The 144,179-nt window shown below is 34.9% G+C and overlaps 5 protein-coding genes and 1 long non-coding RNA gene across 26 annotated transcripts; 3 read left to right on the top strand and 3 right to left on the bottom strand.

Moving 5' to 3' along the window:
* Positions 1 to 77,721: 77,721 nt before the first annotated feature.
* Positions 77,722 to 84,697, top strand: LOC114292577 (putative glucuronosyltransferase PGSIP8). The gene is made up of 5 exons (XM_028236562.2): positions 77,722 to 78,337; positions 82,040 to 82,298; positions 83,161 to 83,362; positions 83,487 to 83,634; positions 83,849 to 84,697. Exons 1-5 carry the CDS (start codon positions 78,084 to 78,086, stop codon positions 84,384 to 84,386), a joined length of 1,401 nt encoding a protein of 466 aa, XP_028092363.2. The 5' UTR covers positions 77,722 to 78,083; the 3' UTR covers positions 84,387 to 84,697.
* A 1,328-nt stretch (positions 84,698 to 86,025) lies between these two features.
* NS1 (Class II aminoacyl-tRNA and biotin synthetases superfamily protein) lies at positions 86,026 to 102,217 on the top strand. Of its 7 annotated transcripts, none has more exons than XR_014348898.1 (19): positions 86,243 to 86,710; positions 86,825 to 86,893; positions 87,966 to 88,076; positions 89,249 to 89,353; positions 90,634 to 90,771; positions 92,818 to 92,898; positions 93,734 to 93,811; positions 93,933 to 94,001; positions 94,100 to 94,174; positions 94,306 to 94,389; positions 94,571 to 94,657; positions 95,861 to 95,956; positions 96,041 to 96,115; positions 97,411 to 97,537; positions 97,796 to 97,947; positions 98,824 to 99,048; positions 101,009 to 101,194; positions 101,376 to 101,427; positions 101,671 to 102,217. XR_014348898.1 is itself a non-coding variant. In XM_028236559.2 (15 exons), the coding sequence occupies exons 1-15, from the start codon at positions 86,309 to 86,311 to the stop codon at positions 97,909 to 97,911; spliced, it is 1,713 nt and encodes a 570-aa protein (XP_028092360.1). In that variant the 5' UTR covers positions 86,026 to 86,308; the 3' UTR covers positions 97,912 to 98,376. The 7 variants fall into 7 exon arrangements, 1 of the variants encoding a protein (XP_028092360.1); XR_014348901.1 differs by having other exon boundaries at positions 101,376 to 101,457; XR_014348900.1 differs by having other exon boundaries at positions 101,009 to 101,266.
* A 1,067-nt stretch (positions 102,218 to 103,284) lies between these two features.
* Positions 103,285 to 112,027, bottom strand: LOC114292572 (protein transport protein SEC16B homolog). 2 transcript variants are annotated; one of them, XM_028236557.2, is made up of 13 exons: positions 109,487 to 112,027; positions 109,062 to 109,382; positions 108,392 to 108,520; positions 108,194 to 108,316; positions 107,890 to 108,063; positions 107,248 to 107,373; positions 107,007 to 107,141; positions 106,395 to 106,522; positions 106,206 to 106,314; positions 105,828 to 106,133; positions 105,563 to 105,712; positions 105,145 to 105,443; positions 103,285 to 104,132 (listed from the first exon to the last, which is right to left on the bottom strand). In XM_028236557.2, exons 1-13 carry the CDS (start codon positions 111,350 to 111,352, stop codon positions 103,610 to 103,612), a joined length of 4,389 nt encoding a protein of 1,462 aa, XP_028092358.2. In that variant the 5' UTR covers positions 111,353 to 112,027; the 3' UTR covers positions 103,285 to 103,609. The 2 variants fall into 2 exon arrangements, with proteins under 2 accessions (XP_028092358.2, XP_028092359.2); XM_028236558.2 differs by having other exon boundaries at positions 105,563 to 105,706; positions 109,487 to 112,025.
* Positions 112,028 to 116,224: 4,197 nt separating this feature from the next.
* On the bottom strand, positions 116,225 to 140,268 carry LOC114298895 (casein kinase 1-like protein HD16). 7 transcript variants are annotated; one of them, XM_082902324.1, is made up of 5 exons: positions 140,100 to 140,266; positions 118,704 to 118,761; positions 118,169 to 118,316; positions 117,991 to 118,081; positions 116,225 to 116,478 (listed from the first exon to the last, which is right to left on the bottom strand). In XM_082902324.1, exons 3-5 carry the CDS (start codon positions 118,229 to 118,231, stop codon positions 116,390 to 116,392), a joined length of 243 nt encoding a protein of 80 aa, XP_082758450.1. In that variant the 5' UTR covers positions 118,232 to 118,316; positions 118,704 to 118,761; positions 140,100 to 140,266; the 3' UTR covers positions 116,225 to 116,389. The 7 variants fall into 7 exon arrangements, with proteins under 7 accessions (XP_082758450.1, XP_082758455.1, XP_082758452.1 ...); XM_082902329.1 differs by lacking the exon at positions 118,704 to 118,761 and having other exon boundaries at positions 118,169 to 118,299; positions 140,100 to 140,268; XM_082902326.1 differs by lacking the exon at positions 118,704 to 118,761 and having other exon boundaries at positions 118,169 to 118,306; positions 140,100 to 140,267.
* Positions 121,600 to 124,838, top strand: LOC145806170 (uncharacterized). The gene is made up of 2 exons (XR_014348897.1): positions 121,600 to 122,860; positions 124,650 to 124,838. It is a non-coding gene; the product is annotated as an uncharacterized LOC145806170 (long non-coding RNA).
* On the bottom strand, positions 126,982 to 140,092 carry LOC114292550 (casein kinase 1-like protein HD16). 8 transcript variants are annotated; one of them, XM_082902318.1, is made up of 5 exons: positions 138,063 to 140,092; positions 130,130 to 130,193; positions 128,964 to 129,068; positions 128,753 to 128,843; positions 126,982 to 127,235 (listed from the first exon to the last, which is right to left on the bottom strand). In XM_082902318.1, exons 1-5 carry the CDS (start codon positions 138,137 to 138,139, stop codon positions 127,147 to 127,149), a joined length of 426 nt encoding a protein of 141 aa, XP_082758444.1. In that variant the 5' UTR covers positions 138,140 to 140,092; the 3' UTR covers positions 126,982 to 127,146. The 8 variants fall into 8 exon arrangements, with proteins under 8 accessions (XP_082758444.1, XP_082758446.1, XP_082758445.1 ...); XM_082902320.1 differs by having other exon boundaries at positions 130,139 to 130,193; XM_082902319.1 differs by lacking the exon at positions 130,130 to 130,193 and adding an exon at positions 129,466 to 129,523.
* Positions 140,269 to 144,179: the final 3,911 nt, after the last annotated feature.

Below are 144,179 nucleotides of genomic sequence, written 5' to 3'. Positions count from 1 at the left end.
CTGAAGTATCAGAATTAAAGGAACAACATTCTTCTGTCTCTCACTTTCGAACTCAACTACTGGAGAGGAAAGCTCAACTTGAGGAAGAGCTATCTGCAGTGAACCAGGCCTTAATCCAAACTGACACTAAACTGCAGATCACCAACCAAGGACTGGCTGACCGAAAGCAGGAAATGACCACAGCCATCCAGTTGTTCTCATCATTTAAGAATAGAACATCCATTGTAAAAGATCAACTGAGACATTGTAATGATTTCTGGGCCAATTTATGGCAGAATGTATTCAACTCTTTATGAAGAACAAATTCTTATTTATCATTTGAGTATTCTCGTGTTCTTGTACTTAGTGTTTATTTTATTCCTTGTGTTTCCCAAATGGTTGGAAAATAAGGCTTCAAATATCTGCCATTAATCTTTTTGGGATGTATGTATCCTCGGGACCGTCATGACCGGATGTCTATTCCTTACGAACAGTACACTTATGGACAACTCTGTTCCATAATAACTGATGTATAATGAATGGCATGTGGCTTACTCCCGTGCATATTCATTCTTAAATAATAATTCTCTGTTTAGGAAGGCCATCAATAAATTTGGCTTTCCAATGAGTACTGTTAGCATCAGGTCGTTGAGTGACCTTCAGGAGAAAGACATCCTTATACCAACGGAAATGGGTCAAGGAGGGACAGCGAAGGTTTTGGAGTAACTCGCGGCCTCGGTCTTGAGTAGAAGTACTGGTACCAACAAAACCAAGAATGATGGTTTGGATGAGGGTGTAGACAGCATCCTGTTGTTGGACTTGCTGTTGAGTAGTTGATCATTCAAATTTCTCAAATAGTATGCTCCAAAAGGTAAGACTCTATGAATTTGATATGGTCCTTCCCAATTAGGTGATCATTTGCCAAACTTATGGCTTTTAATCCCTATTGGAAGTATTGTCTTCCATACCAAATCACCTTCATCAAAGCCAATGTTCTTGACTTTTCTATTTTAGTTTTTGGCTGCTTTCTTCTTTTACAAAAGAATGCTATTTAATGCCAGAATTCTAGCTTCATCTATGCTTTCTAATTCCAAGCACATACTCTGATGGTATTGCTCAGGATCTAACTGGTCTTGGCATCTTACCCTTAATGACTTAACATTAATTTCCACAGGTAATACTACATCATGCCCATATACTAAGGCATTAGGAGTGACTCCTGTGCTTGACCTTGGGGAAGTCCTATAAGCCCACAACACATCCAACAATAAGTATGCCAATCCCTAGGATTATCTTCCACAACCTTTTGTATTCCTTTTTTCAAGGACTTATTGGATGATTCAGCTTGACCATTGGCTTGTGCATAATAAGGAGTGGAATTAACAAGGCTAATTCCAAACTCTGCCACAAAAGACTTTACCATCTTCCCATCAAATACAGCCCATTATCAACAGTTATAGTCTGTGGGATACCAAATCTATGGATTAAATCTTTAATGAATCCAATGTCCTCAATCGCCTTGTATGACTTAGCTTCAACCCACTTAGTGAAGTAATCAGTGGCCACTAAAATGAAACAATGATGCTTCGAAGAAGGTGGGTGTATTTTCCCCATCATATCCATAGCCCATCCTCTAAATGATCAAGGCTTCACTACTGCATGCAGGTCAGTTATGGGCACATGCCTTATTGTGCCATGCTTTTGACATGCCTGGCAATCTTTTGCATATTCTATGCAGTCTTTAAGGATAGTTGGCCAATAGTAGGAATGCCTTCGAAGCAACCATCTCATTTTCACCCCAGGCTAATGAGCATCACAGATGCCTTCATGAATCTCAGTCATAGCCGTTAATGCTTCTTTTAGGCCTAAACATTCCAGCAATAAACCATCCCCCCCTCTTTTGTAGAGAGCATTACCATACATCGCGTATTGCATAGATTGCAATTTAATTTTTCTATTGGCCTTCGAAGATGGGCCAGCCAAGTATTGCATTATTGAATGTCTCCAATCTTGATCTTGTAAGTCATTCTGGTTGACTTCCAGGACCACATTCCTTTTATTTAAGGGTGGTATTAATTTCTAATACGTTGTTTGGCTTATGTCCCTTTGAGCAATATCCCTTCTCTTGAAATTTGAAACTTTTTGAGTCACATCATTAGCTCTATTATTCATTAATCTTGGGACATGAGTTACATTTGCTATTTTAAATTGAGAAAGCAGATGTAATGCAACAACATAGTATGGCAACATGCTTATACTTTGACATTTGAAAATTCCTTTTACTTGGTTAACCACCAATTGAGAATCTCCAAATATGTCAACTGCATTATCTTGTAATCCAATAAGAATTACCAGTTGTCACGACCCAAACCCGGCCCTATGGGTTTAGCACCGTAACCGGCCAGTAATCCGAGATTACCGAAGGCCTGCTTAACAGTAGTACAGTAAAACAGAGTACAGGGCCTGGCGGAAGCCAATACAGTAATTAAACAATGCCTAATGAGCTGTGACAGTCTGTATGCAAAGGACTTTCCAAACATATTTACATTCAGTGGAAAGGTATACACAATATATACAATCATTCAGAATAGGGACCCAATCCCTATGTAACGGTACAGTAAACATTCAGTCTATACAATCCATTGGTTATTACAAAACAGCAAGACAGTACAGAAGGGGAGTCCTAAAACACCCCTAAGCCTTAGCATGATAGGCTTGGAACCTCGCAGTGAGGCACGGTAGTTGGCTTGACAAAACTGGAGTAACCTTGACGCTCCTAGCCGCGGTCTGGTGCCTGAACACCTACATATATATACGAGCAGTGAGCTAAAGCCCAGTGAATAACATAATGCATAAAGAGGTTAAGAATGAATGTCCTTACAGTATGAAAACAGCTCATTAAATCAGTATTTCAGTCGTTCAGTCAGTACAGTCATATGTGGTATATCCATTAGCATAACAATACAGTAAACAGTAGATCTTAAAAGACCGAGCAGTAAATGATGGCCATCAGTCAGTAAACAGTAGTGGTTCCAACAAGGGAACCGACAGAGATCTCTGTAACAGTAATAGTAACAGTAGGTGCTAAGGATGCCACAATATAGTTCAGAATATAGGACATACATTTATTCAATTAATAGTATCAGTTCAGAAAACAGTACATTTCAATTATTCAGAAGATAATCGTTTTGAACATATCTTTACACAGTCGTTACTCACAGAGTTTGGGCTACAGTATGCTAGAGTGTGCCTCCCCAGTCGCCAACCCTACACAGTTAACAGATTGAACACACTAAGCTACACAGCTGGGAAAGATAATAACTTAATCCCTAATTTGCCTTGGTGTTTTCTACGTCTATATCCTCAATAAGATGTCTTAAACTAGGCCTAAGAATGCCTAGAATGAGATGAGGATGCAAAGATGTACTTTTAAAAGCATTTTCAGATTTTTCAGAAAACAGAGGTCACGCTTGAGCGTAGGTCACTCCGCTCGAGCGAACATGAAGACAAAAGTACCCGCTCGAGCGGTAAATCCCTCGCTCGAGCGTACTGCAAAAGTACTGGATGGGTGAAATCTCCGCTCGACGGACGCTCGACGCCCGCTCAAGCTTGAGACACAAGACTCCGCTCGAGCGCCCAGTCCTCCGCTCGAGCGGATTGTAAAACAGTGCAGAGATACTGGATGCTCGGATTCCACGCTCGAGCGTCACTTTCCCCGCTCGAGCGGGAGTGCAAAATCTGGAAAACCCAGATTGCACCTCCAAGCCAAAAACCAAGTTCAAAAGCATAATTTTCAATCCTCTTGGGCTAATTTCTGGAAAAACACTTGTAAACACATGGAATAACACGATTCAAAGCTCAATTGAGAAATCAAAGCCCAAGGGTGTTTAATTCAAACCCAATTTCAAACCATTTTTCAAGAACAATCCTCAAGCATGACATGCATGACCTTCAAATAACTTTCAAGATTCAAAACATGCTCTAATGAGCCAATTGATTCACAAACATGATGAAAACATGGCCTACACTCAAAACATGGACATGCATGTGACGATTTGCCAAGAACTCAACTCAAAATCCAACAATATTAACATGCATGCATGAATTATGCTCTATTTCAACATGCTAGAACTAATCCATGGCTCAATTCTCAACTTTGACATAAACCATGCAAGAACCAAGCTCAAACACATCAATAAAGGTTGATTTCTCTTACCTATGTCTTCAATTAAAGGCAAGGGAACTAGATTAGCAACCACACTTCAATTTCCTTCAAATTCTAAGCAATATTGAGATGAAATCAACTCCTCAAGTCTCTCTCTCTCTCTCTCTATATCGACTAAGGCAAGGAAAATGGCTGAGCAAATGTGTTAGTGATCAAGTGTAATGAAGCTCACAATGAATCAAGTAGTGGCCACTAAGGCTAGTTTGGTAAATAAGGCCAACTTAAGCAATTGATCAATATTTAATCTAATTTAGTCATACTAGATCACATTTTAGATAAATACACCATAAAATCACATAAATTACAATGATCAAGACACACTAATCAATTTCGGATTCGGCCGCCGATAAGGCATTCAATTAGCAGTTTAAACACTAAAACATGAACAGATAGTCAAACAGTCAAACAGATGGATTATGCATTTAAACAGATACACTCAGTCAATTCAGTTCTAGACTTCAGTCAGTCAGTTCAGTATTTTAATCAGTTCAATTATCAGTCGTAATTAGTTCAGTTTGACGGTAATCAATGTTTATCGGTAAGCAATGGTGAGGGTTATTACACCAGTTCCACTATGAAGGCTTCATACTCAGCTTGTTTATTAGAACAAGTAATTTCATCCACTCTGAAACCATGTGTGGTTTCTACTCTTTGTGGTGACATAATCACTATACTAATTCCAGTTAGGCCATTGGCTTTTGATCCATCGAACCACATTTGCCATGGCTCAACACTAGCCATACCAAGTTCCATTGTCTCTTGGTTGTCTGTTTGAGATGGATGGTCTATCAAAAAATTAGCTAAAACTTGTCCTTTTACTGTCTTTTGGGGAACATATTCTAAATGAAATTCTGATAAAGCTAGTATCTATTTGCCAATTCTTCCCCTCAACATAGGTCTAGATAACATATACTTAACCAAATCTGTGGTTGTAATTACCAAGACAGTTGTAGGTAAAAGATAGTATCTTAATTTCATTGCAGCAAAATACAATGCAAGGCACAGCTTTTCTACAGCTGAGTATTTACATTCACAAGAATTTAAAAATCTACTAAGGTAATAAACAATTGCCTTCTTCATTGTCTTGGGCTAGGAAAGCTCCCAATGAATCCTCTGCTGCAGCTATGTATAACTTTAAGGGCTTCTCACCCTTTGGTGGCATTGACACTGGAGGGTTGGCCAAGTAGGCTTTGATTCCTTAGAAAGCAATTTGATGCTCTGTTGTCCACACAAATCCCTCTTCATCTCTTAACCTTAACATGGAAGAAAATACTTTAGTTTTCCCTGTAGTGTTAGAAATGAATCTTCGAAGAAAATTAACCTGTCCAAGGAACTTTTGTAATTCCTTCTTACTTGATGGAGGTCTAGCTTCAATGATGGCTTTGGCTTTATTCTGGTCAATCTATATTCCTTTCTTGTGTACTACTTAGCCCAAGAAATTTCCAGATGATACGCCAAAAGCACACTTAAGAGGATTGAGTTTCAACTTAAACTTTCTCATTCTTTCGAAAACTGCTTCTAAGTGAAACAGATGCTCCTCCATAGATTGGGATTTAACTACAATATCATCAATATAACACTCTAAATACCCTCCAATGAGGTCGTGAAAGATAGTGTTCATAGCCCTCTGATATGTAGCCTCAGCATTCTTCAGACCAAATGGCATTTTAACCCATTCGAAGGTGCCAATATTCCCAGGACATCTGAATGCTGTTTTATGAACATCTTCCTCTGCAATGCAGATTTGGTTATAACCAGAGTGCCCATCCATCATTGATAAAATTTGATGCCCTGCTGAACTGTCTACCAACAAATCTACTATAGGCATAGGATACTCATCTTTTGGAGTTGCTAGATTTAAGTTTTTGAAATCAATGCATACCCTCATTTTACCATTCTTCTTAACTACAGGCACAATATTAGATAACCATTCAACATACCTGGCTGTCCTAATAAAGCATGCCTTGAGTAGTCTAAGAATTTCGTCCTTAACTTTCTGAATCACTTTTGGACTCATTCTTCTTGGTTTTTGCTTGTATGGCTTAAAATTAGGCTTCATAAGGAGCCTATGTTCCACTAATGACCTATCCAATCCTGGTAGTTCATTATAAAACCATGCAAAACAATCTTTATATCTCCTCAGAATAACCAACAATTGGTTCCTGTCAAGAGCATTCAACCAAGCACTTATATAAATGGGCTGTTGTACAGAACCTTCCTCTAAATTTATTTCTTCTAAGGGGTCTTGTACCTGAGAACTTACTGAAGCTCTTTCTTTGATTCCTTCTGGTTTCGAAGCAATCTCTTTGCTGTGTTCTGCTCCCAGGTTCTTTGATTCAACATCTTTACCTTCCTCCTCATAGACAAAGTCTGTCCACAAGGCTTCTTCTTCCTCTATCTCCTGGACTTTTGTTTCAATGTCCAATGCACAGTATTTATCAAGGGCCAAAACTCTGGCCTGTTGTTGTTCCTGCTTGCAGCCAATTATCATGGCTTCTTTCTCTTGCTCTTGCACTTTCTGGACTATTGATGGGTAGAATTCCCTGAGCCATCTATCTGTCTCCAGCGAAACCAGCAATGGTTGTGCTGGTTGGGATTAACCTGGGATTCCTTTTTCCTAGTTTCTTCAAAGAAGATTTCGGTAGTAAGTTCACCGCTGCCCCATTATCCACCAAAACTCGGTTCAATTGCATCACATCGAAAAAGGTCTTGATATACAAAGGCTTGACATGCTGTGTCATAGAATTCGAGGGATACTCAAAAAGATATGAGAGGTTAATGCTCACCTCTTCTTCACTCTCATATTCAATTTCCATTGGGGTAGCCATTTTGGATTCATCCTGCACCATACTCACTTGTGAGTCTTTACTAGAGACTGGAATTGGGTCAATTTCTTGCCCCTCTTGATTCTCATCTCCAGCTTGGAATTCATGCGGTAGTATGTGTACCATATTGACTGACACTGAGCCAAATTGGATGGCTGGCTGTGTCTGTTTCTCCTCTTGGCCACCTTGTTCAGTTACACCAGAAGCATCCTCCATACTGCATTCTAACACTTCATTACTAACAAACTCCTTCGAATGGTCTTTCACAACCGGCTTTTCAACCAAAAATGTTTGTTCAGCCATGAAGGCTTCGAACAATTCTGCCTCAACCATTTCTTTCTTTTGGCCTAAGCCAACTTCTTTCTCTGTCTCGCTATCACTCTCCATCAATGCCTTCTCCAATCCTGCTAAACTAGACCTCTCTGTGGCTTTTAGTTCAGAGTGAACTTTGGCCAACTGTTCTCTGCTGCAAACCGTTTTGCCTTGTAGAGTCGGTTTTAGGGTATGGTTTGACTTTGGATTCTTCTTTCCTTCTGTCTGGACCAATGAAGAACTCTCTCCACTTTCTTTCAAGTCCTTCTAGTACTGAGTGTACTTACGTTGAATCTTCCTCCTTTGTGATCTAGAAATCACGGGGACCATATCTCGTTCCTTTGTTTTTGGGTGTTTAAGCAATACCCAATTGTTTGGAGCCACCAAAGGAGGTTTGACCATCCTACCTTGGTTTCCAACAACACCTCTCTGGGTAGACACTTCCCTAGGTTTGTTCTGCATCACAAACCAATCTAGAACTCCAAGTACCCACGAACCTACTGACCCAGCTTTGAACTACTTCTTTCTTCCTTTGAATCCATTTTCGAAGGTGGCTGTGAAGGTGTCACGACCCAAACCCACCCCTATAGGTTTAGCATCGTAACCGGCCAGTAATCCTTGCACTATCGAAGGCCTCTAAACATATTAGCAAGATTAAGGGGCTAGCGGAAGCAAATACATAAATATAGTTGTCCAATGAGCTGTGCTGACTTATATGAAACGGAATATTTAAAACTTTATATACATAACCGGCAGTCAACCATATATTATACCCACACACATTACAATATTTTAAGTCCAGCTAACAGAATTAAAACAAGTCATACATATACATAGAACCAACAGAACTTGAACACAGGACACTTCGGGAACCTCCATGTGAGGCACAATGGTTGGCTAACAACAGAACACAAATCTAGACAAAAGCCTTCAGGCTCGGGCTCCAAAATGCTCACCTATACATATATATACACACAATGAACTAAAGCCCAATGAATAACATTAAGGTAAAGGGGTTAGTGAACGAAATCCGAATATATCGTAAGCAGAAAACAGACCAAAGCATAATCATAATCGTTCTCATATCAGAACATAATAATGGTACATCCCACAGAACACATCACAGAACGTCTTTCGACTAGAGTAATCGGTTTTGGATACCTATTAAACACATAGCACCACAATGAAGAGGCTAACGAGATCTCGTAAACTTGTATGTCATGGACTCGCATTTTCATGTCGTCCTCCATGACTTGGGACTATCTATGGATGCCATAATAGATTTTAAACTTGGGATGTTCGTTCATGGAAACAGATATCATTTCAGAAATCAGAACTTATCATATTTCATTTGGAACGTAATTCATATGAACGTATCTTTACAATAACGTTACTCACAGTGGTTCCAGCAATGGTCAATCAATCATCGAGTCTTGACCTACAACCACAAAATACATAACACAAGAACGTCTTATCATTACACATTCAAGTGGCCGCTAAGGCTTAGCTCTCATTACATTAGTTCTTATTCTTTCTTATCACATTGCCTAAAACACACACACTTGCAGTCTCGGAATTTAGTACATTCTTTTCTTAGTGTGTTTCTAATCCATAACCTCATTACTATGGCTTAATTAAGGCTTAGGAATGCCTAAGATGCAATGAGGATGCCAAAACATGCCTTGGAACACTTAGTCAAATTTCTGAAAATAAGGTCCACGCTCGAGCGTAGCTTTCCTTGCTCGAGCGGACATGCAAAATATGAATGGTCGCTTGAGCGCACATTCCTTCGCTCGAGCGATCTGTAAAAGACATGAAACTTCTGGGAGCTTACAATTCACGCTCGAGCGAACTTTTGGTTGCTCGAGTGGAGCGCACACACTCAGAGTGGTCGCTCGAGCGTGAACTCCCACGCTCGAGCGTAGATGCAAATTCTGGAATTTCGAGATTGCACCTTCAAGCTCAAAACTCTCAAAGCACATCTCTTGGGCCCCAAAACTTGAAATAACATAGTAAACTTGTAAAACATGATGAATTAAGAATTATTTCATAAAATCATGGCCCAAGAGTTTGTTAAAAACTCACAATTTCAACTTAAAACACAATGAATGTTCATGAACACAACATGCATGAATTTTTCTTGTGTCAAACTTCTCAAAACATGATCAAACACCACAAAACAACAAGAAGCTTGACGATTTCCCCAAATGAAGATGAATTTTAAACATGCATGAGAGAATTCTTGGAGTTCATGCTCAATTTGTGAGAAAATGTACATGCATGCATGAATTAACTCTAAATCTCCCTTCTAAGCTCTATACACACCCTTAAATACATAATCTTGAAGAAATCTCATGTTCAATGACTTAGTTACACAATCTAGAGGTTGTAATCTTCCTAGAGTCTTCAATTAGCTAGGTACTTGTGCAATCTTTGATCAATTCAAGCTATAGCCTTCAATTTTTCTTTAATTTCATTTCTCTCTCTAGAATTGTGCTCCCTCTCTTTCTAAAATGTCTCACCAGATTTTTCCACTCAAGGGAGATGAAACAAATGAGTTCAAATGAGCCTATTAGGCTCATATAAGCTTATGGTACTAAAACACATTAATTAGAATATTAAGCTAACCAAACATGACTTAATTAATCGGACTGAATCAATTTTTAATAAAATTTGCCATATGGTTCTAAAAATTCCAAATAACATATTGACGTAATCAATTTCTGTTTCGGATGCCGATAAGGCTTTCAATTTACATATTAAAGTGATATTCCAAACAGATATTTCTATAAGTAACAGATAGAAAACCAAAATCATACAAAGTGCAGAGTAAACACATAATTTATTTTGATCCACTCATTAACATCATTAAACACAGATTAGTGGCTAATTACGAGTAGGGGTTGTTACAGTCTCCCCAACTTAAAAGTTTGGTCCTCCAAACTTAAGTTATCTTATATCAAAAGAAATGATGTCCATCAAAATATAACTGTAATTCTTTACAAAACAGAAGCATAACCATATTCATAAATATGCTCATAACCCAATCTCGACCTTAGCTTCGTACAAAAACAGAATCACAAATCATATACAGAGATTAGGGTTTGTATCAAAACAGAGCCTTATACGCATTTAGATTTTAATCAGAAACAGATTCATATACATGTTCATATTCACATTCTTATCCAGATCATACACAGATGTCACAATTCTTACTTAAGCATACGTGGTGCATACATTAGCACTAACAAATTCGATGACCCATAAGGGGACCCGATGGCCCATAAAGGGACGCATATTAAATGATGCTACGGATGTCACGAATACATATCATAAATTGGACAATCATTCAGCATACAACATATAGCATTTCAAAAAACAAAACTTATTTTGTCACACAGAAAATAAATACAGTTGGACATAACTTTATTAAGTTATTACTCTCATTACTTATATTAAGTACTTATGGGACGTCATAGATTCACACTGTTTCCATTTTCATAAGTACGAAGTTGTCTGGTATTCCTGATAACTTGTTATGACGTCCGATAAATATTTGATATAAGTAATGTGAGTAATAACTTAGTAAAGTTATGTTCAACTGTATTTATTTTCTGTGTGATAAAATAAGATCTGTTTTCTAAAGTGCCATGTTCTGTACAATGAATGACTGTCCAATTTCTGATATGTACTCGTGACATCCTTAGCATTATGTGATATCTGTTGGCTGTTACCCGGTATCAGAGGTTCCTTTATGGAACTTATATCTGCCTGCACTCTGTTACCCGTACAAGAGGCCTCGTCATGGGGGCTCAGCTTCTGTTCTGTTACCTGGATCTGGAGGTTCCTTTATGGAACTGGTTATTCGTAACCTCACGTGTATACGTTCTGTTCTGTTCTGTTCTGTTAATGCTAATGGATGTATCACGTAAACTTAATCATGACTTATGATTTCTGTCTGTATATGATCTGGACAAGAATGTGAATATGAACATGTATATGAATCTGTTTCTGATTAAAATCTGAATGTGTATAAGACTCTGTTTTGATACGAACCCTAATCTCTGTATATGATTTATGATTCTGTTTCTGTACGAAGCTAAGGTCGAGATTGGGTTATGAGCATATTTATGAATATGGTTATGCTTTTGTTTTGTAAAGAATTGCAGTTATATTCTCGTTGAATGTCATTTCTTTTGATATAAGATAACTTGAGTTTGGAGGACCAAACTTTTAAGGTGGGGAGACTATAATAACCCCGATCCACAATTAGCCACTAATCGATAGTTAAGGATGTTAATTAAGTGAATAAAATAAATTATGGTTTATTATGTGATTTGCATGATATTTGGCTTACTATCGGTTACTTGTAGGAAAATCTGTTTGGAATTCCACTTTAATATGTAAATTGAAAGCCTTATCGGCATCCGAAACCAAAATTGACTACACCGATATGTTATTTGCAATTTTTAGAACCTTATGGCAAATTTTATTAAAAATTGATTTAGTCTGATTCGTTAAGTCGCATTTGGCAAGCCTTATGTTCTAATTAATGTGTTTTAGCACCATAAGCTTATATGAGCCTAATAAGCCCATTTGAACTCATTTTGTTTCATCTCCCTTGAGTGGAAAAATCTGAGGTTTTCTTTTAGAGAGAAAGTGTGAGCAATTCTAGAGGGAGAGATGAAGGAATTGAAGGAGAATTGAAGACCTTGGCTTAGATTCATCAAAACTAAGCTAGAGCTAGATTAATTCAAGACTATAGGTATGAATTCAACCCCTAAATTATGAATCTAAGTTATCAACATGAAGATTATGTATTTAAGGGTGTGTATTGAGCTTAGAAGGAAGATTTGAGTGGCAATTCATGCATGCATGTACATTTTCTTACAAATTGAGCATGCTTTCCATGAAACCTCTCTTGCATGTTTGAAATTCATCTCCATTTGGGGAAATCATTAAGTTTCAAGTTGTTTTGTAGTGTTTGATCATGTTTTGAGAAGTTTGATACAAGAAAAATTCATGCATGTTGTGTTCATGAACATTCATCATGTTTTAAGTTGAAATTGTGAGTTTTTAACAAACCCTTGGGCCATGATTTTATGAAATAATCCTAAATTCTTCATGTTTTACAAGTTTACTATGTTATCTCAAGTTTTGGGGTCCAAGAGATGTGTTTTGAAGGTTGGAATTCGAGTTTTGAACTTGAAGGTGCAATATGGAAATTCCAGAATTTGCATCCACGCTCGAGCGTGGGAGTTCACGCTCGAGCGACCACTCTGAGTGCGTGCACTCCACTCGAGCGACCAAAAGTCCGCTCAAGCGTGAATTGCAAGCTCCCAGAAGTTTCATGTCTTTTACAGATCGCTCGAGCGAAGGAATGTGCGCTCGAGCGACCATTCACGTTTTGCATGTCCGCTCGAGCGAGGAAACCTACACTCGAGCGTGGAGCTTATTTTCAGAAATTTGATTAAGTGTTCCAAGGCATGTTTTGGCATCCTCATTGCATCTTAGGCATTCCTAAGCCTTAATTAAGCCATAGTAATGAGGTTATGGATTAGAAACACACTAAGAAAAGAATGTACTAAGTTCCGAGACTGCAAGTGTGTGTGTTTTAGGCAATGTGATAAGAAAGAATAAGAACTAATGTAATGAAAGCTAAGCCTTAACGACCACTTGAATGTGTAATGATAAGACGTGCTTGTGTTATGTATTTTGTGGTTGTAGGTCAAGACTCGATGATTGATTGACCACTTACTGGAACCACTGTGAGTAATGTTATTGTAAAGATACGTTCATATGAATTACGTTCCAAATGAAATATGATAAGTTCTGATTTCTGAAATGATATCTATTTTCGTGAACGAATATTCCAAGTTTGAAATCTATTATGGCATCCATAGATAGTCCCAAGTCATGGGGGACGATATGAAAATGCGAGTCCATGACATACAAGTAATTACGAGATCTCGATAGCCACTTCATTGTGGTGATATGTGTTTAATCGGTATCCGGAACCGATTACTCTAGTCGGAAGACGTTCTGTGATGTGTTCTATGGGATGTACCATTATTATGTTCTGATATGAGAACGATTATGATTATGCTCTGTTCTGTTTTCTGCTTATGATACATTCGGATTTCGTTCACTAAACCCTTTACCTTAATGCTATTCATTGGGCTTTAGCTTATTGTGTGTATACATATGTATAGGTGAGTATTCTGGAACCCGAGCCTGAAGACTTTTGTCTGGATCTGTGTTCTGTTGTCAGCCAACCATTTATGCCTCACGTGGAGGTTCCCGAAGCGTCCTGTGTTTAAGTTCTGTGGTTTCTGTTTATTTAAGACTTGATTTGATGTCGTTGGTTGTACTTAAAATACTGTAATGTGTAGCGGTATAATGTATGACTACTGGTTATGTATATAAAGTTTTAAATATTCTGTTTCATATAAGTCAGCACAACTCATTGGACAACTATAATTATGTATTTCCTTCCGCTAGCTCCTTAATTTTGTTAATCTGTTCGGAGGCCTTCGATAGTCCAAGGATTACTAGCCGGTTACGCTGCTAAACCTATAGAGGCGGGTTTGGGTCGTGACAGAAACCTTGTCCAATAGCTAATAGATTTCCAGTGTCCTTCTTGATAGTTGTCTGGTTGGCAACGTGCATCTGCACATTGACTTCTCCCAATTCTTTCAAGGACAAGCTTCGAAAGTCTGGCATTATGACATTGGCTTCCACCTCTCCAATTTCTGGAAATGGATTACTGTCGATCCCCATGGCTTTTTCTGCTTTGGCTGGGAATTTCAAACTTCCTTTCCGAAGTTGTTCTTGGATCCTGTCTCGAAAACAATACAGTTCTTAGTTGAGTGAGACCAAGAATTATGCCACTTACAATATACCTTTCCTTTAAGTTCATCTGGAGATAGAATTTTAACTCCTTTTGGTAACTTAAGGAAGTTGGCCGCAAGCAAATGATAAAAAATGTCATCTGCCTTAGTTAAATCGAAAGAGTATTTCCTGTGAAGGTCTTTCTTTTTAAACTGCTGGTCAATTGTTGTATCCTTATGAATTAATGCTTCACATATCACAGGTTCTTTCCCCACAATCTCTGCTGCATCAATCTCATAATTAGGATCTCTATAATATGTCTTGTACGATGCATTATTTCGATCTTGTTCCTCCTCTAATAATGCTTCGTACCTAGACACCTTATAAGTCAGTTCCACTAAGTCTTTGAACTCAGTTAAGTCAAACTTTTTTCGAAGCCTAAACTCTAAACCATTTTGAGCCAATCTCACGAATTCTGGCTCTGGTAGGATGACCCTACATTTGTTTCGAGCCCTTTTAAATCTGACAATAAACTGGGTAGCCTTCTCATCAGGCCTTTGACTCAATCTTGCCAAGTCTGCCATGAAAACCTCTGGCTCCGATTGGAAGAATTAGGCATGAAATGCCACTTCCATTTGTTGCCACATTTGGATAGAGCCAGGTGTAAGGTTAATATACCATACAAATGCTCCCCCAGTCAAGGAATTTAGGAATAACCTTAACTTCATATAGTCATTATTAGTAAATTTACCGCATTGAGCAGCAAACCTAGCAATATGCTTCACTATTGATTGGTTTCCATTCCCATAAAAAAGGACAAAATCTGGTATCCTGAAACCTTTTGGGTATTCATGTACCCTATCTACCCATTCTAGGTATGGTTTCCTGTATACAAGAGTCTGGACCCCCCGAGCCATCGGTCCACATATCTCTCTAACAATGTCAGCAATTTGGTCCCTATGGACCATATTTTGTGCCTGCTGAACCACTATTAGAAGGACAAACACAGGATTTTGTGGACAACCTTGTGCTTGTGGTGCTCTTTGTCCATAAGGTGGTATATTTGGGACTGGTTGTCCTTGTGGAACAGGTTGTTGTTGGGGGTGTGGGTAACCCCTTTGAGCCTGTCCTGCGAAAAGACTTGCGAAAGGTACTGGAACAGGTGTGGTGTCCCTTCCATTTGTAGGAAAACCTTCCAACCCCCCGGGTATAAATTCGAATAAGGGATTAGTGAACCCCCTCGTGCCAGATATGGCTTCGAACATGGGATTTGGAATCATTCTTATACCATTTTCTTGTACTGGGCCAGATCCACCAATTTGCATGGCTTCACTGATAAGTACTGAGGCATTTTGACCTGCCATGGGCCTCGAAATAGGTTCGTACCAAGACTGAGATGATGGCATTTCATAGTTCTTATTACTAGTTTGACCATTAGAGTGTCCATTAACTTGCATAGGCTGTTTATCTCTAGCCAATCTTTGTTAAGGGACAGTTAAAACTTCTTCCATGTGTCTTGCGTTTGTTGGTTGGTGGTTATTCATTCGATCCAAAAAGGATGTTGCCCACTTTTCCATCGTGTTCATTAACTGCTGTCCCATGGCATCTACTAAGCCACCCCATGGATTTATTGGCTGAGTAGATGGAACAGTGGATGGTCCAATTCCTTGGTCTCGTCCAATATTATGAACATGTGGTACTTGTTCTAAAGTACTGGTCTGTTCGACCATAGGTTCTGATAAAATAGGACTTCCCACAGGATGTGTTATCACATTATCCACTGGATTAGGTATCTCTACCTCTCCTTCCACGCCTTCTTCCAAGCGTTCAATTTCTCTTTGTCTCCTACGTCTAGCCATTTCAATTAGTTCCACTGGGCGTGTCAAAAATATATGTTGGCTTTTTGGCTTTCGAAGGTTATTTTTGTAATTGCGAGCGTGCCAGCAAGGATCAATCAGTCCTTACAGAAAATTAATTGCCAATCAATTATCAGACGATTGTGTTTTAGTTCTTTCAACCTCAATGAAGAGGCCTTTTACTGGTGGCTTGATTTAGGAGAATTAAACAAGATAACAATTAAATGAAGAACAATTGAAGCATTTCATTAAAATGAAAAACTTATAATGATCCAAACTCAACCTCGTAGAGGTTTACAGCAACAATCTACTACTTGAAACTACTCCTATGAACGAAGTGCAATGCAGGAATTTAAAGTGCATGAATGTAAAGAACAGGAAATGTAAGACTGTAAATGTAAAACTGAAAAGGAAAATAAGTAGCATAAGACTGATTTTTTGAATCTGAGTCTAGGGGTCTTTTTGTGGGCCTTCTCTGCTATTTATACTTCTCAAGAATGACCATCAAACTGCATTTCTAACCATTGCACTGCTCCTCCATGATTGCTAATCATGTTGCCTTATAATTAGCTCCACTATGCTATCACTTGCTGTTAGGCTTCCCTCTTAAATTTGAATTTAAATGTGAGTAACCGTTGAAGTCACATCACCTTGCATCTCTTTGTTGATCCACTACTACTCAGATCTCGTAATAATCGATACTAACTGTCACGTGTACGATCAGAATCGAAGACTTGAATAGTCTTCCTGTATTACCCTTGTTCTGCCACGCGTCGAATTGTAATTGGCTTGTACAAAATATGTAGCCAACAGATATAAACAAGTAATTTCCAAGATTGCCCTCTGAATATTATGTTATATTATATTATATTATATTATATTATATTAAATAATATTATATTATATTATATTCAAAATTTATATTAAATTATATTATATTAAATTAAATTCAATAATTATATTATATTAAATTCAAAATTTGTATTAAATTAAATTAAATTCAATAATTATATTATATTAAATTCAAAATTTGTATTAAATTATATTATATTAAATTCAAAATTTTATATTAAATTATATTATATTAAATTAAATTCAATAATATTATATTATATTAAATTCAAAATTTGTATTAAATTAAATTAAATAATATTATATTATATTAAATTCAATTCAATAATTATATTATATTAAATTCAAAAAATATATTAAATTATATTATGTTAGATAGACAAAAGGGTAAATTAGACTCTTTAAATCATATCCCAACCAAGGGGATATGATATAATGGGGGGTGGTAGGGATGGCAATTTGAAACCGGCCCAACGGGGACCCGATCCCCCTACCCCGATTGGAACGATTTTTTCCCGAAAAATACCCCCGACAGGCCAGGGATGCTATTTAAAAATAAATCCCCGACCATTTTTCGGGCCGAGGACGATGATATGTTTTACAACCCAGGACCCGGCCCGTCCCCAACCCCTACCCCTACCCCGTACCCACTTCCCCGATGTGAAATTACCATTCTACCACTGTGTATATATATATGTTTTCTCACTCTCCTTTCTTATTTCAGGGTTAAGAGACACTGTCTGAGACAAACATCTCACACTCGCACTCTCTCGCCTCTTTCTCTACGTCGCTCGGTCGCCTCCTCTATTCCGTCGCTCGGTCGCCTCTTTTACTCCGTCGCTCCGTCGCTCTCTACTCTGTCGCCTCCTCCTCCGTCGCCTCCTCATCCTCCGTCGCCTCCTCATCTGGCAGATCTGAACAGATGCCCGTCGCCTTCTCCTCCTTCTTCATCGTTTCCTCCTCCACCAGATCTAAGCAGATCCCGTCGCCTCCTCCTCCTCCGTTGCCTCCTCTTCCAAGAGATCTGATATTCGATGTTGATGATGTTGATATATATATATATATATATAGTTGATTTTTTTATTCTTGTTGTTGATATATATATATATATATTTGATGATGTCTATATATGTGGCAAATCTGATGATGTTGATATATACATATATATATATATTTTTTATTCTTGATATATAGACTATAGTTGTTGAAATAATCTGTTTGTTGTTGTTGATGTTAATGATGATGAGATGAAATAGATTTCTCGATCTCAATCTTTTTTTTTTTTTTTAGCCGAGGAGTTTTTGGGTTCGGGGAAACCCGATCCCCGTTAGAGGACGGGGGCGGGGTTGGTGATAGGTTCCCCGTCGGGGATCAAGGCCGGGGACGGGGAAATTTTCACCATCGGGGATCGGGGACAGGGAGTATGATCCCCGGTCTCGCCCCGGCCGGTTGCCATTCCTAGGGGGGTGGTGGTATTGTATATCCACCACTTTTAGGGGATATACAATCCCATGGGATATTATATCCTCTTTGAAAAAAAATTACAAACATGGGATATGTGGACCCCACATGATATAATATCCAATCTCACTCTTTATATCCTGGAATCAAACAGAGCCTATGGGATAAATGAGAGATTATTATATTTCACCCAATAATTTGTTATCATGTCATGTGGCTATCACAGTGACAGCCATGTAGTACAGTGTGACTGTCAACCTGGTTTTATGTCATGTGGCTATCACCGTGACAGCCATGTAGTACAGTGTGACTGTCAACCTAGTTTTATCTGTTTAATTTTATATGGACGTTAGTTCGAATTTTTTTCTTGGAACATTTGGGATCAAGGTAGAAAAACAAAATTCTAAGAGTCAATTTAAAAAATATATTTTAAACTTGAGTAAATTATACTTTGTCTCCCTTAAATTTGACCATTTTCTTATTTTGACCCTTTAATTCCCCCCCCCCCTCACTTTAGACCTTAAAGTTACTAAAATTTTCCATTTTACTCTTTAACCTAACTTCGATCAGAATTTGGATGAAAATGCTACATGGCATAGAAAAATATATTTTACAACCCATTCAAATCCAAGCCCAAACCCATTCAAACCCCATAGACCCCCTTCCTTTCTTGTTCCTTCCCTCTCCTCTTGCCAAAATCCTCTTTACAACCTATACTGAACACCCAACCATTCATCTATTTCTCTCCATTCCCTTGTTAGCCACCATTGAAACACCTACCACACCTCCATTGCCCACTCAACCACCACTAAATGCCCACCACGCCTTCACTCCAACCCAACCACCATTAAACACCCTCTTTTCTACCTTTACTAGGCCTTCGCAGTGGTAGATATTAACACTGTGTTTAGTTTGAGAATTTGGAAAGAAAAAGAGAAAAGTTAAGTGAAATGTAAATAAAATATATTTACATTTCATTTACTTCTACACACTTCTTTTCTTTCTTTTTTCAAATCCCTTAACCAAACACAACGTACATGAAGAAGATCCACTATCATGATTCATGAAATGGAGCTTCCATGATATGGAGAGAGAAAGTAAATCATGGAGTGGAGGAGATGGGGCTGAAGATGAAGATGTGTTAGAAAGGGAGATGAGATGGAGGGAGAGAGAAAGAGAGAGAGAGAGAGAGAGAGAGAGAGAGAGAGAGAGAGAGAGGTGTAGTAAGAGGCTTTTAGGTTTGGGTTGGAGTTGGGGTTGGGGTTGGGGTTGGGGTTGGGTTTTTCTATGCCACGTGTGGCATTTGTCATCCAAATTCTAGTAGAAGTCCGGCTGAAGAGTAAAGCGGAAAATTTTAGTAACTTTAAAGTCTAAAGTGGGAAAAAACCAAGCACCCCCATTGTTGTGTTGTGTTAATTTATTTATATATCTTTTTTTGGGGGTCAATTGATAATAAAATATTATATTTTTTCAAATATCAAGACGATTATGTTAAATTGGGCAGTCACAAGCATAACACCAACAATTACTACATAATAAATAAAAATAAAAAATAAAATTTCATAATAAAAAGGAAACAAATAAATTTGTGCACATGATGTACAGAAACTCTCGCACGAGAGGGGTCACAAATAAATTCCACATGTGGGCTTCACTTTCATGTAAGAGTTGTGTAAAAAAATTCTGTGTAGGTAGTACTATTATATATGAATATAACCAGCGGAATTAACCTTGTTAATGTTATCTTAAGAGGTCTAAGATCCTCTAATGCCCCTAGGGGTGTTTGTTTGGGGGAGGGTTAAAGAGTTTTGTCCATTCTATGTGATAGTCTGACGTTTGGTTAAAAAAATTTAAATTAGATTAATAGTCTAATCGGACTACTAATCTCTTATTTATGAGATTATTGTGTCTCATGGGAGGATGTGGAATAAAAAGGGTGGGATAACTTTTCCTCCGGATTAGAAGGTTAAAATGACATTTTTGGCTATCAATTTTTTATTTATATTATTTTTAATTATACTTCGTAAAGTAAAGTAAAATTTAAAAATCTCAATTAAATATTAAATGAAATTAATTTAATTTTTTAAAAGTTCTATTCAAAAAATAAAATAAAATAGGTAAATTACAAACACACCCCTTGAGGTTTGATTAAAATACGAATCATCCTTTGTGATTCTGAAAATTACATTCTATTCTTAAGGTTTCTAATTTCATAACAAATCTCTTTTTTATTAATAAATTATGAAATCAATTAACAATTTTTAATGATGTTAGAAATATGTTTCAATTAATAATTTAGGTAATTTTATTATTGTATAAGAGAATAATTATGAATTTTATTTTTTTAGTTAATTCTGTTAAATAAAAAATTCTAATAAGGAGATATTTATAATTTTCCAAATTACAAAGGGGTAATTTGTACTTTAAACAAATTTCAATGGGTGAATTTGTAATTTATCCTAATAAAATTTGTAACTCAAATTTAGTATTCATATTATTTAATAAACAATTTAAAAAGACAAAATAATCTTTTGAATATTTATCCTTCTTCATAATATCCTAAACAAATATAAGATTCAATAGAATAATCTAATTCAAATATCTAATTTCATAATGAAACAAACATAAGATACAAATTTAATCCAATAAAATAATCCAAAGACATTATGGCCCTATTTGGTAGAGCTGTGGGAAAGTTCTTATAGCTTATACCTTAACAGCTTATACCTTATAACTATGAACATAAGCTGATTTCTGACTTATAAATTAAGCATCTCCTGCCCCACTCAAAGAATAAGCTGATTTCTGACTTACAAAAAGTTATAACCTGCATTGTTAAGCTAAACTAAATATATCAAAATAATTTAAATTAAGCTAAAAATTGAAATAAGTAACTTTTAATCTGCACCAAACAGATACTATATCTCAGAATTAATAATCTGACAAAATACAATTCTCTCTTTTTCGGTCCGTACAAATAAACCCGCCCTTTAGTGACTCCTAGGCATCATTACCTTAACTTGGATTCTCATGGACTCAACCTCAAGTATGAACACTGGGTAGTACATGTGTTGAGAGGCAAATTCATGTGAGTTCTTAACCCATATTCTACGATCAAAATTGCTTGTGCTCCCACCAACACCATGGAAACATGTGCAATTGTTTTCCATTAATTATATCTGTACTAATATATAAAACAAACATTTTTTTGGGTGTAGATATTACAGGTTTTTTTTTTTTTTTTTTAATATTTTCAGAATATGAAAACTGTTATAAACTATTTTAATTCTCATTTCTCCCTATCTGAAATAGAGAAAGCGTGGCTCCTGTGTTGGGTACAGTAATTACTATTGTGCAGTTGTATAGGTCTATTTTGGTGTTTATCTTGCTGATTCAAATCATTCACATTTTAAAATAAACCGAGTAGAACATATTTGTAAAAAATCAAATTAATTAAATATATCATATTTGTATTAATGTTAATACTATAAATCATAATAGTCATTTATTTTTGTAGATAAATAGTAATTGTCATTTATTTTTGTAAATACAAATTTAAATGGATGAAAGGGTTAACGATATCCGATTAATTTGATTTTTTATAAGTATGTTCTATTCGATATACTCTAAAATGTGAATGGTTCAGATCATCAAAATGAATTTTGAAATGGGCCCATATGATTACACAATAATGATTGTTGTGGCCCCATTTCCATTTAAAATAGTTGTGATAATTATCAAATCTAATTACATATTAAACCGCCATAGGTTGTATTTGATTTATGGATTTGGTGAGAAATTTGGATAGAAAAAAGAAAAATGTAGGTAAAATATAGGGACATTTATTCATAAATTTCTCTCTACCTACTTATGTTTCACTTAGTTCAAATTATTTGTTTATGTTCCAATAAGTTCCATGAGTGGTATAATTATCAAAATACCCATAATAATAATAATAGGGTGAAATGCTCATTAATGTTCACATTGATAATGTGAATGTTCAATAAACATTTATAGTATCAAATTTATTTAATGTGAATGTTCACATTACCAAGTTACTAAGGGTTCAAAAAATATTTGTAAACGTAAAATTATCTATAATATACATTAAATATAAGAATTAGAATTTGATGGATTAAATATCTAAAATAATATGACTTATTTGAATACACAAATATCTTATAAACTAATTGGAGTACAAGTACTTGAAAGAGAACTTTCTAATAAATTCTCCTAAAATATAAATGAAATATAATTACATTTCACACATATTTCACATTCTTTATTTTCTTTTTTCAAATCTTTATCTAAATCGATGAACTAAACGTAATAAATCAACCTCTAGAATATGTTATATATAAGGGAAAGATTACTGTACACACCCTTCAATATGTATCTTATAATTAAAGAATAAAATGATACAACTCCATACTTTCTGAATTGTAACTAGTAAAAAATAATAATTATAACCAAACACTATATGAGGTATAATCAAACATTTCAAAATAATATCATAATTAAAGAAGAAAATTGATTAGAACTAAAGAGGAAAATAACGTAATTAAATGTGCGTATGATAAGAGGTGTGTATTATAGAATTCTCCTATATATAAATATAGAGGAAGTGTTTGGGTATGCAAGCTGCATACCATATACATTTACGTAAATTTTTACAAAATAACATAAATTCTCACAAATATATATAAATTGTAATTTTAAAATTTTTATGAATTAATTTACATATATTTATAAAAATTTACATAAATATATATGATATATATTTAGGCACTTAAAAATTGAGAAAATGTCTCGTAATTCAAATTTTGTGGCTCAAAAGTGGCTCAAATGGCCAAAACGACGTCGTTTTGGCCATTTTTATTTTGTTCTATACTTAAAACGACGTTGTTTTGGTCATTTAAGTCATTTTTAAGTCACAAAATTTAAACTACGTAGCATTGTCGTAAAAATTGTAACCGTAATGTCCAAAAGTTGCTTTGATTACATTTGACCATTTCGTGCCAATTTGATATTCGTAAAATACTAGTCTACGGGTCCCTTGTATTTGCGTGTTTCCGTGTGGATTTAAATTAAAATAATTAATAAAGATAAAATAAATTAAAATAATTAATAATATAAAATATCACATTTGAATTATAATATATTTTTTCATAACTATTAAATTAATTACAAAAAAAAGTCAATTATCATTTCAAAAATAATTTTTTTAATCAAACTAAAAGAGTCAAAAAAATCAAATAAAATAATCTATTCCTAAATGGGACAACTCGCAATTTTAGTGTAGTTTTTATGAACAATTTATAAAATATTTTTTTAAAAAAAAGTTTATGTAAAACTATTTAGTATAATTTTTATTTGGTAAAATTAGGCACCAATCCCTCTCACCTTTTACGTAGAAACTTAGGAACTATGAGAAGAATTGTAGATAAGATCACTCAGTATTTTGGAGGTAGTTGTTTAAGTTTTTTACTGGCCCCTTTTTTTAACGTTTCTTTTTTGCTCTTCAGTCAAAATTGTTTAGAGAAATTTCATAATGGCTCAGAAAAATTTGTTTATTTTCTCTCAAAGAAATTTCTGAATTACTTATTTTTTCTCAAAGAAATTTCTGAAATTTTACGGACTGAAGATAGTTAATTCAGTGAAATTTTATCAATTTTTTTTTATGAAATTTCATATTCATCATGGATCTTGTTTGATAGATCTTAGCAAGAGCATTCTAAAAATATAAATTTCATTGAAAATAAATATCTAAATCAAAAGTTATTAATTTTTTTTTTTTGTTGAAAAAAATTATTGATTTGAAGTTTTAAAATTTTTCAAAAAGTGAAAGAAGCTCATTGAGTAATGTGCACTGGAATCTGAAAATTGCTTCTGTGGTTCCCGAGGACCTTAGCTATTACTACAATATTTATTATATTTTATCTTATAAAATTTTAATGCGAGCAACTTTAAAAGAATATTTTTTTTTATTTACAATTTATTAAATATAAATAATTTTTAAAAATTAATTATTTAGAAATTGGGAAAAAAGTACATTGACTTATGCATTTTAATTATTAAATTTTAATTTATAATAAACTGAACCAAACATGCTTATTATCTGTTATTAATTTTTTTTCTCCACATATGTTATGGTACACATCCTTAAAAATTATATACTAGATAATATATATACATATATCAAAAAACCCGTTTGGGAAGATGGTTTTGGCTATTTTAATTACAAAAGTCAAAATAAGTTATTTTAGTCACAACAAACAAAACATTACATCAGACTCATAATTATTACACTATTCTCTCACAAAAAAAGCAAAAAAAGCCAAAAAAAATCAAAAAGGCCTTTCCAAACCAAGCTTTTTAGCCCAGACTAAAATAGTCAAAAAAATCAAAAAATCAAAAAGCCAACCCACTTCCCGAACGACACCATGTTTGTAACAAACACAATAAGTTAAGAACATTTTTACACCAAACTTATTTTTAACATTTCTTACCACACATGATGCATAATATTTTCACAAGTTGTTTACAATATAATCATAATCTTCATAATATAATTTAATTATTTGGTGACCCATGTACAAAATGAATCTTAAACTACATATATTTTTTTAATTATTTGGTGTGTTTTTTTGAACATTGGAGAAAATTACACAGTTAATTTCATTTTCACACTATTTTGATTTAATAATATAAAGAATCTCCAAATCTTAGTAGGTGGAATGAAAGAAGAAAACAAGCTCAAAAGGTTATACAGATAGAGAGAATGTCCAAATCTTAGTAGTTGAGCTGAGGTAGGTTACGAAACCATTGGGACAATTTTTCAATTCATGGTGGGGGAATTTCCCACAAATGTCTCAATCTAAATCCACCAATATTTAGGTTTCGTTTATAAAGTTGGGTTTGTATTTTAACTTTTTAAATTTTTGAGTATTTTAGTTCTGGCTAAAAAGGTCCTTTGGAATGGGTATTTTAATTTTTTTTTTATAACTTTTTTGACTTTTATGAGAGAGAAAAAATGAAACAATTATAGTTTAGATGTGACATTTTATCTTATTAATTTTTTAATTTATTTTATTTTTTTATGACTAATTTAATCAAAAAACCAACTCAACTCAATGGCCAAACAACACCTTATATTTATAAATTATAGATACATCTTCCCAGATAAATACAGGATGCTAGTAAACTGCCGAGTATGAGCTGAGTTTTTGAGAAATAGTTGAGCTGAGCGAAGGTCAAAACTTGAGCATGAGCTCGGCTCGAGCTTGAATTTTTATATTTTCTAAATATTAATTTGTTTATTAAGTAAAAAAAGATAAAATATAAATAACAATAAAAGAATACTTAAATTAATAATAAATTTTTTCAATTAAATATGTAAATATACAAAAATAGAAAATAAAATAAATTAAGAAAAATATTATTTGATGTATTATTAAAAATAAATATTAATTCATTTTCTTTGTTCAAAATTCTTATCCAGCCAAGTTTGATTCTATTTGAGCTTGATTCAATTATTAATGAGCTTAAGAATTGAGTTTAAGTTCGTTTATTTAATAAACAAATCAAGCTCAATTAAACTTTAAATAGGCCTTTTAAGAACAACTAAAGTGGTTTACATGTATACAACACACTAAGGTGGAGTTTGGCATTGATTTTTTTAAAGGATTTTTTAACCTTTTAGTTTCTTTATAGTCTAAAAAAGTTGATGCGTTATGAAATTATTAAAAGGGATTTTTATTAGGCCTTTTAAGAACAACTAAAGTGGTTTACATGTATACAACACACTAAGGTGGAGTTTGGCATTGATTTTTTTAAAGGATTTTTTAACCTTTTAGTTTCTTTATAATCTAAAAAAGTTGATGCGGTAGGAAATTATTAAAAGAGATTTTTATTGATAAGTCCAATTTAAAAGTGTTTTAGCTTAAGAAGTTCATGAAGGAATTTTTTAACCCATTTAGTCTCATGTATGTATAGTTTTATTCCATAAAGTCCATTTTCTTGATTTACACTATTTTTTTGGACACTTATGCCCTTATATTTAATTTTGATACCCTTATAAATATTTTTTGAACGATTAGCAATTTAATGATGTGAACATTCATATTTTAAAATTCACATTGGTAGGAATGTAAAATTGGCCCGTGGGCGGCCCGAAACCCGGCTGCGAGACGGGGCGGGCCCGGCCCGTTGACAATGTGAATATTCACATTGACATATTAACATTCACATTAATAGAAGTGTAAAATTGACCCCCGTCCCGTGGCGGCGCGAAACCCGCCCGCGACCCATGGCCGGCCCGAGGCGGTCCCGGTCCGACCCGTCGACAATGTGAATATTCACATTGACATGTTAACATTCACATTGATAAGAGCATAAAATTGGGCCGCGGCCCATGGGCAGCCAAAAGCCCGCCCGCGGCCCGGGGCGGGCCTGGCCCGTTGACAATGTGAATATTCACATTGACATGTTAACATTCACATTGATAGGAGTATAAGATTAGCCCGCGCCTCGTGGCTGCCCAAAACCTGCCCACGGCCCGTGGGCGGGCTCGGCCCGGCCTGTTGACAATGTGAATGTTCACATTGACATGTTAACATTCACATTGATAAGAGTATAAAACTGGACAGCAGCCCAGGGCGGGCCCGACCCGGCCCGGCCCGTTGACAATGTGAATATTCACATTGACATGTTAACATTCACATTGATAGAAGTGTAAAATTGGCCCCCGTTCCGTGACGGCGCGAAACTCGCCCGCGACCCATGGGCGGCCCGGGGCGGGCCCCGTCCGGCCCATTGACAATGTGAATATTCACATTGATATGTTAACATTCACATTGATAAGAGTATAAAATTGGGCCACGGCCCATGGGCGGCCAAAAGCCCGCGCCAAGGCCCGAGGCGGGTGTCACGACCCAAACCCGGCCCTATGGGTTTAGCACCGTAACCGGCCAGTAATCCGAGATTACCGAAGGCCTGCAGAACAGTAATACAGTAAAACAGAGTACGGGGCCTGGCGGAAGCCAATATAGTAAATAAATAGTGTCCATTGAGCTGTGACAGTCTGTATGCAAAAAGGCTTTTCATACATTCACACATAAACAGTACAGAACAGTATGTACAATATTCACATCCATTCAACTAGGGACTCAACCCTACAGAACAGTACAGAAAACATTCCGTCTGTACAAACAGTACGGTCTATACAAAACAGTAAAACGGTACAGAAGGGGGAAAAAAAAACAGACAAAACACCCCCAAGCCATAGCATGGCAACTCGGAACCTCGCAGTGAGGCACAAAGGCTGGCTTGACAAAACTGGAGTAACCCTGACGCCTCTAGCTGCGGTCTGGTGCCTGAACACCTACATATATATATGAGCAGTGAGCTAAAGCCCAGTGAATAACATAAAGCGTAAAGGGGTTTAGAATGAATGTCCTTACAGTATGAAAACAGTTCATTTCAATCAGTCATTCAGTTGTTCAGTACAGTAAACAGTCATATGTGGTACATCCATTAGCATAACAGTAACAGTAGGTCTTGAAAGACCGAACAGTAATGATGGCCATCAATCAGTAAACAGTAGTGGTTCCACGAGGGAACCGACAGAGATTTCTGTCACAGTAACAGTAAACAGTAGATACTAAGGATGCCACAGTACAGTTCAGAAATAAAGGACATACATTCATTCAGTAAATAATACCAGTTCAGTAAACAGTTCAGTTCAGTATTCAGAAGATAATCAGTTGAACATATCTTTACACAATTGTTACTCACAGAGTTCTGGGCTACGGTATGCTAGAGCGTGTCCCCCCAGTCGCCAACCCTACACAGTTCACAGGTTGAACACACACTAAGCTACACAGTTGGGAAATAGCATAACTTAATCCCTAATTTGCCTTGGTGTGTTCTACAACGATATCCTCATCAAGATGTCTTAAACTAGGCCTAAAAATGCCTAGGATGGGATGAGGATGCAAAAATGCGATCAGAAAACAGTTACAGAATTTTCAGTAAAACAGAGTCCCGCTCGAGCTCAGGTTTCCCCGCTCGAGCGGTCATGCAACAAAGGTACACGCTCGAGCGTAAATTTTCCCGCTCGAGCGTACCGTAAAGTACTGGATGGGTGAAATCCCCGCTCGACGCCCGCTCGAGCTTGAGACATGACTCCGCTCGAGCGCCCAATCTTCCGCTCGAGCGGACTGTAAAACAGTGCAAGATGCTGGAAGCTCGATTTTCCCGCTCGAGCGGCACTTCCCCCGCTCGAGCGGACGACTGAAATCTGGAAATCCCAGATTCGAGCTCCAGGTCCAAAACCAAGCTCAAAAGCATCAAAACCAATCCTCTTGGGCCCATTTTCTGGAAAACATTTATAAACACATAGAATAACATGAATCAAGGTTCAATTTGAGAAATCAAAGCCCAAGGGTGTTTTATTCAAACCCAATTTCAAACCATTTCCTCAAACATGACATGCATGATCTTAAATCCTTTTTAAAGCTTCAATGCTGTTTCAAAAGAGCTCAAACCTTCAAAAACAAGATGAACTCATGGAGTATGACCAAAAGATGGACATGCATGTGAGGCATTATGAACTACAACCTCAAAACTTCAATATATGTACATGCATGCAACAATTAAGCTACAATTCGCCATCTAAACCATGTTTGGCTCTACACTCCTTCAATATGACATAAATCATGCAAGATTCAACTTAAAACATGAATAAGAAGACAATGGAGCTACCTTAAGTCTTGTATTTCAAGAAGGGAGCTCAAATATGCAATCACTTCAACAATTTCTCAAGCAATTCCAAGCAATTCAAGATGAAAACCAACTCCTCAAACCTCTCTCTCTCTAGGGTCGGTTGAGGCTCAAAATGTGAGAAGAAGTGTGGGTTTAATCAATACGTGGAGTGTTTACAAGGCTCATGTGTGTGTGTGTGTGAGTGGCCCACTTAGTGGCAAGGTTGTAATTAAATCCAACTCTTTAATTAGCTTATTTAATCTAATTTAATCATACCTAATCAATTTTCAGATAATTGTACAATAAAATCACGTAAATTACGAGGGTCACAGAACACTAATCGGTTTCAGATTCGGCCGCCGATAAGGCCTTCAATTAGCAGTTTAAACATACGAACATGAACAGATAATCATACAATCAAACAGATAGAATGAAATTAACTAACATATACTCAGTCAATTCAGTTCCAGTTTCAGTCAGTCAGTTCAGTACTTTTAATCAGTTCAATTATCGGTCAGTTATCAGTCATTATCAGTTCCGTTTAACAGTAACTGGTGATCAATCAGTCATTAATCAGTAATCAGTATGAGGGTTGTTACAGTCTCCCCTCCTTATAAAGAGTTTAGTCCTCTAAACTCGAGTTACCTTCATTCTGGAAGAAAACAGGATTCAGTGGAAACAGTTCAGGATATCGTTTAGCCATGTCATCTTCCCTTTCCCAAGTGGCATACACGCCACCATGGTTCTGCCAGTCAACTTTCACTAACGGGATCTCTTTGTTCCTCAGTTTCTTGATCCGTCGGTTTACAATCTGTATAGGCCGTTCCTCGTAAGTGTAGTCATCACTCAACACTACGTGGGTAGGCTCTATTACATGGAAGGGATCCCGAAGGTAGTCTCTTAACATAGAAATGTGGAAGACGTTATGCATATGCTCCATTTCAGGAGGGAGCGCAACTTGATACGCCACCGGATTGATTTTCTCGATAATCTCATACGGTCCGACATACCTCGGCGCTAACTTGCCTTTGACTCCAAAACGAGTCTGGCCTTTCATTGGTGTCACTTTCACAAACACGTGATCACCCACTTCATACTCTCTGTCTCGTCTTCTGACATCTGCATAACTTTTCTGTCTACTCTGTGCAGTTTTCAGTCTTTGCTGTATCAGTTTCACTTTTTCAGTTGTTTCATACACGATCTCGGGCCCAAGCAACGGCCCATCTCCAACTTCTGCCCAGCAAATCGGAGATCTACATTTTCTGCCATACAATGCCTCGAAAGGCGCTATGCCAATACTCGAATGGTAGCTGTTGTTATACGCAAATTCAGCTAAGGGCAAATGGCTTTCCCAGTTTCCTTGAAAATCAAGGACGCACATTCTTAGTAGATCCTCCAGAGTTTGGATGGTCCTTTCTGTTTGGCCATCTGTCTGAGGATGATAGGCACTACTCAGTCTCAGTTCAGTACCCAGTGCAGTTTGTAGGCTTTGCCAAAACCTCGATGTAAACTTCGAATCCCTGTCAGAAACAATAGACACAGGCACTCCATGCAGTCTCACAATCTCATCAATATAAATCACGGCCAATTTGTCCGCATTATAAATTGTCTTGACAGGTAAGAAGTGAGCAGATTTGGTTAATCTATCAACAATAACCCAAATTGAATCCATACCTTTTCTGGAGCGAGGTAACCCAACGATAAAATCCATCGTGATATGCTCCCATTTCCACTCTGGTATGGGTAGGGGTTGCAATAATCCGGCAGGTCGCTGATGTTCAGCTTTGACCTGTTGGCAATGAAGACATTTGGATACAAAATCAGCAATTTCTTTCTTCATTCCCGGCCACCAGAAATTCTGTTTCAGATCTTGGTACATTTTCGTGTTCCCCGGATGGATAGACAATCTTGAGTTGTGGCCCTCTTGCAGAACTCTTCTTTTCAGTTCAGTATCATTTGGTACACACAATCTTTCTTGAAATTTCAGTACATTATTCTCAAATTTGAATCCCGGTCTCGGTTTAGATTCTCTTTCTTCGATGATCTTCTTCAAGAAGTCATCCAGTTGCTGTTTCTCTTTAATTTCTTCAATCAGTGCCGGTTGAGCAGAAATAGCAGCTAAGGTTCCACCTTGTTCTCGTAAAACAATTTCAATTTCAGATTTTTCAAGGTCACAAAGCAACTCTTTCTGTCCTGTAAGCAGATAGGCTAAGTTTCCAATCGACTTCCGGCTCAATGCATCGGCAACGGTATTGGCTTTTCCCGGATGGTACAATATCTGTAGGTCATAGTCTTTAATCAGTTCCAGCCATCTCCGCTGTCTCATATTCAGTTCTTTCTGTGTGAAGAAATACTTTAAACTCTTGTGGTCGGTGTATACTTCACATGTCACCCCGTACAGATAGTGACGCCAGATTTTCAGTGCAAACACTACTGCAGCAAGTTCCAGATCATGGGTCGGGTAATTCTTTTCATGTAGTCTCAGTTGTCGGGAAGCATAAGCAATAACCTTCCCATTCTGCATTAAAACACATCCCAAACCCTTATGAGAAGCATCACTAAATACAGTATAACCATCCGTACCTGAGGGTAAGGTAAGCACCGGTGCAGTCACTAATCGAGTTTTCAACTCCTGGAAAGCAGATTCTCTTTGGTCAGTCCAGTCAAATGATGTCCCCTTCTGAGTTAACTGAGTCAATGGTAGAGCAATTTTGGAGAAATCTTTGACAAATCTTCTGTAATATCCAGCCAATCCCAAAAAGCTTCGGACTTCAGTCACATTGGTCGGTCTAGGCCAGTTCACTACAGCTTCAATTTTCTGCGGATCAACAGAAATTCCATTTTTGCTAACAACATGCCCCAAAAACATAACATGGTCAAGCCAAAATTCGCATTTAGACAGTTTAGCATACAGTTTCTGTTCTCTTAAGGTTTGTAGGGCAAGTCTCAGATGATGTTCATGCTGTTCTATACTTTTGGAGTAAATCAATATGTCATCGATAAATACTACAATGAAGTCATCAAGGTACGGTTTAAAGATTCTGTTCATAAGATCCATAAATGCAGCAGGGGCATTCGTGACTCCGAATGGCATAACTAAAAATTCATAATGGCCATACCTTGTTCTAAAAGCAGTTTTATCAATGTCATCTGGTTTAACTTTCAACTGATGGTATCCGGATCTGAGATCAATTTTGGAAAATACTTGTGCACCCTGTAACTGATCAAATAAATCATCAATGCGCGGTAATGGGTATTTATTCTTTACAGTTACCTTATTCAGTTCACGGTAGTCAATGCACAGTCTCAGTGAGCCATCTTTCTTCTTGACAAACAAAACAGGAGCACCCCATGGCGAAGTGCTAGGTCTGATAAACTTCTTATCCAGCAGTTCCTGCAGTTGTACTTTCAATTCTTTCAATTCAGTTGGAGCCATTCGGTATGGAGCTTTAGAAACTGGTTGTGTTCCGGGAATCACATCAACAGTAAATTCAATCTCCCTGTCAGTCAAATCTCCTGGAAGATTATCTGGAAAAACATCTGGAAATTCCCTGACTATAGGAATACAATTCACATCAGTTTTAATGCTACCATCAGTAGGCACAGTCAGTACAGAACACAGATATCCTTTACACCCCTTTCTAATTAATTTAACAGCTTTTACTGACGAAATCAAATACGGAGGAGGTACTACTCCACTCCCATTAAACACAAATTCAGGTAGACCAAGTGGACGGAAAACAACTTGCTTGGTCACACAGTCAATAGTGGCATGATATTTTTGTAACCAATCCATCCCCAATATTACATCAAAATGATCAATGTTCAATGGCAGTAAATCAATAAACAGATGCATATCCCCAACAATGATTTCACATGCGGGGTACATATAAGCACATGTCATGGATCCCCCTACGGGTGATGATACGGCTAGCAGATAGTTCATAGGTTCTAAGGGTCTATTCAATTTCCGTGAAAAAGCATGCGATACATAAGAATGCGTAGACCCCGAATCAATTAATACATAAGCATTCTGGGTACAAATAGAGAGAATACCTGACACAACGGTCTCGGTATTCTGGACGTCTCCGGGTACTAGGGCGAACACTCGGCCCTGCCTCATAGGCTCTTTCCCGGTAGCTTTAGGGTTCGGTTTTGGTGGAGCATTTGATGCTGCGCCGCTGGCTGCAGCTTTGCTATTGCCCTGAGGAGCAGAAGGGCAATCTTTAACCATGTGGCCCACCTTGCCACACCTGTAACAGGCTCCAGATAATTTGTAACAAACTCCCTTATGATTTTTTCCACATTCAGAACAGGGCGGTATTGTACGGTTTCCTTGACTAGAAGTAGTCATTGACCCTGTGTTTTGCTTTTTGTTCAACGGGTTGTACTTGCCTTTCTTAAATTTGAAACCCTGCCTTTTGCCATGCCATTCAGTTGCTGGTGTTTCAGATTGTTTCACTGCTGCAATGTTTGACTCGGCCATCAATGCCCGGTCGAGAACACCCACAAAAGTCGGTAGTTTCAAAACGTTTATTCGGTCCAGTATTGCCACATTAAGGCCGCCTTCAAATTTTCTGGCCTTCTTATATTCAGTATCCACCATATGCGGTGTATAACGGGCAAGTTCAGTAAATTTGGTTTCATATTCTGCAACGGACATTGTGCCCTGCTTCAGCTGTTCAAATTCGGTCACTTTTCTATCCCTGACACACTGAGGGAAATACTTTTCGAAGAAGGACTCCCTGAACTGAGCCCAAGTCATAACAGTATTTGTATCACGGATCAACATCCACCACCTTCTAGCCTCTTCTTGTAGGGTGAAGGTAGCTAACAGTACTTTATTTGCTTCTGAACATGGGAACACTTCAAATAGTTTCTCTGTTTCCAGAACCCAAGCTTCAGCTTTTAACGGTTCAAGGCCTCCCTGAAAGGATGGCGGTTTCATTTTACTGAACTTATGGGTGAGAGCAATAATATCCCCATCATCCACATTCACATTAGGCTCCGGCTGTACCGGAGGAGGAGGAGGAGGAGGCGGTTGGTTCTGTTGTTGCTCCAGTCTAGCAGTTATCAGTTCCATCATTCTTTCCATTCTTTCCATTCTTGCCTCAGTAGATGAGGACTCAGGTTCATTTGCATTGTCCATTTCACTATAAGTAGTTATAACAGTTTTAAACATAAGCAGTCATTTGTTTAACGGTTTACCACATTAGCATGTATTCAGTCATAACATAACCACACACTTATCATGCTCATGAGATGCCTTAATAACTTTTCTAGGACACCCTATAGCTCATTTGGACACGTGTGTGCGGTATAACTCGTGGTAAGTATCGCTCTGATACCACTCTGTCACGACCCAAACCCGGCCCTATGGGTTTAGCACCGTAACCGGCCAGTAATCCGAGATTACCGAAGGCCTGCAGAACAGTAATACAGTAAAACAGAGTACGGGGCCTGGCGGAAGCCAATATAGTAAATAAATAGTGTCCATTGAGCTGTGACAGTCTGTATGCAAAAAGGCTTTTCATACATTCACACATAAACAGTACAGAACAGTATGTACAATATTCACATCCATTCAACTAGGGACTCAACCCTACAGAACAGTACAGAAAACATTCCGTCTGTACAAACAGTACGGTCTATACAAAACAGTAAAACGGTACAGAAGGGGGAAAAAAAAACAGACAAAACACCCCCAAGCCATAGCATGGCAACTCGGAACCTCGCAGTGAGGCACAAAGGCTGGCTTGACAAAACTGGAGTAACCCTGACGCCTCTAGCTGCGGTCTGGTGCCTGAACACCTACATATATATATGAGCAGTGAGCTAAAGCCCAGTGAATAACATAAAGCGTAAAGGGGTTTAGAATGAATGTCCTTACAGTATGAAAACAGTTCATTTCAATCAGTCATTCAGTTGTTCAGTACAGTAAACAGTCATATGTGGTACATCCATTAGCATAACAGTAACAGTAGGTCTTGAAAGACCGAACAGTAATGATGGCCATCAATCAGTAAACAGTAGTGGTTCCACGAGGGAACCGACAGAGATTTCTGTCACAGTAACAGTAAACAGTAGATACTAAGGATGCCACAGTACAGTTCAGAAATAAAGGACATACATTCATTCAGTAAATAATACCAGTTCAGTAAACAGTTCAGTTCAGTATTCAGAAGATAATCAGTTGAACATATCTTTACACAATTGTTACTCACAGAGTTCTGGGCTACGGTATGCTAGAGCGTGTCCCCCCAGTCGCCAACCCTACACAGTTCACAGGTTGAACACACACTAAGCTACACAGTTGGGAAATAGCATAACTTAATCCCTAATTTGCCTTGGTGTGTTCTACAACGATATCCTCATCAAGATGTCTTAAACTAGGCCTAAAAATGCCTAGGATGGGATGAGGATGCAAAAATGCGATCAGAAAACAGTTACAGAATTTTCAGTAAAACAGAGTCCCGCTCGAGCTCAGGTTTCCCCGCTCGAGCGGTCATGCAACAAAGGTACACGCTCGAGCGTAAATTTTCCCGCTCGAGCGTACCGTAAAGTACTGGATGGGTGAAATCCCCGCTCGACGCCCGCTCGAGCTTGAGACATGACTCCGCTCGAGCGCCCAATCTTCCGCTCGAGCGGACTGTAAAACAGTGCAAGATGCTGGAAGCTCGATTTTCCCGCTCGAGCGGCACTTCCCCCGCTCGAGCGGACGACTGAAATCTGGAAATCCCAGATTCGAGCTCCAGGTCCAAAACCAAGCTCAAAAGCATCAAAACCAATCCTCTTGGGCCCATTTTCTGGAAAACATTTATAAACACATAGAATAACATGAATCAAGGTTCAATTTGAGAAATCAAAGCCCAAGGGTGTTTTATTCAAACCCAATTTCAAACCATTTCCTCAAACATGACATGCATGATCTTAAATCCTTTTTAAAGCTTCAATGCTGTTTCAAAAGAGCTCAAACCTTCAAAAACAAGATGAACTCATGGAGTATGACCAAAAGATGGACATGCATGTGAGGCATTATGAACTACAACCTCAAAACTTCAATATATGTACATGCATGCAACAATTAAGCTACAATTCGCCATCTAAACCATGTTTGGCTCTACACTCCTTCAATATGACATAAATCATGCAAGATTCAACTTAAAACATGAATAAGAAGACAATGGAGCTACCTTAAGTCTTGTATTTCAAGAAGGGAGCTCAAATATGCAATCACTTCAACAATTTCTCAAGCAATTCCAAGCAATTCAAGATGAAAACCAACTCCTCAAACCTCTCTCTCTCTAGGGTCGGTTGAGGCTCAAAATGTGAGAAGAAGTGTGGGTTTAATCAATACGTGGAGTGTTTACAAGGCTCATGTGTGTGTGTGTGTGAGTGGCCCACTTAGTGGCAAGGTTGTAATTAAATCCAACTCTTTAATTAGCTTATTTAATCTAATTTAATCATACCTAATCAATTTTCAGATAATTGTACAATAAAATCACGTAAATTACGAGGGTCACAGAACACTAATCGGTTTCAGATTCGGCCGCCGATAAGGCCTTCAATTAGCAGTTTAAACATACGAACATGAACAGATAATCATACAATCAAACAGATAGAATGAAATTAACTAACATATACTCAGTCAATTCAGTTCCAGTTTCAGTCAGTCAGTTCAGTACTTTTAATCAGTTCAATTATCGGTCAGTTATCAGTCATTATCAGTTCCGTTTAACAGTAACTGGTGATCAATCAGTCATTAATCAGTAATCAGTATGAGGGTTGTTACAGCGGGCCCGGCCCGGCCCGTTGATAATGTGAATATTCACATTGACATGTTAACATTCACATTGATAGGAGTGTAAAATTAGCCCGCACCTCATGGCTGCCCGAAACCCGCCCACGGGTTGTGGGCGGGCCCGGCCTTGCTTGTTGACAATGTAAATGTTCACATTGACATGTTAACATTCACATTGATAAGAGTATAAAACTGGACAGCAGTCCAAGGCGGCCCGACCTGGCCCGGCCCGTTAACAATGTGAATATTCACATTGACATGTTAACATTCACATTAATAGGAGTGTAAAATTAGACCCCGTCTCGTGGTGGCGCGAAACCCGTCCGCGGCCCATAGGCTGCCCGGGGCGGGCCCGGTCCGGCCCGTTGACAATGTGAATATTCACATTAACATGTTAACATTCACATTGATAAGAGTATAAAATTAGGGCTGAGCAAGTGATCCGTGAAATCCGTAATCCGATCCAGTCCAGTCCAATCCGATAGGTTTGGATTGATTTTTTGAATCCGCGGTTCGGTTCCGGATTGAAGAATTAAAAATCCGTAGTTTACGGATTGGTTCCGGATTGAACCCCACGGTTCCGGATTGGAACCGATCCGAACCGTATACAAATAGTCTATATTTTTATTATACATCCCCCCCATAGTATCTTCTCTTAATTCTATATAAAATCTAAACTCAAACCTAAAATCGTATAATATTTTCTTTTATTACTCTTGTTTGTTGGTTTTTAGTTTTAAGTTGTAATGGTTTAAATACTTATAGTGAAATCAATTTTCTTATGGTTGTTTAAATTTTAGAACAGTATGTCGCTATTATAGAAATATATGTTGCTATTGTGGAACTAATATAGCGCTATGTTTATATTTTTATAAAATTAAAGTGTTATAAATATATTTTTGTTATTTAATTATGTGAATCCGTGGTCCTAAACCGATCCAATCCGTATTTAAATGGATTGGTTCGGATTGGTTCCATGATTTAAACGGATTGGATTGGTTCCAATTTTTTAGGAACCGTAGATAACGGATTGGTCCTGGTTTTATCCCAATCCGGTCCAATCCGGACCATGCTCACCCCTATATAAAATTGGCCCGCGGCCCATGGATGGCCAAAAGCCCGCCCGCTGCCCGGAGCGGGCCCGGCCCGGCCTGTTGACAATGTGAATATTCACATTGACATGTTAACATTCACATTGATAAGAGTGTAAAATTGGCCCGAAGCCCGAGGCGGGCTTGGCCCGACTCATGACAATGTGAATATTCATATTGACATGTTAACATGCACATTGATAAGAGTGTAAAATTAGCCCGTGTCCCGTGGCTGCCCGAAACCCGCCCACGGCCCGTGGGTGGCCCAGGGCAGGCCCGGCCCGGCCTGTTGACAACGTGAATATTCACATTGACATGTTAACATTCACATTGATAAGTGTGTACAATTGGCCCGTGACCCGTGTGCAGCCCGAAGCCTGACCTCAGGCAGGGGCGGGCCCAGCTCGTTGGCAATGTGAATATTCACATTGACATGTTAACATTTACATTGATAGGAGTGTAAAATTGGCCCGCAGCCCGTGGGCGACTCGAAGCCTGATCGCAGCCCGAGGCGGGCTTGGCCCGACCTGTGACAATGTGAATATTCACATTGACATGTTAACATTAACATTGACATGTTAACATTAACATTGATAGGAGTGTAAAATTTGTCCGCTGCCCGAAGCTCGCCCGCGGCCCGGGGTAGGCCCGGACCCAAACCCGGGCCGCCCACGGGCTTCAGGCCGCCCGTGGGACGCGAGTCAATTTTACACTCTTATCAATGTGAATGTTAACATGTCAATGTGAATATTCACATTGTCAACAGGCCGGGCCGGGCCCACCCCGGGCCGCCTACGGACCGTGGGCTAGTTTCGAGCAGCCACGGGGCGCGGGCTAATTTTATACTCTTATCAATGTGAATGTTAACATGTCAATGTGAATATTCACATTATCAACGGGTCGGGCCGGGCCCGCCCAGGGCAGCCCACGAGTCGCGGGCGGGTTTTGGGCCGACCGCAGGCTGCGGGCTAATTTTACGCTCCTATCAATGTGAATGTTAACATATCAATGTGAATATTCACATCGTCAACGGGCCGGGCTCGAGCCGGGCCCGCCCGACCCGGGCCCGGGCTTCGGGTTGCCCACGGGTCATGGGCCAATTTTACACTCTTGTCAATGTTATTGTTAATGTTAATATGTCAATGTGAATATTCACATAGTGAACGGGCCGGTCCGAGCCCGCCCCGGGCGGCGGGCTGGTTTCAGGGCGCCCACGGGTCGCAGGCCAATTTTACACTCCTATCAATGTGAATGTTAACTTGTCAATGTGAATATTCATATTATCAACAGGCCGAGTCGGGCCTATTTTTTTGGCCTGTAGGCCGGCCCAGCCCGACTCGAATTTTTCCGAGCACCCACGAGGATCGACATGGGCCGGGCCCCTACACATTGACGATATGAACATTTACGTTGACGGTGTGAACATTCACATTAAGAGTATTTTGGTAATTATGTCACCCATAGGACTTATTGAAATATAAGAAAATAATGTGAACTAAAAGGAACATAAGTAGATGAAAATGGTATTTTGGTCTTCTTATCTCAAATTGGACCTAATGGAATAGCCAAAAAGAATATAGGTTGGATGGAATAAAACTCTTAGAAAATGGATTTATCAAAAAAGCTCCCTTATTAAAAAGCTTCTTTTTTTTCTTCTTCTGTTTTTTTTTTTTTTTGGGTTAAGGAGAAAGTTAACTTTTTTTTTTTCTTTTTAAATTATTTTTCTAACTCTTTCCAAACAGATCTTTATTTTTGACTTAATTAGCCAAAAATAAACCTTTTTAGGTGATTCCAAATAGAGTTTGACCACTTGAATCAATTATTAAGTCACTTATCCTATCACTTAAAGTTTATCAAGAAAATATTAACAAAAAATAAAAAAATAAATCAAATGTCTCAATTTTTTAAAAATCTAAAAAAATACGATTTAAATTATTAGATTGAGGTCTAAAAATAATCTTAGACCATTGCATTATTTCTTGAGACTCAATACGTTGTGAGATATATTTTGGCTACTTGGGTATAGCTACTAAAACCTTTTTTATGCCATTAAAACAACGTCAATGCAATGCTGTGTTAATGTTATTTATATATCAGTAATATTATATATTCAGAATTTTTATCTCAAATTTTATTTAGAAATATGAATATATAGTTCTCACTTCGAGAGCCGGCTCTGACATTTTGAGGGCCTAAAATGAAATTTTGATATGAGAGACCTCTCATACATAAAATAAATAAATAAATAATTTGTGATAAAAAGATTATGTATTTAAATTTTGATCATACATATAATTAATAAAATTTATTTCAATATATAAAAAAGTTTACAACAAATAAAAAAACAAAAATAATTCAAACTTAAATACTAAATAAAAAGTGAACAAACTATGTACTTAAGCATCACCCTTGTCGTATGTTTAACTACAAAATTGCTATTTAAACTTATATAATTCAATTTATTAACTAATTATTTTTAATTGATTAAATTACTAATACATTCAATATTTCTTGTAACATAGTTGACCAAGGTAGAACTTAATTAATTTTAAATTTAAAAAGTTTCTTTTCCCCAAAACAAATGTAACTGGTATAATTAATTGTGTTTTGTACACAATTCATGTATTTTGAAAAACAACTATCCATTAATTTAAAATAATTCACCATATCAATCAATGTTTTGAATTTTGCTAATGAAAACAATCATCTATTTATTTTAAATTCACCAGATTTTATTGGAGCTTTTCAAATTCGTGTGAATTTTTTTTGGACTAATCTATCTATCTATATATATATATATATATTATATAAGAAAAATGAGATTTTTAGGGAGAAATTTTCTAAAAGTTTCAAAACCTCATTTTAAAATTATTGAATTTGCTTAATTTTAAACAATTAAGAAAATTCTCAATAGCTAAATTCCATTTACTTTTTATTTTATAATTCCACATCGGAAAAAAAAATGAATTGTTTCATTTACATAAAGTAAATCTTATACTCTCATTTATATAAGTAAAAGGAGATTTTTAGTGAGAACACTTATGATTAACATTTCATACTAATTTTTTTGATTTTTTTAATTTTAAACAATTAAGAAAATTCCTATTGACTAGCTTCCATTTAACTTTTATTTTATAATCCCACATAGAGATTTTGATTTTAAAAATAATTTTGTATGAGATTTTAAAACTTTCATAATATCTCTCCTTAAAATATTCTTCTTGTAAAATATATAAATATATTGATAATCTCAGCATCACTTTTACCACTCCTTAATACAAAAATTATAAGATAATTATGATAATTTTAAATTTGTATTTAAAACTTATAAATCATGGGATAAATTATTATAATTTTAAATTTATATTGTATCAATTTTAAATTTAGATTAATAGATTACTTTCCATATTTAGTGACAGTTTAAATTTTAATAAAATAAAATTTAAAAGTTTTAATTAATTAATTTTTGTATAAGTTGGTTGATTTTTTGACCTAATTGATTAAGCTATATTATTTTTGGTTTGAATGATTTCTAGTTTAACTGTGATTTTAGAGATTTTATCAAAATATATTGGTTAGATTTGTTTGATTCGAAATAAACTAAGGAACTGAGATTGCTTGATTAGAAATACACTTCTTACTCAAACAATTGTTAATTTTTATTTTACAATCACACGTCGAGAGAAGAAAGAAAAAATGAATTGTTTCACTTATATAAAGTAAATCTAATAAAGGAGATTTTGAGGGAGAAGCCTTCTAAAATCTCTAAACCCTCATTATAAAATTATTGCATTTTCTTAATTTTAAACAATTAAGAAAATTTCCATTAGCTAGCTTCCATTTACCTTTTATTTTACAATCCCACATCGAAAAAAGAAAAAAAAAAAAGAGTGAATTGTTTCACTTACATAAAGTGAATCTTATACTCTCATTTATATAAATTATTAAATTTTCTTAATTTTAAATAATTAAGAAAATCTCTATTGGCTATAGCTTCCATTTAACTTGTATTTTACAATCTCAAACCAAAAAAATAACGAAAAAATGAATTGTTTCACTTACATAAAGTGAATCTTACGCTCTCATTTATATAAATAAAATGAGATTTTTAGTGAGAAACACTATGATTAATATATCATACCATTTTTTTTTATTTTCTTAATTTCAAAGAATTAAAAAAATGCCCATTAACTAACTTTTATTTTACAATTCTATACCGGGAAAAAAAGAAAAATATGAATTGTTTCACTTACATAAAGTGAATCTTATGCTCCCATTTATATATGACCAATATATCATATCATTTTTTTTTTAATTTTCTTAATTTAAAATAATTAAGAAAATTCAGATTGACTAATTTTCATTTAATTTTTATTTTACAAACCGACACAGAGGTTCTGATTTTAAAAATAATTTTGTATGATATTTTAAAACTCTTATAATATTTAATTTTAAAATAATTACAATCCTACATCGAGAAAAGAAAGAAAAAGTGATTGTTTCACTTATATAAAATGAATCTTATACTCTCATTTTATATTGTAGTATTTTGCATATTTCAGTTCAAGATGATTTAAATTTTAAAATAAAATTTAAAAGTTTTAATTAATTAATTTTGTTGTAAATTGGTTGGTCTTTTGACTTAGCTGATTAGGCTGAATCATTTTCAGTTTAACTGATTCACTAGTTTAACTGTGGTTTTAGCTGTTTTATCAAAATATATTGTCCAAATTTGTTTAATTTGAAATAAACTAAGATTAACCTTGTTAAAAATTGAACGACTGAAATTGCTTGATTATAAATGAATTTCCCTTCCAAACAACTGTTAACTTTTATTTTACAATCTCACATCAAGAAAATGAGGAATAAATGAGTTGATTCACTATATAAATCTTATACCCCATTCAATATTGTAGTGTTGTATATATTTCAGTTCAAAACAGTTTAAATTTTAAAACTAAAATAAAATTTAAAAGTTTTAATTAATTAATTTTTGTATAAGTTGGTTGATCCTTTGACCTATCCGATAGGATGAACTGTTTTCGGTTTGACTGATTCGCTGGTTTAATCGTGATTTTAGCAATTTTATCAAAATATATTGGTTAGATTTGTTTGTTTCATAATAAATTAAATATTGACCCAATTAAAGAGTAAACGGCTAAGATTGATTGATTTTGAAATAAACTTTTCTCCCAAACAATTGTTAACTTTTATTTTACACAATCCCACATCAGGGAAAAAAAAATAAATAAAAATAAGTTACTTCACTTGTATTATATAAGGAAAATGAGGTTTTTAGAGATAAGATTTTTAGGAATTCCAACCATCATTCTAAAATTATTAAATTTTTTTAATTTTAAACAATTAAGAAAATTTCCATTGGCTATCTTTCATTTAACTTTTATTTTATAATCTCACATCGTAAAAAGAAGGAAAAAGTGAATTGTTTCACTTACATAAAATGAATTTTATACTCCCATTTATAAAAATTATTGAATTTTCTTAATTTTAAAAAATTAAGAAAATTTTCATTGGCTAGCTTTTATTTAATTTTTATTTTACAATCCCACGTCGAGAAAAGAAGAAAAAATGAATTGTTTCACTTACATAAAGTGAATCTTATACACTCATTTATACAAGCAAAATGAGACTTTTAGTAAGAAACCTTATGATCAATATCTCATACTATTTTTTTTTATTTTTTTTTATTTTAAACAATTAAGAAATCCCGATTGTCTAGATTCCATTTAACTTTTATTTTACATTCCCACATAGAGGTTTTGATTTTAAAAGTAATTTTATATGAGATTTTGAAACTCTCATAATATCTCTCTTTAAAAGTATTTTTTTGTATATATTAATAATCTCAATGTTACTCTTACTGTTCCTTAATATAAAAATTATGAGATAATTATGATAATTTTAAATTTGTATTCAAAACTTATAAATTATGGGATAAATTATTATAATTTTAAATTTATATTGTGTCAATTTTAAATTTAAATTAATAAATTGCTTTTCATATTTAGTAACAGTTTAAATTTTAATAAAATAAAATTTAAAAGTTTTAATTAATTAATTTTTGTGTAAGTTGGTCAGTCTTTTGACATAATTGATTAAATTAAACCATTTTTAGTTTGAATGATTTGCTGGTTTAACCATAATTTTAGCGATTTTACATGTTGCGATGATTCTTTCTTACTCATTAAGTTTTTAAAATTTATTTAATTATTTTCCTTTCAAAAATCAATATGACAATTTTTTAAAATTCTTATATTTTTATTCTAAAATAGTGAAATATTATAATTATGTCATTTTTTTATAACAAAATATAATTTTAATTATAAATTGTCAATATAATAATTTTAATCTATCTATACTATATGTTATAATAAAGAAATATTTGAAACAAAACTCTTAAATTTATATATAAAATTTTATTTTCAAAAAATAAAATATAAAAAAATAAATATAATTATCATCTTTTTAATAAATAATATATTATTTTATCTTTTTTTTTTTTTGGGTACATCGGAAAAGAAATATATTATTTTATCTGCTATATAGTACAAGTAACACGTTAAAGTTCGGGTGTCAAAGCGGTGACTTTGATGACTTTGGGACAAAAGCCGGCCCCTCTGCCATCTAGCACTTAGCTGGGTTTACAGATACTGGTGAAGGCCAAGTTGCCAAGTTGATCAAGTCAACGACTGGAGTCGATTGGCTTAATTAAACTATCCATTTCGCCAACAAACCTCGGAAAAGTAGTAATCTTTTAACCTATAGTTTTTTCTTAAATGCAGCTCAATATTGTGCAACTATGATTGGACAACAACTAAATATTACTTACAATGTGATATATATGGGTATGATACATTGATACAAACAATATATGGTATACGAAATTAGTAATTCTATGTAACATATTTATAATGAAAAAATAAAAAATTGATTAGTATAGTTAGATTGAATGATAAGAAGAGTTAATTTTAACGATAAATAGAGTCAATTCCAGTAATAAGTAGATGATGATTATATTATATGGTATCCAATAATCATAATGTGATAAGTATAATCAATTCCACTAATATTCTATTTCGGAGAGAAAGAGGAAAAAAAAAAAAAATCTCCTCATTTTTGCATTCGGTTTTACTTTTATACATCAATATGTCTATACTTCTTTTTTTATTCAAATATAACGATTGAAAATGATTTTTGAATATGATACTTTATAATTTTTTTAATCATAAAAAAGTCCAAAATATGTTCATTGTGAAAAGGACGTCAATTGTGACAAGCAAAGCAACGCAAAGAATCACTCACGTTTATGATTTTTAATCTAATCAAGCTTTCAATCTTAGAGCCGGCCTAAAATGATTAATTGATACTAAAAAATCTGTCAATTTTTTTAATTTTTATTTTGGTTGCATTCTCTATTTTTAACTTGTGTGTTAGGGCCTGCTAATGATTTCTCTCTTATAGCCCTGGCAAAGTGAAGCACATTGTTTGAACTAAAATGTAGCATTTCAAAAACAAAAATTATAAAATATGTTTAATAAATTGTCCAAGGGTGAGTGTTCAAGATTTGCCAATGGAATAAGTGAAAATATGTTTTTTGTTTTTTTTTTAAACAATTTTTTGAAATTTTGAAAACATTTTCCATTTTATGAAAAATATTTGATACACATGCTTTTTAAATAAATAAAAACATAAATAGGCCTCGCTTGGACTATTTTAGTAACTTTTTAATTTTTTACGAAAAAGTGTGTAAAAAAAATAAAGAGAGCAATATGACAACATATAATTTTTTTGACTTTTTAATTAAAATTGAATATTGCCAAACGAGACCTAAAACACGTTTTATAAATTGTCAAATGGAGAGTATTTAGAAGTTGCCAGGGGAATACCGTTGTTGTAGGAAAGTGTGTTTGCATGTTTGTCGAAGGGAGAAGTTGTGAGAGAAAGAAGAGGAAAAAATGGAAGGAAATAAAATTTTATTTTCAAAATAAATGAAAATATATTTTCTTGGTTTTACAAATTTTCAAAAAATTTGAAATCATTTTCCATCTTTCGGTAACAGAAATAGTTATTGAACTTACTTTCATTTCTAATTTTCAAAAATTAAAACAAAAGTCAAAGTTGTTATCAAACAGGCAAAAATACAACATTTTACAAAAGAAAACTTTATTCATATCTAAAATTTATAATAAAAAATACTCACAAGAGCAATGGGATATCATTATTTTAAGTAAATTTATATTTACAGCAAGTGATAGATCCGCATTAAGCTATATCATTTTATGTAAAAAAATTGTATAAATTATTTGTTTAGTTAATTATATTTTTATCTCCGCAGTATGAGTCTTGCACCTTTTATAAACCAGATTGATACAATCTAAACAATAAAAGCTAAATTAAAATAATTTTATACATTAAAAATCAAAATAACACAAAATTTATATTTAAGGAACCAAAAATGTAATTGACTCTTTCTCAAATCAACTAACTATTTATTTATTTTATGTACTCAAATCAACAAATTGTGGGCATCATGTAAGTCACTGTCATATTGAATTTGAATCTTTTTGCTTGGAATCCACTTTCGTGGAAAATCATTTATGCCACTTTGTCATTGCATTTTCCACTCAACCATCATCTTTGCCATAGGCTATGAAAAGTGGAAAGTACACACAAAAGTCGATAATCAACGCAACAAATCCCAACTCATCATTGGGTCGCTATTGCCAGGCACTTTCTCATTATCTTCATTAATGATTAAGATGGATCAATCTAAATAATAAATTAACTAATTTCATGGTAAGAATACAAGCAAAGCACCCAAGAATATACCCCTCCATTATTTTGAGCAATTTGTCCATACTCTATTTTTTTTTTTTTAAATATGTTTGTTCGTGCTCTATGATATGTCCCTTTTGATTGATTTTAATCGTGGGGTCCACAATGGGGATTAATTTTTTTAAATCAATGCCATGTGTCACTCTCTTTGAATTATTTTTGTTTATGAATGATTATATTTTAATGTTAGAAAAAAAATAATATACTATAGTGTTAAAATGTTATATTTTGAAAGATAAAGTGTATATGTTATTTTTTAGCATGATTATTATATATTTTTATTTTTACGATATAATTATGATAGTGTGTACCTAATTACATATATATATATATATATATATATTTGCAACATCTTTAAATTAAATTTTTAATTTAAAAAATGTACTTGAATAATTAATATTTACAAAAGACTTTAATTCGTTGATTTATCATGAGAGTTTATTACTCGTCACTATGTGATTTGATCTTTTGAAATTCATCACATATTTCGTAATTTTTATTGAATTTATAATAAAAAAAAATATATGGCATGATGTTTTTTGAAAGACAATATAGTAAAATATAAAAATTTAATTGTTAAACATTCACCATGTTAAAATTTGGTATGATCTCTTTATTGTGCCAAATTTGGCATAATATATAATATGATTTTATATTTAGCATGATAAATAACACACTATTGGAGTATAGTTTTTGTGCCCGTAGTGTTGAATTTTAGCGATAGTATAATATATAGTACACTATTGTATGTTTATTTTTATTTTTTTATATCACCATATTAGAGTATCTTTATCAAGTTAATAATTTTTATATTTTTAATTAAAATAGCGAGTAAATCATTAAATTTTAACTCCATCCAACTAGCTATTACGTTTAGCTATTTTAGTTTTGGTAGATTTGGCTTAACAAATGTATCTAGTTGTTTGTACTAGTCAAACTTTAAAAATTAGAGTAAACTACCAGTAGGTCAAAATAGTTGGACTTAATTCCCATCAAGTCCTATTGAAAATAAGTCTTAATAAAATTGTCGTTAAAATGATTTTTTTGTGATAATTTTTTATATATGTCACTAAAAATTGACAATTAGCGACTTTTTTTTATCATAATTTTTATAAATTGTCGCTAAAACTTATAATCAGTGACGCTTTTTATGACAATTTTTTCTCATAGGACTTATTAAACAATAAGTCCACTTATTTGGACCTAAACGTAAGTATCCCTAAAAATTATTACTTTTGATATTTTGAAATTAGTTGCGTAGAGTTTATAAAAATAATTTTAAATTAAAATTAATAAAACTAATATTTAAATACCATGGCAAAATGATCGAGAATTTGTTAGAAAATGTATTTAAAATATGTATAGCCAAAATAGAAAAAAGTAACTTTTAAATTGAAATATAGCAAACCTTTAAGACCATCTCCAACCCTTCACCAAACCTAATATCAAATTTGAAATTTGGTGAAAAAAGCATTGTTTGGAGCTCCAACGGTTTTACCAAATTGATATCAAATCGAGAATTCACCAAACGTTTCACCAAAATGAGGACAGGCTCCGCATTTCATCAAAACACTGTGCATGATCATTGGGGGAGACCAACCAGTCGACCAGCCGATTGACCAACCGGTCAACCACCAAAAGGTTCAAACAGTTCCAAAAAAAGTTCAAACAATTGAAAAAAAAAAATGAAATTGCCTTACCGGTCGACCACTAAAAGGTTCAAACAGTTAAAAAAAAAAAATTGGCTTAACCAATCGACCAGCCGGTCGACCGGCCGGTCGACCAACCGGTTATCCCGGTACAGATTTGATGAAAATTTGATGAAAATCAACCGTTGGAGCACTCGATATCAGATTGAGGAAAAAGTCATTTTTTTACTCAGATTTGATGAAAATTTTAGTTCAGGGTTAGAGATGCTCTAACTAGTTTGGTAATGATACTATAGCAAAATATCATTTGTTTTCATTAATTATTTAACAATTATTTTTAAATAAAAAACTAATTATAAATATTTAAGCAGACAGTAATGTAAAATGATGATAATGGGAAAAGACTATGAAGCATTTTATAATTAAAAAAAAATGTTTAGAGTTATAATTAAAAAAACAAAACAAAGATGTCATAACAAAACACTACATGAAACTTAATCAAACATATCAAACTAATGTCATAACTAAAAAATAAAATTGATCATAATAATAAAATAAAATAAAAAAACATAATTAAGGGTGCACATGGTAAGGTAGTGTGTATTATAGAAGACTGGTGATACATCTCTCTAATTTTGTAACCTTAATTCTACTCCTAATGACACATCTCTCTAATTTTGTAACCTTAATTCTACTCCTAATGACGTGGCTCACTTCCATGTAAATGGTCCCAAATTTTGAAGAGAATTGATTAGTTGTTATTGATTGTCAACTTATTGGAGGCGCAATTGAAGATAATAAAATGAAGGATGCGACATTTCTTATCCTAATGATAATAATAAAATTTTTGTTAATAAGCTGTTGTGAATCTAAAAATACTTTTATAAATTGTGTATTTGATTTTGACACCAACGTGTCTATCACCCTCTCAAATAGGACGTGAGGATGATGTGATTCAAAAAAGATAAAAAGAAAATAAAATAAAGATGGCTATTTAATATGCTCCCAAATAAGCTCTATTTTTCTAATGGAAATGACAATTTCAAATAAATCAGTTTGGATGCTAACAAAACGAATTAATCTATGGAATTTTTAGTTTAAGATCTTTGATATTAAAATTTTATAAGTAAATAACATGTAATATTTTTATAATAGTTGAGGTTTCTCAATATTTTCATAGAGAAATTTTAATTTCACAGAGAAATTTCAACTCGTCACAAAATTGTTCTGTGATGAGTTGAAATTTCTCTAATAATATTATTGAGGGGCCTTAACTAATAAGAAAAAAATATATTGGATCTCTCCTACTACTAAAAATTGGTAAGGAATATTTCACTAATTTTTCTTTAATCTAATTTTAGAATACATTAAGAACTGAATTGGCCTCTATAATGTTAAGAAAATTAAAACCATAAACAGATTGTAATGCCTATGTTATTGGGCAAAAATCGATCATTAAAAAATGGTTAAATTCGAATCGGTTCTAGATTTTTAAAATATTATGTAATAAAATAAATGATATATATGTATACATATTTTATAATAAAAAATAAACTAATAACAAGTGAGAGGGTAATTTATATGAAAATTGGGCCGAACTGGGTAATGGGCTGTTATGGGCTGTTATGGGCCATAGTACGAGGGGCTGAGTAAAAAGGCCATAAAGTTACTCCCGTCCAAAGGAGGCATAAAGTTACTCCGGTGGAAAGGAGGCTTAAAGTTACTCCGGTCCTAAATGAGGCTTGAAGTTACTCTGGTCCCAAAGAGCTTACGGTAAGCTCGATCGTCACACACAAAGTTATCCCGGTCGGAACCACGTTATTGGTTATCTCGGTCGGAACATACCATGGTTAGCATTGGGAGAAACCGACGTGAGAGCAATGAATGGAAGAGCCGAGCTAAAGTTATCACGGTCTAGTCTGCAGCTTTAGCATGGTTATGTTAGCTCGGTCGTATTGACATCCAACCGTGGTAAACCATCTCACTTGATTTAAGCAGTGAGGGGGGTGTTGAAAGATAAGCATTATCTTTCAGGACTGTGATTCATAGGAGGACTCCACATGGAAGAGTAAGAGTCCTACTTGGATTGTGCCATGCGGAATCTATAAAAGCTCATAACATCACCTATGGAGAGGTAACACAACTTTGATTCTCGAATATACAGAGCTTTTTGTCTATTTGTCTATTTTGTTGACTTAAGCATCAGAGAGGTATCCGGCACACACCCGCCGGCTAACTCACGTTTTTGTTTTCAGGGAGTAAAGCGATGACGTATAGAGGAGCGCAGACTTGATCAACAGGATTATACGGGAAGAATATTTCGTACCCGTACAATTGGCGCCGTCTGTGGGAACATCAGATTAGAACAAAACCTCTTGATCAAGCTTTTCCTCTTTAGAAGCAATGGCGCACAACGAAGATTTGCCGCAGTCCGCCATCGACGGACAAACCCCAGAGAGGGGTGGGAGGCGCGAAGGATTGCCCTCTATCCCTCCTATGGCGGACTTAGAGCCCCAGCGACAGAATCCCCGGAGGGATACTAGGGGGAGGCGGAACAACAGCCCCCGTCGCTCTCGCTCACAAAGTCCTGAAAGGCAAAGGCGAAGAATCAACCCTCAAGCTATGGAGGATCGCGTAAAAGAGCAAGATGAACTGATAAGAAAGATGGCGGCGGATATGGAGACCATGAAGCGCCAGATCAAGGGAAAAGATGTGGCGACGAGAGAGGGGCGCAAAGACAATACGCCTCCTCGCCACTCTGAAGATCGTGATAGGCATATCACGCCATCGCAAGCAGAGAGTAAAAGCCTCAGGACAGGCGACACTTAAACAAGGACTTCCAAAACTCGTTACTCTAGGTCTAAGAGAACGAGATCATTGAGGTCTTACACTGAGGGAAGTACCTATCGGCCCTCACACACGCACCATACATCATCCAGGCAAACGGAGTTGCCTAAATCATCTGACTTACAGACCATGCTTGAAGAAAGGGCGCGACAGAAGGAGGATGCCAGGGCACGCGACCCGCACAGAGTTTCAGCCATTCGGCGGTTGGCTCCTCGGATTCATGGAAGCGTCGAGGTTGGAATACCAGTACCACACCTTGCCTACGAACCAACAGATAAAGCATTGGCAAGACTACATAGCTCGCCGTTCGTTCTGGCGATAGAGAACGCATCGTTACCCTCAGGCTTCATCCAGCCTAAATTTACCACGTACGAAGGGAAGACAGACCCTTACATGCACCTAAGCCACTTCCGCCAGGTTATGGCGGTATATCGACGAAACGAGGCTTTGATGTGCATCCTTTTCCCATCAAGCCTTGGTGACCTAGGCTTGACTTGGTTCGAAAAACTTCCAGAAGGCAGCATAGCCTCCTAGGCGCAATTGGCGGAGGCGTTCGTAACAAAGTTCAGAACGAACACCAAAACCCCGGTGGAAATTGATCAACTGCTCTCCATCGACATGGGCGAAAAAGAGTCATTAAAATCCTAAAACAGCCGCTATTGGGAGACCTTCAACCAGATTGGGGACTGCCCCACCAATCTCGCCATCGCACAGTACAAAAGAGGCCTTCTAGTCGGGAACAGACTAAGGGACTTAATCATTATGACACCGCCTCTCACGATGGAGGCCTTGATGGAGAGAGTACACCAGCACATTCGGGTTGAAGAAGATGGCGCCCGTGCTAAAGCAAAGTCTAGCACGATGGCAGTACTAGATAAAAAGACTGTAACAACCCTCATACTGTTTACTGATTAATGACTGATTGATTACCGATAATCACCGATTATTGTAAAATGAAACTGATAATGACTGATAACTGACTGAGAATTGAACTGATTAAAGTACTGAACTGACTAACCGAAATTGAAACTGAATTAAGTGAATACATCTGTTTGAATTGCATTTTATCTGTTGACTGTTTGTTTGATCTGTTCGTGTTTTATGTTTAAACTATTAATTGAAGGCCTTATCGGCGGCCGAACCGGAAATGGGTTAGTGTATTATGATCGTCATATTTAATATGATTTTATGGTATAATTATCTGAAAACTGATTAGGTATGATTAACTTAGTTTAAATATTGACCAATTGCAGAGTTGGCCTTATTTACCGAACTACCCCTAGTGGGCCACTATCTCACACACACACTTGAGCCTTATACATTGAATCAAACATTTCTTTAGCCTATTTGTGAGACCCTTAGCCGACCATAGAGAGATAGAGACTTGAGGAGTTGAGTTCATCTCAATATTGCTTAGAATTTGAAGAGAATTGAAGTGTAGATTGCTAAATTGAGCTCATAGTCTTCTAATTCAAGACCTAAGGTAGAGTAATTACCCTCTTGTTTATGAATTGAGCTTGTTCTTGCATGATTCATGTCAAATTGAGGAGCTAAGTCTTGTTTTAGTTCATACATGTTGAAATAGAACATAATTCATGCATGCATGTTTGAATTGTTGGATTTTGAGTTGAATTCATGGCAAATTGTCACATGCATGTCCATCTTTTGGTTATACTCCATGAGTTCATCTTGTTTTTGAAGGTTTGAGCTCTTTTGAAACAGCATTAAAGCTTTGAAAATGATTTAAGATCATGTATGTTTGCATGTTCTCCATGTTCTTGGAAAATGGTTTGAAATTGGATTTGAATTAAACACCCTTGGGCTTTGATTTCTCAAATTGAGCTTTGAACCATGTTATTCTATGTGTTTATAAATGTTTTCTGGAAATTCAGCTCAAGAGGATCGGTTTTGATGCATTTAAACTTGAGTTTGAGCTTGGAGGTGCAATCTGGGTTTTCCAGATTTCGCACTTCCGCTCGAGCGGGGAAGTGGCGCTCGAGCGTGGAATCCGAGCATCCAGCATCTCTCTGCACTGTTTTGCAGTCCGCTCGAGCGGAGTCATGTCTCACGCTCGAGCGGGCGTCGAGCGGAGATTTCACCCATCTAGTACTTTTACAGTACGCTCGAGCGGGAAAGTTTACGCTCGAGCGTGTACCTTTGTTGCATTACCGCTCGAGCGGGGAAACCTGCGCTTGAGCGGAACTCTGTTTTTCTGAAAATGCTTTTAAATGTACATCTTTGCATCCTTATCCCATTCTAGGCATTCTTAGGCCTAGTTTAAGGCATCTTGTTGAGGATATAGATGTAGAACACATCGAGGCATTAGGGATTAAGTTATTACCGTTCCCAATTGTGTGGCTTAGTGTGTTCAATCTGTTAACTATGTAGGGTTGGCGACTGGGGAGACACGCTCTAGCATACTGTAGCCCGAACTCTGTGAGTAACAACTGTGTAAAGATATGTTCAAAATGATTATTTTCTGAACAATTGAACTGTACTGCTTTCTGAACTGTTACTGTTAATTGAATGAATGTATGTCCTCTATTCTGAACTGTATTGTGGCATCCTTAGCAACTACTGTTACTGACTGTTACTGTTACAGAGATCTCTGTCGGTTCCCTCGTGGAACCACTACTGTTTACTGACTGATGGCCATCACTACTGTTCGGTCTTTAAGACCTATTGTTTACTGCTATGCTAATGGATGTACCACATATGATTGAATAACTGTTCTGACTGAAAGACTGAAGTATTGTTTAATGAACTGATTTCATTACTGTAAGGACATTCATTCTAAACCCCTTTACGCTTTATGTTGTTCACTGGGCTTTAGCTCACTGCTCATATATATATGTAGGTGTACAGGCACCAGACCGCGGCTAGAGGCGTCAGGGTAACTTCAGTTTTGTCAAGCCAGCCTTTGTGCCTCACTGCGAGGTTCCGAGCCTAACGTGTTAGGACTTAGGGGTGTTTTACAATTCCCCCTTTTGTACTGTTTCACTGTTTTGTATAGACTGAATGTTTACCGTACTGTTATCTAGGGTTGAGTCCCTAGTCTGAATGATTGTAAATATTGTGCATACCGTTCTGTACTGTTTACGTATAAATGTATGAAAAATCTTTTCGTATAGACTGTCGCAGCTCATTGGGCATTGTTTATTTACTGTTTTGGCTTCCGCCAGGCCCTGTACTCTGTTTTACTGTATTACTGTTCAGCAGGCCTTCGGTAATCTCGAATTACTGGCCGGTTACGGTGCTAAACCCATAGGGCTGGGTTTGGGTCGTGACAGAGTGGTATCAGAGCGATACTTAACCACGAGTCATACCGCACACACGTGTCCAAATGAGCTATAGGGTGTCCTAGAAAAGTAATTAGGGCATCTCATGAGCATGATAAGTGTGTGATATGACTGACTGAATATATGCTAACGTGAACTGTTAAACAAATGACTGCTTATGTTTAAAACTGTTGTAACTGCTTATAGTGAAAATGGATAATGCAAACGAACCTGAATCCTCATCCACTGAGGCAAGAATGGAAAGAATGGAAAGAATGGAAAGAATGATGGAACTGATAACTGCTAGACTTGAGCAACAGAACCAACAGCCCCCACCTCCTCCTCCTCCGGTACAGCCGGAGCCTAATGCGAATGTAAATGATGGGGATATTATTGCTCTGACCCAAAAGTTCAGCAAAATGAAACCGCCATCCTTTCAGGGAGGCCTCGAACCGTTAAAGGCTGAAGCTTGGGTTCTGGAAACAGAGAAACTATTTGAAGTGTTTCCGTGCTCAGAAGCGAATAAAGTATTGTTAGCTACCTTCACCCTCCAAGAAGAGGCTAGAAGGTGGTGGATGTTGATCCGCGAGACAAATACTATTATGACTTGGGCTCAGTTCAAGGAGTCCTTCTTTGAAAAGTACTTCCCACAGTGTGTCAGGGACAGGAAAGTAACTGAGTTTGAACAACTGAAACAGGGCACCACGTTGATTGCCGAATATGAAAACAAAATTTACTGAACTTGCCCGTTATGCACCGCATATGGTGGATACTGAGTATAAGAAGGCCAGAAAATTTGAAGGTGGCCTTAATGTTGTAATTCTTGACAGAATAAATGTTCTGAAACTACCGACTTTTGTGGGTGTTCTCGACCGGGCACTGATGGCCGAGTCGAACATTGCAGCAGTGAAACAATCCGAAACACCAATAACTAAATGGCATGGAAAAAGGCAGGGTTTCAAGTTCAAGAAAGGCAAGCACAACCCGGCCAACAAGAAACAAAATACGGGGTCGACAACTAGCCCCAGTCAAGGGAGTGGATTCATTCCACCCTGTTCTGAGTGTGGTAAGAAACACAAGGGAGTCTGTTACAAGATATCAGGAGCCTGTTACAGGTGTGGCAAAGTGGGCCACATGGTTAAAGACTGTCTTTCTGCTCCACAAACTGGTAGTAAAGCTACACCACGCGTAGCGGCACTAACTGTTACACCGAAACCGAACCCCAAAGCTACCGGGAAAGAGCCCATGAGGCAGAGCCGAGTGTTCGCCCTAGTACCGGGAGACGTGCAAAATACTGAAACCGTTGTGTCAGGTATCCTCTCTATTTGTGCACAAAATGCATATGTATTGATTGATTCGGGGTCTACACATTCTTATGTATCGCATGCTTTCTCACGGAAATTGAATAGACCCTTAGAACCCATGAACTATCTGTTAGCCGTATCATCACCCGTAGGGGGATCCATGACATGTGCTTATATGTACCCCGCATGTGAAATTATTGTTGGGGATATGCATCTGTTTATTGATTTACTGCCATTGAACATTGATCATTTTGATGTTATATTGGGGATGGACTGGTTAACAAAATATCATGCCACTATTGACTGTGTGACCAAGCAAGTTGTTTTCCGTCCACCTGGTCTGCCTGAATTTGTGTTTAATGGGGTTGGAGTAGTACCTCCCCCGTATCTGATTTCATCTGTGAAAGCTGTAAAATTGATTAGAAAGGGCTGTAAGGGATATTTGTGTTCTGTACTGACTGTATCTACTGATGATAATGCTAATGTGAACTGTATTCCTATAGTCAGAGAATTCCCAGATGTTTTTCCAGACAATTTGCCAGGGGATTTGATTGACAGGGAGATTGAATTTACTGTTGATGTGATTCCCGGAACACAGCCGGTTTCTAAAGCTCCTTACCTAATGGCTCCAACTGAACTGAAAGAGTTGAAAGTGCAATTGCAAGAACTGTTAGACAAGAAGTTTATCAGGCCTAGTACTTCACCGTGGGGCGCACCTGTCTTGTTCGTAAAGAAGAAAGACGGCTCACTAAGACTATGTATAGACTATCGTGAACTGAATAAGGTAACTGTAAAGAACAAATACCCATTACCGTGTATTGATGACCTGTTTGATCAGTTACAGGGTGCTAAAGTATTTTCCAAGATTGATCTCAGATCCGGATACCATCAGTGGAAAGTTAAACCAGATGACATTGATAAAACTGCTTTTAGAACGAGGTATGGACATTACGAATTTTTAGTTATGCCTTTTGGAGTCACGAATGCCCCTGCTACATTTATGGACCTTATGAACAGAATTTTTAAACCTTACCTTGATGACTTTATTGTTGTATTTATTGATGACATATTGATTTACTCCAAAAGTGTAGAACAGCATGAACATCATCTGAGACTTGCCCTACAAACCTTAAGAGAACAGAAACTGTATGCTAAACTGTCTAAATGTGAATTTTGGCTTGACCATGTTATGTTTTTGGGACATGTTGTTAGCAATGATGGGATTTCTGTTGATCCGCAGAAAATTGAAGCTGTAGTGAACTGGCCTAGACCAACAAATGTGACTGAAGTCCGAAGCTTTTTAGGTTTGGCTGGATATTACAGAAGATTTGTCAAAGACTTCTCCAAAATTGCCTTACCATTGACTCAGTTAACTCAGAAAGGGATATCATTTGACTGGACTGACCAAAGAGAATCTGCTTTCCAGGAGTTGAAAACTCGACTTGTGACTGCACCAGTTCTGACCTTACCTTCAGGTACGGATGGTTATACTGTATTTAGTGATGCTTCTCATAAGGGTTTGGGATGTGTTTTAATGCAGAATGGGAGAGTAATTGCCTATGCTTCCCGTCAACTGAGACCGCATGAAAAGAACTACCCGACCCATGACCTGGAACTTGCTGCAGTGGTGTTTGCACTGAAAATTTGGCGTCACTATCTATATGGGGTGACATGTGAAGTATATACCGGCCACAAGAGTTTAAAATATTTCTTCACACAGAAAGAACTGAACATGAGACAGCGGAGATGGCTAGAACTGATTAAAGACTACGACCTACAGATTCTGTACCATCCGGGAAAAGCCAATACCGTTGCTGATGCATTGAGCCGGAAATCGATTGGAAACGTAGCATGTTTGCTCACAGGACAGAAAGAGTTGCTTTGTGACCTTGAAAAATCTGAAATTGAAATTGTTTTGAGAGAACAAGGTGGAACCTTAGCTGCTATTTTTGCTCAACCGGCACTGATTGAAGAGATTAAAGAGAAACAGCAACTGGATGACTTCTTGAAGAAGATCATCGAAGAAAGAGAATCTAAACCGAGACCAGGATTCAAATTTGAGAACAATGTACTGAAATTTCATGAAAGATTGTGTGTACCGAATGATACTGAACTGAAAAGAAGAGTCTTGCAAGAAGGCCACAATTCGAAATTATCTATCCACCCGGGGAATACGAAAATGTACCAAGATCTGAAACAGATTTTCTGGTGGCCGGGAATGAAGAAAGAAATTGTCGACTTTGTGTCCAAATGTCTTCATTGCCAACAGGTCAAAGCTGAACATCAACGACCTGCCGGATTATTGCAACCCCTACCCATACCAGAGTGGAAATGAGAGCATATTACGATGGATTTTATCGTTGGATTACCTCGCCCCAGAAAAGGTATGGATTCAATTTAGGTTATTGTTGATAGACTAACCAAATCTGCTCACTTCTTACCTGTCAAGACGATTTATAATGCGGACAAATTGGCCGTTATCTATATTGATGAAATTGTTAGACTGCATGGAGTGCCTGTGTCTATTGTTTATGACAGGGATTCGAAGTTTACATCGAGGTTTTGGCAAAGCCTACAGACTACACTGGGTACCGAACTGAGGTTGAGTAGTGCCTATCATCCTCAGACAGATGGACAGTCGGAAAGGACCATCCAAACTCTGGAGGATTTACTGAGAATGTGTGTCCTTGATTTTCAGGGAGATTGGGAAAGTCATCTGCCATTAGTTGAATTCGCCTACAACAACAACTACCATTCGAGTATTGGTATGGCGCCTTTCGAGGCATTGTATGGCAGGAAATGTAGATCTCCGATCTGTTGGGCAGAAGTTGGAGATAGGCCTTTGCTTGGGCCCGAGATTGTGTATGAAACGACTGAGAAAGTGAAACTGATACAACAGAGACTGAAAACTGCACAGAGCAGACAGAAAAGTTATGCTCATGTCAGAAGACGAGACAGAGAGTATGAAGTGGGTGATCACGTTTTTGTGAAAGTGACACCAATGAAGGGCCAGACTCATTTTGGAGTCAAAGGCAAGTTAGCACCGAGATACGTCGGACCATACGAGATCATTGAGAAAATCAATCCGGTGGCGTATCAAGTTGCGCTTCCTCCTGAAATGGAGCACATGCATAACGTCTTCCACATCTCTATGTTAAGAGATTATCTCCGGGATCCCTTCCATGTGATAGAGCCTACTCGTGTAGTGTTGAGTGATGACTACACTTACGAGGAACGGCCTATACAGATTGTAAACAGACGGATCAAGAAACTGAGGAACAAAGAGATCCCGCTAGTGAAAGTTGACTGGCAAAACCATGGTGGCGTGTATGCCACTTGGGAAAGGGAAGATGACATGGCCAAAAGATATCCTGAACTGTTTCCACTGAACCCTGTTTTCTTCCAGAATGAAGGTAACTCGAGTTTAGAGGACTAAACTCTTTATAAGGAGGGGAGACTGTAACAACCCTCATACTGTTTACTGATTAATGACTGATTGATTACCGATAATCACCGATTATTGTAAAACGGAACTGATAATGACTGATAACTGACTGAGAATTGAACTGATTAAAGTACTGAACTGACTGATCGAAATTGAAACTGAATTAAGTGAATACATCTGTTTGAATTGCATTTTATCTGTTGACTGTTTGTTTGATCTGTTCGTGTTTTATGTTTAAACTATTAATTGAAGGCCTTATCAGCGGCCGAACCGGAAATGGGTTAGTGTATTATGATCGTCATATTTAATATGATTTTATGGTATAATTATCTGAAAACTGATTAGGTATGATTAACTTAGTTTAAATATTGACCAATTGCAGAGTTGGCCTTATTTACCGAACTACCCCTAGTGGGCCACTATCTCACACACACACTTGAGCCTTATACATTGAATCAAACATTTCTTTAGCCTATTTGTGAGACCCTTAGCCGACCATAGAGAGAGAGAGACTTGAGGAGTTGAGTTCATCTCAATATTGCTTAGAATTTGAAGAGAATTGAAGTGTAGATTGCTAAATTGAGCTCATAGTCTTCTAATTCAAGACCTAAGGTAGAGTAATTACCCTCTTGTTTATGAATTGAGCTTGTTCTTGCATGATTCATGTCAAATTGAGGAGCTAAGTCTTGTTTTAGTTCATACATGTTGAAATAGAACATAATTCATGCATGCATGTTTGAATTGTTGGATTTTGAGTTGAATTCATGGCAAATTGTCACATGCATGTCCATCTTTTGGTTATACTCCATGAGTTCATCTTGTTTTTGAAGGTTTGAGCTCTTTTGAAACAGCATTAAAGCTTTGAAAATGATTTAAGATCATGCATGTTTGCATGTTCTCCATGTTCTTGGAAAATGGTTTGAAATTGGATTTGAATTAAACACCCTTGGGCTTTGATTTCTCAAATTGAGCTTTGAACCAGGTTATTCTATGTGTTTATAAATGTTTTCTGGAAATTCAGCTCAAGAGGATCGGTTTTGATGCATTTAAACTTGAGTTTGAGCTTGGAGGTGCAATCTGGGTTTTCCAGATTTCGCACTTCCGCTCGAGCGGGGAAGTGGCGCTCGAGCGTGGAATCCGAGCATCCAGCATCTCTCTGCACTGTTTTGCAGTCCGCTCGAGCGGAGGATTGGGCGCTCGAGCGGAGTCATGTCTCACGCTCGAGCGGGCGTCGAGCGGAGATTTCACCAATCCAGTACTTTTACAGTACGCTCGAGCGGGAAAGTTTACGCTCGAGCGTGTACCTTTGTTGCATTACCGCTCGAGCGGGGAAACCTGCGCTCGAGCGGAACTCTGTTTTTCTGAAAATGCTTTTAAATGTACATCTTTGCATCCTCATCCCATTCTAGGCATTCTTAGGCCTAGTTTAAGGCATCTTGTTGAGGATATAGATGTAGAACACACCGAGGCATTAGGGATTAAGTTATTACTGTTCCCAATTGTGTGGCTTAGTGTGTTCAATCTGTTAACTGTGTAGGGTTGGCGACTGGGGAGACACGCTCTAGCATACTGTAGCCCGAACTCTGTGAGTAACAACTGTGTAAAGATATGTTCAAAATGATTATTTTCTGAACAATTGAACTATACTGCTTTCTGAACTGTTACTGTTAATTGAATGAATGTATATCCTCTATTCTGAACTGTATTGTGGCATCCTTAGCAACTACTGTTACTGACTGTTACTGTTACAGAGATCTCTGTCGGTTCCCTCGTGGAACCACTACTGTTTACTGACTGATGGCCATCACTACTGTTCGGTCTTTAAGACCTATTGTTTACTGCTATGCTAATGGATGTACCACATATGATTGAATAACTGTTCTGACTGAAAGACTGAAGTATTGTTTAATGAACTGATTTCATTACTGTAAGGACATTCATTCTAAACCCCTTTACGCTTTATGTTGTTCACTGGGCTTTAGCTCACTGCTCATATATATATGTAGGTGTACAGGCACCAGACCGCGGCTAGAGGCGTCAGGGTAACTTCAGTTTTGTCAAGCCAGCCTTTGTGCCTCACTGCGAGGTTCCGAGCCTAACGTGTTAGGGCTTAGGGGTGTTTTACAATTCCCCCTTTTGTACTGTTTCACTGTTTTGTATAGACTGAATGTTTACCGTACTGTTATCTAGGGTTGAGTCCCTAGTCTGAATGATTGTAAATATTGTGCATACCGTTCTGTACTGTTTACGTATAAATGTATGAAAAATCTTTTCATATAGACTGTCGCAGCTCATTGGGCATTGTTTATTTACTGTTTTGGCTTCCGCCAGGCCCTGTACTCTGTTTTACTGTATTACTGTTCAGCAGGCCTTCGGTAATCTCGAATTACTGGCCGGTTACGGTGCTAAACCCATAGGGCCGGGTTTGGGTCGTGACAAAGACCGCGGCAAAGGTCAACACGCTAGAACGTCCGAACAAAAACAGACGAAGTAGGAGGGATAACGGAGAAGACCAGGATAAAAGATGGCTAAGAGTCCGCACTGCCATTACCACGGTATTCAAAAAGCCAATCTACCGGATTCTAAGCGAGATACGCGATGAACCTTTCGTCAGATGGCCTACCAAGCTAGGAGAGGCTCAGAAGGACTACGACGAAAGATCACGTTGCACCTTCCATAAAGAAAAGGGGCACTGCACTGAAAATTTACACCATTAAGACAACATTTAGAAGGGTTGGTGGGGGCCGGTCACCTGGACAAATACATTGAAGGAGGGGCGCAGCCAGCCCCCCAAAATGACAACCACCCAAACGAAATGCCAATCGACGCTCCACCTCAAGGCATGATAAACGTAATACATGGGATATGCGAACCTGAGCGCGTATGTGAGCTTAGGGGCATGATCAAAAAGGCTGAGCACTTAAGGGAGGTTCTAAGTGCACAACCCACAATCAAGAAAGGAAGAACAGAGGCCACGAACGTCATGTCTTTTTTAGACAAGGACTTGGAAAGAATATATTGCCCTCACAACGATGCACTGGTCGTCACCCTCCGCGTCAAAGATTACGACATCAAGCGAATTCTAATAGACCAAGGTAGCTCTTGTGAGATAATGTACTACGACACCTTCAAACAACTGAAATTAGAGGACAAAGACCTGGCACCGGCTGTATCTCCCCTGATCGGATTCAACTCAATGCCAGAATGGCCAGTCGGCAAAATTATCCTGCCAATCAGGGCAGGAAGCGTGACAAAACAAGTGAAATTTTGGGTGTTGAAGGTCCCTTCCACTTACAACATAATCTTGGGAAGAACATGGCTCCATGCCATGAAATCAGTAGCATCATCCTACCATCAAGTAATGCGGTTCCCCAACGGAGCTGGAGTAATTGAAGAGGTCTTTGGAGACCAGATTATGTCCAAACAATGCTTCGTCACGGTTAATGGCAGCCGCGCCGCCAAGGGATATGTTCATTCGGTGGAAGAACTTGAGAGCAATGAACTGTTTGCAGATATCGGCAAAGTAGCTGATCAAAAAGCGGTGGTAGACTTGGTAGAGACAAGAATAGATGAAAAGAACCCAGATAAGTTCTTTTTGCTCGGTTCGTCGTTGTCCAGCATTGAGAGATTAGAGGTCTTGGAATTCTTGACCTCTAACATCGAAGTGTTCGCCTAGACACCCTACGACATGCCAGGCATTGATCCAAACTTCATCTGTCACCAACTCAATGTCCACCCATCCGCCAGACCAATCATTCAGCGCACTCGCAGATCGGCACTCCACCACGCCGAGATAGTGACGGAAGAAGTGGGAAATCTACTAGAGGTAAGAGCTATCAGAGAGGTGCACTACCCCAGATGGATTTCCAACACAGTCGTGGTGCCAAAAAAGAATGGCAAATGGCGTGTCTACGTCGACTATAAGACAGTCAACAAAGCATGCCCAAAGGACAGCTTCCCCCTACCACGGATAGATCAATTGGTAAACTTAACGGCGGGGCACAACCGACTTAGCTTTCTAGATGCGTACAGAGGCTACCATCAGATTGCCATGTACGAACCAGACCAGGAGGTCACGTCCTTTACCGCTCCAAGAGGACTGTATTGCTATAAGGTCATGCCCTTTGGCCTAAAGAACGCAGGGGCAACATTCCAGAGAATGGTCACCAAGATGTTTGAGCCATTGTTAGGCAGAACAATAGAAGCTTACATCGACGATATGGTGGTCAAAAGCAAGGATGAGAACGACCATCTAAGGGACCTAGGTGAGATGTTCCAGATTCTGAAGAGGCACAAGTTGCGCCTTAATGCATCTAAGTACGCGTTCGGTGTAGGATCTGGCAAATTCCTGGGCTTCCTGGTGACCAACCGGGGAATAGAGGCAAACCCCTCCCAGATCAAAGCTATTCAGGATCTAGAGAGGCCTAACTCAGTAAAGGAAGTACAACATCTCACCGGCATGGCAGCTGCACTCAACCGATTCATTAGCCGGTCGTCAGACAGAGTACGACCATTTTTTCAAGCATTGAAAGCTAAGTTCGAGTGGGACGAAGAATGTGACCGCGCTCTGGAAAACTTGAAAGAATACATGTCTTCTCCACCACTACTTGTCACCCCAATACCTGGAGAAGAACTCTTCCTGTACCTGGCGGTCTTTCAACATGCAATTAGCGCAGTATTGGTCCGTGCAAAAGGAATCCAACATCTGCCCATTTATTATGTCAGCAAAACATTGCTGGGCGCCGAAACAAGGTACTTGCCACTGGAAAAACTGGCCTTGGCCTTAATGATGGCCTCAAGAAAGTTGTCGCACTACTTCCACGCCTACACCATAGTCGTCCTCACAGCTTTCCCATTAAAAGCTTTGTTTGAGAGGGCAAACTTTTCTAGGCGAATCTTGAAGTGGACAGTAGAGTTGGGACAATTCGACATCAAGTTCCAACCCAGAACCGCGATAAAGGCCTAAGCTTTGGCAGACTTTGTCGCAGAATTCACCATTGGAAGTCATCATATCTGCCCAGTCGACCTGACTGATATAACCGAACCAGGGATAGAAGTTGACGCCGGAATAGCGCAACCCCTGGTGCAGGATATTCAGTCAGACCCCAAGGCAGACCAGAGTAAAGAAAGCAAGGCAGAAGCGAACCATGCTACACCAAGCCAAGATTCACCAACAAATAAAGACTTGGTTCAATCAGATAGCGAGGGGCAGACAGCGAGTATGGACCTTAAAGAAAACACCAGCGACATTCTTGACCCCATGGCATCGTCTAATCCCTCCACTTGCTGGAAATTGTTCGTCGGAGAGATGTGGAAGCTCTTTGTGGATGGAGCATCCAACCGGCATGGTACAGGACTTGGCATAGTCCTCATCTCACCAGATGGCCTGGTTGTGGAGCAAGCAGTCAACCTTGGATTCCCAGCATCAAACAACGAAGCGGGGTATGAAGCGCTTCTTGCAGGTCTCAAATTAGCATCCTACATGAAGGACACCGAGCTAACGGTGTACAGCGACTCACAGCTGGTGGTAAACCAAATTTCAGGCGACTATGAAGCAAAGGATGACAGGATGGCCAAATACCAAGAATTGGTCAGAACAGAGATCAAGAAATTTGAAGTAGTAAGGATAAAACAGATTGGCAGGGAGGAAAACAGCAGAGCAGACGAACTAGCAGGCTTTGCGTCAATGGCAGATACATCCATCTCTCATCTACTACTAATTGACTACCTACCAAGACCAAACATTGAGGACCCCGAAAAAGAAGAGGTGTGTTGCGCCGAATTAGGCCTCTCATGGATGGATCCCATCATACTATTCTTAAAAGACGGCGTCTTACCGGAAAAAAAGAAAGAAGCCAACAAAATTAGAGCAAAGTCGCAGCGATTTTGGCTCTCCCCATCTATGGCATTGTGCAAAAAGTCATTCTCAGGACCTTATCTAAAGTGTGTCCAACCCAGCAAAGTAGAAGCATTCTTGTTCGAAATACACGAAGGGGTGTGCGGAAGCCACCAAGGAGGAAGATCGTTAGCTTACAGAGCCATTTTGCAAGGATACTGGTGGCCATACATGCAGGCAGACTCGGAGAAGTATGTGAAGAAGTGTGAAAAATGTCAGAAGTTCGCACACCAAATACATCAGCCGGCCAGAGAACTCCTACCATTGACCAGCCCATGGCCCTTTGCAATGTGGGACTTAGACATAGTAGGACCACTTCCAACAGCACCCGGAAATAGGAAATTCTTTCTCGCAGTAACAGACTACTTTCACAAAGTGGGTGGAAGCAGAAGCATTGGCATCAATCAAGGAAAAAGATGTGAAGAAGTTCGTCTGGCAGAATATCATTACTCGATTCGGCATACCTAAAGCTCTAATATCTGACAATGGCATTCAGTTTGATGACAGAATCTTTAGAGGCTTTTGTGAAGAATACAAGATAGAGTTCTACAATTCTACACTGGCATATCCCCAAGCCAACGGCCAGGCGGAAGCATCAAACAAGGTCATCTTGGATGGACTAAAGAAAAGGTTAGAAAGAGCAGAAGGCAAATGGGCTGAGGAACTTCCTCATGTTTTATGGGCTTACCGCACCACACCTCGACAATCAACAGGAGAAACACCATTCTCCTTAGCCTATGGCATGGAAGCAGTAATCCCGCTGGAAGTTGGCCTCCCCACAATTCGAAGCGAAAATTTTGATCCAGATTTAAATGGCGAAGCCATAGCATTGGAGTTCAACCTTGCGGAAGAAAGAAGAGAAAGAGCACTGGTTCACATCGTCTCATACCAACAAGAGTTATCTAGGAAATACAACAAAACAGTGCATCCAAGGTAATTCAAGATCGGAGATTGGGTACTGCGCAAAGTGATGGGAAACACCATGGTTCTGGGAGATGACAAGTTAGGGCCTAATTGGGAAGGACCTTACAAAGTAGTTGGATTAGCAGGCAAGGGGCATACCACTTAGAAGATGAGGACGACAAAGCAATTCCCAGGCCATGGAACACTGCCAATCTCAAACTATTTTATTTTTAGCATTTTTTCAAAATACTTGTAATTTTTCTTTTCCCCAATAAACAAGTAGTTTTTTCAGCATAAGTGTTTTATTCTGTAAAAATTGTTTTAGTAAGTTAGGGGCATTGAAAACATGGTTGGCTGGAAAAACCAACACCCTTCCTAAGCCTAGGATAAGGATCCAGGCTGCAGGACGTTTGGTCGGAATAACCAAACACTTTATTCTAGGTTGGCTAGAAAAAACCAACTTAGAGGTTGGCTGAAAAAACCAACACCCCTCCTAAGCCCAGGATACTGATCCAGGCTGTAGGACGTTTGGTCGGAATAACCAAACACTATACCCTAGGTTGGCTGGAAAAACCAACACCTTTCCTAAGCCCAGGATAAGGATCCAGGCTGCAGGACGTTTGGCAGGAATAACCAAACATTGTTCTAAATTGGCAGAAAAAACCAATCTACAGGTTGGCTGGAAAAACCAACACCTTTCCTAAGCCCAGGATAAGGATCAAGGCTGCAGGACGTTTGGTCGGAATAACCAAACATTTTTCTAAATTGGCAAAGAATAACCAATTTAGAGGTTGGCTGGATTAAACCAACTCTTAGTACTCTTCAGCCGAAGTAAGGATATCGGCTATAGAGTGGTTGGCTGGATTAAACCAACTCTTAGTACTCTTCAACCGTTGTAAGGATTTCGGCTAAAGAGTGGTTGGCTGGACTGAGCCAACTGTTAGTTCTCTTCAGCCAAGGTAGGTATCTCGGTTGAAGAGTGGTTGGCAGCTATAATTAGATTGCAAGATCAAGACCAAAATAAGTATCTCGGCAAGTGAATGCTGTACCTCATCCAAAACTTCGGTTAGAAAGTAAAGTACAACCATGAAGATCAATCGAAACAAGAGTTGAACAAAAAAGCAGACTTCATTGAAAATTCAAAGCAAGTACAAAGGGTGGGGCCTCAGCCCAGTTACAATTTGTTTCCAAAAAGAAGAAAAATACAAAGTCAGTTAAACATATCATCAAGGTCGGCGTCAATATCAACTCGCAGTCTGGTTTTATTCGGCAGAACGATCTCAGTTGGAAGAACGGTTTCAATAGGCAGCTCGTTGGTCAGGTCTTCCACCATTGGCTCCAACCGAACTGACTGATCGACAGGATCACTAACAGCCGGGGTATCTTTGGGCACGGTTTCTTCCTCATCATCTGAATCCTCAAGAAATTATTGCTGAAGGGCAGCAGCATATTCCGTCATAGAGCTCGGAATAAAGTACGCTGGAGCGTTGAAGACCTCGGTCTCTGGACCGTGACCGAGCTGCTCTACAGCCGCCCTCCAATCGCACTTGAAGAAGAGATCCTTGGCAGCTTCACATTGTTTAATATAAGTCGCCTCCCCCTCCTTGAAACCCCGGAGCTCGGCGTCATCAGCATCCTTCTTCAGCTGCTCTATCTCGGTGTTTTTCTTGCCCTAAAGTTTGGCAAGTTCGCGCAGATATTTATATTTGATAACAGCTGTAGCCTTTTGTTTTTCTGTTTCAGCCGAGCTGACAAGTCCAGTCAGACGACCGTTCTCGGATTTTAGCTCGGCTATTTGCTGCCTGGCTTGTTCCAGCTCAGCAGTTTTTTCTGTTACTTCGGCCAGCGCTTGCCTTGTAGTCTTACGGAGTTCAAGCACTCGCTTATGAGCGATGTGACTCTTCTGCATGGCCTGCAAAAAGAGGGGGACTTGAAATCAAACTGAGATAAAAGTAGTGCAAATCAGAAAGATTAAACAGAAACAGCTACTTACGAGCAACCATGGATTTTGTGGCCGAGCGGATAGCCTTTAGCTCGGTCAAATTTTTGTGATGCTCCATGTCTGCTGGAAGGCAAACACTCCTGGCAAGGTTGAATGCCATCATGTGATCCTTCTCAGTGACCACCGAGTCAGTATCCTGGATATCTCGGTTCTGGAAAGTCATTTTCAGAGCCTACTTGGAGGAGCTAGCCTGGTCAGAACGCTTCGGCTGAGGGCTCGGTGGAGGGCTTGGTGGAAGGATGGTTTCATCTTCATCAGCAAGGCGTTGCTCGGTTTGGGTAGTCCGAGCGCGCTTGCTTGGGCGTGATGAAGAGGGTTGTTGAGATGGAAGGGCCACCACTGTTTCCTGAGTCTGGTTTTGTGGTGGTACTTCGGCCCGGTGGGATTCGGTTAAGAGGGCCCTTACTCTGTTCCTCTTCGCAATTTCTTCTTCTTCGGTAGTACGAACTAGGTTAATTTGTGGCAAGTTGGGGTCCGGTTCGGGAGAGGCTTCCAGTAAGAAGTCTGTTATTCTGGCTTTATGTCGGCTGCTGTATCTGTACGTGAGTTCGAAATTCAGCAGCTTGGCCCAACTTCTTTCAGGGTATCGTAGTGCAGCACGAAGTGTGCTTAGATTGGGGTAACTGTATAGTGATTTAAGGTGGGCCGAATCTGTATAAAGAAGACAACTGTCAGTTCGGTTAAGGAATAGAATACCGAAATAAAGAAGAACATGCAATAGAGCCGAGGTAATTATACCGGTGGTCCCTTTATTCCAGTTTATTCGGTCACCAGGAATTTGGGCTTCTTGGTCTTCGAAATTCCCAGATACCTAGAAAAAAGCATCATCGTTCAAGTCTTTATCCGGTGTGTCCTTTATTATTTTCTCTCGACAGCGGCATATTCTTAGATAATAGACCCAGCCATCTTCTTTTGATCCTATGGAATATTGATGGAAGAGTTCGGCTAAGCCGAGGTTAATGCCAGCTCGGCGGTTTAGTTCGGCTATACCATTAATTATGCGGTATGAATTTATGAAAAGTTGGGTAGGGCATATCCTAGTTTGCCTAAGGAATTCACAAAGTAAAGGCTGTACAGGGAAATGTAAACCGCACTCCATAATGGAAATAACGTTAAAGGGGACAAAACCTTGTTTTCCCCAAGGGACGGTGTCTGGCTCGGCTAAAGAAAAGTGGACATCATCTGGGATTTGGTAGTCCTTCCGAAATTCAGCTATTGCACCAGGAGAGTTAACTAAAAACCTATACTTTCCCATTTATGGTCTAAGTTATGAATAAATTATACTTGAATGTTAGCTCGGTCGAAGGATGATGCCGAGTAGCTCGGTTGAGCGCTCAAAGGAGTACCTAAGCAACCTAAGTCTGCAAAGTGAAGAACAAAGGTGTTAAGCACGGATCATTGGACCGTGCTAAAAGAAACACAGGCAAGTTAAATAAAGTCCTAGCTCGGCTGTGAGAATTGCTTTGTGTCCTAGCTCGGTTTAAGGAAGGGGTCTGTTAGCTCGGTGTGATCAACGGTTTTGTTAGCCCGGTTGAGCCTATAGGGGCAGCATTCTTAGTACGGTCTGAACTAAGAAAGCTGGTTTAGCCCCAAGTTGTAGCTCAGTCGTGGTTGAGACTTTCAAGCACACTTGCGCAGACTTAGTACGGTTTGTTAGCTCGGCTAAGTTAAAACAAAAGATGGTTTGACTTGTTGAAACTACGGGTATGTGAAATGTTAGTTCGGTTGGATAGTCTGGCTAGATTGACAGCAACTACAAACAACTTTTTAGTTCGGTTATATTGTGATTTTGGATTAAAACTAGCGTTTCTCATATTGTTTCTTGAATCCAAGCGGTTCTATTGCTAAGTTTTTGTAGAAAACACAAAGTTAAGCAGAAAATGGAAACAGACATAGTGTGTTTTGGAAAGCATGCGAATACTTAGGAATGTATTTCAAAAAGGTACGAAATCAACCAAAAGGAATTATAAGGTTGAGTTACTTACCAGGTTAAGGCAGAGAAATTGAAAGATGGAAGCAACGACAGTGAAGAACACTAACTCAGCGAGCTTAGGGGTTGAAGGAATAGAGGCACAGAGAGAGAGAATGAAGGAGATGAATAGCGTAGTGGTAGATTCGAAATGAAAAATTTGTTTTGTGTAGAAGGAAGGACAAAAAGGGCGGGACTGTTCAAATTTCACGAGATACGAAGACGGCGTGACAACTGTCTTCAACCAATGAGAGCATGCCACGTGTCCTTGGAATGAGAAGCGATTCAGTTACTGTGATTGAAAAGACGTTTTGACCGGACAGGTAGAGCCAGCGTAAATTTAGCTCGGCTGGAAAAGCTAAAAATGTTTTTTAGCTCGGTCGGAAAGGCTAAAGAGTTTTTTAGCTCGGCTAGTAGACAAGGTAATCCCTATCATGCTGTGCAGATGAAATTAAGGGGCAATTGAGAGGGTAATTTATATGAAAATTGGGCCGAGCTGGGTAATGGGTTGTTATGGGCCACAGTACGAAGGGCTGAGTAAAAAGGCCATAAAGTTACTCCGGTCCAAAGGAGGCATAAAGTTACTCCGGTGGAAAGGAGGCTTAAAGTTACTCTGGTCCTAAATGAGGCTTGAAGTTACTTCGGTCCCAAAGAGCTTACGGTAAGCTCGGTCGTCACACACAAAGTTATCCCGGTCGGAACCACGCTATTGGTTATCCCGGTCAGAACATACCATGGTTAGTACTAGGAGAAACTGACGTGAGAGCAATGAATGGAAGAGCCGAGCTAAAGTTATCGTGGTCTAGTCTGCAGCTTTAGCATGGTCATGTTAGCTCGGTCGTATTGACATCCAACCGTGGTAAACCATCTCACTTGGTTTAAGCAGTGAGGGGGGTGTTGAAGGATAAGCATTATCTTTTAGGAATGTGATTCATAGGAGGACTCCACATGGAAGAGTAAGGTCCTACTTGGATTGTGCCATGCGGAACCTATAAAAGCTCATAACATCACCTATGGAGAGGTAACACAATTTTGATTCTCGAATACACAGAGCTTTTTGTCTATTTTTCTATTTTGCTGACTTAGGCATCGGAGAGGTATCCGGCAAACACCCGCCGGCTAGCTCACGTTTGTGTTTTTAGGGAGTAAAGCGACGACGTACAGAGGAGCGCAGACTTGATCAACAAGATTATACGGGAAGAATATTTCGTGCCCGTACAACAAGTAACATAATATAGATTATTAAGCAGTTCAAATTATACTTCTACGATTTATTTTTTTATAAATCGAAAATCAAATTGATTTGAACGATTCTAACATTTTAAAATCGAGACAAAAATCAAAATTAATAAAATCTTGACAACAGCAATGATTTAGATTGATTTATCAATTTCACGTCATCTCTTAAACATCCTACAAACCTACTCTCCGTCCTATTGTCATCTCTACTCATGCTCCTAACATTCTTATTAATAAAACCTAAAAAATAGAACTGACACAACGAGAATAAAATAAAGAATAATTCATATATAATAATCAACCGTGCTACGTCGCTTGAAACTGAGCCGCCTCTAATCCCCTGAACCAAAAACGACGTCGTTTCGTCGTTTTTGTTTTTTTTTTTTTTTTTTTTTTTTTTTTTTTTTTTTTTTGCAGAAGAAGAACGAAGCTTGGACAAGAAGAAGGAAGAAAGGAGGGAGGGAGGGAGGGAGAAGGAAAAGGGACTGATGGGGGCATAATATTCGGGGGAGGAGGAGGCGGAGGTGGGGCGACGGCGGGGAGGAGGAGCTGCTGCTGCTGCTGCGACGAGAGGCAGAGGCGGGGCGACGGCGGGGAGGAGGAGCTGGCAGCGAGGCGACGACGGCGGGCGGCGAGACGATCGGAGCTCTCCTCTCCTCTCTCTTTCTCCCTCTCTCCTCCTTTCCTCTTTCTCTCTTCTCTTTCTCTCCCTCTCTGCAGACTGAAAATCGAAGGAAAAAAAAAAAAAAACCTAATGCCCAAAACGACATCGTTTTGGGCATTAGGGGGATTAGGGGGCAGCGATTTTCGAGCTCTCAAACATTATTCTATTCTATAATAATATCGTTAAGCCTTCGTTTGGCAAGTTGATTTTCAGATTTTTTTTAAAAATTATTTTAGTCACAAAAGACAAAATAGGCTATTTTAGTCACAAAAAATAAAACATCACATCTAACCCATAATCATTACACTATTCTCTCACAATAAAAATCAAAAAAGCCAATAAACCAAAAAGTCCTTCCCAAGCTAAAATAGTCAAAAAAACTAAAAAATCAAAAAACCAACCCACTTTCCAAACGAAATCATTCACCAAAAACAAAATATCAACAAATTTGATATTTATTTATCAAAATGACATAATCAAATTATTCTTTTGATATTTTTAATATCAATTTTATGTGTAGATAGCATTTTTGTAAAATAATAAAGGTTGAGATCTCCTTTGGGGGTCATCCCCTTCACCCCTTTGCATTTGATTGGCTAACCTTTTTTTTTTTTTTTTTCCTGATCTCCCAATCCCCAACCCCCACGTGTGTGTGGGGGTGGTGGGGGTGGGACTTTTAAGGAGGTATGAACCATAACCCTTTTGTAAAATAAATAGAGGATTCTAAGAAATGTATCCAAGACATTAGTATCATAATGTAGAGTAGATTCGAACAGGGCTGGCCCTGAGGTAAGGCCATTAAGGCGGTCGTCTCGGGCCGTTAATTTTGAACAAAATTTAGGGTCCCTAATTAGGAGCGTGTATCATGTCGTGTTATTTCATAATTATTTTAAAATTAGTTCAATTTATTTATTTTCATGCTTTTGTATGGTGTTATTTTGATTCGTGTTCGATTGATATTTAATGTGAAAACTTTTACTTTTAGTTAAAAATAACTTAGTAAGTGTATGAAGAGATTAAAATTTTTCCCATAAGTTGAATTTTATAAAATTTATTTCTACTAAATGAAATTATTCATAGAATGTTTGATTTTAATTCAATTGCATTTTTCTCATTAAAAAAAATGTACCTTATTACTATATATTTTTTATTAGATTGACTCTAAAATAAGTAATAAAAAATTACATATCTTAAATGAAAAAAAGATATTAGTCTTAATTATTATTTTACATATTTTTTTATTCAGTTAGATGGAGTTAAATAAAAGATTAAAAAAATGTCATCGCATCCCTTAGTGAATATTAAAATATATAACTAATAATTCATATTATTGAATCGTGTCATACTTAGATTCATGTTGAAAAATAGTCAACCCTAACTTACTAATTTTATGTATTGCTTGAGTTGTATCGAAAATTCTCATCCTTACCCCCAATTAATTTTAGCTCTTATAGCATTGGTAAGCTAAAAAATAAAGATTTGATTCAGTTAATTGAAGTTCAACTATTTTATATATATATATATATATATATTTGTTATCTAAATTTTGTTAAATTATAATGTAATAGAAATAAATTTTTATCCTTTTTATTTTATCCAAACAATTTTTTTAAGATAATAATATATGAAGAACCCAATATAAAAAATTTACCTTAGACCCCTAATAACTCAGGATCCACCCTGAATTCGAAGAAGAATTCTAAGAATGGAAACAAAGAATACAAAATAATAAAGATAAATTGCCTTTAAGTTAGCTTTAGAAACTTACAATGCCCGCATTTGGTGAATGGTCTTCATATCATTGATCACCAGTTGATGCCTTTCTAAACTCATAATAGAACATTCTATAATTGCTTTTGTCATACAAGGGAAAAATTATATGGTGGCCTTCAAGTAAAATAGGTGGTACCGTAGTATAATTTTGTTCACATCAAATAAAAATAATATTAAACTACACAAGCAAACGTGTATGCTTGGAGAAAATCACTAGTTGCAACAATAATACTCCTAGTTTATTTCACGCCATGTGCAAATATTAAAGTCGGCCCGACGTGTTCTTTCAATACATAGGCTATATAAAAAGGGTTTTAAAAAGTTGGTAAAAATTTAATTTTTTAATTTATTTTATTTTTTAGTAGATAAAAAATATGAGAGATGATGTGATTTAAAATTAATAAAAAGTCAAAAGTTGACTTTTTACCTCCATGCCAATGCATCCCTGTCAAGCAAAGGATGTACTCGGGTTTTTGAATATACTATTGTTTTGTTCGATAATTTTTAATTTTAATTAAAAAATTAAAAACTTATTAAAATAATTTATTTCCAAGCAAGGTCTAAGAGTTTAGTTAGAAAGAACTTTTTTTTAGTTTGGTATTTTGACATTTTAATTAATTTCTAGTTAAAAAATAAAAATAAAAATAAGAGTAAACTACTAATAGATCCTAATAGTTGAACTTAATTCTCATAAAGTCCTATTGAAAATAAGATTTGGTAAAATTGTCGCTAAAAATAATTTTTTTGTGATAATTTTTTATATATGTCACTAAAAATTGAAAATTAGTGACTTTTTTTTATTATGATTTTTATAAATTATCGTTAAAACTTACAATTAGTGACTTTTTTTATGACAATTTTTTTTCATAGGACCTATTAGACAATAAGTTCACTTATTAGGATCTACACGTAAATATTCCTTAAATTAATTTCTTTTGAAAAGAATTTTTTGATTTTTTTAAGGAAAAAAATAAAAATAATTATAATTTAGATGTGATATTTTTATTTTATTAAGTTATTTAGATTATTTTATCTTTTTGTATTTTTTTAATCCAACTAACTTCTAACCAATTTCTCAAATTGAACTAACTGTTGAAAATTATTTTATTATTATTATTTTTTGAACGATGATTTTATTATCAATTGGTAGAGTATTACTTCCAACTTTAGGAAAATATGTAGGAGAGAAAATTACAATTAGACATGATCAACACTAAAATGATTTTTTTTAAGGCATTTATGACAAAATTTTATTTCTAAAATTGTAAGTTCAACAAGTCTAAACTTAAATTTTTTTAGGTCAAAATAATATCTTTTGTTCAAAATTTAGCAATTTGTGTATTTGTTTAAATGTTACTTATTTGTACACGTGTTATCTATTTATCAAATGCCCACCTACTTATACATGTATCCCGTATTTGTTTAATGTCACCTATCTGTCCACCTTACTTCCCAATGACTTGCCTGATAATTTTTTTGACAATTTTTTTACGCATGTCCTTATCACAAATAAAAAAATAAACCAAATTAAATCTTAAACATATCGGCATAGGAATGACCTTTCATCAATTAACTTTTGTTTTTTAATTTTTATAAACTGTACCGCTTCAATTCCACAATGACAGCACTGTTATCATCGAATTTCAAATCACAGTTGTCTAATTAATTTTTTAGGCTTCGTTTGGGAAGCCATGGTTTGGACTTTTTTGGCTATTTTAGCCACAAAAAATAAAATAGGCTATTTTAGTTATAACAAACAAAACATCACATCCAACTCATAATCATTACATTCTTCTCTCACAAAAAAACTCAAAAAAGACAAAAAGCTTTTTCCAAACCAAGCTTTTAAGCCCAGGCTAAAATAGCCAAAAAAGCCAAAAAGCTAACCCACTTCCCAAACAGAGGCTTAGTTATTTAAGTTTTAATTTTTTGAAATTCAAAACATAAATTTTAATAAATACTAAACAATTGTTGAAATTACAAAATTAAATATTTGTTTAGCATCTTCTAAATAAATGTACTTATTTAAATCACATTAAGTCTTTATTTTTTTTTATAAAAAATTAAAATATATATATATTTAAATTATTCAAAACAAATACTTAATTTATAATTTTTTATTTCAATTTTCTCAATTTTGTGACAGCACCTATCCAAAGCCCTTTCGTCCATATTGTTATTTTCTGAACGATTTTGACTGTTGCCAGAATCCGGAAGTTGCTAAGGCACCGTTTGTGAGGATGGTTTAGGAGTTTTTTTTTAATTTTTTTTTGGCTGTTTTAGTTATAAAAGATAAAATAAATTATTTTAATCCTAATAAATAAAATATTATATTTAATTCATAATCATTACATTATTTTTTTATAAAAAAATTCAAAAAATCAAAATATTAAAAAATTCTTTTCAAATCAAATTTTTTAACAAAGATTAAAATAATTAAAAAAATCAAAAAATTAAAAAACTAACCCACTTTCCTAAGAGCATCTCCAACCCATCCTTCATATCAACCCACCCTTCAAATTCATCTCCATTTGGGAGGAGAATGAGTTCATCATTCATATTTGAAGGGAGGATGAAAAAATGAAAGATCCTCCAAAACACTATTCATTTTGTATTTCTTATTATATTACAAATAACTTTTAATTTGTAAATTTAATTTTTATAAAATTGACATCATTAAAAAGTATAAAATCATACCTTTAAAATGAGTATAATATTAAATATATTTTACAAAAATTTTAAAATTAAATATTTATTAATGAATAAAAATTACTTTTTGAATAGAGTTTGAATGAAGAAAATGAAAGTTTGTGGTTGGAGTTTGAATGAATAATGACCTCCTCTATATTTACTTTTTGAATAAAAAATATTATTTTCATCCTCTTAGGGTTGGTTTGGGGTGTCCTAAAAAAGTGTACTTTTTGTCTTTTTACGAAAAGATGTGCAAAAAAGTAGAGAGATGATATGATGAAAAAAAGATAAAAAGATGGATTATATAGTCTATGCCAAACAACCCCTTAGTGAGAGTATTGCATTGGAGATGCTCTAACGAAGCCCAAATAACTTCCGGACAAAGAAGTTGGCGCGTGTGAAAAGGTCTCCGCACACCGCTTCCTCGTAGTCCACACTTTACCACTCTTTCAAATCACTGGACCCCACACTATCCCCTACTACGAGCCTACAAGTCTACCCATGAACTTTACTAGGTACTACACAAATCTTTTCGCCACGTAATCAACTAGTCAAAGTATAATTACCGTATTACCCTCTGTACTAATCTTTCATTCGTCATGATAGTCAACGCAATCAAACCAACGGTAAGGACAGTAAGGTACGCGTACACCTCAACTCTATCTACGACAAAACTTAATTAAAAACGCTAAAAATGGTTTTAATGAAACTTACCAAAAATTCTTTATACTATTGAGGATTTATATTTTGATTTCTAATTTATAAAAATGTATAAATAGATATCTAAATAATAAAAATATATATAATTAGATATCTAAATAATAAAAATATATAAATTATACTTTATGGTCATGTTTGATTCACATGACTAATAATGAGGTATTAATAATCCTATCAAATTAATATGGTATTCACTATCCAATTAGATAAATTATCCATTGGATTAATAATTCTACCCCTACCTCATTACTAATAATTGTATAAATTTGTTGGATTAATTATCCATTGGATTAATAATCCTAAACCAAAATGTTATTAAGCCCACGAATTAATAATCCTAATCCTATGTTCTAATCCATCCAATCAAATATGCCCTATAATGCAAGGGATCAAAATAAAATACATTAATAATTTAAAAAATTTATCTGTATATTTTTTGTAATTTAAAAAATTAATATGATATTTTTCAATAATTTATAACGTTGCCTATAAATAATCTTTTAAAAATTCCAAACTCCTGATAGGTACCTCCCTCCGATAATCTGTACCCTCACAAACAACGCACCTCTCTAATCTCTCTCTCTCTCTCTCTCATGCTTGTATCTATATAAAATGGAGACACAATCTGTTGATTCGATCCATTCCAGACTGGTCGCCGGAATCGTCGGAAAGTGAGCTCCGGCAGGTTCTGATTTCCGGTGAAGTTTGGCCGGCGAAGACATACTCCGCGGTGGCGAAGTCGACGGAATGAGTTGGAAATACTAGAGAAAGCTTAGAACGCCATAGAAAAGCTTGGAGAATAGATACGGAGTTGAAATTTTGATTTGGTGACTGTGATTTTGACTGTTCGATGGGGAAGAGGTTGGGGATTTTGGCGAGTTTGGTGGTGATGGTGTTTTTGACAGTAACGGTAGAACAAACGACGGCGTATAGAAGCCAACACAGAAACGCGTACGCGACGATGATGTACATGGGAACACCGAGGGACTACGAGTTCTACGTTGCGATACGAGTCATGATTAGATCTCTGGTCAAACTCCGCGTCGACGCCGATCTCGTTGTCATTGCCTCCGTCGATGTCCCTCTCCGTTGGGTCCAAGCTCTGTAAGTACCCCCTTTCTCTCATTCTTCGCCACTAAAGTGCGCTTTGAACCATGGCGCACTTCAGTAAGCCTTCCTTGCATCTTTTTTTTGGATGTCTTTTTCTATAATTTTTTATGCACAAATTGGTTTTGTTGTGATTGGTCCCAAACAAAGGTAGGTGCTCAATCCGAAAAAATTATGTCCTATCAAAATTTTGGAGTTTATAGCTTCCAATACTTGATTCTTCTCCTTTTTAAATTTTGTGATACCCTGATTGTTTTGATTTTTTTTTTATTAATTTTACAAAATGAAGATTTTTTTTCTCAATAAAAAAAAAAACCCCTCATACTCTATAGATGTATATAAATATATTTATATATTCTTGTTATTATCAATTTTTATTTTTATTTTGTTTGTTCAACCATTTTGATACATATAAAATATTTGATATTAAGTTATTTATTTATTTGTTTATTTCATTTATGGTGATATAAGGAACATCCGAAAGAACATGATTGTGATTTTTTTGAAAAGAGTGGTGTTGGATTTTGCTCTGACTAATTCTTTAATATATAAATTTTTTTTCTTATATATATCAATTAATTATCAAGCTTAAGTATTTAGTCGTCTTAGGCAGAGTGGAAAATAAAGAACAGTGACTGTGATTTTTAAAATCAGCTTATGTGGTCTGAAGCTGGAAAACTATTCAAAGTATGTGGAAAAAGTTTAGAAACCCAAGATTTATATTGCTGTGATTAGTATACTTTAAAAATTTCATTTTAAAAATAGTGTATGGTCTGAATTTGATTTTTATAGTGTAAAATTTACATAATATTTTTGTTTTTTTTGTTATTGAAATTTACTGTTCATTGATAGAGTTAAGACCACCTTGTCTTAGGCTGGATTAAATTAAATATTTGGGCCACCATAGATGTGGAGCCCATGTATCCAAAAGAAAGGGGCCAAAGGTTTGCTTTTTTGGGTTTGGAAAGTCTCAGTTTGTTTGGATGAAACAAAAATGCTTGGAGCCCAAAATTGGGACTCCTATGACCTCTAAAATAATGTGCATTAATTATGCGTTTTTGTTTTTTTGTCTTTTTTTTTTTTTTTGGATTAATAACAGGTGAGTGAGAGTTGTGGGATTATGTTTTTTGGGGTCCGTAGCTTTGTTGCGGATGAAATTGGTAAAAAGTGAGGAAAAGAGAAAAAAATTAATTTTTATGAGCTTGTTTAGTTTGAAAGTGGTGAAAAATATAATAAAATTAATTTTCTTATACAATTGATAGTATTGTAATTAATTTTTAATTTTTTTCAAAAAACACAAGAAAATCTTAATGTGTAGATTATTTATAACTAAACTTTTAGGGTCCGACTAAGTGTTATAGTAAAAAAATTAAAAAATCACTATAAGTTTTTACATCACTCTTTTTATTTTTTTACATATTCTTTCATAAAAAACAAAAAAGTTACTAAAATAGCTTGTTCTCAAACGAGTCATGAGTTTTAGAATTATAATTTGAGTGTGGAATTGTGTTTTGAGTTTTTGAATCATGCTTTGAAAAGAGAAAATTTGTTTAGTTATGAGTTCTGAAAATAATTTTGGGATAATTTATAATTTTTTTAATTTATTTTTTGATTGATTGATGTATAGAATGTGAGAGAATGTGAGAAGAGAGATGTGACAGAAAAAGTGATTGATTGATTAATTAATAATAATAATAATAAAGAGAAGAGATGTGTTTTGAAAGTAATTTTAAATTGTATTTTAAAATATGTTTGGTTAACATGTGATTTAAAAATATAGTTAAGTTTTGAAAACCAAACCCTACCTTAATTTTTTCTATTTTTTTTCTTACCAAATTTCATCTTAATCAAAATGCTTGCAAGAATATATATATTTTTATTATTTTCTTTCACTTTCACTTTCTACAAAAATTTATTTCTAATTAGACATAGCCTATTAATATAAAGATTAGAATGCAGCCAAATATTTTTTTATTTTTTATTTTTTTTTTCTTTTTGAAAAAATTACCATATACAGTCTGCTTCTGCCTTGACTTGTTCTTATACCATGGGAGATAAAAGAATGAGGCTAAAAACAACCAATCTTTCAAGGCCATGACCAATAAATTCATGTCTTCGGCTCTACCTTTATGTTGTGTTTGGTTGAGGAATTTGAGTAGGGATTTGGAAAGGGAAATGAAAAAGGTAGGTGAAATATGAATAAAACATGCCTAAATTTTACATAGTTTCACACACCTTTTCCCTTTCCCTTTCCCTTTCCCTTTCCAAATTCCTCCCAAAATCCTCCAACCAAACACACCATTAGTTTGGCGTCTCTCCACTTGGAAAAAGTGGATAGTTCAGTAGAAAACAATTAATCTCGACAAAGACAAACTTTAAGACTTTTAGAAATAGTTTATTCAAAAAAAGAAAACATATTTCAAATAATTTATTTTTAAAAAATTAACAAAGCACAAGGCATATAACCTCTTTTTTTTCTTTTTTTCTTTTTTTTTTACTATTAAAAAAAAAAACTTTTTAGTGTTTTCCAAAAAAATAGGCAAGCTTTAGAATTTTTTTCATTAAAATACTTTCAGAAATAATTCCCCCCCCCCCCCCCCCCCCAAGAAAACAAACATGCCTTGATCTTTCCTTTTCTCTAATTAATTGACCCTTGAACCACACCCAAATTGTATTTGCACTTGGGATAAAATTAACCCACAAAATTTTGATACAGAATATTCCCATTAGGCACTTGATTTTTACAGGGCGCCATCGTTACAGCTGTACTTTTCACGCGGGGAATATCTAGTCTTGAATAAGGCATATACACAAGTACAACTCCATATTTGTGCCTAATTTTATTTAATTTTTTATTTTTCCAATAATTACTACGTGTTGTGTTGCTATCCCTTTCCCTTGCAGTGGTCCTGAAGGCCCTAGTTGTATCGATAAATGCAGATTTTTCACATAATTCATGTGCAAAAAAATACCCAGAAAATTAGTGTATGGTTAAGATTTAACTGTTATATGTTTACATCAAAGAGTTATCTAGACCAGTTGGTGCTTCAAAGGCACCCTTGAATGGGGGTGTGTGTGTTTTCTTTCTTTTTTCAGTCTCATTTTCTTTTTGATAATTTTAAGAACTTCTGAGGGAAGGTTAGGAGCTGCCATTTGAGTTAGCAAGTGTGGGGAGGGGAAGGTTTAGAACTTTGAAAGGTAGTAGATGCAAGAAAGTTGAATGTTGGATAGGAATGTTTGTTGTTCTACTTTTATCACACACTTTCCCAAAAATGACAAACTTCTTTGATTGCCACTCTCTTCCAGAGTGGCACTGACCCTACACATGTTACTCATATATGCTTAAACTAGTCTGTAAGGTTAATGTTAAATTGGTATGAAAATTGGTTTCAGGATGACCAACCTGTGATTACCCTCACCAAAACAATTTATGCTCCTATTTTACACTGATACACACGCAAGTGCATACACACTTCACAATGTGGAACACCCCTTGCTCAATCTGAATCATGATCCAATTATGATGATTTCGTCATTCTTTTTTTCACTAGTTATGAAATTCCAAACACAACTAATGCAAGATATATAACTGATCTGAAAACATCTTGACAACGTAATTTTAGGAAACATGTGTGTTTCAGTTTGTTTTTCACTCAATATCAACACAAATTGATTGAACAATTGCACTTCATGGGTCAGGGAACAGGAAGATGGGGCAAAGGTGGTAACAGTGGAAAATGTGGATAATCCATACCGGAACCAAACCTATTTTACCAAGAGATTTAAATTAACTCTGAACAAACTCTATGCGTGGAACCTGGTTGACTATGACAGGGTAGTTATGCTTGATGCTGACAACCTCTTCCTCCAAAAAACAGATGAGTTGTTCCAATGTGGCCAGTTTTGCGCAGTTTTCATCAATCCCTGCATATTCCATACTGGCCTCTTTGTATTACAGGTAAAATCTACCTCACACACTTTTTTGTTGAAGATTTCCTTAAAGTGATTTCCATGAAGGATGACAACTACTCAAATTTCACTTTCTATGCATATAAATTCTACATTTGGGGTCGCTAGTGCAATTTCTTATGGCATTGTTTTTGATGTTTCAATATGGAAAATATATATCTTTTTTAATGTATAAAGTACACTACTTAGAACATATTTTGAAGCAATGCCACGCTTTTTTTCATACCCAAATTACTCCTATGCAACTGTCCAGCCTTCTGATTTCAAATTTTATTTCAAGTTTGTTTTTTTTTTTTCATCTACATTCATACTTTTTTCTCCCAGATGACGGTTACAACCATCATTTCCGCATGCACATCGCATGTGTAGTCTTCTAGCATATATGTATATATATACTAGAGAAGGTGAAAAAGAGAGATGAATGCACACTGAATAATGGGCCCGTTCATAGTTTCTTTATGAAGGCATGTAATGCAAGTTTCATTCTAGCTTTCTAGGCTCACCAAACAAGCTTGTTACTATAAGTTATAAGCACACTAGAAACCTAATTGAAACATTTGTTGTTTAAGCCAAATAGACATTATTCTAGCTTGAAATTTATTGGAATGTATCCTTTGTTACATTAACAAAATTTTACTGCTGAATTGATTTTCCGAAAAAACAAATATTATACTGCCACATGTTTGACAGAAGTTGAGATTTTTCATTGGTATATCAGATGGATACACGGACTTTATTTTTTATTGGCAAAAATAAAAATTTGTTGTCTTGAAATAGAATAATACGTTGAGGTAATAAGGATCGAGGGAGAAGCTTCAATACTAAAAAGTATTATCCCAATGAACTTGCAGCCATCACTGGACGTGTTCAGGGACTTGCTTCATGAGGTGGAGATTGGGAGAAAGAACCGGGATGGTGCAGACCAGGGTTTTATGGGAAGTTACTTCCCAGATTTGCTTGATCAGCCAATGTTCCATCCACCCCTCAATGGTTCCAAGCTTGAAGGAACATACAGACTTCCTTTGGGATATCAAATGGATGCCTCCTACTATTGTGAGTAACAGAACTTTCTTTCAGATTTTCACTCTTTTCCAACCCTTCTATATAAAGTCCAACTTCATATTTGTAAAAATTTCCATTTTTTGTTTCAACTGTCTTGGATGTTTGTTGGTTCCAGATCTTAGACTTAAGTGGCATGTACCGTGTGGGCCTAACAGCGTGATTACTTTTCCGGGTGCATCGTGGCTGAAACCATGGTATTGGTGGGCATGGCCTGTCCTGCCACTGGGTATCCAATGGCATGAGCAACGCCGTCAAACTCTTGGGTAAATCCAAAATCCATTCTCATGTCTTGGCTATAAATTAATTAAACAACATACATATAATTTGTAAGAATTTTACTTGTCATCAATCCTGAAGATGGTGTGACCAATTCATGCTATTTACAGTACTTTTCTAACTTCTAATCCAACTATTTTCGTAGTGTAATTTTTGTCTTCAGTCATTTATCTTAACAATTCATGCTTTGTAATTCAACAGGTACAGTGCAGAGATGCCTGTTGTCTTCATCCAGTCAATATTTTACCTTGGTATAATGGCAGTGACACGTCTTGCCCGACCCAACCTCTCTAAACTATGCTATCGCCGAGCAGACAAGAGTACCTCCTTAATACAAGCCAGCCTCAAATTAGTAGCCTTATGGTCCATTCTTGCAGCCTACATAATCCCCTTCTTCCTCATTCCTTGCACGGTCCATCCTCTACTCGGCTGGAGCCTGTACTTGCTAGGGGCATTTTCACTCTCTTCCATAGCAGTTAACGCCTTTCTCCTCCCAATTCTGCCCGTCTTAGTGCCATGGCTCGGGATTTTAGGGACACTTTTGGTCATGGCATACCCTTGGTACCCAAATGGTATTGTGAGAGCTCTGTCTGTTTTTGGGTACGCCTTTTGTTGTGCACCGGTGCTTTGGGGTTCGTTGGTTAAGATCATGTCGTGCCTTCAAGTTTCACTTGAAAGGGAAGCTTTCTTGCCGAGATTGGGAGAATCTACATCACCTCCTGAGTTCAAGTTGTACTAGGATACGAGGCACAGCTCATCGTGATTCGAATGATTGGGTAAATGGGATTCTTTGGACAAATCTCAGGAGCTTCTTAAAGCTGCTTATTTATGATGGGGATAGAAAATGAGAAGGAAACCGGAATTCTTTGTTAATCTGGGCTGCTCTTGGTTGCTGGTTTTCGTGCTGTTATATGTATAATACATTTTTTGGACAGAATCCCATTGTATAATTGGATGTGTCCTGGTATGAGATTTCATCATTTTGGAAACATTGGATGGAGAAACTGTTGTAACTTTGGATTTTTAATGTAATAGATTTGATTTTGATAAGCTCCGGGTACTGTTGTTGTTGTGATTGTGATTGGATCTAGTTATGCTTGTGAAGAATTCAACTGAAGCCTCCATTTTTTCCCTCCTATTCGCCCTAGACAAAGCATGATTTAGGGAAGAAAATATGATGTACTTTTCGATCATGCTGTATGGGCAGAAGTTGTGCCGATACATACACTTGCACTAGCCCATTGTAAGTGGGCCGGTCCATGGGCTCGTACCGAAGGACTGTATTGAGCCCACTCATTGCTCATCATGGGTTTTACTAATTATCTTAATTGTGTTTGATTTGTGTTTGTAGAGTAGTTTTTGAGATAAAAAGTACAAAAATTTATTTGGTTTGTCTTTTTTCGGAAATGGTTTTGAAAAATTATTTTGGGAGAAAGTTTTAAAAAAAGTGATTGATTTGATGCGTATGAGAAAAAGAGAGTGATTTTAGAAAATAGATAACTAAACAAGATTTTGAGATTTTTTTTGAAAAAATTTATTTGGTTTGATTATTCTTGAAAATTTGTTTGTAGAGAATTTTTTCTAAAATTTTTTCTGAAAAACAAACCAAACAAGGCCAGTGCAAGTGTATAAATCATTTCATTATATGTATAAATCGTTATTGTGTATAAATTGTTGAGAATTTATTTTTTAAGTTATTGTGTATAAATCATTTCTTTATATGTATTTGAGCAAAATAGATAGTCTATTTCACAATTTAAGCACAGACGTAAAAATTTAATACAACTATCTAATAAATCTGATTTTTTTATGCAATATCTAAGATGGAAAAAAGAGGATCATTGAGAAATTGCAAAACAAGTGTTTATAATTTTTACTTTTGCTTTGTTTATTTGGGTAGAAAATTTTGTTATAATGAAAAACATTTTTCATAATCAATGGAAAAGAAGTCTATTTGAATAAAAAATATTTTTTTAATTTTAAAATGAAAAAAAAAAATTTATGAACTAAAATCTTACCAATACTATTATATTACCACCGCCACTCTAATCTCTATCATCACTATGGCCATCAACAGATCGCCACTACTGCCTTCATCCCACCACTATCACCACCAAATATAAAAAAATATTTTCTAAGAAATAAAATTTATAAAAGATATTTTTCACCCAAATAAATGAAATTTTATTTAGGAAGAAGCAACACTTAAAGGATCGTTTGAAAAGTACTAAGTCCTCGTTTGGGAATAGGTTATTTTAGTAACTTTTTGACTTTTTACGAAAAGATGTGCAGAAAAGTAGAGAGGTGATGCGACTAGTTTTAGTTGGCTTTTTGACTTTTTGACTAAAATAGCCAGTCCCCAAACGAGGCTTAATTAGTATATTTTTTAATTTTTTATCAAAAAATGTAAATATAGATTGAGATTGAAATAAAACGATTATAACCCAAATAAGATAACGTGGTAATGCCAAACAAGCCCTTACTAACCCATGTGCCAAAACGGCACAACCCGGCCCGTACCCCGGAAACTTCAGTGCCGGGCGGGCGACTATCCACCCGTTACCCAAATACGCAATGCTACGCCAAATTCGGATAAAAAACTGATCCACGGGAAGAGGCCACGATCAGCAGCACACAACAAAGCAGAGCAGCTTGGAATCAATGGCGGCTGCTCTATCACCCGTCTTCTCTCCCCGCCTCAAACCCTTCTCCACCGTCCGATTCCTCTCCCTCTACCGCAAACCAAACCCTAAGTCCATTATCCCCACCTCCAAACTCACAACCCTCACTTCCAACCCCCCACTTTTCCCCTCAAAATTCATTCTTTACTCCATTCCTTCATCCTTTTCTTCCACAATTCCAGCATCCAATCGTCGGAGCTTCTGCACCATTGTCGCTGGAGCTCTATCTTCCGGCGATGAAGTCGGTGAGTTTCGCAAAAAATTGAGGATTGTTGATGTAAAGGGAGGGCCTGACGAGGGTTTGGATCGACTAGGTCAGACTTTGGTTGTCAAAGGTTGGGTTCGGACTCTTCGAGTGCAGAGCAGTGTCACTTTCATTGAGGTATACTTATTGATGAAGTTGGGATTTGTATTTGGGATTTGGGTTAGTGTGTCTTGAAAGTTTCGGTTTGGTTGGTAATTATTTGGAGAATTGTATGATTTTGTGGGTACATAGGTTAATGATGGTTCGTGCCTTTCAAACATGCAATGTGTGATGAATTCAGATGCTGAAGGCTATGATCAGGTATCATATCGAGCAGCACAATTTGTATATATCTATTTTATTTACTTGTTTATTTTTTAAAATTTGGAAATTCTAATTTTTAGCGCAATTGTGTGGGCTTGTAAGTTCAAATCAAACAGAGGGTTTTCAACCATATATATCTTTGGTTAATTTGATGTCAGGTTATGTGCTTTTGTTTTGGTTTGTTTAGGTGTGATATAGGACAATATTTTGACTCGAAAGTGTAAAATTTATTGGGTACTTGTCGTCCCATATCTCAATGAGACTTGTTAAGAATGATTAAAGCCAAACCTATAGCATACTACATTCAAGGAAGCGGAATGAAAATCTTGGCTCAAACTAAAACTTGACTACAGAAGTTCTAGTGTTCTAAATTTATATTTCTATCGCTTTCTTGGGCCTCTAGAGGGATGCGACAAGTGTTGGTTTGATAGGCTAATTCAGTTTACGAAACAGGTCTTTTGACAATGGCTGAAATGTTTAGGGCCTCTTTGGCATAGTTTTAAGGGAATAGTTCTTAGAAACAATATTTTTTTTTTTTTAATTTGAAATTTTTAGAGCATATAGTGTTTTTGGTCATTTTAGTAATTTGTAGAAAACAAAAAGAAGAGAACATGAACAACGCTATGGTGTTTTGTGAAAAATGGTTCGTTTTAGCCCAATTTTTTGAAAACACATTGAACCAAAGGAGTTCTCAACTATGATTCCTCATTTCCATAAGTCTCAAAACAGTAATTATTTTTATAAACTCAGATAAACACAATCTTAGAGTTACAAATTTTGAAATATGGATAATAATATTGCAAAGAGTTGTACCTTCTTGCATTAGCAATATGCTGGCACGAGTATCCTTAGATGTGCTTCTAGTATTTAGTGTGAAGTTACCTATTGACTTGTCTGAGGAGTGTTTTGAACAATTTATTAGTCAATTCTATATGATTTGCACACTTTTTCTTTTCTTAGTGACATTACAAAAATATTTTACACTGCATTATGGTTACTGATATTTCTTGGCTTTAATGGTAAATAAATCTGTGATTTTGTTATTTTAACCTCTAGAAGTTATTAATAGGTGGAAAGTGGCTTGATCACTACTGGTGCATCGATATGGGTGCAAGGGATTGTAGTAGCCAGTCAAGGATCAAAGCAGAAAGTAGAGTTGAAGCTTGAGAAACTCCTAATGGTAAAGGGTTTCTTACACCTATTGTTATATAGACAATTGTTGTGATGGCATTTTGTTGCATTTTTTATAAGTCCCCTTAGATTTTGTGGTTGTTGCAACTCTGCAAAGTTCCGTTCCATGTAAGCACCTGCTTTAAGGTTGCTATGGCTACAAGCATGTAAATTAGAAACATTTTTCCCACTTATTGGAAATATTGAAACTTTTTCCCCTTTTGTCCTTTTGTTATCTTTTGTATTTTATATTATAAATAATGCATGAACATTTCCATATGTTATTTACCCCTAGTTGATAGAATTTAATGTCATCGACGGTATTCATTTCTTTTTGTTTCTTTTATGCTATAGTTCTTAATATACTTAACTTTTTTTCCCCTGTACATATATATGTGTGTATTTGTATGCATGTATTAGGAAGCTAATCCATTCCAGAATACAATTTTTTGCAGTTCTATGGCTATTTATTACATATTGCCAGATTCACTTTAAACAAGATTCTCAGTATTGGATGTTATTGCTTATGGTTTCTTGTAGCACTTCACCCTTGAATAATGAGTTAAAAAAAAAACAGTCAGTAAGGCTTATGAGTTAATAGAAGTAAAGAGTATATTCTGTTGCTTGATGTGAATTTTATTTCAAGCTAAATGTTAATTTGAGAACTTAATTAATTTATGATTGTGCTTTGAATTGTTAATATATATATATATATAATTTTTACATCATTTCCCTGTTTTTGGAGAAAGTCTAAAACATGAAAATGTGTATGACGTAGATGGCTGGAAGGATGATTGAGCATTTTCTATTTTATGTCATTTGTCTAGGTGATTACTTGGCAGCATCTGGCTACCAGGTAAGTACTTGGCAAATAGGCCAAGTTTGTCGCATAGGGTTGTGGGGGGCATTTTGACAATTGTGATCATAATCTTCCCTTCTTTTTTTTTTCCAGATGATGAGATAGGATATTATGTGAAATTTCAGCTATAATAAAGCAAATACAAAAAGTAGAGATGGTGCATATCTCCTTAATAGAAAGAAAATTGGGAAAGGAAAATCTTGGGAACATTACTTCTATTTTTTGATGGGCACATTAGGACTTAAATATTTTCTATTCATTTTTATGTCCCACTTGTATATTGCATATTTTTTGCTGCTAGTGATCACTCATTCTTTTTGTAGATTGGAAGGAGTGACCCTTCCTTTCCCATCCAAAAGAAAAGGGTCAGCAGAGAATTTTTGAGAACCAAGGCTCATCTTCGTCCTAGAACAAACACTTTTGGTGCGGTATGATTCACTTCTTGTTTAGTTAAGATGGCATCTATTTTCATTTTGTTACTATTCTTGTAGATATTTGGTCAGTTAAGTTCACACAAGTCTTCTTTTCTTTCATATTTTTGTGCACAAAAATCTTTGTTCAAGAGGTTTCATTTTGCAGGGTATACACATTGTATTTTGTCTTAAGAAATAGTCTCCCTTTTTTTTGGCTTTTTTATTTTTTTAATTTTTTTAATTTTTTTTTTCCTACCTCATCTGCATCAAATAAATTTTTGAATTGCTTTGAAAAGATTGTTTTGGTTTGAAGTGGAACTAACATAAATTTTGTATAATATACTAACAGAAAAAAAGGGTACATTGGATATAAGTACCAAGGAATTTATTGTTGGGGATCAACAGTGCAGGCGCAACAGAATTTAATTTTTTATATATAGATTCCTATAAACCTAGGTCATGTTTGTGATGTAGAGAAAATATGAATACATACACCAACCATAGGTATAATTAGATCAATGCCTCATGCAAAATCAAATTTCATGCTTGAGCTTTGAGTCCACTCCAATCTTAACAATTCGGCCCCAAAAGTATCTGCAGAGAAAATATCAAGTCAAAAAGTCAACATGGAGTATCACGATTCACGCTTACACGCCTTAGGATTGAGATCTTGGATTTTCAGTATAGAGTTGGAGTATAACATCATAAAATCACAATAAGGGACATCTATAACTGGACAATATTTCTACAAATTGAAATTTAGTGAGGTTAAATTTTCTTCAATTTCATTCTCTGTCCTTCCCCATCCAAAAATGATGATGTTTTGAAAATTTTGTCTTGTTAACTTGTCTACATCACATTACTGCATCTTGTCTTTGTGTCTAAGCTTTGGAGTAGTAGCTGCCATTTGGTAAAGATATGTTCTTTGTGGATATCCTTGTGAAGAACAAACTTCAGGCTGTCACATTAACTTGGGTGTCAGGTTCAGTTGGCTCCCACTTTTGTATGAAAAATTGCTGTATTTACTTTATACTTCATAGCCATTTAGCCTAAGAGGTGTTCTTAACATACAAGCTTGCCAATAATTCAGATGTGTTATGCCTTCAAATCATGTTTATTTGGATGAGTCATTCTGATTCCGCTTGTTGTCTGCGTATTCTGTTTTACTATCTAAAGGTTGACTGTTTTGATATGGTTATGCTTTCTTACATTGGTGTAGATGTAGTGGCTTCTAACATCAGGTATCTTCTTTGGGTCTATAATCTAGTTATGTTTGTGGTGTGAGCTGATTTTAGGTTGCAAGGGTGAGGAATGCTTTGGCCTATGCTACACATAAATTTTTTCAAGAAAATGGCTTTGTTTGGATATCTAGTCCTATCATTACTGGTTCAGATTGTGAAGGAGCTGGTGAACAGTTTTGTGTTACTACTCTGGTATGCTCTGTCTTGCTTCACTTGGTGGATAATTTCAAACTAATATTTGATGCTTGATTATTCAACAACGAGATTTGCACTCTGCATGGCTGCATTGTTTCATTTACATTTTCTTCTGTTAAGTGATTCTATGCATTTTGCTTTTTCCAACCGCCTCTTGTTTTACTATTGCATCTTCTTTGGCTTTTATTGGAGGAGATATCCTCATAGCTTGTGTTTTCTTTTTTCTTTTTTTCTTTTGGGGGTTTCTTTTTTTTCTTTCTTGTATTTTTTGTTGCTAAATATGCAACATGATCTTTGTTTCAAAGTTTGAGATTGGAATTAGTTAAACTTGCATCATTGTGTGGATTGGTTTATATATAGTACTGAATTAAGTTGCTGTTCACATTTGATATGTTATGGATTAAATTGAAAATGTATCTGTAGACACTTCTGAGTTGATATCCCATTAGCAAGGGTACTTTTTCCGCATCTATGTTTGAGATTGGAGTGGATGTTGTTTCCATTTTTTCTTCGTCAAAATGCAATATTTTTGTTTCTTCTCAAGTATAGTTACTTGTTTATTTTGATGGGCAAATTACCTGCACTCCCTTGAGATTTAGTTAAATTACAGATTCCCTATGAGGTTTCAAAAATTACATTCCGCCCCTCCACAATTAATGCCGTTAATGGAGATCATAAATTGACTAAAATGCCCTTTGACAAATAAGGGCAAATTACCGACACCCCTTTGAGGTTTAGCTAAATTACAGATTCCTCCTGAGGTTTAGCTAAATTATCATTTTTAAATAAGTTATGAAATGCAAAATTTAAATGGAAAAACACTTATTATAGTACAAAAAATTAAGGTTTTAGAGGTCAAAATTTAGAGACAAAATTATTTTTAAGGGACCAAATATTTTTGTTCCGAAAAGTGACATTATATTTTTAGCAACGAAAATTGAACATTAGTGATTAATTATTATCTTTTTTGTACCAAATTTTTGCGTCTCAAAAAATAAACCATTTTGGTACTAAATTATTTTGTCTCTAAAAGTCTATTTATTAGTGACATTTTCAAAATTTCATCGCTGAAAGCCTTGTTTTTGGCTTTTCAAGGCGACCTTTTAGCGACTGTCCTTATGACGATAGAAATTAGTCCTTAAATGTCCTTTGCAACAAAATTTTCACATTTAAAGATAAAAAAAATTGGTCTCTAAAACTCTTATACGTTGTAGTGTCAGATGGTGAAAATATCATAAAATTAACAAATAATTAAATAAGTTACCAGCACAAAAAATGACTTATCAAAAGATTCTTAGGATATATTTGGTTTGATTTTTAGAAGTTTATTTTTAAAAAAATTAAAAATTAATTTGGTTAAAAAATAAAAAATAAATGTTATTTTTATATAATTTTATCTTTTGAATGGTTGGAAATAATTTTTACAAATTAAATATATTTTTTCATATTTATTTTTATTAAATTAGTTTTTATTTTTAAATTTTTTTTTTTCTAAACAACAAACCAAACATGGTTCCAAAAACTTAATTTTTTTTTCCCCCATCTAACGTAATTCTTTTGTAAATTTTGTTGATTTATCAAAAGGATTTCAAGTTAAATTAGGTTGTTTGGTGCTTTGGAAAGGTATCAGGGGCAATATCGTTCATCAATTTATATTTTGGTGATGTTAGCTAACCATTCTTAACGTTTAGTTAACGGCAGGGGTTAAATTGTTATGTGAATATAAACCTCGGGGGGCTGGATGTAATTTTTGAAACCTCAGGGAGGAATCTGTAATTTAGCTAAACCTCAAGGGCGTGTAGGTAATTTGCCCTATTTTGATTTACTAGTTAGTTTCAACTTTGGAATGCATGGTGTATAGATCTGAAATATAAGTGAGTTGAGAGCAATATCTGAATTTCATAGGAGAAGCCACATAATTAGTGGTATTGCTGATAAAATTAAATAAATTGTATTTTAAGTCCACTACAATTGCTTCCAGTTCCAGTTGTCCTGTTTATTTTTTGTTTGTTCTAAAAGTTTTATTTTGTGTTGATTTTACAGATTCCAAGCTCTCAAGAACCCGCTGATTCTATGGCAAATGCCATTCCAAAAACAGAAAATGGTCTTATTGATTGGTCGCAGGCAAGTCAAATTCATATCCAAGCTATTCACCTATACCTTGTAGCCAAAATAGTGTGCACCGGTTCTATGTAGATTGAAGTACATGACCATCTTAAGTACCCGACCTTCGAAATTCTGAAATTCATTTCCGTAACTAGTCTATTTTGGCTAGTTGGTCTTGGTTGGTCGAACTACCATATATTGTTCTCTAAATACTTTTGCATCTAACATTAATACAAACATTATCCCTTTTACAGTACACCATCCATTTATAAAGTAATTTTGTACATGGAGGGGCAATTCAAACTTCATTTTATTTACTCAATTGCTATGAACGTGCAGTCGATATTCTATGTGGGTGGCCAGAGCTGGGGGTGGGCAAGGGAGGGTGGCTATAGCTGTGGGGTGGGGGTAGGGTTGGGGTTTGGGAGGTTAGGGATGGGGATAAAATTGGAATTTTATGATGGGTTAATATTGCAATAAAAAATAATGAAGAGGTGGGGATCCAACAAAAAAAGTGGGGTGCTATTAGGAGCACTTATATCAAATGGTACCACCTATATTTTTGAGAATTTTTTTTCTTGTGCAATGAAATACGGGGAAATTTGGGATTTGCCAATTAGTAATTCATTCGTGGAGGATGAGCGTGTCGTGTTCAAAGGAATATGACGCATTGTTCATATGTATGTAGATATGTATATTTTGAGGAGTGGTGTTGGGATTATCCTTCTTCAGTGATACTTCTTGTGTGGAAATTGCTTATTAGCTTCTTAATCAAGTTCTAGAAGGTCAGTGCCATGTTTGTATTTATGAAATACTATTAATGCTGAATCCCTTTCCTTATTTCATGTGCCAGGATTTTTTTGGGAAGCCAGCATTTTTAACTGTCTCTGGCCAACTCAATGCTGAAACATATGCTACTGCTCTCTCTGACGTAAACATTCTTATCTCATTCTTATCCTGAATTTTATGCAACTGTTGAGCAAAACTTTGGTATTTTGAATTTTTCTTATTCTTTGTGTATTTTAAGTTTGACATAATTATTTAATTTCCAGGTGTATACATTTGGTCCTACATTTCGAGCTGAGAATTCTAACACTTCTAGACACTTGGCCGAATTTTGGGTACTTATTAGCTTAAATTGTTTGATCTTCGATTCGTGTTCTATGTGTTGATTTACTATTGAATGACATATCTTACAAATATTCTCCCTTTTCCTTAGATGATTGAACCAGAACTTGCATTTTCTGACCTGAATGATGACATGGCCTGTGCAAGTGCCTATCTCCAGTACGTAGTATGTTACTTTTTCACATCTATTTTGTTGTTTATTATAGTACCATATTCTGGAATTGATTTCTCATTTCATGTGTTATATTTTCTTATAAAGTTGGACTATTGGAGTCATATAACTTTTATACATGGAAGGTAAAGCACGTCCTCGAACACTGCAAGGAGGATATGGATTTCTTCAATACTTGGATTGAGAAAGGAATTATCAACCGACTGAGTGTATGAATTTACAGCGTAACTTATTCTTCAACACTTTTTTAAAACCAGAACACTTTCCGGTTATCTGGTAATATAACTTTGTTATCTATGCAAATATGTTGATAAAGTACTTCTCGGGTTATAGATTTTTTCTATTTTTATCTCTTATTTGTGAGTTCTTTTATCCTTATCAATTTGACAGGACGTGGTGGAGAAGAACTTTGTGCAGTTGACTTACACTGATGCAATTGAGCTTCTTCTTGGATCAAATAAGAAGTTTGAATTCCCGGTACTCTTTATTCCTTTGCATACCTTTGTATCTAACTTTTTGTATTTTGGTGAGTTCAATGAGGTATTGGTATTGTATTTTACATATTCTTTTGAAGTTGTGATGACCAATTTGATCCACTAATAATCAGAGCTACTATAAAGTTGATATTAAATAATTATAATATTAGAATCTTACGATTCGTGATTCGATTCGTAATTTTTGCAAAATTGATATGAATTAATGGGTGAATCTATTTTGGAAGCGAATTTCTAGGGAATCGCACGATTTACAATCGATTCATGATTTGATTCACTTTTTACGATTCATTTAATTCTTAAAATTATTGTGTCCAACATATTTTCGACCTTTTTTTTCTCCAATTTGTTTAGTGAAAAGGACATAATACAACTTTTAATATCGTTTAATACCAAAATAACCAATATATATACATGATTTGTTATTATTTTAGTGATCATGGAGTTTTAATAAGATTCAATCAAATTTAGTTAGATCCCTCATGTTTTAACCTTTCTTTTCATTTTTTTTTTTTGCCTTAAAAAATCACAATATTATCTTCTAAAGATGTTTAAGATTAAAGTAACTTACACCAAGAATTATTTATTGCTATTTTATTAAATTGAATATAGTTGAATATTACAAGGGTGAGGTCAATTATACCTTTTAAAATGTTTTAGATTTTAAAATAAAATATCATAAATAATTATTTTTTATTATTTGGTCACTATTACTTGGAAAAGTATATATGCTTATTGTCCAAATATCAATATTGTTGTTAATTATTGTTATTTTGAAAATTGATAGTTTGTCTATTTGGTTACTATCTTTATTAAGAATGATTGATAAAAATGTCTAAAACAGAAAAAAAAAAAGAAAAAAAAGTAAGATGGTACATAGGAATCTCTGTTAACTTCTTACTTATTAAATTACGCGATCATCATTCATAACAATATTTTTATTAAGTTTAAATATTTCATATTCATAAGCTATATTTAACATCTAAGTGTGTATATATATTCTTCTAAGTAATTTAGAAAAAGTAACCGAATCTTTACTATTCACTATTCAATTCGCGATTCGGTGCAAGACCATTTCAATTAACTATTCGAATCCCAATTTGACAACTATGTAAAAGACTTAATAATAATATGCAATCGAGCATAATACACTACTTGTTCATTTACCAGTTTTTTCATTTCGTAGGTGAAATGGGGTTGTGATTTGCAAAGTGAGCATGAACGGTATATTACTGAAGTGGCCTTTGGTGGATGCCCTGTAATACTAAGAGACTACCCCAAGGTATGGTTTTTTTTCTTACTTTAGTTTACATGGAAAACGAAAAGTGAAACTGATACTATAAGACTCTTAATTTACGACTTTCAGGAGATAAAGGCATTCTATATGAGGCAAAATGATGATGGAAAGACTGTTGCAGCGATGGATATGTTGGTTCCTCGGGTATGTGTTTGTTGCTTGATTTATCTTTATTGCGACTTGTCAAGTGGGATCAGTTACACGAACACTTTTTTGCCATTCCGCTCAAGGTTATATGCTCAGTTAAAATAAATAAATCCATTTTCTTCTTTACTATCGCATCTCATGTCAATTTAGGTCTTTCCATGCCCCTAATATTTCCAATTATGTATATGCTTGCTCAGTTTTAGAATCATGTTAAATGTTTCTTTTCTACTAATGTGTACATGACGCATCCTTTTTTTTTCTTGGGTGGGAGGGGGGGGGGGGTGTGATACCAAAAAATGAAAATATATACAAAGCTCAATGCATAGTCCTTAGGAGCAACAAAACAAAGGCATATGCCTCTTGCTCCGATAGACAACACTAACAAACAAAAAGACCTAGTGTCACAGACTGACAAATTTTGATGTTGTCCCTCGCTAGAAAGCTCTGGGAGGTTGTGGAGATTGCTAGAAGCTTCTAGAACTCCCTAGAGTCTTGTAGAGAATTTTACATAGTTGTAGATATTTGTAGATCCTTCTAGATATGTACATTCTAGAATGATTCTAGAATAGTTCATAAGATGAAGTAGGAGGAAGTGTCTAGAACACTCTCTATCATTGTAATTCTAGAATATTCTTTGTAGCCTATAAAAGGGGAGGGCCTCATTTGCCTAAACCATCCACAAGTAATCCGAAAGCATTCCAAAGCAATACAAAGCAAGCATTCTCCAAGAGCTCTCTCACCAACTTTCTCTAAGCTTTCTCTTGTGTGTGTGAATCTCTCCTAGCTTTCTTCCAAGAAGGCTTACTTAGGTGCAAGCAAGGCGTGCTACAAGCATCTAAGGCCACACGATTGGCTTGGAAAAACCAAGGCTGTGACACTAAGCACTATAATCTTTATCCTTTGCTTTTATTATGATAAAATTGACTTAATTGCCAATAAAAAGTAATAGGCCAGAAAAAACTCTTTCTGCCTTCTCATCTCTTGTACAGTTACGGCCATGCCCTTGGTGAACTTGTGTAAAAGTTGTAAAAAAAGTGATGAAAATCTTACTTATTATCTTTCTATATTTAATTTCTAAAAAATTAATAATTAAGTAATAGTAAGCTGATACCTAACTTGCTTATCCTACATGCTCAGTAAGACAGTTACTTAAATTGCATCTTGGTGTGTGTGAGAACTTCAAATATTCAGGAGAACTATGCCCCAGTTCTTTTGGGGTAATTGGAATGAAATTAAAGCTTTCTTCCAATCCCCCTCCTCTCTCTCTTGAAAGGTGCTCTTTTTTTTGTCAGGTTGGTGAACTTATTGGTGGAAGCCAAAGAGAAGAACGTCTTGAGTATCTAGAAGATCGCTTGGACAACTTAAAGCTCAATAAGGAAAGCTATTGGTGGTATCTTGATCTGCGGCGTTATGGTTCAGGTGATCTTGTTTTAAATAGCAATTTACATATCTAATCTTTAGATATAATAATATCTTGGCAACATTCCACCCTTTGATTCACTGCTTAGGGTTTCAAATGACTCAAAACCCTAAGGTTTTGGTACACCAGAGGTCGATGAGGCTTTCTGTGTGAAAATCATTCGTGTAATACATATATATATATATATATCATTTTTCTGAATTGTCAAGAACTTAGTACATATTAAATTTTTTTTTATTATTATTTTTTTTGGCTAGTTCCTCATGCGGGATTCGGACTAGGCTTTGAAAGGCTTGTGCAATTTGCAACTGGGATAGATAATATAAGAGATGCAATACCTTTCCCTCGGACTCCTGGCTCAGCTGAATTTTGATATCTGGCCACGTGCACATTTCATTGCGGTTCCCAGGTTGTCTGCTAAATTGCTTACACACATGTAATTTGTTCGCTTTTTCCATGTCCTTTTCTTGGTTTTGTAATTTAGAATTAGGACAATTGAAATTTTGATATCTGGCCACATGCACATTTCATTGCGGTTCCCAGGTTGTCTGCTAAATTGCTTACACACATGTAGTTTGTTCGCTTTTTCCATGTCTTTTTCTTGGTTTTGTAATTTAGAATTAGCACAATTGAAATTCGGATGATGCACGAAATGGGTTCTCTTCCCTTAAATTGGGAAGGCAACATTTTTCTGTAGGGTGGAAGATTGGATTAAATTAGTTGTATATCATTATTATTATTATTGTGGCATTTTTGTTTAATGTATTATGACATTGTGTAAGGTTTACATAAAGCATTATTCGAGGTGATGAATGAAAGTTCCAGATAGTTTCTTTTAGTTCTGCCATGTCTGAGTCTAGCTATCTGGTTGACATTTGTCCTTCATGCTCCAACATTAGCGTGTTTTTGAAATTATTTATGGTGTAATTTTTCCCAAGCTAAAAGTGGATAATGAAAAAGGTAATACTGAAAGCACTCCTAGCTTCCCAGTAATCTTGTTTTTTTTTTTCCTTCCGAAGCTTATTTAAGTTGTTTTGGGGCTGTTTGGTGCAAGAAGATATGCACACGGATGTTGGTGTATAGTTACTAGATTCATAGGTCTATGATTGTATGTATAGTTACAGATAGTTGTAGTGCCTGTTTGGCACAACTTATAAACAGCTTATTTAAGCTATTTGAGTGTTTGGCACAGCTTATCAAAATAACTAATAGCTTAAGTGAAGCTATTTTCAGCTTATTTTCCAAAGTAGCTCGGGGGATGCTTAACCAAATTCGACTTATGCAGGCAGCTGGTAAGGGGGGGTTAAAATGACTTAAATGCCCCTCCAAAATTGAGAAAATTACGAAATTGCCATGATATATCCCATTGCCCTAATCTCCTCTCCTCTCACACTACTCTCCTCTCTGCTTCTCTCCTCTCTGGCGACCGACGACAAACTCCTCCACATCTCCAAGATTGCAGCTAATCGTGCAGTTTGGCCCCTTGTTTCGGTTGACCTGCACAAAAAAGGTAAGATTTCATGCCCTTTGTATGTTATATATAGATATATATACATATCGATTTAGGGGTTTTTTTTTGGTTGCTCTGTGAAATGGTGTGCGAGTTGTTACCTCGCTCTCTTTTCTCGGTCTCTCCCTCTCTCTCTCTCTCTCTTCTTTCCCTTCTCTCTCTGATTACTGTGGAATGGTTTGATACCCTCTTCTCAATCTTTTTTTTTTTTTGGTTCAGTTTGGCACCCTTTTTCTATTTTTTGTTTTAGTTAAAGATTTCATTTAGCAAAAAAAACATCAATTGAAATTGATTTCGTATTTTTCCCCATTTATGCGTATTGATCACAGACATGTCTGCTAGGAATAAATAGAGGAAACCTGTGTTTGGTAAACAAAAACACTAGTTTAGTCAGTTTTATTTACTTTTCTCTGAGGTAGATTCGTCCTTTTCCCTTTTGTAGGTTGTATTCCTATTCCTTTTCCATTTCCTTTTTGTCTTCTTGAAACCTGTCTTTGGATTGTGCTATGTTAATGAAAAAGATTAAACTCATGCTATTAGTAGAGCTTTGTTAAAGATGTTTGCTTCATTAATATCTTTCATGAGTTGGTTGTCCGGAAAAGGAAAGCACTTGAATTGTTGTCATTGGCTATTCTTTCAGTTATTGCTATGCTTTCTTCTAGTTTTATGAACAACCTTAGGGGCTATATTATTGTGTTCTCAAGTGATATGCTCAGAATCCTAAAAGAAAGATTTATTTCTTCTAAATTGAGAAAGATATTTAATTTCTTCTTCAATTCTAAAAATTTAATTTATTTACTGCTTATGATCCAACGATACAGGTTTATAGGTCTGTATATCTCTTTGTTTAGATGTGGTTGGCAGAGAAAGTTATGAGCCATAGTAATGAATTAAGTACCAAGACAACATGCGATAAGTTGTAGCTTTATTTGTATTGACTTCCAATTCTTTGTGTATAGGGCTGATGATCCAAATGAGGAAATTTTAAGTTTTTGTTATTTGAAGAATTGTAAGGTTTTGTTATTTGATGAGTACATGTTAATTGGGTTTGTTTTGTTTGACTTTCTGTTCCACTAAACTGGTTGTTCATATCTTGAGGGAGTGCTTTTGCATTCTTTTACAACGTCAATGTGGTATTGTCTGCTATGCCCATTTATGATATCTAATTTAATGCAATTTATACATATAGACAACTCAACATTCTACATTCACACATTGTAACTTATCTGTCAAAAATAAAAAATAAAAAATAGAGTAAAACATTCATCACATTTCTTAATATAGAGAAATGTTATATAAATGAATAGTTTATAATTTTTTTAATATGATATCTATCATATTAATGAAACAAGTCTGGTTTTACTTTCCAAAATCAAGGGGTTAATTTGTAAGTTTATATGCTTTTGTTGTCAGCCCTTGGTTGAATAAATTTTGTTAAACAATATGTGACTCTCTCCGCTTCCTTCCTCTACCTGCTGAACTGTCAAGATAATGAAATGACTTTATGCCTTTGGTTTTCAGCCGAATATGACTAATTACTGAAAATACTGATTCCAGCAGCAACTCCTTGTTCTTTTTGGTTTTCAGTAGATACCCCAAATGGTTAAACTGGGTTGAATGACAATTTTATGTTACCAACACTGGCTAATGTCCTTTGTGTGATTACTATTATAATCATGTGCTTGTGCCCTGTCAATGGTCCGAGTTTGAAGTCCATCTTGGATGTACCATATCCATACTAAAAGAGCTGTCTAATTAATCTGGTTTTAATTTGTAATTTTTTTATACATGTATGTGAAAGATTCAAATTAATGGGTGTCAAATTAATAGGTGCAAATACAGGTTTAATCATTAAGTCACTTTGGACATTTTTTATATCCCCAAAAAATAGCAAATTATCTTTACTTTGTCCGCAAAGACATGTATTTCTTGTGTCAACTTTGGACAACTCATGTTACAGAATAACTATGGCCTTCAAACTGGACGAAAAGTCTCGGTTCAGGAGCAGGTTGCAATATTTTTGTGTATTGTTGGCGGTGACATTCGAAACAGAAATGTCCGAGAAAGATTTCAACATTCTGGTGAAACGATTTCAAAATACTTCAAGAATGTGTTAAAAGCTGTTACAATGATGTCTATTGATTAGGTAAAGCCTCAACCGAGAAATGGTGTGCATCCATATATTCGAAGCAACCGCAGATATTATCCTCATTTCAATGTAAATAACTAACTACAAATGGAACTTGGGTGTTACATATAATTAATGTTGGTAGGATATTTCTAATATTCTGTGATTAAAAATATTTATATTCACTATTTTGTAATAGGATTGTATTGGAGCAATTGATGGAACATACATCAAAGCATATATATCTCCAGGTAAACAATCTCGTTAAATAGGTAAAAAAGGTATGTGACTCAAAACATAATGACTGCATGTGACTTTGATACGTGTTTCACATTTTGCTTACTAGAATAGGAATGAAGTGCACACGATACTCGGATACACGGCTATTTTCTATTTGATTGCCACAGTAGATGCACCACACTCATATCTTCATATTTATTTTTACATTTATAATTGCTTACTTTATTTTATTAATATTTGAAATTTTAAAATAGGTGAGTTTTACTTGTTGGATGCTGGGTATCTAAACATGAAACGATATCTTACACTTTACAAAGGAGAGAGATACCATCTAGCTGAATTTGAGCATGGTTAAACCCTCCAAAATGCACAAGAAAAATTCATCCAAGCACATTCATCACTTAGAAGTGTAATAGAAAGAACGTTTGGGGTTTGGAAAGCAAGATGACCGATGATAAAGGATATCCCACTAAACTACAAGTGGTCAACCCAAGTCAAACTTGTTTGTGCAATAATGGCAATTCATAATTTCATCCAGCGAAGTGAGTTCCGCGATATGTCATTTGACTCTTATGATAGATTTACGAATTATGTGCCTAATGAAGAGGAAGGATCTTTGTCTCAATAAACACGACATGGAAATCATGTTGCAGGTGATGACAATGAGATGGAAGTGAGGAGACATAATATTTGTATGTCAATTTGCAGACGAAATTAGAAGTTCTTTAAATATCTAGAAAGTTTTATTTTTATTGTCTTAATTGTAATTTATTGTATTTTTATTGCAATGACATTTTCTTATTCTCTTGTGAAGTCAATATTAAAAAAAAATTAAAAAAAAAAAAAAACTTGAGGTCATGTAAAAATGTACCAATAGAGGTACTAATTATATTAATTTTCATTAATGAAATAACTTTTTTAAAATTTCAAAGTAAATAAAATGAAAATTACAATTTTTATGTTCATAAAGACAAAAATGACAATTTTACAGCAAAAAGCTATTTCACAACTTATTTACCAAACGGGATCTCTGCTGTTTAAATTCATAATCTCACAGCTGCACCAAATAGGTAATCAGCTTATGTTCACAATTGTAAACTATAATCTGTTAAGACATAATTTATAATCACTTTCTCATAACTCTACCAAACAGGACTATAGTTACATAAGGGCAATTGCTCTTAGGGTATTTTTGATTTTTTTTCTTTTCTTATATATATTATATTTTGAAATTTGTGCAAATGTTCGATGCAATGCAAAGATAAATAAGTTCAAAAAAATATCTGATTATCAATTAGGGGGGAGGCTTTTTAATTTTTGCTATCTAATTATTAACTTTTAACTTGATAAAAACTGTACCAAACTCACTTTTTAAACAAAATTTGTATAAAATATATTGACATGGAATATAAAATACTTCAATAATTGCACCAAACATAATTGATTACCTGTGCCTAAATTTTTTTGACCTGTATCAACCTCATTTCATGCCTTGTACCAATAGAAGGACCAATAAAAGGTTGAGATATATTTACATGAATTTAAGGATGAGATATCATTACAACCAACACAACAATTGCCCATCTAATTGTTTTTTTTTAAGGATGAGATATCATTACAACCAACACAACAATTGCACATCTAATTGTTTTTTTTTTTTTTTTTTGGCCCGGAGGGGGGGGGGGGGGGGGGGGGGGGAACAAGAAAAAAGCAAAAGAAATAGAAGACTTGTCCACTCATGTGGCTTGCTTAATTTTAACTCAGCTTTGGAAGCACTGAAATACAATAAATATAAAAAAAACAAGACATCTAACTTTTCCTACTTGATGCACTTCTTTTAATTTTTAATTTTCTCACAAAATATATCCTTTATCTTCTTGAAGGGACATTCCTTTACTGAATAAATGAAAAAATGAACTGTACATTGGTGCAGTCGCACGCTTTAGTTGCTTTGTAGTAATAACACCAACTCTTTAAAGGTGTCAACTTCAACAAAACCTATCCCTAAACAGTACAGTAAACATTTCAAGTAAATTGTATTTCAACATACAACTAGGGGAAAAAGAAAAAGTATATCTTGATCTCTTCACTCCAATTCTGCACCTACCACCATTTTGCATTGAGAGAGACAAGAAGGTAAGATTGTGCCAAGCAATATAAGCACCAAAACTTGATATTTACATCCTGGTTGGCTCAAAGCTCTACTTCATGAAGATCATCCCCAAAACTGCCACTATTCATTTGCGAGTGCCCTGAAGAAGGTTCACTAGGCATAAATGTCGATGGTGGCATACCCAAAACCTCCCCTAGAGGTCTTAGTTCAGAAGTCTTCTGTGGAGGAGTATAGTCGTCGCTAAAGCTTCTGCCCCATGAAGCAGTTCGTCGTGAATGAGATGAGAGGGAACCGTTACCATTCATTGTTGTTTCCTTGTTTGACATGGTGCCCATGCTTGGAATCCTTTGCATCATGATTGATGATGGAGGTGTGGGAGATTGGAATGAGTTATTGGCAGTGGGAGTTGAGAAATTTTCAGTAATTGATGTAGTTTCTTGTGTACTATCTGTCGTTGTATCAAATGTCTGTTCACTAGAAGATACTGGTGTGGGAACGAAAAATTTTGGATTGCCACCACTAGCAGGTTTGATGGATGGAACTGAAGGTGACTGGAATAAGTTTGTTTGATTCCCAGCCCCTTTGTTGAAAGTGTCAACATACCTGTCAAAACATTGCATGCAAAAATGTCAATAACTTTGATAATTAAAAGGAACCAAATTTTTGTTTTTAAAAAACATTCAAGGGCCACAGATTGAGAACCCTATAGAGTTGTGTAGGCCACTCTGCCATCAATCCTACCCACCCAGAATGGGAGGAAACATATCCTAGGCATTTTTCTCTTCTCAACAATAACCCTTTAAACATGATGAAAATTTCATTGGGTTCACAATTTTGCCAAACTAACATGCACAATAAGAACCTTTCTGAAACAATCTACTTCTCAACAACCAAAAAACTACACAATATACTTTGCAACAACCAAAAAACTATATAGCTGATAATTGGCCAAAAGACTAAACTAACATATAAATCCTGGGCCAAGTCAAAAAAATGGCTGGCCTGATTTGAGAGTTTTGTGACAGGCCCCTAAGAATATAGTTGATAATTGGCCAAAAAGACAATATTACCAAATCTTATTATAAATGACATGATCAAATTATTCATGCATGTCTTTGAATGGGATGTTTACCGTGTATCTTGAAGTTCTGAACATTGTAAGATAATAATAGGCAGCTGGCTACCAAAAAGGCCAACCCCTTGTTGAAATCTATAGGCGAGAGAAATCACATGAGGGTCAACATTGATTTATAAAAACTACTAGTTCTCCTCAACTTTGAGAGGGTTTTCAAAGCTTAAAAAACTAGATCACAGGTGTAGGTGAGATAATAATTTAATTTTACGACCAACTAATACCACTAATTCACAACACCCGAAGTATTTGAACTCGGGAGACTTGAACCAATGTATACAGCACAATCTCCTGCGCTCCCTACCAAACTAGCTGGTACCTAGCTCCATCGTCTCTTGGCTGCTGGTGGTGGATATGGACATCTATGCCCTTGGTAGTCCCTTTGCAGTCTACCCAATGAATATCTTTTGCAGAGAACTATACTAGCATGTACATTTGAATGCCAAATCGACATAAATAGAAAGAGAATGTCTTCAGAGTTACCTTGATCGGACACCGGTACGCCCACGAGCTGAAAATTGGTTTGAGGCAGGAGGAATAGGCGGAATTCCTGAACTATGATCCGAAGGATTAGGGCTTTTAAAATCTGGGCTTCCATTACTGGAAGACACTTCACTTTTTAATGCACTTTTCAAGTCGTAATTTGACATTCCATTTTGGAATGGCGCAGCAGTTGGTGGAGGTGGCAGTGCAGCTTCTTCAGCAGGGGGGTCAGACCCTTCCTCTACCCATCTCTTGAGCTTTTCATCATAGTAAAATTTATTCTCTTCACCCAACTTTGCCTTCAGTAGCAATGCAATGAAAAGAAAGAGTGAACAGGGAAACAACTAGAAAAAATATTTAATAATATTCAAATACAAAATTTCATGAAGGGAATGTACAGAATTAACTCAAAAACTACCTGCTTGTCCTGACGGGGCTTTAAGACTAACCCCACAGTCTTTTGTAAGATCTGTGAACCAAAACTGAAACGCCCAAAGCGGGATGCCCCGACTGATGTTTTGCCTAGTGAGCTTGAAGAGGTAGCTTCCTTCGATAAATCTACCTGATCCTACATCAAGTTGGGAAGAACTCACATATTTGTCACCAAGCTCATGAGAACACTCAAACACATCAAGTAAATTGTAATGAAGATGGAGTTCTCGTATGGTCAGAAATTCACCAACCTGTCTCGGAGTTCTGCCAAAATCTGGCTCTGAAACACTTCTGTTATGCATTGTCATTCTATTTTCATTTATGCGCTCCATTGATGCTGAAGGCATCAGTGATGACATTGCCATGGTTGATTGACTAGTTGATACTCTAGGCCCCATGGTTTGGTAATAATGTTCATTATTAGCCGGTGCACCACTGTGTGATGCTGATGGTACTGGTGGAGGCAAGCCCCCAACAACACGATGAGCAGTACTATCGAAAAGATTGAGCAATTTACCCACTAATTTTGCTGGATCCAAGTTTGTGGAGTATCCACCCTGCATTATAATGTCCATATCAGCAAAGGTGCCTACATCAATAAGATACAAAATCAAAGGATAGAGAGATACCTGTTGGTGAGTTTTTATCCTTTCTTCAAGTGAAGATATTAGTTGTTTCCATGTGTCCACTTCGGGTGCTCGACCAGTTTTTAGACATTTTAATACAGCTTGACAGTACCTGAATTAAATTTGTGATAATAAGAGACCAAAAGCCAAAGACAACGAATCACTGGAAATAGTAAGGTTTTGTATACATACTTCATTGACTCTGTTACTTTTCCCACTTCAGCCAGCATGTGTGCATATATAACCTTATATGGTTGAAATGGTAGAAGAATAAACTGAGGATTCCCAAGCACCTTAGAATACTCGTATAACTCTGTCCTCTGTCCATACATCCAATAGGCCAGATTCAGTGAAAATTCTTCAAATACACCATAAACTCTTGTTTTGAGAGAGAGAGAGAAGCCAAGCAAGAATCAGCCCAGCTAAGGCTCAAGATCTAAATTTAGTCAACTCAGACTCAGATTCCTGACAAACTAGCTATTATGGGCTGAAGATGAGAAAGATTCAGATACTTAAAGAAAATACCAAAAAAAAAAAAAAAAAAAAAAAACCCAAGATGGAAGTGGTTAGGTCTCTAAATTCTATTCCGTTAAGCAGCAACTCAATGAAGTTAGATATGCAGAATCATATAATTTATAGACACTTTAACAATGAGGGCTGGCCAAACAACCAGAAATCTAGAAGACTACATCTACTTGGCAAATGGGAAGTGAGAAACATGCATGAAAGGAGATTTCTTCATTTTTATTTATTTTTTTTGAAAAATGATAAACACCTAAGGAGACAACCGTTGTTGAGTGGCACCTGAATAGCATGTGGACTAGCATATGTTCGAGGTAATTTCCAGTGATCTGCTCCAATAAGACACAATCTAGCAGTGTCTGAATATGGCTCAAAGTTTGCTTCCGCAACTAAGTAGCAAATATGTGCTCCAATAATCTGAATCATAAAATTCATGAATGAATAAAACCACATAACTTGATTAAAAAACACACACAAAGAATGAGAAGAAGTCAATTTTTAAAGAGATGTGATATGGACGTACTTCACTTCTATCTTTCCACATGCAATCTCCAAGATGAATGAGCACGAGTTCATCACCTTTTGTTCTATTAGCAGTGATTACTGCCAGATTCTCTTCCCAATCATCTAGCATACCATTAGCGCCATACTGCAGTTAACAATAAAAAACCAAAAATAGGTTTGAGCTTCTGAGCCAAGTATATTCACAGAAGATAATGGGGGTGTTTGGCAAGAAAAAAAATAGCCTAGTTTAGGCTAAAATTCACAAAAAGATAAAATAGGCTAAAATAGCTAATAAGACAAAATATCACATCAAACCCATAATCATTTCACTTTTTCTCTCACAAACATCACATCCAACCACAAAAAAATCCAATCATCTTCCCAAACACAAATTTTAGCCTACTAAAATAGTCTACTAAAATAGCAACTTCCCAAACGAAGCCAATAATAAATCAAAACATATAACAAGGACAGATGCTAATGCGATCAGGACCAAGGGCAAGATTCTTTTTAAAGCTTATTTTATCTTTTCCCAGCTCAAACACTGTTGAACACTGTCGATGAGGGCCATGGTATAGCAAATTGTATAAGTTTTAGATTATCCAAAGCATAAAATCTGATTTCCATTATGAAGAAATTCAAGAATTTCAATATGTATTACCTGTGCACGCTGCAGAGACATATTTACTGAAGCACCAGGAATGCTGCTATCAGATGTGGTGCCAGTAGAAAACACATCTGCTGGCTGACCAGCAATTAGCAGGCATAATGTCCGCAGAGGTGTGCCAGCTACTAGCTGGCGAAGTGCCATTTGCTTCACAGTATCAACATAAAACTGCATTCAAACAAACACACAGAGAGAGAGAGAGAGAGAGATGCTTCAAAGATCTGACAATCTTCACTATTTAACCATTAACAAATCTGCTGGGCAAGCATGAAAAAGGGCATAGAAACAACGAACAAACCTGATCACCCAGTTGAGCAGCAAGAATTAGTGCAGGCCCCCATAACTGACCCTCACATGCATAATGTAAAGCCTCTTTCTTTCTACCAGAAACCAGATGATTTTGTACCTCAGCAGCAGTTGCCTAAAATATATGCCAATAACCATTACTAGCGAAGGTTATAGAGTAAATATCTGTGCAGATTGAGTCAAGGAGTACCTGCAACTGTTCTTCAGATGGCAATTTCTGTATGCAGTGGGCAATAGGACCATAGTCACTGAATTGTGCACCATTCCTCTTGGCAGATGCAAAAAGTCTAGCAACTGCTGATTCTGGAACATCACTTTCCTAGTAAAAATACCATAGCCAAAAGAAGATAACATATTAGTTAAATCTGTAGACAGCTGATGATGAATACAGTTGCTACAAGAAAGTAAGAAACCAAAGATACCATAAAAATTCAGGTTGACATTAACTATTAGACAAGTTAATTTAAAATTTTATGAACTCCACATAAACAATTGGGTGGGATATATATATTTCCTTTTTCTTTCCTAGGTAAACAAGAGGTGTAGCTATCGGCCTTCCATTCTTGCCGTTGGATCAAATCAAATAATAACACTACAGTAGTAATAAGATATGCAACTCTGAAAAGATTGACACCAAAAAAAACTAAGGCTATGAGTTGGCTAAAGGGTTGTAATGAAGCACATATAACACGCGAAATATCATATGCCTTCTGCTAGAAATAAGTTAGGACCTCAGTCATTTCAAGAGGAACTTGGTCATATAAAAATCATCTGGACAAAAAATTAGCATTAACAACACAACTACAGATTGTAACTAAATAAAACAAAAAGTACGTCAAGGATACAAAGAAGTAATTTACCCTTAATGCAGTGTCAGAACCAAAAGGAGACCGGAGTTTTCCATAATGCTGACATGCTATCTTAAGCAACGAGAGAAGCAACCTCAAAACATTGCCTTTTCTGTAATCCATGTCAGGCAACTCACAAGTTGCAATCCTTTCATCAATCCACTTGTTCAACTCTTTACTACCAACATTCCCTCCAACCAACGGGCCAGGAAAGGACTGTTTGCACAGCGCATTGAAATAATCAAAAGTGCCCATTCCTACGTTTGACGCATCAATTTCCTCAGTGACAACTTCCATCAAGTTAAGAACAGAGATTGAGCCTCCTGGAGGACCCTTCACATTACTCAAACATAACAATTTTAGATTTCTTCATCAAAGTGATGACATACTATAAAACTTTACAATATAAATTAAGGAAGAAAAGTTCATGAGCTAACCTGACTCGCATATGATGAGGTACTGAGAGAACTACTATCTTTCATCACAATGAGTTTTCCACCAAACCCAAAAGTAACCAAAGCATGCGGTGGACGGCCTGCGGAGGACCTTCCTGCACTAGGAGCATAAGAAAATTGATGGCCACTCTGAAACTGTTGTGGTGAAAAATTTACTGAATTCTGATTTCCATAGTAATCGTTTGAAACATGCATTTGCTCGTTCTTCTGAATGCTTTGGTGATTAACCTGCTGGCCGAAATTTCCACTAGGAACAAAACCTTGTGAACTAGTTGGCATAAAGTTGTTATGACCCAGAGTTGCTTTCTCATAAAATGGAACTGTTCCCCTGGAATCATAAGACTTTTGTTGCCCAACGTGATTGCTCATGGAAAAATTTGAACCATAATTATTCTCCAATTGCTGGTTTCCACTAAAATCCATTGGAGCCTCACTCTTTGTAACAGTCTCAGGTTGCCACATATTCGAACCTTGCTGATTGTAATTACTCAAAGACCCAGTCCAATTGTATTCTTGGCTTTGGGCATCAAAGCCTTGAGGCTTGTAATTCTCCGATTGCTCATAGTCACCATAAGTGTTTTTATCATTATCATGGGAAAATGTAGCAGTTGATCCAAACCCATTTTGACTTGGCTGATCATGAGCGTGAACTGTTGAATGAACAGATGAGGTGTAGGTCTCCAACAACCGCCATTCTTGGGCAATCGTATCATAATACCAACCAGGGTATTGAGGGTCAAAAACCATATGTGCTGGATACTCACCATTCCCTTGTGAAACCTGATTCCAATTAGAAACACTTTCAACACTACCACTATCTCGTGACACCAGATTCCAATTAGTGACACTCTCAGTTGTACCACTCTCGTGTGACAACTGATTCCAGTTAGTGGCACTCTCTGTGGTGCCACTCTCAGGTACAGTACCCACAAAAGACTGAGCAGTTTTCTGTAAGTAAGAAACCTGTGAATTCCCCTCAGAAACAGCCCAATCACTGGCAGAATTGGAGTCAAAGCTTCCTTGTACATTTCCTGTGGCATCATAACCATCCACTTGGTACCATTGCTCAGTAATCGGATCATACTTCCACCCCGGGTAAAGATTCTCCCAGTATTGACCACTATTTAGATCCTGCACATCTGCATTTTGTCCCACAGCTGCACCGTGAGCTTGACTCTCTTGGTCTTGCCCATAATTGTAGTTGTTATCATCATAACTAGTTTTAAGTTCTTCAATACCAGATCCAATCTTTGATTCGGTACTAAAATCACCCTCCACCTTGCCAGTTGGATCAACCACACCATCTCCCAATTCACTGAAAAAATCCATGTACGATCCAAACCCATTACTACCATTCTGCCTCGAATCAGTGTTAAATGCATTCCATTGCACCTCCTTAACACCCGAACTTGCAGATCCATTAACCTTGCTAATTGTTGAATCCAAAGTCTTCTCTGTCCCTATAACTGCACCATTGGATTCAATCTTGCTAATTGTTGAATCCAGAGTCTCCTCTGTCCCTACAACCACGCCATTGGATTCAATCACGCTATCAAACTCAAATGAATTAGATGACACTAGTGAGCTCTCTTCAACGTGCTTATCCACCGACACGGCATTAGCATATCCACGAATTGCTTCCCCCTTAGCTTCAGTCCCACCTTCACCACCCAAATCTTCAGCAATACTCAAATTTGCAAATGCTTTTGCCTCATCGGAATCATTCCCGTCTACAAAACTATGCGACACCGATGGAGTGACCTTGTACTCATCATCATCATCAACTAATTTATCAAAGAAATCCTCATCTGTCTGATCCTCCACCTGAAATGGAGGATTGGAAGCCATCGACAGAACCCTAACCCTATCCGATCCAACTCAATTCACCTCAAACCCACCAAAAACCTCGAATTTCGAGCTCGTAGCGTAACAAAAAACCCGAGATCGAAAACAGAAGTCCCAACAAAACCACTAAATCCAACTTACCCAATTCAAATCGAGAAAAAAACGAAGCATACAACAATCAAGATCTGGGATTTCACCAATCCCCCAATTACAAAACTATAAATTTACACAAAACAACCTAAAATCTGCAAATTTAAGCTACAAATTCAATACATCAAATACAAAAAATAAAATTAAACGAATAACTTACAGATCGAGACAAACAATTTGCGAATCGAATCGAAGAGAGAGAAAGTGTGTGTTCTCTGTGAGAGAAAGAGAGAGAAGACAAGCCCTCGATTTCGCACCAGAGAGAGGTCTCTAAGTCCAAAACACTCGACAACCCACCAAGTGTGTCGTTTGTGTTTTTAATTTATTTACAGTTTTTTTAATTTTACGCTTTTGGTAATAAATTTGTTTTTACATTGTTAATAAGCGTCTTTTTTTTTTATTGTGCGACCAAGACCTTGTTTGGCGATTGATTTTTAATGTGGGGAAGAGTTAGCAAAAAGATGATTTTAATGTGGGAAGAGTGAGTTAGTAAAAAGAGATGGAATTGTCTTGCAACAAACAAAGCGCATGTTAGCTTATTTAATTAGGGGGTTATATATGTATTAAATGTGGGACGCGTAGATTGTATATGTTTCATGTACATACTTGGATTGCATGTATCTTCTTTGCTTAAATTAAATGCAATTTCTTTTTCATAACTTCATTTTTATGTGATTATTTTTCTTTTAATTTTTCTGGGGATAAAATTGTTGTCACCATAAATTTAACTTATGATTTCATAGTAAATCTAGCTAACGATTGTTCTTTGGAAGTAGGGATATAATAAAAATCGATAAAATCGAGTCAGCCGATCGAAATCGGCAAAAAAATTAATTTTCGGCTATTTTTTATAACATATGATCTGTTTTAGTTTTAAAACTTTTTATACCGATACAAACTGAACCGACCGAATATTATATTTAAATATTTTTATATTATAATTTCTTGAATATTATATGAGAAATAACTAATATAATATACTTTTGTGATAAAAATTAAGAAGAAAAACATTTATAGAGCAATTTTTATATATTTTCTTCATTTATTTTTAATGTAAAATTCTATAATCTACCATAAAACCTTTTAAAACTTCATCTAAATTTTTCTTCAACATCAAACCGACAAAACCGAATCGTAGCATATGGTCAATGATCGATTCAGTACTAAATATACTCTCAACACTGACTATACCGAACCATTTATACCCCTATTTAAAAGTTTGTTAAAATTATAAAAGATTAAAATTTTAACACCTGTTTTACATATTTTAATATGTTTTTTTACATACATACCAATGTTAACGTTTTTTTTAGTAAATATGTTCTTATTTTTGTACAATAAAATTGTCGTTGAATAATGTTGTATACACCAATTTGTCCATAACATGTTATGTTATCATCACACCATTGAAAATTGTCATGTTGACAAAGTAATATTTTATATGAGGTTGGCTGAACGGAAAATATTTGAGAATAAAATTTAAAATTTTGAATAATTTTAAGAGGTTATTGAAAATTTGTCCGATATTTAATTTCAGAACACCATATTAGCTAAGGTATGTACAAATTGGCCTTAATACCTAGTTATCACATAGAGAGAGGGAAGAAAAAAAAAAAAAACCATTTAATATACAAATTTATACCAAAAAAATTGTGCCTACAATATTGTTGGTGGTTTAGATAAAATTATTTGTTTACTTTGTGATTGTTGGTGGCTCAATGGTGATATTTCTATCCATCTACTACTAATATATATATATATATATATATAAAATAAAAATAAGGGCAAATTACATATACCTCCCTTGAGGTTTGGCTAAATTACAGATACTCCCTTGAGGTTTCGGAAATTACATCCCGCCCCCTGAGGTTTGTATTTTCATAACAATTTGCCCCCTGAGGTTTAAATTTCATAACAAATTACCCCCTAATTTGTTATGCAAAAATAGCATTCAGGGGGGGAATTTGTAATTTCTCAAATCTCAAGGGGGTATTTGTAATTTAGCCAAACCTCGAGGGGTATATGTAATTTGCCCAAAAAATAAAAGTGTGAAGAGTCTGGAATGTTTTTTATTTTTTAAAATTCTATTTTTATTCTTTCAAATCTACTATATTTTTTAAAAGTCATGAAAAGTTCTATATAAATCAACTATCTCTTTATTTTTAAGTTGAACACTAAAAAACGATATATCTATTTCTAAAAGTCTTATATAAAAATAATCAAATCGTCTCGTTTCTTATCCAAAAAAAAAAATCATCTCTTTATTTTTTACATTGATGATGATTGAAAAATAAAAAATATTTACTTTTTTATTTACTGTGTCTGCTTCTATACTGATCTGCATAATATTATTAATTATCCATCATGGATTAAATCACTGTGAATAATTTTGGTTAGATCTTAAAATTGTATACATTCGTTCGTATCTAAACAGAGAAAAGTGTATGCATTTTTAAAACAAAGATTTGTGTTGCATCTCAAAAATTCGCAGGTTATTTTCATACACTTTCTTTTTGTTTAAATTATATTTTATGAATTATAATATTTTACATAGTATTTTAATAATGAATGTATGGTGTCAAAATTCTAAATAAGAACCACTTTCATAGGTTTATTTTTTTAATTTGTTTTTTAGTTTTTAATTTTTCATATTTTCTCAGTTTTGGTGATTAAAGATACTGAAATTTCTTCATATTTTATATTTAAATTATACTTTTACATGAAAATCTAATACCTAATAATCTAAATAGAATTAAAAAGTCAAATATTGTTATTTTTTTTTTTATAAATTCAAACATGTACTGATTATTATTATTATTATTATTATTATTATTAATTTTTTTCCCCAAAAAGAATACACAACAACTTATTTTCTGACTGTATTTAATCTAACTCTAAAAGTAAAATTAAAAAAATAAAAAATTATTAAATTAAGTGAATATAAAAAGAAAATAATAAAGTATCAAAGATAGAAAAAAATGAAAATCAAAAATCAAAACAAAAGTTTAAAAAAACAAACCAAACTACACACTATGAACTCCTCTTTTTTTTAATATTTCTTTACTAATCTCTAATTTTACACAAATTATTCACAAATTTCTTTCACTTTTTATGTAAATTTAATAATCTAATTAAAAAATTGTGCATACACACAAAAATGTAATACTAAATATCTACATTATAACCAACTATTTAATTATGAATAATTAACTTCTCATTATTATCTGTATTATATTATTACAAAAGATTTCACATATTACTTTTGTGATATCTTATATATGTCAATGTTTACATATATAAATATATATAAAAATATATAAATCTAAATATACATGTGACTGTCATTGAATTTTAACTTTCTAAAATGTATTACTTTAGTAATATAGTTATATTTGTTAGGAAAAATCTGCGAACTTGTGTATTGTTCTCCTATCAACTTATGTTCAATATATATATATATATATACACGTACATGTCATGCAAACAAGTGTCAAGAACAAACCCTTTCAATAACAAACGAAGATTTTGCAAATCCATCACGACAATAATTGCACTTTTTTTCCCTGTTAGAAAAAATCACATTACTGAGGAAAAATGAATTTTGAAATTCATAACAATATGATATCCCCTCAAACTCTTATTCATCAAAATATCTTTATTACAGTTATAATGGTGAGTAAGAAGAAAAATAAGAAAATGGTAAAACAAAAATTACAAAAAATCTATTGCACATGCTTTTCAAGCAAAGTTAGATGAGTTGAAGTAGAAATTGTCCTATCTGTTATAAAGTTTAAGAAAAACAATGTACCTTATGCACACATTTTAGTCAAATTACAGGAAAAAATCAAATGATACCTAAACATTATCGTAGCAACTCAATGATGCAGAAAATATGTACATTAAATAAAAGTTTCGATCAATTTTTGTTATATGTTGATTACTTATAGATGCCATAATAAATTATGTAACTTGATAATTTCATGAAAGTGACTCTACAAACACTTATAGGCATGAATCTATAAATATCATGAAAATAATTATTAAATTCCTATATCAATCAAAATATTAAACTACAATATCATTCCATTTTCTTAAAAAAACACTACTAAAATTTCAGCTTTTTGTGACGGTAAAATGTCGTCGCTAATACTCCTAATTTTTGCGACGGCAAATGACTTTTTGCGACGGTGAGAGGGGGGTCACAACTAGGGACGTTGCAAAAGAGTTTTTGTGACGGCACAATGCCGTTGCTAATGTTTTGCGACGGCATTTTTGCCTTTTGCGACGGCACTTTGCAGTCGCTAATAATGTTTGAAATTTCTTGACTTTTTGCGACGACACTATTTTACTGTCGCTAAAAATGTTATTTGAGACGGCAAAAAATGCCGTCTTTAATAGTCTTTTTTTTGCAACGGCAAGAACACTGTTTTTGTGACGGTGTGGAGCCGTCGCAAAAAGTATTAAAAATATAAAAATTTCTATTTTTTGCGACAGTGTACTACCGTCGCAAAAAGTATTAAAAAAAATAAATTTTCTATTTTTTTCGACAATTTAGTGCCATCGCAAAAAGTAAAACCTATAACAAAATCAATAAAAATATTAAAATTTTCTGTTTTTTGCGACGGTGTAGTGCCGTTACAAAAAAAAACAAAAAATCCTGCGATAAAATTATTAAAAATATTAAAATTTCTCCATAATAATTACATAATAATATAAAAATTCCTGTATAAAAATAACAATTTCTCCATAATAAAATATTCTTCCATTCATAATTACACATCAACAAAATTATCTTACTACATAATGTTCCATAATACATATATAATGTTTAAATACATGATTTTGTTCATAATTCAAAATAACATAAACCAAAATTAAATATTTTTCTCATCATTCTTCGTAGATAATAAAAACAAAAGTTAGCCACATTCTCCACAGGCATGCATTCCACAAGAAGTACACTCCTACATGGGAAATATCTGAAAAATAAAAATAAAAATAAAAATAATTAATGACAATATAATTATGTGTTAATGTTAATTACAAAAAAATATAAAAATTTAACTACTATAGCATCAAATACAATATTTTTTTTTTGTTAGTCATCTAATCCCACATGGATAATTAAACATCTCAATCAAATACAAAAATAAAAATTTAATTACTATCGCATCAAATACAAAAAAACATAAAAATTATATCTGAAATCTGGCTCTAACTCCCAACAACATCAAATACAACATTTTTTTTGTTAGTCATCAAATCCCACATAGATAATTAAATATCTCAATCAACAATGAGAACAAATGCATTTCTAAGAAAATTAAGCAATGGAAATAAGTTATGACACCTTCAAAGAAATGTCAGCCTTCTAGTATCTCTACAAAAGTTCATCTTCCTTCAATTAATTGGCATATATGCATATATTATGTTTGTACACATAAAGGTGTAGATATATCCTAGACTGAGCTATATGCTACACAACAAAATGTAAACCTCTAGACCTATATACAACAGGTATTTTATTCGTGGAGTTCCATAACTATGTTAATTTGTGGTTAAGCAAGCTCCAAATGCTCTTTTGGAAGATTCAAATTTTTATACACTACTCAAAACGGACTTCTTAAAATCATAGTTCTTTCTAATGTTGTAACTACAACCCTTTATTCATCAAATAGAGGTTAATATACGACCTTTAAATAAGATGACAATTAAAAAAAATGAAATAAAAGACCTAGGAACAAGCAAGGAAGATTTTTAACCCCCAACAACACGTTTGATGGGATCAATTTGTAATGTCTCTAATGACCGCAATGATAATTTCAGATTTAAATGGCCTTAAACATCAATCAGTGAGTCCAAATCAAGTTTAAACAAAAATTTAAATTGAAAAAACAAAACCACTTTCTTACAAATTTAAATGGCCTAGCAACCTCACAGTGAAGCAATAAATCATCAACTGAATACAACTTTCTTACACGTACACACCAAATTAGGAAGAAAAAACACCCTCCTTCCCAAACTGTCTACATTGAGAATAAAGTCCAATGCTATTCACCTAAAGAAAGCAATCTTTGTACGGACTCCTAATTAAAATAGGCCCTCCATGAAAAAACTCTAGCTAAACTACCACACACACACACACACAAAAAAGAAAAGGATATTATGATTTAACAATAATCCTCTCTCCTCTACCGCAATCAGTTATCAAAATAGTAAAATCTAGCAATTTTCAAATTGTGAAAATTTACTTAGCCAAACTCCTAAACTAAAACTTAAATGTCACCCCAATAATATGCATCTTTACTAACTTATCTTGTTGGTAATATATCAACTTCTTAAAGGCACACATCCTTTCAGCTATTTTTTCCTTTATCTTGTGGTGAGAAAATGCAAATTATAAAAGTAGCATAAAAGTTTATGCAAACAACAAATATATGAATAAAGCAAACTATTTATATAAATTCTAAAAAAACAGTTCTTTTACTAACCTTTAGACATAACAACCAAGGAACTTCCATTAACAGCACCAACGATCGAGCTGATGTAGTAATTCTTTTCCCACTGTTCCATAATCCAGTCCTGATGAGAAACAAAAAATTGGAAGTGAGTATGAACATACAACAATTAAACACACACATGATAGCATCAAAACATTTGAAAAATGACCTTATGAAGGAACACAGCTGAGAGTTCATAGACCTGGGAACAGAAACCTGTTCCCGCATTCATAATTACAGCCTAAAGATTTGTTGCAGAAGCCACACAGCTAATATATAATCCATCTTCATTACCCTTCTCTACATGCTGGCACAGCCTTGAATCAGCAACATTGTAATGATATATGCAAATCCAATACACAGAATATTAGCTCATCGTAAGCAAAAGAAATATTTTAGTTACAAGCATGTGATTTAGGAGGGTGGTGGGAATAAATTCTCAGAGCCTGTTTTGAAACTTCATTTTGAAGATTGCTTCTAGGAAACCATCAGTTAATAATCTAAAGAAAATTACTTTTATGAAAAAACGATGGCTTCCAACCATTTTCAATAGGATTGTCACAATTTCAGTTTCCAAGAAGCCAGCACTAGATTGGGACCCCCCTTAAAGATATTGTTTATGTTTTAGATCTTCATGTTGAGAAGACATTAAACAAATGAAATGGAAAATTTCAAATTAAAGCAAGAAGTGCTTTAAAAACTACCTCTTGCTCTAGCTTTTCTCTCAAAATCTTAAGATCTGCTGCTTGAATCCCTTTTGAACTGACAAATACGAAGATATGGGATAGGCACAATGCAGTAGCAACATGATAGTTCTTAAAAAAAATAGTACTACAGAATTCAACTATTGGGACTAATACAATTTGCCAATCAGTAAAAATCAAAAGAGGCATATAGTATATTAGAGGTTAGTGTTGGATGCTTCTCAAATTGCCATTTGTGACAACTTATCCAAAAAAGCAATAAAAATAATGGCAATGAACAATTATTTCTTTCTTTTACCCAAAAATTAAATTTGCAATTGCAAAAGGCAAGTGGAAAACCACGTGTGTCATTCCAATGTTTAGAAAGTGTTGATCAAGTCGAGCAAATTCATCAAAAGCTAGAGGTGTAACAAAGAAGAAGTTGGTCCGTTCCTACTGACCAAAAAGTAAAATAGTGGAGGACAATAGACAAAAGTGGACTGTTTTTTTAATTTATTTACAGTTTTTTTAATTTTACGCTTTTGGTAATAAATTTGTTTTTACATTGTTAATAAGCGTCTTTTTTTTTTATTGTGCGACCAAGACCTTGTTTGGCGATTGATTTTTAATGTGGGGAAGAGTTAGCAAAAAGATGATTTTAATGTGGGAAGAGTGAGTTAGTAAAAAGAGATGGAATTGTCTTGCAACAAACAAAGCGCATGTTAGCTTATTTAATTAGGGGGTTATATATGTATTAAATGTGGGACGCGTAGATTGTATATGTTTCATGTACATACTTGGATTGCATGGATTTTCTTTGCTTAAATTAAATGCAATTTCTTTTTCATAACTTCATTTTTATGTGATTATTTTTTTTAAAATTTTTCTGGGGATAAAATTGTTGTCACCATAAATTTAACTTATGATTTCATAGTAAATCTAGCTAACGATCGTTCTTTGGAAGTAGGGATATAATAAAAATAGATAAAATCGAGTCAGCCGATCGAAATCGGCAAAAAAATTAATTTTCGGCTATTTTTTATAACATATGATCTGTTTCAATTTTAAAACTTTTTATACCGATGCAAACTGAACCGACCGAATATTATATTTAAATATTTTTATATTATAATTTCTTGAATATTATATGAGAAATAACTAATATAATATACTTTTGTGATAAAAATTAAGAAGAAAAACATTTATAGAGCAATTTTTATATATTTTCTTCATTTATTTTTAATGTAAAATTCTATAATCTACCATAAAACCTTTTAAAACTTCATCTAAATTTTTCTTCTACATCAAACCGAAAATCGAATCGTAGCATATGGTCAATGATCGATTCAGTACTAAAATATACTCTCAACACTGACTATACCAAACCATTTATACCCCTATTTAAAAGTTTGTTAAAATTATAAAAGATTAAAATTTTAACACCTGTTTTACATATTTTAATATGTTTTTTTACATACATACCAATGTTAACGTTTTTTTTAGTAAATATGTTCTTATTTTTGTACAATAAAATTGTCGTTGAATAATGTTATATACACCAATTTGTCCATAACATGTTATGTTATCATCACACCATTGAAAATTGTCATGTTGACAAAGTAATATTTTATATGAGGTTGGTTGAACGGAAAATATTTGAGAATAAAATTTAAAATTTTGAATAATTTTAAGAGGTTATTGAAAATTTGTCCGATATTTAATTTCAGAACACCATATTAGCTAAGGTATGTACAAATTGGCCTTAATACCTAGTTATCACAGAGAGAGAGGGGAAAAAAACCATTTAATATACAAATTTATACCAAAAAAATTGTGCCTATAATATTGTTGGTGGTTTAGATAAAATTATTTGTTTACTTTGTGATTGTTGGTGGCTCAATGGTGATATTTCTATCCATCTACTACTAATATATATATATATATATATATAATAAAAATAAAAGTATGAAGAGTCTGGAATGTTTTTTATTTTTTAAAATTCTATTTTTATTCTTTCAAATCTACTATATTTTTTAAAAGTCATGAAAAGTTCTATATAAATCAACTATCTCTTTATTTTTAAGTTGAACACTAAAAAATGATATATTTATTTCTAAAAGTCTTATATAAAAATAATCAAATCGTCTCGTTTCTTATCCAAAAAAAAAAAATCATCTCTTTATTTTTTACATTGATGATAATTGAAAAATAAAAAATATTTACTTTTTTATTTACTGTGTCTGTTTCTATACTGATCTGCATAATATTATTAATTATCCATCATGGATTAAATCACTGTGAATAATTTTGGTTAGATCTTAAAGTTGTATACATTCGTTCGTATCTAAACAGAGAAAAGTGTATGCATTTTTAAAACAAAGATTTGTGTTGCATCTCAAAAATTCGCAGGTTATTTTCATACACTTTCTTTTTGTTTAAATTATATTTTATGAATTGTAATATTTTACATAGTATTTTAATAATGAATGTATGGTGTCAAAATTCTAAATAAGAACCACTTTCATAGGTTTATTTTTTTAATTTGTTTTTTAGTTTTTAATTTTTCATATTTTCTCAGTTTTGGTGATTAAAGATACTGAAATTTCTTCATATTTTATATTTAAATTATACTTTTACATGAAAATCTATGTGAAACCCCGTATTTTTTATATAATAAAAATAATATATAATTATTCACAATATTTTGAATTTAATATTCTGTATATTTTTATACTGAAAATTTATTCAAAACAAAATAAAATAAAATATTTTTGACTTTATATTATTACTCAATATTAATTTCTGAACCGTATGATATTTTTATTATATTTTTCTTTACATTTTTTTTTTGTAGTCAAATTACACTAGAACCTAATATTTTCTGTACTAAAATCCAATCCAAAAAAAAAAAAAAAAAAAAAGGAGAAAAACCATGGGCTTGCTCCCCAGGTTTTCTCACTTTCCACCTTCAACGTGCAACCATTTTATACATCAAAAATGTGGTGGACATGCAATACCACCAGGTGTTCAATTTCTCATTTTTATTTCTTTTCATCTTCCTCATTTTGCCCATAAATTGAGCCCAAGTCTTCCTCACCTTTCTTCACTTCCAGTTTCATCTCTCTCGGTTCTCTCTCCCTCCATCTCTCATTCTCAAAACTCTCTTTCTCCTTCTTTATCTATGTTTTTCCTCCTCCCCCAACCTCCATAGCCATGGCCTCAACCCATACTATCATCATCCGAAACACCAACCCGCAAACTTCACCACCATTGGCGCACCGTCGGACCGCCACCACCACCATCACCTATTTCCATTATCATCTAGAACCACCATTCACAAAGTGTTGCAGGTGAAGAAAGAGAAAAAGAAGGAAGATGGAGGAGAAAGAAACAAAGTTAGAGAAGTTTACTTTGAATTTCAAAAAGTTGGTTTTCGGCTTACTTTCGGCATGCCAAAACCATCCATTCCGGGAAGAATTGAGAAAAATGGATCATGTAAGATGAAGTACGGAGTAAGTTGAAGAGATTGGCGAAAGAATGAAGTAAAACCGTTAAGAATTAAGAAAGTTATGGAGTCCGAAAGATGGTTCGAAGAAATGTCCGAGACGGTAGGAAAATAATCTTATTTTTGGTCAAATTTTGGAGGTCCGACGGCATGCAAAAAGAGATGGAACGAGGCGTGTGAGTAGTGAACCAAAAACTAGGCCGTGAGGTGAATCCAATGACAGAAAAATAAGATAAAACGGAGTTACGATGAAGAAGATACAAGTATTTGAACTGGGGACATTGAAACCAAATTTCTGGGTCTCTTCTGTTCGTGCATGCTACGGCTTTGGAGAAGATGAGCTTAAATTTTATCCTATGTTTCTCGGCCCATGCTGCTACGGTGCACCCTAGTACCTTTAGGTTAATCGAGTGGTCCTATGACTTTGGGGATGACCACCCTTAGGTTTTTCGACGTGTAGAATCCATTTTTGGGGTTAGATCTTGCAAATTCTGAGTCTAAGATGATGATCAACAACTAAAAGTTCTAAGAGAATCCAATGGCAGATCAACGGTGAGATCGCGTCCGATTGATGTGAAATTTTAGCGAGACGATCATGGAGCCAGGACAATCATATCTTACGATCAGAATCATAAATCAAATTCGGACGATAAATCGTTAACAACCTAACATAGTAAGAAAACTCTCATAACTGTCTCATTCTTTTTAATTGTTAAATATTTAGATTTGTGTTCATATGTTAACATAGCTAAAACTTTAGATAAAATTTTGTTTATAGTTGTATGTGAATTTGTGATTGGTATGTTAAATATTTGAAGGTCATTTCTTTATTAGTAGCCTTAAAATCATGATATAATCTTGGATTTAGACTTGCATGTGTAATTTGTGCCATAAAAAAAATGATTAAAGATTTTATTTGGTTTGATTATATAACTCTTCAATCTGCTAGAAACTTGTACGAATTTTTAGACAATTTTATGCTCAAAATTTTGAAATGATTTCTTCTACAAAGTTGTTGAGAATGATGTCTAGTTCACCCAGGAATTTTCTTAACAATTATTGAGCTTGGTAAGAATTTATACAAATTTATAATTAAATCTGCTACTGTAAGACAGATTTTAGTATATGTTTAAAAGCTTATTAAAAATTCTATATTAAGCCAAATCTGGTAATTTCTAACTAAAATATGAAATTTGAGAAGTCTAATTTCATACTAAATTTTTAGATTGTGGATCTGATTTATAAATTTGAGTATGGAATTAATTTAAGAAAATGTGATAAATCGGTGTCATAAAAATTTCTGGGAATTTTACAGAATTATTTACAACTTATTTTTGGGAATTTATTTCTGAAAAATGACCCAAACATATTTATCGAATATTCTGTACATTTCCACGAATTTTAGAACTGCATAAATAATTTATTTATAATTTTTATTACCTAAGGTATAACCTGAAAATTTCTAGACAGGTTTAAGATCATGACTTTAATTATTTATTCGGATAAAAATCAGTTATTGTGTTGGTCCAATTCATCAAATATAGTAAATTAGTAATCCATGTATGGGTGTATTGTGGTTTATTTAATATTGTGGTAGTCTAATCTTGTAAATTAAAGATCCATGCAGGTGTGTGACTTTGGTTTATTTTCTCTGTATTTAAATTATTATTTCATACCATGGTTTAAATAAATTGTTTATTTAAATGCTGTACATTTATTTATTATTGTGTGACATGTGCAATATTTTATGTTGGGAATTTTAATGAGTTGATATAACATCAATTGTGATTAAAATTTGGAATTATTTGTGAGTAATATCAAAATTAACTGAAATGATTAACGGCATATACAAAGTTAACAATTGACGGTTAATACCAGTTGTTCGGAGTGAGTCTTGGTTTAAAGACTGTACGGAATTAAGGGTTGACGGTTAACACCGGTTGTTCAGGGTGAGCCCTGGTTTTGAGAATTCTCACGTAAATTGTGTTGCGAAACCCTAAGATGGCACGGGACTTATTTGAACCCTTTTCGGTATTTGGTTTTGGAATAAGGGTGGATGTGCTGGTGGCACACAGGGAGGTTACGTACCCCTGGCAGACCGTTTCCTTGGGGCAGACCACGGATGCCACTACTTGGGTATATAACTCCGGACGTGGGCATCCCTGGTAGTTACGGTTGGTAACACTTGAATATTTGACCAAGGGAGGGTTTCAAATTAACCGTTGCCATGCTTAGTGGTTGGTAAGCTAAATCTCTTTGGTGAGATTTCGAGTGTCACTTAATTTATTAAAATTATTGAAATTATTTTAATGGTTGTAATTTATGCTTACAATTATATTGTCATCTCATGTTTATAATCTCATTAATTTTTCTCTTAAAAGGAATGGTAGGTTGGTTATGTTTTCTTACTGTGTTGCAAAACTCATGGCATATATTTTTGTTGCCCTGGCGTTTTATGCCAGGTCTTGGCGAGAAAATAATTGAAGCTGAAATGGAGTCGACGCTAACGTAGAGCCTTGGCTGACCTGAAACCCCGAGTAGAGCCGAGTAAATTATATTATGTTATATAATAGATATTAAGGACTTTGTAATTTCATTTGATGTTGTATTTGGATAATTTTAAGTTTTTATCTATTGTTATTTGGGCGTTTGGTTATGTACGAGAATTAGATTACCCTATTAAGATGTCAACTTTTTAGTTTATTAAGTCATTTTGTTTATATAATTTCCCTTGAGATTTAAAAAAAAAATTTGGGGCGTCACAATCTAATACCTAATAATCTAAATAGAATTAAAAAGTCAAATATTGTTAATTTGTTTTTATAAATTCAAACATGTACTGATTATTATTATTATTATTAATTTTTTTTCCCCAAAAAGAATACACAACAACTTATTTTCTGGCTGTATTTAATCTAACTCTAAAAGTAAAATTAAAAAATAAAAAATTATTAAATTAAGTGAATATAAAAAGAAAATAATAAAGTATTTAATCTAACTCTAAAAGTAAAATTAAAAAAATAAAAAATTATTAAATTAAGTGAATATAAAAAGAAAATAATAAAGTATCAAAGATAGAAAAAAAATGAAAATCAAAAATCAAAACAAAAGTTTAAAAAAACAAACCAAACTACACACTATAAACTCCTCTTTTTTTTAATATTTCTTTACTAATCTCTATTTTTACACAAATTATTCACAAATTTCTTTCACTTTTTATGTAAATTTAATAATCTAATTAAAAAATTGTGCATACACACAAAAATATAATACTAAATATCTACATTATAACCAACTATTTAATTATGAATAATTAACTTCTCATTATTATCTGTATTATATTATTACAAAAGATTTCACATATTACTTTTGTGATATCTTATATATGTCAATGTCTACATATATAAATATATATATAAAAATATATAAATCTAAATATACATGTGACTGTCATTGAATTTTAACTTTCTAAAATGTATTACTTTAGTAATATAGTTATATTTGTTAGGAAAAATCTGCGAACTTGTGTATTGTTCTCCTATCAACTTATGTTCAATATATATATATACACGTACATGTCATGCAAACAAGTGTCAAGAACAAACCCTTTCAATAACAAACGAAGATTTTGCAAATCCATCACGGCAATAATTGCACTTTTTTTCCCTGTTAGAAAAAATCACATTATTGAGGAAAAATAAATTTTGAAATTCATAACAATATGATATCCCCTCAAACTCTTATTCATCAAAATATCTTTATTACAGTTATAATGGTGAGTAAGAAGAAAAATAAGAAAATGGTAAAACAAAAATTACAAAAAATCTATTGCACATGCTTTTCAAGCAAAGTTAGATGAGTTGAAGTAGAAATTGTCCTATCTGTTATAAAGTTCAAGAAAAACAATGTACCTTATGCACACATTTTAGTCAAATTACAGGAAAAAATCAAATGATACCTAAACATTATCGTAGCAACTCAATGATGCAGAAAATATGTACATCAAATAAAAGTTTCGATCAATTTTTGTTATATGTTGATTACTTATAGATGCCATAATAAATTATGTAACTTGATAATTTCATGAAAGTGACTCTACAAACACTTATAGGCATGAATCTATAAATATCATGAAAATAATTATTAAATTCCTATATCAATCAAAATATTAAACTACAATATCATTCCATTTTCTTAAAAAAACACTACTAAAATTTCAGCTTTTTGCGACGGCAAATGATTTTTTGCGACGGTAAGAGGGGGGTCGCAGCTAGGGACGTTGCAAAAGAGTTTTTGCGACGGCACAGTGCCATTGCTAATGCTTTGCGACGGCATTTTTGCCTTTTGCGACGGCACTTTGCAGTCGCTAATAATGTTTGAAATTTCTTGACTTTTTGCGACGACACTAGTTTACTGTCGCTAAAAATGTTATTTGAGACAGCAAAAAATGCCGTCTTTAATAGTCTTTTTTTTGCAACGGCAAGAACACTGTTTTTGTAACGGTGTGGTGCCGTCGCAAAAAGTATTTAAAATATAAAAATTTCTATTTTTTACGACAGTGTACTACCGTCGCAAAAAGTATTAAAAAAATAATAAAATTTCTATTTTTTTTCGACAATTTAGTGCCGTCGCAAAAAGTAAAACCTATAACAAAATCAATAAAAATATTAAAATTTTTTGTTTTTTGCGACGGTGTAGTGCCGTCACAAAAAAAAAAAAAAAAATCCTGCGATAAAATTATTAAAAATATTAAAATTTCTCCATAATAATTACATAATAATATAAAAATTCCTGTATAAAAATAATAATTTCTCCATAATAAAATATTCTTCCATTCATAATTACACATCAACAAAATTATCTTACTACATAATGTTTCATAATACATATAAAATGTTTAAATACATGATTTTGTTCATAATTCAAAATAACATAAACCAAAATTAAATGTTTTTCTCATCATTCTTCGTAGATAATAAAAACAAAAGTTAGCCACATTCTCCACAGGCATGCATTCCACAAGAAGTACACTCCTACATGGGAAATATCTGAAAAATAAAAATAAAAATAAAAATAATTAATGACAATATAATTATGTGTTAATGTTAATTACAAAAAAATATAAAAATTTAACTACTATAGCATCAAATACAATTTTTTTTTGTTAGTCATCTAATCCCACATGGATAATTAAACATCTCAATCAAATACAAAAATAAAAATTTAATTACTATCTCATCAAATACAAAAAAACATAAAAATTATATCTGAAATCTGGCTCTAACTCCCAACAACATCAAATACAACATTTTTTTTGTTAGTCATCAAATCCCACATGGATAATTAAACATCTCAATCAACAATGAGAACAAATGCATTTCTGAGAAAATTAAGCAATGGAAATAAGTTATGACACCTTCAAAGAAATGTCAGCCTTCTAGTATCTTTACAAAAGTTCATCTTCCTTCAATTAATTGGCATATATGCATATATTATGTTTGTACACATAAAGGTGTAGATATATCCTAGACTGAGCTATATGCTACACAACAAGATGTAAACCTCTAGACCTATATACAACAGGTATTTTATTCGTGGAGTTCCATAACTATGTTAATTTGTGGTTAAGCAAGCTTCAAATGCTCTTTTGGAAGATTCAAATTTTTATACACTACTCAAAACGGACTTCTTAAAATCATAGTTCTTTCTAATGTTGTAAGTTGTAACTACAATCCTTTATTCATCAAATAGAGATTAATATACGACCTTTAAATAAGATGATAATTAAAAAAAATGAAATAAAAGACCTAGGAACAAGCAAGGAAGATTTTTAACCCCCAACAACACGTTTGATGGGATCAATTTGTAATGTCTCTAATGACCGCAATGATAATTTCATATTTAAATGGCCTTAAACATCAATCAGTGAGTCCAAATCAAGTTTAAACGAAAATTTAAATTGAAAAAACAAAACCACTTTCTTACAAATTTAAATGGCCTAGCAGCCTCACAGTGAAGCAATAAATCATCAACTGAATACAACTTTCTTACACGTACACACCAAATTAGGAAGAAAAAACACCCTCCTTCCCAGACTGTCTACATTGAGAATAAAGTTCAATGCTATTCACCTAAAGAAAGCAATCTTTGTACGGACTCCTAATTAAAATAGGCCCACCATGAAAAAACTCTAACTAAACTACCACACACACACACACAAAAAAAAAGAAAAGGATATTATGATTTAACAATAATCCTCTCTCCTCTACCGCAATCAGTTATCAGAATAGTAAAATCTAGCAATTTTCAAATTGTGAAAATTTACTTAGCCAAACTCCTAAACTAAAACTTAAATGTCACCCCAATAATATGCATCTTTACTAACTTATCTTGTTGGTAATATATCAACTTCTTAAAGGCACACATGCTTTCAGCTATTTTTTCCTTTATCTTGTGGTGAGAAAATGCAAATTATAAAAGTAGCATAAAAGTTTATGCAAACAACAAATATATGAATAAAGAAAACTATTTATATAAATTCTATAAAAACAGTTCTTTTACTAACCTTTAGACATAACAACCAAGGAACTTCCATTAACAGCGCCAACGATCGAGCTGATGTAGTAATTCTTTTCCCACTGTTCCATAATCCAGTCCTGATGAGAAACAAAAAATTGGAAGTGAGTATGAACATACAACAATTAAACACACACATGATAGCATCAAAACATTTGAAAAATGACCTTATGAAGGAACACAGCTGAGAGTTCATAGACCTGGGAACAGAAACTTGTTCCCGCATTCATAATTACAGCCCAAAGATTTGCTGCAGAAGCCACACAGCTAATATATAATCCATCTTCATTACCCTTCTCCACATGCTGGCACAGCCTTGAATCAGCAACATTGTAATGATATATGCAAATCCAATACACAGAATATTAGCTCATCGTAAGCAAAAGAAATATTTTAGTTACAAGCATGTGATTTAGGAGGGTGATGGGAATAAATTCTCAGAGCCTGTTTTGAAACTTCATTTTGAAGATTGCTTCTAGGAAACCATCAGTTAATAATCTAAAGAAAATTACTTTTATGAAAAAATGATGGCTTCCAACCATTTTCAATAGGATTGTCACAATTTCAGTTTCCAAGAAGCCAGCACTAGATTGGGACCCCCCTTAAAGATATTGTTTATGTTTTAGATCTTCATGTTGAGAAGACATTAAACAAATGAAATGGAAAATTTCAAATTAAAGCAAGAAGTGCTTTAAAAACTACCTCTTGCTCTAGCTTTTCTCTCAAAATCTTAAGATCTGCTGCTTGAATCCCTTTTGAACTGACAAATATGAAGATATGGGATAGGCACAATGCAGTAGCAACATGATAGTTCTTAAAAAAAATAGTACTACAGAATTCAGCTATTGGGACTAATACAATTTGCCATTCAGTAAAAATCAAAAGAGGCATATAGTATATTAGTGGTTAGTGTTGGATGCTTCTCAAATTGCCATTTGTGACAACTTATCCAAAAAAGCAATAAAAATAATGGCAATGAACAATTATTTCTTTCTTTTACCCAAAAATTAAATTTGCAATTGCAAAAGGCAAGTGGAAAACCACGCGTGTCATTCCAATGTTTAGAAAGTGTTGATCAAGTCGAGCAAATTCATCAAAAGCTAGAGGTGTAACAAAGAAGAAGTTGGTTCGTTCCTACTGACCAAAAAGTAAAATAGTGGAGGACAATAGACAAAAGTGGACTGTTTTCTTGATTATGTCAAATCGTATGCAAGACTACCCTCTCTGGCGTAGATATCTTAATAACGAAACCTATAATTTCATCTCCTTGTGTCGATGTTTATTATTAAGCTTATAACAATGGCCTAGCTTAACTAGATGAAGATAGCATTATTTGGTAATCTACATAGAGGCCAATCGCACTTACAGTATATACCTGTGGAGATAGCATAACTTGGAAGCACCGATTACAAGTGTTTAGCCCACTTTCGCTAGAGTGAATTTTTGGCATTACAAAAGCAAAGAAAAACAACACCTTGAGAAGCTGAGGGTATGTATATCATATATTTCTACACTGCATATATACTTATGCATATATATTAATAGACAGTATATACCATCAGGTCCAAGTTTCACTGCCAATCAGAAGTGTCATCACATGGACAAATCATACAATGGATTATGCACAACGCAAGTTACCAAATGCACATTTCTTTACAATTTTCCTTTTATCTCTGCAAACCACAATTACTGCAGAATTGAAACTGCTGCTAGACCAACTCACTTGCAGCCCTCAAGACTAGGTCTCAAAATAAAGGAAATACATAAATTATAGTACACGTACCAAGAACAAAGTTTTCACAGATTTTCCAAAATGCCTATAAAATAAAATAAACTGCCTATAAATTTTCTGAAAGATATCATGCCATAACCTAGAGTCTAGAGTCTATCTCACTATGCAATTTGCAACAAAGTGAACTATACACAGCACTCTTATTTGACAACACCTAGTTCCACTTTGCAGTATTGCAAATCTAATCGTGTTATTCATTGTACTCCTTTATGTCTAAACATTGAATAATCATATGCAGACTACATTGACTGTTGATGTTGTTAGCAACATCCCTCGTTTTAGAATCAATCCACCCAAACCAGCACAATTTGCACTATTTTCTAAATATAGAAACCGTTTATCAACACAAGAAAAAAAGAACATAAATAAAAATAAACCAAGTTGGTTTATAATAAGAAATAAAAAGGGATTAAAAAAAAAACTAAATTAGTTTGATAAGAAATGAAATTCAACCAGTTCAACAATAGATGTTATGAAAATGATTTTTTTGAGTTTTTTGGGGGTTTGAAAATATTAGTACAAGCCACACTTCAATCTGTATCTAAAAGCCCCATCTTGTAAGTCTAACAAATCCCAAACTATATGAAACCTAAGCAAAGCTTCATCACATTCAGAAACATAGATTCACATTGAAAGCCCTAACCATATTTTGTTTGTCCAATAGCCTCTACAAGGGACCACAAAACAAATAATGCCAACCATCTCATATAGACGATGATTGTAACAGAGGGAACCTTGTCTGCCGCTCTCCATTCACACAGCAGCCTCGTTTGTTCCTCGCAGTCATCCGCCGCCACTCGCCCTCGTTTGCCGCTCTCCGTCGTCTACCGCCGCTCGCCGTCGATCGAGAGAGAGAGAGAGAGGGGGGGGGGAAGAAGAGATTAGGGATTTTTTGGGTTTGGAATTGGGATTTTTTTTGGGGGGGTGTGGAAGCGGGAATGGGAGAAAAATAAAGGGGGGAGCGAGAATGGAAAAAAATAAAGGGGCGGGAATGAATAATAAAAATAAAAATAAATAAATAAATAAATTTATTTTTTGTTAAAATATATATTTTTTTTGTAGTTAATGAATTTATTTTATTTTTTTTCTTGTTAGTTACTAAGATTGAAAATTTATTTGTTTCATTTTTATTTTAATGAAAAAAAATAATATTATTTTTTATTTGGTAGAAGTAGGGGTAATATATATTATAATGAAAAATATTTTTCATTAAAATAAAAGTTAATTTTCTGTAGTCAATGAAAAATATTTTTCTGTGGCCTATTTTTTTTGGTTACTAAAAATCATGAACTAATTTTTTGTGGTAGAGGAAAGGGAGCGGCAGCAGTGGTGAAGGTGGTGGATAAGAGATGATGGTGGTGGTGATGGTGATGGCGAAAGAGATTAGTGGTGAAGTTGTGGTAGTGGTAGTGTAAATGGAGTGGCATGGGTGAAAGAGAGGTAATGATAGTAGTAGTAGTAGTAGTGGTGGTGGTAGTGGTGGTAGTAGTGGTGGTGGTGGTGGAATGGCGTTTGCAGTAGTAGTGAAGGTGGTAGAGGAGATGGGTAGTGAGAGAGAGAAATGAGTGAGAGAGAGATAGAGGAGAGAGAGATAGAGTGATGAGCGAGAGAAAGACAGTGGTCGCTAAAAGTGCATTTTCTTGTAGTGGATCGATAAATCAAGAGGGAGCTCAGTAAATAGAGAAGACGAGAGTGAGAGAGTGAGCAACGCAAACACAGTGAGAGGGAGAGAGAGAGAAGGAGAGAAAGAGAGAGAGAGAGAGAAAGAGAGAGAAATAGAGAGTGACAGATAGAAAAGAGACAGAGAGAAAAGAGATGGACGAGAGAGACAAAGAAAGATAGAGAGAAGAGAGATGAGCGAGAGAGACATAAAGAGAAGAGAGATGAACGAGAGAGACAGAGAGAAAGATAAAGAGAAGAGAGATGAGCGAGAGAGATAAAAAGAAGAGAGATGAGCGAAAGAGACAGAGAGAGAAAAGAGATAAAAAAAGAGAAGAGAGAAAAGATAGATGAGTGAGAGACACAGAGAGACAGATAGACAAACAGACAGAGAGAGAAGAGTGGCGAGTGAGAGAAAGAAAGAGAAGAGAGAAAGGAAGATGAAAAAGTAGATGAAAAGATATATATATATATATAGAGAGAGAGAGAAAGAGCGAAAAGAGATAAACGAGAGAGAGACAGATAGAGATGAGCGAGAGAACGAAAGAGATAAAGATAAGAGAGATGAGAGAGATAAAGAGAAGAAAGATGGACGAGAGACACAGAGAGAAAGAGAGAGAGAGATAGACAGACACAGAAGAGTGATGAGTGATGAATGAGAGAGAGAAAGAGAAAGAGAACGAGAAAGAGAAGAGAGACAGAGACATAGAGAGAGAAAGAGACAGACAGACAAAAAAGAGTGATGAGTGAGAGAGAGAGAGAGATAAGAGAGACAGAGACACATAGAGAGAGAGAGACAGACAGACAGACAGAGAAGAGTTATGAGTGAGAGAGAGAAAGAGAAGAGAGACAGAGACAGAGACAGAGAGATAGAAAGATGAAAAAATGGGTGAAAAGAGAAATGTTCAAAAGAGTAAGACGATGTTGTTTTTATTTTTTTTTTGTAACAGAAAAATACCGTTGCATTTATTTAAACCATTTTATGACTATATATATATGAAGCCGTCTCAAAGCCACAATATATATATATATATATTTTAACTTTTTTTTTTTGCAACAGTACGTATTACAATCGCAAAACACTTTTTTTTTTTTTTTTTTTTTTTTGCGACAACAATTTCTGCAGTCGCAAATACTCTATTTTTTGCGATGGCAAGTTGTGCCGTCTCAAAAAAGTCACATTTTTTGGCGACGGCAAATTGTGCTGTCTCAAAAAGTCACAATTTTCGAGACGGGAAGTTGTGCCGTCTTCAAAAGTCACATTTTTTGTAACGGCAAGTTGTGCAGTCTCAAAAAGTCACATTGTTTGGTGACGGGAAGTTGTGCCGTCTCAAAAAGTCACATTTTTTGAGACGACAAGTTGTGCCGTCGCAAAAAGTCATTTTTTGCGACGACAAATGTGCCGTCGCAAAAAGTTCCGTCGCAAAAAGTTCCGTCTCATAAGCCCACTTTTCTTGTAGTGAAATATTTCACATTTTCTATATAAATGAAAATATATTAATGACTAATGTTATATTTTTCATCATGCAAGATATTCATAGCACATGAAACGAGACTCAACAACTCTTGATGTATAAAAATATATTACATATTGATATTAATGCATTCTTACACTAAAAGTATGGAAATAATATGCAATCGTGGGTCAATGAATTTGTATTATGAGATGAACGATCAAACAAAATTGTATAATTGTACAATTAATTTCATTCTTTCAATTGTATTACAGGTATGGATTATGGAAAATTAAAGTGGGAAATTAATAGAAAACAGATTTGCGTAATACTATATATTTAGAGAACCTGTTTATTGTTTATTTTTTAAGATAAGATTGTAATCTCAACAATTCAACTATAAATTAATATTTATGCTTATAAAATTTCTCATTTGTCATTTAAATTCTTTAACTGAATATGTATTCATTTCTTGTTTAGTTGTATTTTGGATATAGATCAATTTATCCATATAAATCTCTATATTTTATATACATATCACATATCAATTTAAGAGACATATATAATTATAGTACTAACAGTTGATGAAAAATCAAGTGCCACATATAAGGCACGTGCCCAACCACTAGTATTAATAAAGAGGCGATGCATCTCTTTTCATTTGTGTCCCTAAAATGACCATTTTACCCTTTTTCTTTTTCTTTTTTTTTTCTTTTTTTGGTTTTTTCCCCCTTATTTGCCCTTTTTTTAATTTTTTTTTTTTTTAGCCCTTATGTGTTATCATTATGTAGTGTTATTTTGATGGAAAATTATATGTTATATATCTTTCTAAGGGTGTGTACTATATACATTTTTTCAAATATGTTTTTGTGATGTTTGTTATGTATTTTTATGATAAATGTTATATTTTTTTGTAGGAGTTATGATAATTTGTAGTTTATAAACAAAGTTACTCATCTTTATGGTGATATTATGCATTTTGTGGTATTGTTACACATTTTATGATTAGAAAATGTTTAGATTAAAAAAATACATAACATTACAAAAAAAAAAAAAAAAAAAACCAACAGCAACAACAACATAACACTCACAAAATGAGTTCCTTCATTTTTTAACAATAAATTGATGTAACTCTTACTAAAAAAATAAGTAATATTTACTACAAAAATACATAATATTTACCACAAAAAATATATAATAAGGTACATATGGTACCCATAGCATGACCTTATTTTAATTGATAGAGCAGATGGAGGGACCACAACTTTTATCACATACGATGAGAAAATTTGTTAAAATTGATTCAATATTATTTATACTATAAATTTTCAAGATAAAATATCATAAATATCTATCAATATATATAAATCCGTTTGATTGTAGTATTATTTTTTTATTTATGAGATAAGATATGATGAGATTATTGATAGGATTGTAAGGGATAAAATTATACTATGCGATTAGATATGACAAGATTATTAATAAGATTATAATCATAAAGTTATACTATGAGATTATTTTTTTATTTATGAGATAAAATACGATGAGATTATTAATAGGATTTGAGAGGGTAATTTATGTATAAATTGGGCCGAGCTGAGTAAGTCCGTTGGAATGGACCGAGGTAGATATAGTAATTTATGAAATAAACTTTCTAGATTCCTTGCACAATTGGGGGGCAAAGGCGGTTGGCAGGTTTGACCAACAAAGTTTTTTAGACTCCTTGCATAACTGGGGGATAAAGGCGGTTGGCAGGTTTGACCAACAAAGTTTTTTAAACTCCTTACATAACTGGGGGATAAAGGTGGTTGGCAGGTTTGACCAACAAAACTTTCTAGATTCCTTGCACAACTGGGGGGCAAAGGCGGTTAGCAGGTTTGACCAACAAAACTTTCTAGATTCCTTGCACAACTGGGGGGCAAAGGCGGTTGGCAGGTTTGACCAACAAAGTTTTTTAGACTCCTTGCACAACTGGGAGGCAAAGATGGTTGGCAGGTTTGACCAACAAAACTTTCTAGATTCCTTGCACAACTGGGGGGCAGAGGCGGTTGGCAGGTTTGACCAACAAAATTTTCTAGATTTCTTACACAATTTGGGGGCAAAAGCGGTTGGCAGGTTTGACCCACAAAACTTTTTTGAACTCTTTGACCGGGATGGCAGTTACCTTGGCCAAAGCAGGTTGGCAGGTTTAACCAACAAAATTTTTAAACTCTTTGATCGAGATGGTAGTTACCTCAGCCGAAGTAGGTTGGCAGGTTTGACCAACAAAATTTTTTGTACTCTTTGGCTGGGATGACAGTTACCTTGGCCAAAGCGGGTTGGCAGGTTTTACCAACAAGTTTTTTGAATTCTTCAGCCAAGATGCGTATCTCGGCCAAAGAAGGGCGGCAAGATCAGGTAAGGCCAAGCTAATTAGTTTGGCTGGACATGCAGTGGGAATGATGCAAAACATTGAAAAAGAAACACAGTAACCACGCCAAGAGATCAAAATTTTTCATTAATTGGAAGATGATTGCAAAAGGTGGGACATATAGCCCGGTTACACAGAAAGAACGACTCGCCGGACGATTGCAAAACTCGAAGGGTATATACGTTGAAGGCAGAAAGGCGAGACTATTCAAATTTTTGGCATGACGGCTGTAACAGGAGAACGAGGATAATGGGGGCATGCCACATATCTTAGGAATGGCGTCGTGCTAGATTAGTAAAAGGACATGTTGAGCAACTGACAAGACTTATTGAAACCGAACAAGTTTTCTAGCTCGGCAGAATCGGACGTTCTTAGCTCAGCTGGAGGAAAATAATCCCAATCATGCTACGCAGATGGAATTAAGGAGCAATTGAGAAGGTAATTTATACATAAATTGGGCCGAGCTGAGTAAGTCCGTCGGAATGGACCGAGGTAGATATAGTCTTGGGCCGAGCCACAGACCGACGTAATTATATCGGTAGCCTTGGTCCTTGGTCGCATTGGTTCGGTTAAATGTGGGCTATCAGTGGCTTGGTCTAGCAGTCATAGACCGAGGTATCTGTGGGAATCGGACCGAGCTAAGAGATAGCTCGGTAGGAGGTCATTCTAAAGACTAGGTTGACTAAATTGACTTAATTAACACCGAGCTGTGTAAGCACGGTTATGTCTTGTGCTAGCCAGAGTAAGAGTTATAACTATCTCACTTAGACAAGCAATGAGTAAGGAGTTATCAGAATATGCATTATCCTTGGGAATGTAATTCCTAGGAGGACTTTGCTAAGGAGAGTAAAGTCCTACTAGGATTATGCAAACCATCTCACTTGGTTGGTAGTGAGTAGGGTGTGTGATTCCTAGGAGGACTCTTATAAGGAGAGTTGGAATACTACTAAGATTGGGCCAGGCAGAATCTATAGAAGCTCATAGCAGGACTGTCACGACCCAAACCCGCCCCTACAGGTTTAGCATCGTAACCGGCCAGTAATCCTAGGATTACCGAAGGCCTCTGAGACAGATTAACATAATATTAGGGGCTAGCGGAAGCAAACAACAATATACAACGTCCATTGAACTGTGCAGACTTATATGAGACAGAAAAATTTTAAACTTTGTATATACATATATACACATCATCCCTACGTCATAATATATATACAGATCAGACAAAAAGGACTTAGCACCTTTTTGAAAATACACAAGACTGGTTTAACCAAACAAGAAAACAGAACTTAAACTTTAAATCACATAGCAATAATCACTTGACATATCCGGGACCTCCACGGGAGGCACATAGGTTGGTTGACAAAAACAAAAATGAAAGCCGTAAACTCTGGCCCTGATCACGCGCCGACTCACCTATATACATTATATAAACTGTGAGCGAAAGCTCAGTGAACAATAACAGAGTAAAGGAGTTTCAATGAATGAGTCTGAAAAGATTCAGAAATCATAATTCAGTTTCATATCAAAATCATAATTTGTCCAAATCATATACATTCAGTTTCATATCAAAATCATACTTTGTCCAGATCATATACAGACAGAAATCATAAGTCATGCGCAAGCATACGTGATACATCCATTAGCATTAACAGAACATAACAGAACAGAACATATACACGTGAGGTTACGAATAACCAGTTCCATAAAGGAACCTCTGGATCCGGGTAACAGAACAGAAGTTGAGCCCCTATGACGGGGCCTCCGGTACGGGTAACAGAGTGCTGACAGATTAAGTTCCATAAAGGAACCTCCGATACTAGGTAACAGCTAACAGATATCACATGATACTAAGGATGTCACGAATAGATATCAGAAATTGGACAATCATTCATTGTACAGAACATATCATTTTAGAAAACAGATCTCATTTTGTCACAGAGAAAATAAGTACAGTTGAACATAACTTTACTAAGTTATTACTCACAGATGGCTACAGAAGCAAATCAGACAGACTGGACATATCAGATAAATCAGGCAGACAATGGCGCGACACAAGCACATAACATATACACATTGAAATACAATATTACTCTCTTGATCAAACTTGACTTTCCTAGTCTTTTTCCGTCTAAACAGTCCGAAGTCCTACTATGCTTATTCTTTCTCATTCAAATAAACCGGGTTCTTATTTCACATATTCTTTCATTACTAAGCCCTTCTTTTCCCAATAGATTGATCTTTTACTTGGCTTCTTAAACAACTACCACTAGATCAATGATTCATTCTTCAACTAACTAATCTATGTTGATTGGTAGCTTATTAATCTTTATTGAGTCATAAATCATGTCTAGAATGCCTTGGAAAGAGATGAGAATAAAAATGTGAACTAAATGCAATTTTTCAAAATATGCTGAAAATGGGTCTCCGCTCGAGCGCCACTTTGGTCACGGACTGCAAAATTTGAAAAAACTAATGGGAGCTCGATACACAAATTCTGAAATTTCCAAAATTGTAATTGAAGTTCATATTTGATATTTAAAGCCTCAAAACATGTATTTTTGGTACACAAAAATGGAGAACCATTGGATAATTTAGTAAACACTTTTAATTAGAAATCATTCATTCAAAATCATGCTCCAATGGTCCAAATCTAGTTTTAACTCATCTTCTTTACATCAACCCACAATTCTAAAATATAAATTAGACTTCCCAACCTCTTGAAATTCCATGACGTATGTAATACAAATAGATCCCATTTTATTATTAATGACAAAATCAACTTAACTATGAATTACACAAATCAATTTCTTAGATATTCAACTTAACTCAATTTCTAACCAAAAACTTAATTTATAATCCTGGGTGTTCTAAAATGTATCTAAATTGAATATAATTCTTAGATTACATCACATGCATGGATTAAATAAAAATCTAATTATAAAATCAAAACTTTAGGATTAATTCCAAATTTTCATAAACTTGGTTTTCTTAAAACATTTCCTTTGTCTCTTCAAAATAACAAGAAAATACTACAAAATCAAATCAAAACAATTAATTTTTCAAATTAATTTCCACAACTATGAGTCTACTTAATTTCTTACTTAAAACCTTATTTCTTATAAAATCCATGAGACTGATTCCATAACTTTCTTAATTCATGATGCATGTAAAGATGAAATCCAAATTCATGAGGAATAACGCAAATTTAACTTACTTGATAAATTTTCTCAAACTTATTTCCTTAATCTCAAGCTTAACTCAATTTATTTTAACCTCAATTTAATTCATAGTCATAGATGTTCCAAAATATGTTTAATTTGAGTCAAACTCTTAGATTACATTTCATGCATGGTTTAATAATTAAAATCAAAACCCATATTTATTCTTTAATTCTTTCAAATTACATGCATGTAGAAATAAGGCCCAAATTCATGCAAGATTACAAAAATTAAATGCAAAATAATTAATTTCTAAATTGATTTCCATAATCATTAACCTAACTCATTTGTATGGCCAAATCTTTAATAAACTCTTGTTGCATGTAATTTGTAGATCCCAATTTATGAATGATTATCAAAATTAAACTCAAATATAACAAATTTAAAGAACCATAACTCATATTTTCAACCTAACTTGATTAAACATGCAAGACCCAATTTCTATGAATTTATATAATTAATCCTCAACTTTCTATTTTAATTCTCTCAAATCCACCCTCAATCAATTTATAATTTGACTTCTTAATTTATATCACAACTTAATCTCAAGCTCATAACCTTTAAAATATGAATTAAATTCTAAAATCTTGAAAATTCACAATGCATGTAAGGATAAACTAAAAATATGTGAAGGATGAAGAAAATCAAACCCAAATATTAAATCACAACATCAATTTCTTAATTATTAAACTTAACTCAAATCTTCTACATTCTTTTCTTATATCATGAAATTAAACCCAATTACCCCTTGATTTCAATTGCTAAATGATTAATCTATAAGAATCAAGCTTAAACTTTCTTACCTAGAACTTTAATTTGTTGAGTCTCTTAAGTTCTTCCTTCAATTTCAGCACAAAACTTGAATTCTTTTTCTTCTCTTCTTCTCACGGTTTTCTCCCTCCCTCTCTTGTTTCACTCTTTATTAGAATGTCAAGGAATTGGATAGGAGCGTCAAATAATTGAATAGGCTCCAGCAGAGGGATATACGGTGCGCGCGCGCACACACACACCACTTTTTCAATTCTTCTAGAAACTCTCCCAATTTGGCTCCATCAAGTTAATTGAGTAGGAATAATTGAGTACATAAATCACATTCTAATTTAATTAAGCATCATTTAATCTTATTAAATCTTGGTTGGCCCATGATTAAATTAATTATAACTAATCACAAATCTCACATAATTTAATCAATCTAATTTGACTTTCATTATAGCCTAATTAATTATATTAAATTTATTAATCCGAATCAGATTTTTAGTCAGACTCCCAAAAGGCTTCAAATATTAAATTAAATTTATTATCATTATCAATTTTGTTCCCCCAAATCATCCAAGCCTTCAATTTCTGATCAGACTCAAATTTGCATCAATAAATTACATATTTAAATTGGGCACATCATAATTAAATTTAATTTATAATAACCACAATCCTCAATCCTCATGACTTAATCAACTCCAATTAGGACCTAATTAATCGAATCTCAATTTCACTAAACTAAATCAAATATTTAATTAAACTCCCAAATGGGCCCGTAATTAAAATTAGATTGATTCAACTTCTTAACTTCACTTCCTTAAGCCATTTGGACCCTTAATTTCTAATTCCAAAATAACTCTTTAATAGAATCATATACGAGCCAGATCCCACAATCCTTATAAATCCCAAATTAAATTATGATACTCGGCAATTAAATTTCAAATCCTCGTAATTAATCAAGTACTAATCATTATACGTGATGGAGTCGTTACAAGGACCTATGTAGAGGTATCTAAATTCTTACTTTAGAATACACAGAGCTTTTTGACTATTGTCTATTTTGCTGACTTAGGCATCGGAGAGGTATCCGGCACACACTCGCCGGCTAGCTCACGTTTGTGTTTTCAGGAAGTAAAGCGACGATGTTTGAAGGAGTGCAAACTTGATCAACAAAATTATACGAGAAGATTATTTCGTGCTCATACAGGATTATAAGGATAAAATTATACTGTGAGATTAAATATATGATGAGATCATATATATGGTTATGAAGGATGATAAATAATTGAATTGAATGAGTGAGCTATTATATTCGATTAGGATGAAATAAAAAGATATATTTTTTTTAATGTTGGATAGAAAAAATTATATGGACACTACATATGGTATTATTTACTTCCCTTATTTTTTTCCTATTGAATTCTCCATACCAATACTAAAATTATCCAAATTTTAGTACCATACAAAAACAAACACTGAATTGGATTATCTTGTGGAAACTATTTATCCATTTCTTTAATCTCGTCTCCCTTATCTCATAATCAAACACCAAACACCATATTAATAAGAAAAAATTACGAGTCAGTGGTATTTTTAAAAATCATTACACATAAATAAAGAAATTATAATTTTTATTATGAATATTTATAATGTTTGCAACTTTTTTCTAATTAATTTTTCTAACTTCCACTACACTGTTATTTGTCCTATTAATAGTTTGATAAACCCCACATATTCCCTTTTCAGTCAATTCCCTTTTTAATACTTCAATCAAATATGTGCACAAAGCATGAATGCTCCTCTCATTGTTTCCTTTGTCCATTATGAAAAATCATTTCCCCCCACATTGCATCTATATGTTGTGGACTGTGTATGTCATTGAGACCACACATTTTTTTGTCATAAAGAAAATCAAAATTATTATTATTATTATACATATAGATATTTAGAATTAAATATACCCTACAAGAAAAGTGGGCTTAAAAGGCAGAACTTTACCGTTGCAAAAAATGTGACTTTTTGAGAGGGCACAACTTATCGTCACAAAAAATGTGACTTTTTGTGACGGCACAACTTGCTGTCGCAAAAAATAGAATATTTGCGACGGTAGAAAATGCTGTCGCGAAAAAAGAGAGTATTTGCGACAGCAAAAATTACTGTCGCAAAAAAAAAGAAAAGAAAAAGTATTTGCAACGGCAAAGATTGCTGTTGCAAAAAAATAGAGTTTTTGCGGCGGCACCAGCTGTAATCGCAAAAAAAAAGAAGAGTTTTTTGCAACTGTAATAGGTACCGTTACAAAAAAAAGAGTAAAAAAAAATATATATATATATATATATATATTGTGGCTTTGAGACGGCTTTATATATATATAGTCACAAAATGGTTTAAATAAATGCAACGGTATTTTTTCGACACCAAAAAAAAAAAAATGACGTCGTCTTACTCTTTTGATATAACATTTCTCTTTTCACTCATTTTTTCATCTTCCTGTCTCTTTGTTTCTGTCTCTATTTCTCTTCTCTTTCTCTCTCTCACTCATCACTCTTCTCTGTCTGTCTGTCTCTCTCTTTCTCTCTTTCTCTCTGTGTCTCTATCTCTCTTTTCTTTCTCTCTCTCACTCATCACTTTTCTCTGTTTGTTTGTCTGTCTCTCTCTTTCTCTCCCTGTCTCTGTCTCTATCTCTCTTCTCTTTCTCTCTCTTACTCATCATTCTTCTCTGTCTGTCTGTCTCTCTGTGTCTCTCGTCCATCTCTCTTCTCTTTATCTCTCTCATCTCTCTTTTCTCTCTGTCTCTCTTCTCTCTCTTCTCTTTATCTCTCTTGCTCTCTCGCTCATCTTTCTCTGTCTCTCTCTCGTTTATCTCTTTTCGCTCTTTTTTTTTTCTCTCTCTCTCTGTCTATCTCTTGTTCATATTTTGTTTCTCTTTTTTTTGTCTCTCTTTCTCTCTCTCTTATTCATCACTCTTCTATCTCTCTTTCTCTCTTAGTCATCACTCTTCTCTCTAGCTCTATCTCTGTCTCTCTCATTCATCTCTCTTCTCTCTTTGTCTTTTTTTTTTCTATGTCTCTCTTTCGTTAATCTCTTTTCGTTTTCTTTCTCTATCTTTTTGTTTATCTCTCGCTTATCTCTTGTTTCTCTATCTTTTTCTGTCTCTCACTCTCTATCTCTTTGTCTCTTTGTCTCACTCTATCTCTTTCTCTCTCTGTCTCTCTCACTCATCACTCTTCTCTCTCTCTGTATACCTGTTTGTTTGTCTGTTTGTCTCTCTCCCCCACTATGCTCGCCTTGCTCACTCTCTCCCTTATCTCTTCTCTATTGATTGAGCTCCCTCTCGATTTATCGATCCACTACAAGAAAATGGACTTTTAGCGATCACTTTGTCTCTCTCTCGCTCATCACTCTGTCTCTCTATCTCTCTTCTCTATCTGTCTCTCATTCATCTCTCTCTCTCATCACCACTACAAAAATTTCAATTTTTTGTGACGGCAAAATGCCGTTGCAAATACTCAAAATGTTGTCTCAAAAACTTTTTTGAGACGGCAACTGATTTTTAGTGACGGCAAGTGGGGGGTCATAACAAAGGGCGTTGCTAAAAGGTTTAAGCGACGACACAATGCCGTTGTTTTTTTTTTGCCATGGCAAAGTTGCCTTTTTGAGATGGAATTCTACTGTCGGCATTAATATGTAAAAATCTGAGATTTTTTGAGACGGCATTGTGTTGCTGTTGTTAAAAGTGTTATTTGCGATGGCAAAAATACCGTCGCGAAAGTGTTTTTATTGCGACGGGATACCTGTCGTCGCTAAAAGATTATTTGAGACAGCACGACATGCCGTCGCTAAAAGATTATTTATGACGACAAAGAATACCTTCGCGAAAGGTTTTTTGTTTCAACTGTTGCCAATATATTTTGCGACGGCATTGCTTACGTCGCAAAAAAAAAAAAAAAAGGTTCTAATGTTTTTTAAGACAGTGTGGTGCCGTCTAAAAAAAAAAAAGAGCTGCAATAAAATTATTAAAAATATGAAAAATTACCTGTATTAAATGAAAAATAACTAAAAAAGAAATTGATAATTACATAATAATATAAAAACTCCAGTATAAAAATAACAATTCATCAATAATAAAA

The sequence above is a fragment of the Camellia sinensis genome, chromosome 13, assembly GCF_055761805.1.
Source record: "Camellia sinensis isolate YWXY chromosome 13, ASM5576180v1, whole genome shotgun sequence".
Lineage (NCBI taxonomy): Eukaryota > Viridiplantae > Streptophyta > Magnoliopsida > Ericales > Theaceae > Camellia > Camellia sinensis.
This window is presented reverse-complemented; position numbering and strand designations above follow the sequence as displayed.

Excerpts from the sequence above, each read along its gene's own strand:
- LOC114292550 (XM_082902315.1), bottom strand. The coding sequence starts at position 138,139 with ATGTGCTTGTGTCGCGCCATTGTCTGCCTGATTTATCTGATATGTCCA. Across the intron at positions 128,844-128,930 it reads CAGCTGTGTTCCTTCATAAG|GACTGGATTATGGAACAGTG; the intron begins GTCATTTTTCAA and ends GTTTCTCATCAG. Across the intron at positions 127,236-128,752 it reads CTTGGTTGTTATGTCTAAAG|ATATTTCCCATGTAGGAGTG; the intron begins GTTAGTAAAAGA and ends TTTATTTTTCAG.
- LOC114298895 (XM_082902329.1), bottom strand. The coding sequence starts at position 118,231 with ATGAATGCGGGAACAGGTTTCTGTTCCCAGGTCTATGAACTCTCAGCT. Across the intron at positions 118,082-118,168 it reads CAGCTGTGTTCCTTCATAAG|GACTGGATTATGGAACAGTG; the intron begins GTCATTTTTCAA and ends GTTTCTCATCAG. Across the intron at positions 116,479-117,990 it reads CTTGGTTGTTATGTCTAAAG|ATATTTCCCATGTAGGAGTG; the intron begins GTTAGTAAAAGA and ends TTTATTTTTCAG.
- LOC114292577 (XM_028236562.2), top strand. The coding sequence starts at position 78,084 with ATGGGGAAGAGGTTGGGGATTTTGGCGAGTTTGGTGGTGATGGTGTTT. Across the intron at positions 83,363-83,486 it reads AATGGATGCCTCCTACTATT|ATCTTAGACTTAAGTGGCAT; the intron begins GTGAGTAACAGA and ends TGTTGGTTCCAG. Across the intron at positions 83,635-83,848 it reads CAACGCCGTCAAACTCTTGG|GTACAGTGCAGAGATGCCTG; the intron begins GTAAATCCAAAA and ends GTAATTCAACAG.
- NS1 (XM_028236559.2), top strand. The coding sequence starts at position 86,309 with ATGGCGGCTGCTCTATCACCCGTCTTCTCTCCCCGCCTCAAACCCTTC. Across the intron at positions 94,390-94,570 it reads GAATTATCAACCGACTGAGT|GACGTGGTGGAGAAGAACTT; the intron begins GTATGAATTTAC and ends TCAATTTGACAG. Across the intron at positions 94,658-95,860 it reads ATAAGAAGTTTGAATTCCCG|GTGAAATGGGGTTGTGATTT; the intron begins GTACTCTTTATT and ends TTCATTTCGTAG.
- LOC114292572 (XM_028236557.2), bottom strand. The coding sequence starts at position 111,352 with ATGGCTTCCAATCCTCCATTTCAGGTGGAGGATCAGACAGATGAGGAT. Across the intron at positions 105,444-105,562 it reads AGCCCCGTCAGGACAAGCAG|GCAAAGTTGGGTGAAGAGAA; the intron begins GTAGTTTTTGAG and ends TTGCTACTGAAG. Across the intron at positions 104,133-105,144 it reads CGTACCGGTGTCCGATCAAG|GTATGTTGACACTTTCAACA; the intron begins GTAACTCTGAAG and ends ATGTTTTGACAG.